The 136,762-nt window shown below is 37.2% G+C and overlaps 5 protein-coding genes across 8 annotated transcripts; 2 read left to right on the forward strand and 3 right to left on the reverse strand.

Moving 5' to 3' along the window:
• The first annotated feature begins 2,871 nt into the window (after positions 1–2,871).
• Positions 2,872–6,845, forward strand: LOC140171399 (uncharacterized). The gene is made up of 2 exons (XM_072194645.1): positions 2,872–3,544; positions 3,905–6,845. The coding sequence occupies exons 1-2, from the start codon at positions 3,215–3,217 to the stop codon at positions 6,836–6,838; spliced, it is 3,264 nt and encodes a 1,087-aa protein (XP_072050746.1). The 5' UTR covers positions 2,872–3,214; the 3' UTR covers positions 6,839–6,845.
• Positions 6,846–10,301: 3,456 nt separating this feature from the next.
• On the reverse strand, positions 10,302–31,559 carry LOC140171400 (visual pigment-like receptor peropsin). 4 transcript variants are annotated; one of them, XM_072194650.1, is made up of 5 exons: positions 31,088–31,559; positions 16,056–16,169; positions 15,177–15,341; positions 14,390–14,631; positions 10,302–12,897 (listed from the first exon to the last, which is right to left on the reverse strand). In XM_072194650.1, the coding sequence occupies exons 1-5, from the start codon at positions 31,161–31,163 to the stop codon at positions 12,682–12,684; spliced, it is 813 nt and encodes a 270-aa protein (XP_072050751.1). In that variant the 5' UTR covers positions 31,164–31,559; the 3' UTR covers positions 10,302–12,681. The 4 variants fall into 4 exon arrangements, with proteins under 4 accessions (XP_072050751.1, XP_072050749.1, XP_072050748.1 ...); XM_072194648.1 differs by lacking the exon at positions 16,056–16,169 and adding an exon at positions 26,480–26,593; XM_072194647.1 differs by lacking the exon at positions 31,088–31,559 and adding an exon at positions 17,306–17,573.
• Positions 31,560–42,635: 11,076 nt separating this feature from the next.
• Positions 42,636–71,853, reverse strand: LOC140171401 (protein lin-54 homolog). Its single transcript, XM_072194651.1, is given in 11 exon segments — positions 42,636–49,004; positions 50,458–50,657; positions 51,953–52,193; positions 53,320–53,397; positions 54,200–54,330; positions 55,301–55,504; positions 55,796–55,908; positions 59,763–59,919; positions 64,284–64,733; positions 64,735–65,181; positions 71,760–71,853. Coding segments are annotated over 10 exon segments (2,112 nt in total). The 5' UTR covers positions 65,080–65,181; positions 71,760–71,853; the 3' UTR covers positions 42,636–48,811.
• A 178-nt stretch (positions 71,854–72,031) lies between these two features.
• LOC140171402 (COP9 signalosome complex subunit 4-like) lies at positions 72,032–115,942 on the forward strand. The gene is made up of 10 exons (XM_072194652.1): positions 72,032–72,127; positions 102,419–102,498; positions 103,617–103,768; positions 104,369–104,472; positions 105,413–105,566; positions 107,148–107,298; positions 109,960–110,130; positions 111,134–111,249; positions 112,489–112,573; positions 114,316–115,942. Exons 1-10 carry the CDS (start codon positions 72,054–72,056, stop codon positions 114,447–114,449), a joined length of 1,221 nt encoding a protein of 406 aa, XP_072050753.1. The 5' UTR covers positions 72,032–72,053; the 3' UTR covers positions 114,450–115,942.
• A 5,100-nt stretch (positions 115,943–121,042) lies between these two features.
• LOC140171403 (peroxiredoxin-like 2A) lies at positions 121,043–131,998 on the reverse strand. Its single transcript, XM_072194653.1, is given in 5 exon segments — positions 121,043–122,623; positions 123,923–124,037; positions 125,283–125,417; positions 125,957–126,279; positions 131,808–131,998. Coding segments are annotated over 4 exon segments (441 nt in total). The 5' UTR covers positions 125,996–126,279; positions 131,808–131,998; the 3' UTR covers positions 121,043–122,471.
• Between the last annotated feature and the right edge of the window lie 4,764 nt (positions 131,999–136,762).

Raw genomic sequence — 136,762 nt, forward strand, 5'->3', positions numbered from 1 at the left:
TTATCATTATTTTTTTGGTTAAATCTGAACAATATTTCCCCTTTCTTTTTATTTGCCAAAACTTTCATGAAACTTAAAAGTGCTGCATGAATGACTAATTCAAAAGAACGTCGATAAACTTTGGCTTATCCTAAATAACCTTGGGTAAAGTAGGAATAATTGTTGCCATAAAGAACGTCTTATAAGCTAATCCCATAAAGAGCGTCTTACTCTCCTATAAGAGAAGCCAAGGTGAATAGGAAACTCAGCGGTGTTTATTGTCGGCAGATCACACGTATATTGACAAATGATGTCCCAATTGCAATGACTTGAATATATTATTGAGGTTTCAATGAGGTTGCATCACATATACCGACAAAAGATTTCTCAATTGTAATGACTTGAATACATTATCGACGTTTCAAGGGGTCCGATATATTCAATTTTAAAAAATGGAGGTTTTCCGATTTTGGAGTTTTTGCGTATACTATTACTAAAAGTAATTAAGATTAAGCATGTTTAAACAATTTTATAACATTAGTTTTGATACGCAAAAACTCCAATATCGGAGGTTTTACGACGGGCGCAAAAACTCCGATTTTGGAGGTTTTGCGTATACTAAAAGTAATGAAGTTAAGCATGTTTAAACATTTATTATAATATTAGTTTTGATACGCAAAAACTCCAATATCGGAGGTTTTGCGACGGGCGCAAAAACTCAGATTTTGGAGGTTTTGCGTATACTAAAAGTAATGAAGTTAAGCATGTTTAAACAATTTTTATAACATTAGTTTTGATACGCAAAAACTCCAATATCGGAGGTTTTGCGACAGGCGCAAAAACTCCGATTTTGGAGGTTTTGCGTATACTAAAAGTAATGAAGTTAAGCATGTTTAAACATTTATTATAATATTAGTTTTGATACGCAAAAACTCCAATATCGGAGGTTTTGCGACGGGCGCAAAAACTCCGATTTTGGAGGTTTTGCGTATACTAAAAGTAATGAAGTTAAGCATGTTTAAACAATTTTTATAACATTAGTTTTGATACGCAAAACTCCAATATCGGAGGTTTTACGACGGGCGCAAAAAACTCCGATTTTGGAGGTTTTGCGTATACTAAAAGTAATTAAGATTAAGCATGTTTAAAAGTATATTACATTTCGGAAGTTTAAATATATAATTATGCTATTCGTGTGGATACGCAAATCCACCATTTAATTCAACTTGAAATATGTTTTATTATCCTTTATTTATCATTATTTTTTTGGTTAAATCTGAACAATATTTCCCCTTTCTTTTTATATTTGCCAAAACTTTCATGAAACTTAAAAGTGCTGCATGAATGACTAATTCAATGAGGTTGCATCACATATACCGACAAAAGATTTCTCAATTGTAATGACTTGAATACATTATCGACGTTTCAAGGGTCCGATATATTCAATTTAAAAAATGGAGGTTTTCCGATTTTGGAGTTTTTGCGTATACTATTACTAAAAGTAATTAAGATTAAGCATGTTTAAACAATTTTATAACATTAGTTTTGATACGCAAAAACTCCAATATCGGAGGTTTTGCGACGGGCGCAAAAACTCCGATTTTGGAGGTTTTGCGTATACTAAAAGTAATGAAGTTAAGCATGTTTAAACATTTATTATAATATTAGTTTTGATACGCAAAAACTCCAATATCGGAGGTTTTGCGACGGGCGCAAAAACTCAGATTTTGGAGGTTTTGCGTATACTAAAAGTAATGAAGTTAAGCATGTTTAAACAATTTTTATAACATTAGTTTTGATACGCAAAAACTCCAATATCGGAGGTTTTTGCGACGGGCGCAAAAACTCCGATTTTGGAGGTTTTGCGTATACTAAAAGTAATGAAGTTAAGCATGTTTAAACATTTATTATAATATTAGTTTTGATACGCAAAAACTCCAATATCGGAGGTTTTGCGACGGGCGCAAAAACTCCGATTTTGGAGGTTTTGCGTATACTAAAAGTAATGAAGTTAAGCATGTTTAAACATTTATTATAATATTAGTTTTGATACGGTTTGCGACGGGCGCAAAAACTCCGATTTTGGAGGTTTTGCGTATACTAAAAGTAATGAAGTTAAGCATGTTTAAACAATTTTTATAACATTAGTTTTGATACGCAAAAACTCCAATATCGGAGGTTTTGCGACGGGCGCAAAAACTCCGATTTTGGAGGTTTTGCGTATACTAAAAGTAATGAAGTTAAGCATGTTTAAACATTTATTATAATATTAGTTTTGATACGCAAAACTCCAATATCGGAGGTTTTGCGACGGGCGCAAAAACTCCGATTTTGGAGGTTTTGCGTATACTAAAAGTAATGAAGTTTAAGCATGTTTAAACATTTATTATAATATTAGTTTTGATACGCAAAAACTCCAATATCGGAGGTTTTGCGACGGGCGCAAAAACTCCGATTTTGGAGGTTTTGCGTATACTAAAAGTAATGAAGTTAAGCATGTTTAAACAATTTTTATAACATTAGTTTTGATACGCAAAAACTCCAATATCGGAGGTTTTGCGACGGGCGCAAAAACTTCGATTTTGGAGGTTTTGCGTATACTAAAAGTAATGAAGTTAAGCATGTTTAAACATTTATTATAATGTTAGTTTTGATACGCAAAAACTCCAATATCGGAGGTTTTGCGACGGGCGCAGAAACTCCGATTTTGGAGGTTTTGCGCACGCTGTGGTGGTTTATTAACTATAGGCTAATAATAGTCACTGTCGTCCATGCGCAAAACCTCCAAAAAACGGAGTTTCTGCGCACGTTATACGCAGAACCTCCGGTTTTGGAGGTTTTGCGCTCGGGCGCAGAACCTCCGGAAATGGAGTAACTACATACATGAACATTCGGATCCCATTTCGTGTCCAGTGTTAACATCGGCGATTGCCTCTTCCAAGTATTTGCCTATAATGAGACTGAATACGAGCGGATCGTAAAGGCCTACGAAAATCCAAATAATCACACCAGTGGACCAGGTTCTGAAGCATTTGCGATCTTCACCGCGCCAAAAAATGATCTTGGATACGGTTACACTGCTGCTATTGGGACAATAGGTATAGCAAGTAGAGATCCTGAATTAGACAACATCCTTGCAAAAGGTCTTTGGAAAGATGACACCTACACTGAAACCGATAGTATCTTTACACCATACATCAGTCCTGATTCAGTCAATGCAAACGACGTTTTGAAGATGACAGCGGTAATATTAACCGAACTGGCCTCAGTGGAAATCTTCTCAGGATATGATCGCAAGAAAATCTGGCGCCGGGTCTTCGCGGGAGCTATGTATGCTAAATACGCTGGTGGTTCAGGTGTGGCTCCATACTTCAGCAACAACTGTCCATACGATCTCGACGAGGTGTTCAAAGACTGCAACGATCCTCTAGATGGAGACGGTCTACTTTCCACTCTTGCAACTCCCACTGTTGCTATGTGGCAAGAACTTATTGATTTCAGCGACATCAAATTGCAGTTTCCTGAGTTAGTGCAAGAGTTCAGCATCTTTGCAAATGCTCTTCAGGTAAGTTTATATACTCATACTCATTATTATTGATGTTTAAATTTTTAAGCGAAAGAGCAATATGATAACGGCACAGGTTATTCCTGGCCCGCAGTCCACTCAATGAATAGTGGGACAATCTGCATATAATATAACAGCCTATAGGCTACAACGTCATTGTCCTGGTTTTCCTCGTCAAAAAATTGAAATTTCGATTTTATTATTGGTAAAAATAATGAATTTAGAAAGTTAATCATCTATGATTTTTTTAAGGTTTTGATTCATGCTAGAATTGTTTTAAATAAGGAGAGATCAATCTATGAATGCTCTATAATTATGTATTTTTTGAAATCACAATATAAACTTCATTATGTTTTACAGATCCTGTCTGCTTCAAGTGGAGGTGAGACTGACAGTGGCAGAACTATCCAGGTTCCTGGGTTGTCAACGGTCACCTTTTTGTCCTACATCATATCAGTTGGAGGAAGCACTGCTTGCGCAGAACCACCCAATCTGAAGCTTAGCGATGCAGCTTACAACGAATTCAAAGCCGGGCGACTGTCTTGCGGTGAATTCTATGGAGGACTACGAGCTTGTAGTACTGACAGTGGGGAGTCGTTTGTCGTCATGAATGGCTTGGTATTCGAATACCAAGAGGGTAAGGTATCAGTCGTGAAAGATGTGCGTAGCTCTCCGCCAGATAACATCAAAGAAGAGCGCATTACTGATATTCAGTTTGGACTTTGCGCTGCAGCAGCTCGCCTGAATTATGTGTTGCAATCAAACGACAAAGATAATCCAGCGCGAAAGGTAATGCAGGGTTTTCTACTTTGGTTAGCTGATATATTAAGTAGTGAGAATCAGTCCCAAGAATTATGTGCCCTTCAAGCAAGAGCAATATACCTTGCAAAAGTGACAGCAAGCCCATGTAATGCTGGCGTGCCCATACCATATCTCAAGTACGATGCTTACAAAGATGTTGTCACCAATGTTCAGAACGTCCTCGAGACAGCATCTCTTAAGCTGACAGACTTCCAAAATCAGATCCGAGCCAGAAAAGCAGAAGAGCGGGAAATTGAGCGACAAGATGAGATAAACCAGAACATCATCAATTCAGGTAAACTCTTAGAAGAGTACATCAGTGCCCAAGCAGATTATCAGAAAGACATAGCAGCAATGTATTCTCAAATCATTGACGATAAGAAGAAGGAGTTGGATCAAGCTCTCAGCCAAATGGATGAGATGAATGCTAAACTATCTGAACAACGTACAGTAGTTGAAGACAGTATTGAGAGGTACAAAGAGGCAGTTAAAGAATGGGTGAATGAACAAATGATCAAGGCATGTTTCGACATTTGCATAAGCCTCTTTACATTGGGGTTTGCCTTTATCACTCCATCTGGTTCCATTGAGGCACTGGAATCTCTCGGTAGAACAGTGCAGAAAATACAAAAGGCTGTAGATATCCTCGATGCTGTAATCAAGACCTACAAAAAATTTGAGGAATTACCGGACGATCCACAACAGGTTATCGACGCTTTAGATGCTGCTGGACTCGATGGATTAGATATGCCTACTGCACTCGAATGGGATGAAATGGAGGTACAAATGGAAGCTACTCTCGCTACTGGACCCGACATAAGTGAGAAGAACGATGTTTCTGCTGCCTTCGCTGTGTTGGTTCTTCGAGGAAAAAATCTCATTCAATGTCAAGATACAGTGCAACAAATTTGTGCAGATTTGTCTGGAGCCGAACAACAGCTTGAACTTGCTAAGATGCAAGAAGAACGTCTGGAAGACTTGAAGGTGGATTTAAGCGCAAAACCGGAAGATCTTGATGTCGCCAATATCGATCTGGTTGGGCTCTCTGGACAACTGATTTTCTTCCAGCGGCAGATGTTGATGACACTTGCCAACACCATCGTTCTACAGGACAGGGCTTTACAGTATGAGTATCTCCGACCTCCAACACCAATCGGTTCCTTTACTTTGCTGAACTTACAACAGACCATTTTGAAGCAATCGATGAGCATCAACGACGGTCTGAATGTTCAGCCGACACCGAGCGAAGTCAAGTTTCCAATCATATACGAAGTTCAGGGAGTAAAAGCAGAGAGCATCACCAACAACAATTGGTACAACTTTGACATTGCGTTAAACAAGCGCGAGTTTATGTCGTACAATTACGTCCGTGTAACTGGCGTGGAAGTTGAGATAGGTGGAATCTCGTCAACAAATAGTGGCAAATACTACACGGAGCTGTATTTCGATGGAGTTCCTTTCTACGACCGAGGCTTTGACAGAGAGATGCTAACATTCCAAACAACTTCACGATTCTACACTGGCCTACAGAACGTAGACACTAGCAGCCATGAATATATACCAAAACGAGCAAAACCAACAGATTTTGATAACAAGATCTCCAATATCACTCCGTTTTCTACATGGCGTGTAAGTCTTCCTTCGACAGCTCCCAGCAATGAAGGCATCGTGTTTGATGACGATTCACGAGGTGTGACTATTCGTCTTGTTTTTCACATCTATGCACAGCTAAAAGAAACGAAGTATGTAAATGCTAATGATGCGCGAAACTGGCAGAGGTCTCGTCAGCTTCTTCTCCGAAGACCGTACATGGAACGAAAGAAAGCCAAAAAGGAGACTGCGACAATGCCTGGTGGATCTAGAAAGAAGCAACGACCGTACATGCAACAAGTGAAAGATGTGAAACAAAAGGTGGCAATGCTAAGAGGAAGGAAACGAAAGACCAGTTGTCAAGGGACAGAAAAGCATCATCTACCTTCAGCAAGGGCACTATCTGCTTCTGATGCGATGAGCACAGCAGAGGTTCTGAGCTTGATGTCTGGCAAGAGTGTATGCAGCGGCTGGGATGTGGTCTTCTCAATGACAGCCGAACAAGTGAATGAACAGCTACGATTGCAGTATGAAGATCGTGAAGGACAGCCAGAATTTCTGAGAGAGATCAAATATACGGAAGAAGGAGTTTCCCCTGACGGATATCCAACGTTTTTAACACTCGATTTCACTCTGGATTGCCCCCTACTTCAATTCAACCTCAACAACAGCGACTACTGCCGCGTATTCATGTACGTGCTGTCTGGTCATTACAAGTATACCATGGAAATCGAAGGCAATCCGATTACTATCACATCTTACGATATTGAAGCGTCCGATGAAAGTTACATTCAAGGTGATGTTGCTTTGGCAAGCATGGAAGGACACATCGATTCCCAGCATGATGTCACAGTCAACTTACGGGAAGGGGCATTCTCACCGAAAATTTCGAAACCGGAATAGACCTGATTGAATTTGCAGCTGCCTTGCAGGCCTTTTTCATGAATTTACCGGATGGATACGAGTTCTACAAACTTGGCACTCTTGATCTTTCTGATTTCTCGGGCCTCCCGTCTTTGACACCATCTGCATTCAAATTCAACGTTCTCCACACTCCTAGCGATCGTGATTTACTCCAGCTGTTCATAGCTACTACAGGGGAATTGAAACCTAACACGCATCTGTACATGTCTGTAGACGAGCCAGTACCAGGCGAGTACGAGAGTTCATTGATCGTCAATTCCAAGATTTTCTACCGAGAGGTGCTCCCTATTGCTGTTGGTGATGGTGGAATTGGTTTGGTCTTGAATTCTCCCGAACCAGCTGACAACGAAGGTGAAGACAAAGAATGGGGTGCCACGTCAACAGCAGGTCTAATAAATGTTCCGTTTCCTGAAACCTGCGTTTCAGATGAATGGTTTAATTCTGGCAACACTCAGAATCATCTACAGAGTTGGGTGAAAGTAGAGAGAGACCAAATTCCTATATCCTTAGCTAACATGGTATTCAAATCGGATGCCAATGGACAACTGCACATGACGTACGAATCCAACGACAACTACATCTTCAAGTATGGCACGAGATCACAATCGATGACGATCTTTGGGACGTCTGACTGGACTAGTATCGGTTATCACGACCATTCGCTCGTGGTTAAGATCACTATGAATAGTATCATGCCACTGAACGTCATTGGCGAAGGACAAGATCAATCAATACAGATAGTCTTCAATGAATCCGATGTCAAATGCGATGGCAATATTGAACCTCCCTCAGGTATGTGTGAGGCAAGTGACCATGACTTGCAAGTTCTTTTTTTCGGTAAATTTGAGGCCTATGTCCCCGGACAACTTAAGAACATCTTTCAACAGCAGTTCCAAACAGTCTCTTTGTTTGCTCTGAAGAATATTCTTTTCCCTGGAAAGAATCTGATTGATTTGAATCAAGGATATTGTCCTGGAGACATGGTGGCATTTGGTAAATTCACCGAGTAAAAAAGCAATGGCCTTTATATACAACCGCCGTGCATCATCTCGACAGCGCTTATATCGTAAACCTAACCCTATTCTTAACCCTAGCCGTAGATCATAACCATGCTAATTATAACCCTAAACCTTAACCCTAACCATAACCCTTAACCTAACCCTAACTCTAACGAAAACCTAAATAGTGAGACTGGATGGCGAGCTGCGTCCATAAGTCAATAAAATGACACAATTTTATATTAAACCTAACCAGCATCATTGCCAATGTTATAAACATGCATCATGACGCTGTATGTGTCATTCCGAAGGCTCGCAAACAAACTTGATTCCATCAAATTCGGAAAAAGCAGAGTCGATGCAACTTTACACAAAGATGGTTGCTCTTGGGACCCGTACAAGAAGAAGGACATCGTAGCCATCGAGGCAGTGCAGAGAAAGGCAGCAAGATTCTGTATGAATGACTACAAGCAACTCAGCAGTGTCACAGAAATGACCAGAGTGCTGGGATGGGAAGCGTTACAAGACAGAAGAAAAGACGCCAGACTCCAGCTCATGTATAGGATCATGAATGGGGAAGTTGGAATTAGAGCGGAAGACTATGTTCAACAGGGTGGAACAGCAGGATTGAAAACAAGAGGAAACAGCAGGAAACTCAAAGGGAGCTGATCAGGAAGGATGTGCACAAATTCAGCTACTTCCACAGAACGACGACCGACTGGAATGACCTCGACGAGACGACAGTGACAGCGACGAGCGGGGAAATGTTCAAAAATAAGCTTCATTAATTAGCTCTTTTCGCGACGCGACGCCATTAAATGCGCATAGACCTTTGACCGCGAAGTTGGTGAAGTACAGCATGTCTGGCAATGCCGACTCAACCAGAACCAGAACCAGAACCAGATGAAGTACCTTCTAATCTACGGTAATCTTTCGATTTCTAGCCATTTTTGCTTTGGTTGATGTATAATAAGATCTCTGTAAAATCGGACTCCTATATCCACTAGCTTCCACTGCGGCGGCAGTTGATGTCAAACGTATGCGGGCGCACTCCTTTGTTCTGTGTGGATGGGCCGTGTTAAACGGCATATTATTTTGTTAAAAAAACGGGAAAAAAACTCAACTGCAATAATACTATGCTTTGAGAATATCTGTGTTTACTTTCTAACCGCAATCTGAGTGCTCCACTGTAAATTTATTAGGACTATCAGTATAGTAAGAATCACAGGTCCTATAAACAAAATACTGATTTTGGAATGGATATTGTCTACAACTGGAATAGCAAAAGTGGATTAATATTTTATTTTTACTGCACGATATAGCGTTACTTCGGTTTGCTGTCATATTGCTTATAGTTACATGCTGTCCATCTCTTGTGATCAAATTGTGTAATCATATTGTAATTATAATCAGTGAGTAAGTCATGGTTACTACCCGGGGGTTCACTCCCATTGTGGCCTGTACACCATCCGCGATAATCAACTTTTGAAAAGTACCCTATAAACAAGGATTTAACCCTTGTTTAAAACGATACCCTAAGCGCCTGATTTAACACCCTAAACAGGGATTTCATTCCTTGCATCAAATTTCATACCCTAAATTTCATTTCCGCGTATTAGCAATTGCAATTTTACTACCCTTTTTTCCAATTGTTCATGTTTTTGACACCCTTAACACGATACGCGCGTATCGTGCCTACCCATGAAAAACTACCCTTTTTACGCGTTTTCATTATCGCAGATGGTGTACAGGCCACAAATGGAGTGACCCCTCGGGGTTACTACAGTCAAATTCCAACATTTTGTGTCTGGTATTGTTTGTGACATTTGTCGGTAACGTTTGTTGATAAGTAGCTATAAGTTTATCCGGGAGTTTATGGGCTCATTCATGCACGAACAAAGGAACTTCAAAATTGTATCATGGAAATGCTTCTTGGGTACCACCTCACAAACCCATGACCAATTGAAAGTCCTGTTCGTGTGGTCAAATGAAAAAGTTATTTTTTTGCCTTAAAGGAGTATTTCGTGATCCTAGCATCCTCTTTTTATGACATTTTTCAATAGATATCATCTACGAAAAAAGCTTATTCCCAAAATTTTGCGAATGCGAGTTACGCATGATTATGTGTATTTACACTGCTCAATAGACAACGTGGTGTTAGTTATTTCGTTCATAATGTTTTGTTCAAACATCATGTAGCCAGAGGTTTCCAGTGGTATAAAAATCTCATTTTGTTTTTTGAAAAAAAGTAGGGGGGGTTGAATGATGCTGTGGATCACGAAATATACATGAAAATGTCTGCTTCTTAGTGATTTTCTCGATTCAATCATTTACTCTGGACATTAAAGCTTAATTAATGATTTGAAAAATGTGTGCAAACTTACATTTCTTTCTTTTAAACGTAGAAGAAAACTGTTTCTGTCCCAAAAGAAACAAAAAGAATATTGGAATGGGTGAAATTCTTATAGAAATGCACTAAGAAAACGGTTTTAATGGTTGTGCCACTCGAGTACAATAATGTATTATCTTGAGTTTGTTATCGGTAATACGATATTTAGTGAACATATTATTTTGTTAATTGTAACTTAATTATAACTTAATTGGTAAGAGAAAGGTTTTTTAACAACTTTTGATTGCGTAAGTTTGGTTAGTTTTCTTTAATAAATGACTGTTAATGATGTATACCATGCAAAATGATATTTCTTTCTTTTAAACTTTTGTACTGTAGAAACTATAATAAGACGTAATAATAAGGAAATATAAGGGGGTGTTAGTGTAAATGATGGTACGGGGATGTGCTGCAGTTCCGTGGTGCATTTTGAGCCACTTAGTGGAAAGTCGGGTGCATTTTCAGCCCCCAATTTGATGAAAATTTGGTTTGAAAGAAAGGGTGTTTTTAACTTTCTCGAACAAGTTTGCTAAAATTGTATAATTTTGGGTATCTGTTGTTCTTCAAATTTGGTTTAAAGTCGGAGAGTTTTTCGGAGTCTCAGCAGCACATCCCTGCCTGAACCAAAGTTGATAATCCCCGGGTATAGGGACAAATCTTGAAATTCCAGTGGAGAAAAGCAAATTAAAGCAAATTGTTTTAATAGTTGTGGTGCCAGGTTGTGGCACTTTAAAGTTCGTCATCGGTAATCAGGTTATTAACGATATTTAGTGAACATTATGTTTTTTTCTGAACAAATTACTGTGTATACCGTATGGTTGTTGGATGTTTGGTTTCTCTAATAAATGACTGTTAATGGTTGAAGCTAAAACCAGAGTTCTTGTACTTAAAATTGCAAGTTATTGCATGCTAAGTGTGTATTTTCCCCCATATTCAATGAATCTGATGTCAAATGCGATGGCAACATTGAACCTCCTTCTTCGTTATTTTAATCTATTCCCATTCTATTTCCAGTGATGTTTAACAAGTACTATAAACGAATGTCTGATGATGTAAAATTGATAAATATATTTCCACCAGATATTCGACTATCGATTTTACGTCATCAAACATTCGTTAGATGCTAAATATTATTGGAAATAGATGGGAATATAGATTGAATAGAGGCCTTGACGTATCATCCCGTAAATATGGCGGACTACTCAAATGCATTCAACAAAAGCATGATTGCAATCTACCGTGACAGTTCGTCTCACACACATAACCCTGTACTACCATGACTACGATCAAATAGGTTGATGACAACATTTGATTGAATGGACTGCACTCCGCCATACTACGGTGAAGGACACCGGCTCAAATCCTTTGTTTGGAGCCAATACTCAGACTCTGTAGCAGCCCTGACTTTCTTGTCGAAAGTTTATTACCCTTGGCGCAATTTATACTTAAGATTGGTCTTAACCCTATCATTATGAAAACTGTTGGGCCTCATAACTGCTACATTGTCGGTCTGAAGTATATAAAAGTCAAAAGTGTTCATATTTAGAATGAAAAACACTTGACGAAACCATCTGTGACATCAAATGTGGGTATAAATGCTCAGTTTTGGAGAAAAATCCCCCAAACACCGGGTTTTTTTACCCATTTTTGGGTAACTCAACAAAAAAACCTCTTCAGTAATTTGTTTTATTAATTTTTCAAATACTAGATATATATCTAAATTTCTTGGAAACGTTTTTGTATATGATTGAAATGGCAGAAATTTGGATGAAAATCATGCTTTTATGAATTTTTACCAAATTTTGCATTTATTTAGCCATTTATTGCGAACATTTGAGTCATTTTTTTAAAAAGCGTTTCCTAGACATTTATATCTAGTTTTTGACAATTTATACAAATTAAAAAAAAACCTGAAATACTTTTGGGTGATTTTCTCCAAAACTGAGCATTTTAACCCAAATTTGATGTCACAGGCGGATTCTTCAAAAGTTTGCCATTCTAAATATATCTACTTTTATATACTTTAGACCTGACCAACAATTTAGCAGTTATGAGGATCAGAAGTTTCCATAATTCTAGGGTTAAGAGTTAAAACCAACCTTAAATGACAGCTAGCGCGTTCGGCTATTAAATACATGGTGTCCCAAAAGTCTCTTTACCATTTTGGACGTTCATAACTCTAGTATTCAGCAAACAATTAGCAGTAAGTTCCTTGTCAAGGGCAATTACAAGCTACCTCATTTTTTCCACGAGAGCGTGCTAAACCACCGCCAGGGTTCGAACCCGCAATCTCTCGCACCATAGTCGAACGCCTTATGTATTAAAACAATACATAAAACGTTATATCTCGCCTGTCAGTATTTTATTTTAACTTAATGGTTTCATATCCGCCATGCTAATTGCTACAAATTACTGCAAAAGTGTTTTGCCTTCTTTTATTCTTCTTTGGTTGCCTTTCCTATTGTAGACGTCTGCTGATTGGTCCAATGAACCAGAATAGTGTTTCCTATTGGTGCAAGTTTGGCGATAACGGGTGCCAAGGCATAAAGACGTATAGGTACATTACTCGCAGAACCAACACCGGCTGCGACAGCGACGATACCATAAACACCCCAGTACAACAATAGGCTCAGAGTCATCACCATACAACTCTAGAAAACAGAAAATATTCAATTGAATTGATTAGATGTTTACCTATTTAAGGGAGGTATGAGCGAACCGTGGTTTGGATTCCAGAGGGAGGGTGTCTGTAAGAGGCACAGCCATCAGAAAATGAATAACTGAGATCGCGCGCCAAATAAACTTACTGCAGTAATTTTCCAAGTCTTTAAAAAAAAATAGACATAGGTGGGAATCGAACCCGGCACCTTCCGGTTCTGAATCAACAGATAAGCCAACTTCCTATCTGCACTAAAACCTGTGATATTAATTCTTGATAATGTTTAACGGAAAAATCAATACTAATGTGCGATGTCATTCAAAATCAAATCACTCAATCATCAAATAATCAATCGAAAAATAAATAAATAAATAAATAAATAAATGTGTTTGTTCTCTCGAGCCCCAAAACGTCATTAAATAAATAAAATAAATAAATAAATAAATAAATAAATAAATAAATAAATAAATAAATAAATAAATAAATAAATAAATAATACAAAAAGAAATTAAAAATTAGTTTTTCTAGGCTCTACGCTGGAAAAATAAAGCAGCATAAGAAAAGTAACAGACGCAAGTAGGGTAGGTCGGTAGGTTTTTTTTTTAAATCACCAAATCTTCCCTGATTAAATGCTTAGACCTACTACTTTAGTATGCCGTATACATGGTATAATGATAATAATTTATTTTGAATACTGCGATTTGAAAAAATATTAGTTCATGGGAAATAAACATGATAGGTTACCGTAGGCCCCCTACTTAATAATATTTGGGGCAAGATTCCATATCTAGAGCCATATCCCTTATAAGGGATCTGGAATGAGCGTTTTGAGCGTTTCGACAGTATTTTTTGGGACATGAGAGCACATCAGACATATCGAATTGCATTCTGAATATGAAGAATGTCTTTCTGATATCAAATAATTTTCATTTTTGAAATTCACGATATAATACAAATTTTATGACAAATTATTAAAATTTGATATTTTTCACATTTTTGATATATAACAGTCCTCGAAGTAAATTTTATAAATCTAATGACATATTCTTAAAGTGTATGTAGCTGGGTGGAAAAGCCGACGATCAATTGAAAATTTTGACCTTTCATATTGAAGATATGGATTTTCCCCAAAAAGACCTATTTTTTTGGTGTTTTGGGGAAAAAATCCCATATCTTCAATACGAAAGGTCAAAAGTTTCAATTGATCGTCGGCTTTTCATCCCACCTACATACACCTTAAGTATAAATCATCAAATTTATAAAGTTTACTTCGGTACTGTTAAATATCAAAAATGTCAATTTTTAATCATTTACCATAAAATATACATTGCGAATTTCAAAAAATTAAAATTACTTGATATCAGAAGGACAATCTTCGTATTAAGAATGCAATTCGATATGTCTGATGTGCTCTAATGTCCCACAATAAATACTGTCCAAACGTTCATACCCCACCTCTTAAGGAATTTTTTTATCCTTCTTACCTTAACGTTAACGGCGCAGTACAGCATAGCACACACTGGTATAACAAAACATACAACCGTCATGACAAAAAGATATGACAGATCCATGATATCACGACTCTCGAAATCCAAAAGACACCCGGTACCATATGGCTCCAAGGTATAGCGCCCCCACTGAATAGGATTAAGTGGTGCTACTCCCCAAAACAAGGCGTTGACCCATATTGCCATCACCAATAAGCGGTTAGATTTGGCGGGTTGTCCTGAAAATTCAAAAGAATATTAATGGCACGTGGTAAATTTCATTCATAATACGTCTGTCTGTGATTTCCTAAAGTCAGAAATTAGGACCAATCTCTTAGGTGATATGAAGATTACAGAATGTCAATTATATCGCCAATGAGCATGATAAGCCCAGCCCTGTCTTACATAGGCCTACACAAGTTAGCTAGTAAATAACGTTAGCGATCAAAAGTTGGCGCTTAAATTTGATTTTCGTTTATTGAGACCACAACGTTAGAGTATATTATGTTATTTGTGTTTGTGTAATATAATGTCTTTTGATATGTTTCTCTTGTTTGAAGTCTTTCATGATCTTTTACACATGAATGAGCTTTCTTCCATTTGCGATTTCCTTCTACATTTGTCCTTTTTCATCATGATTATAGGTAGGAGAGGTGAAATATAATACAAATACTGTTTTACGCTCTATTATGTATAATATTTCAAATTAAACAGTCGGTATTTTGCATCTTATATACAAGAAGTCTGGGAGAAGAGGTCTTTATTCATATGTTTATAATATTACCTTGAGTTTCGCGGTAGACGTCCAGAGTAAGTGCTGCCAAATTTGTCACACTTGCAATCCCAAACGTCATACCAAATAACGCATAGGTTTGACACCCCGTCTCTCCAAAAGACCAAGACTCTGTAAAACTTGCACTGGCAGCGAATGGGCATATTATTGCAATACCTGGAAGAAAGGAAGAAATGAAGGAAGGAAAAATAAATAAATAAATAAATAAATAAATAAATAAATAAATAAAGGAAAAAAAGAACAGAAACAAAGAAACATTGCCTTTTACATTTCCGTTGCAAATATTTCTGAACCATGATTATATTTTTATAATGAGTTGGTCGTGAGCTTCAAAATTGCAAATAATTATGTCCATTGCAGTTGTGAAAAAGTATCTTTGTATGAATGTAAAGGATAAAGATCACCTGAAAATAAACACAAAAGAGTACAAAATAAAGACAGTAATAAAACGTGCTAGACATCATCCGATGGCACTCAATCGTTCCTTAAGCGATAAAAGAAATTTGAATCAATTGACAGACCAAAAGTCAAATTTTCGGCCAAATTTATAAAAACACAAATGTTTGAATTGGTTATATCCAAACGTGCTATAATAGTGAGGAACACTTGGGCTATTTTCCGAAAATTAGAATAGGAAAAAAAATCATTGATACCAAAAGAAAAAGTTACCAGCACATCCCACAATTTTACGGCAAACATTTAAAAATTTTTGACCATTGACTATAAATAAACCTGAGAAATAAGGGTTTAAAGTTGGGTATTGTTTTTATTGAGACACCCTGTATAATTTGCAATTTACCTCAAAAAACTCATCACATTTTTACTAGCTTCGCCGATCATTCAGGATCGCACCCGGAACCATATACTTACCCATATCAGCCAGAGCCAAACTGATAACCAATGATGACCGTGAAGGACTCATCCTGTTGTTGTTTCCCAAGAATGACATCAAAACAACACCACAACATAACACACCCAAGATGCCTATGGAAGGGAAATAAGTGGGCATGTTAGTGCTTGTCAAAATGTGCTGATCAGGTATAACAATAAAAAACTATGTTGTATGGATTATATTTTGTATCATCACCATGATCATCATCGGCATCACTTTGTCTTCTTCATTTTGACACAATTATCGATCATGAGTATTGAGTATTTTGACACCGTTTTTGGACATTCAAAAATTTTGGCCAAAAATTTCACAATTTTTGAACCTTCATTATTCGGCTAATTTCGACTTAAAAACACTTTCTAACAAGTGTTCTAGAGTATTTTGACATCATTTCGGACATTCTTATAACTGGAATTTTTGGCTAAAATTTTTGAATGTCCAAACGTGGTGTCCAAATACTTTAGAACACATGATTGAACCATAAAAGTGGGTTTTAGGTCGAAATTCACCCAAATAACGAAGGCCAACATTTTTTGAAAGGCCAAAACCTACCTCAAATTACTCCAGTACCCTTGATCGATACAGAAAAACGATAAAGAGTGTAATAATTAACGTAATAACGAATATCTAATACGTACTGTGCTGTATTTATGTAATAAAATGTAATGCAATACAAATATTTAAGTGTAATGCAATGTACTACAGTGTAAATGTGATTAATGTAATACATGTATCATGCAATGTATGTTGTAATACTATAAAATATAATGTAATGTTATATTTGTATTCTGTTCTGTTATGTTACTATGTTAATGGTGTATATTATTCAGTTTAAAACATTATTTTTGAAATTAAATCTACAACTGGAACTAACATTTTGCTACTCACTTTACTGCCAGCTTGTATTGCGTCTGATGTCAAACCATCATAAATCAGATGCCTGATGAAGTATGCTAATGTTACTTTACTAATATGGTATGTTACTTTACTAATGTTAATGTTTGAGTATACGTTATGTTATGCTGTGTTTGAATATGTTATGTTATGTTGTGTTCTGTTACGAATTATGTTATAAATAAATTATATAAGTGATGTATTTCCATCATGAAACGGTTGCTATGTTTATTTACCATGTTTACACAGTGGGTTATAATTATGTTGAGCCTTTTGATGCACTTTTCATGTTTATGATATGTGTAACTTAGTACATAATTATAGGCCTACATACCTTCTGCTGTAAGAAACAACCCCATTGTGAAATATTCCCCGGGTGAGAGAGGAGAATCCATTGTAAGAGTGCTCATGTTGCTGCACTGTTGCTGCTGATGATGATTATACTGATGATGATGATGATGATGATGATGACAAAGGCCTGTATGCCTTCAAAATATCACGGTGTGTGTCTGCAACCAGAGACTTCCAGTCCTGCTATTACACTTTATAACATTACATGAATTGAACCTGCAATTCACTCTGCTCTGCTATACACAAACCAAACAATGAATGACTGAATTGTGCATGAATGAAGAGGTAGAGTTCTATCAATGACCCTGGAAACATTGTTATCGCTTTGATTTGGCCGTGACTTTATTTTTAAGAAAGGTTCAAGAGCAGACTTTAATGCAAGCTATAAATGCAATGTCAATGGTTTTACACTGACAGTATTGTTCAATAACCCCCGGCAATAACCGCACTGAGTCCCGTCCCCGGGAATCATATAATTGTACATGGTGTTTCAATAAAAAACACTACCCGACTTTGATCCTTTCTTTTTTTCTCAGAGTTATTTGTGCTCAATGATCGGAATGCAATACGTTAGATATATCAATTTCAAAATATGTATAACCGTTATACATATTTTGAAATTGCTATATCTTTGAAAATGACTGCCGAATAAATGGTGAGATCAGGGACCGTTCACAAACACTTGTGGGGGGGGGGGGGGGGATGCAAAACAATTTCATCGCGAAAATTTTTCGGGCCCCCTTTACAGATCTCAACAAATTTCAGGCCCCCCTCCCCTTTTTGACATGAAAATTATGGGTCAACCCCATAGAAAAGCATATAAACTCAATTTTCCCAGGAAAATTTTTGGTCATTTTTATCAAGCCCCCCCCCCCCCTTAGGAGGGTCAAAAAAATTCAGGCCCCCTCTTTTATATCAGGCCCCCCTAACAAGTGTTTGTGAACGGTCCCTCATCATCTTGTCCGGGCATCTTACGTGGGCTCAGTTGAGATGTGGCAATTTACCGTAAAATGGGGGTAACTTCGGTCAATTTTCAGAGTTTTCAAACCACCCCAGCAAACACGAAACTGTTTTTTATACGTTTTAAACACGTTATATTTTGGGTTTTGGTTTAGATAAAAACGTTTTAATAAGGCATTATATGCCGGGTTATATAATGATCGAGGAAACGTTTTAAAACGTTTTGCATGAAAACACACTACATGTACAACAATATTTTTAAAATGTTTTCAAAATGTTATTGTAAAATATTTTTTGAAAATTTTTTGCCGTCAACACTTAAATAGCATTATGTTAGAATATTTGCAGTAGGTTATCAACAAATGTTTATGAATGTTATGAAAACGTTTTATACCCTTATATATAATGTCCTTTATATAACCCGTCGACAAACGTTTTCTGGCAACCTTTTTGCGAATGATGTCGAAAACGTTTTGTGTTTGCTGGGATTGCTTCCAAACAAAACCAATTATATTTTTATAACTGTGATTTAGGACATTAGGGTTCCCCTCTACACCTTGAAGTTGAAAAAGATTTTTTGTAATTTTTTAAGGGTGCCCTAGGGGTTGGAAATAACCTGACCAAAGTTAAACCGCATTTGGGGCAATTTTGAGTATTACATTCCATGAAGAAAAAAAAAATCAAAATTGATTCATTTAGTGTGCTGTAATTTCGTCGAACTTTGCTTATAGGAGAATTTTGATTCTCGCAAACTAGTTTAGAAGAAGTAGGTAATGGTGAATCCAACGGACGAGCTATATAAATGAATTTTGAACAAGAGGCAAATAATGAACAAATGTGACATTAACTTTGTTGTCGACTTGTCAGTTTATTTTACATAAAATTATACGGCGCAAATAGGTATCCGTATACTTAACACACACGCAATAGCTTAAGGTGGCACTACACCCCTTGATAAATTTGTGACTATTTTTGCATTTTTCTCAAAAACTAATAACACATTGGTAACAAAAGTTATGTATATGATAAGGGCAAGGAATCCAGTTACTACGCTGGAATTTCAGACTCAAGACAAGCGGTATGTTATATAAGAAAAGAGGTACCGCTATAATGTACCTCATTTCTTAACATATAATAATGAACCACTTGTCTTGAATCACTGAAATTTCAGTGAAGTAATTGGATTCTTTGCCCCTATAATATACATAACTTTTGTTACCAGTGTGTAATTATTTTTTGAGAAAAATGCAAAATTAGTCACAAAATTTATCAGGGGGTGTAGTAAAGACATTTAAAAATGACACCAACCCAAAATTACGACGTAATGTAGTCAATAGATGGAGAAATTGGTTCTGCGTATTTTGATATCTCATTCGGCACGATGCGTCTTGAATGAAAAAAAGAAGCACGTTAATTATAAGCACATCAAGCTGTTATAATCTGTCACGATGTAATTAGCCCGTAACAAAATCCGGCGGGAATCGCCATCAAGGAGGAAATATCAAAACGGGTCACTTTTGAAATGTTCCAAATCTCTTTTCTCTTTTAGGGTAGAGTCTTTAAGAAATCGCTTTTGTTTTAAGTGTACCGTGTATAACACTGTTTAAAGAGGCTACAAGATACAAATATAGCAAAATTTGCAATGACATTCTTATGCCTGGAACCATATAAACAACAGGTCGGCAGCTATACATATTGGATACTTAATGAATATATACAAGCTGTATAAATGATTGGTATATACCCATCAGTTTTGACAATGATGATTGATAATGGATGAGTCTGGCACATCAAAAATCAACATAAGATCCAAATAATTAGTACATTAGTATAACAAGTCACGTGGACTTTTCGAAAGTAGGCCTATCCAATTTTAGATTTGGAAGAGGCGGCTTTTCAATATACATCAAAACTGATGGGTACCGATCATTTTGATACAGCCTGTAATAGAGTTACAAAATAGTTTGCGCCTAATCGAGTTACAAAATAGTTTGCGTCCGTATAGGCCTACATGCCGGGATAAGACCCTATGCGTAATAGAGCCGGTATATCAAGTTTGGAACTTATAAATTAGGGTACAAAATATTTTTTAAATGTAGGCCTAGTTACGAAACATTTGGTTCGAGCCACTTGATTTGTTTGAAATTATAACAAAAACCAGACAACAGTCTTGGATGGTTTTTTTTTCAATTATAGATGTTAGAATTGCTATAGGAACAATGAATACAAATAAGTCACTAAGATATTCTAGAAGAAAACGAGTGATCTACTATTCTCGCTTGGAAGTGGTATTTTAGTATACCACTGGGCATTATAATTATGCAAAAAGTAGAAATCCGAGTAAAATTGAGGGCGTCGCTGTGAAGCAAATCACACATTATGGCTTTAACATGGACTCTCGTCACAAAATGGTTTGTGTTACGAAAGTGAAACTATTATAAAGATCAAATTTAACACGAGACCACTACTTTTAGTTTTAGACATAACTTTATGTGTAGGCAAACTATACGGCAATCCAAAGCTCACAGCTGAAGCTCATGTAATTCACGCACGCAATATTATAATAACATTAATGTTTTATATCCGCCTTTCTTTTGTTACAAATTACTGTTATTTTGTCTTCTTTCCTTCTTGATTTGTTGCTTTTCCTATTGTAGACGTCTGCTGATTGGTCCAATGAACCAGAATAGTGTTTCCTATTGGTGCAAGTTTGGCGACAACAGGTGCCAAGGCAAAAAGACGTATAGGTACATTACTCGCAGAACCAACACCGGCTGCGACAGCGACGATACCATAGACACCCCAGTAGAGCAATAGGCTCAGAGTCATCACCATACAAGTCTAGAAAACATAAAATATTTTGAATTGATTATGACGTTTATCAAACAATATATTGGAAAGCTATAAGAGGAGAGGATTTATCGTCGTGAATAGAGACGAGGGGACCCGCTTTCCAAGTTTTATTTATCATTTTATGATCCTCTGCTGGCTGGTAATACGCCCTCTTATAAGTCGAGAATCGTTTAGCAGGAAGTAAGGATCAAGCTTTGTCATCCTGAAAATGGCAATCGTCCATGATAGGTGAAACAGTCAAGTTTTGGTGTCGTTTAAAAGAAAGCAATATTCTAATTTTTACACCAAAATTGTTACTCGAAAGGCAATTTGTTTGAAATATATGTGCTCTCGAGGCCCATTAGAGTTCGATAGGTTCGGTCCATGCCGGATGTGGATGACGAAATAAGTTGTTTTTACACATGAGATTACAACAAGATCTTAGGCAAAAAGGAACAAACCGTTCCACGAAAGAGAAGAACTTGGCCAGATGCTGAATCGCTTAACATTGCAAGGTACAGGTCGTGTATTCAAATTTCGCAAGGCCCAAAAGTTGCTCCTAAAAGCACGCGAAAAAATTTGATATTTTAACCTGAAATAAGGCATAAGAAAGGCTCTACAAGCATCTCTATTGTATATTTAAGGCACGGATTTTTAATTGACGCTGCACGGATTTTTAATCTCACTGCACGAACGTGCCAGGATATAGAAGGCACGTTAAAATAGCTCCTATAATAGCTGCTGCTTATTTTTAGTTGGTTGCACTCTCTACATTATTATCCTCTACTTTTCCATCATTACAAATCTTCCCCCTTCCTACCTTAACATTAATGGCGCAATATATCATAGCACCCACTGGTATGACGAAACACACAACCACCATAACCAAAAGATATGCCAGATACATGATGTCACGACTCTCGAAATCCAATAGACACCCGGTACCAAATGGCTCCACGGTATAGCGTCCCCAACGAATAGGATTAAGTGGTGCTACTCCCCAAAACAAGGCGTTGACCCATATTGCCATCACCAATAAGCTGCTAGATTTGGCCGGATGTCCTGGAAATTCAAAAGAGTATTCATGGCACGTGGAAAATTTTATTATTAATAAACCTCTTTGGCGATATCATTATCAATAATACAGATGTCAATTTTAGCGTCAACGAGCACGCACAATTTTGACAGTCTACTTGGCATAATCTCACTTGGCATAATCTCACTATCTCATCAATCTACACATTCTAAATGTACAAGGGGTCAATCTCAAAACAGCTTGGTTGTTCCATTATGGAAAACCTCTTCTGGAAAGAAAACTTTCCTTTACAGATCTTCAGTTGCTTGGAACAAGCTTCCTCCCAATCTTCGTATCAATTTTAATTCAATGAGTTTGGGTGAATTCAAAAATGCAATTGGTCTGTAAGTTTTGTATAATAATTTGAGCTCAAAATTGCTGCATTTAGTGTTTTGTATTATGTCTGGTTTTTTCATACTGTATAATATATATTTCTATGTTCATGTATATAGAATTATAATCAGGTCTTCCAGGGAGACCAGTACATTTGTATTGATGGAATTTCCTGAATAAATAACGAATAAATAAAAAAGTAGACGGCGCTTAGATGCTTCCGTACTTTTGCACAGGTTAGTAAACAAGTTAGTAAATGAACTTTGATTTTGCGTTTGCGACGATTGTTTCGAATACTTGCAACATAAAAAATGTTTACTTGTCAAGATTATCTCAGCATCTCTTCAAGTGGGTGGCACTTAGATGCTTCCGTTGCACAAGTTAGTAAATGAGCATTACAACCACTACCTATGTGCTATTCCAGAAAATAGATGCACAACCCTATAGAGGAGTTCGGATTTCCAGAATTTTTGTCCAATCGTGACTGTTGGAAATCCAGACTTTTAAAGTGTCCGAAGGCGAAAAATCTAGCAGAAAAATATAAGTCAGAAATCATGAATTTGAGAGCTCATTTTAGACATTTCTGTGATTTTTCCTTCATTTAATTGGATTTCCAAGCTTTTTCAAGCGACATTGGCAACTGGAATTCCAGTCGTTTTCATAAAGCAGATTTGGAAATCCTGATATTTCTTTGATTAGGCCTATAAAGTCACTCCTTTATACGGGGTGTGCATTGATTTTCTGGAATAGCCCAATGTTGCCATGCATACGCTCGTAACTTTGATTTCGCGTTTGAGACCTAACCTTTACGATTGTATTGTAATTGCAACATTATGGCTATACTTGTGTGTCAAGATAATTATATTCTCACCATCTCACCATGCAGGTGAATGGCACTTATATATTGTCTTCCTAAATGAGCTTTGTTCTAACTATTTAGTAATTTATATTTGACTTTTCCTTATAGTTGCCTTTTGATCATGTTTAAAGGCAGAGAATTGAAATAATGAATTGAAAATGTGGGCAACCTATCGTTGCATGCTTTATTTTCTGTATATTCTTTATGAATTACATAGAAAATCGGTAATTTCCTAAAATATACTAGAGTTCTGGGAGAAGAGGTGTTTAACCATATGCAATAATATTACCTTGGGTTTCGTGGTAGATGTCCACAGTAAGTGCTGCTAAATTTGTCACACTTGCAATCCCGAAAGTCATACCAAAGAAGGCATATGTTTGACACCCCGTCTCTCCAAATGGCCAAGACTCCGTAAAACTTGCACTGGCAGCGAATGGACACATTATTGCAATACCTGCAGGAAATGAAGGAATTGAAGAAAGAAAGAAAGAAAGAAAGAAATGTAAATTTCTTATTTTGCCTTAAATATATGCCTTTCGGCTGAGCCATTATCAGGATATATTAGCACATCTATATATCATGTCTATGACAATGACAAAGGTACCAAAATATGAATTTTGATAATCATCAGTATTTTTTATTTATAAGTTCTGTTTTAGTTATAACTATTCTTTATTTGCGATGAGGTAACAGTATCAACAATTGGAGAACATTTTCATCAGAATTGGAGTATTTTCCCGGGAGGCACTCCCTATCTGAAATATATAGAAGAAGGCAAATGTTTGACACCCCGTCTCTCCAAAATGGCCAGGACTCGGTAAAACTTGCACTGGCAGCGAATGGACACATTATTGCAATACCTGCAGGAATTGAAGGAATTGAAGGAATTGAAGGAATTGAAGAAAGAAAGAAAGAAAGAAAGAAAGAAAGAAAGAAAGAAAGAAAGAAAGAAAGAAAGAAAGAAAGAAAGAAAGAAAGAAAGAAAGAAAGAAAGAAAGAAAGAAAGAAAGAAAGAAAGAAAGAAAGAAAGAAAGAAAGAAAGAAAGAAAGAAAGAAAGAAAGAAAGAAAGAAAGAAAGAAAGAAAGAAAGAAAGAAAGAAAGAAAGAAAGAAAGAAAGAAAGAAATGAGTATTTTTGGTATGAAAAATTTGCCAAAAAAACGAAAACAGCAGTATTGACGAAGTTGAAGCCCTTCAAATACATGTATAGCTATATACTAAAGTACTGTCAGTATAAATTACAGATTCATGTAAATTTCTTATTTTGCCTTAAATATATGCCTTTCGGCTGAGCCATATATTAGCACATCTATGACAATGACAAAGGTACCAAAATATGAATTTTGATAATCATCAGTATTTTTATTTATAAGTTCTGTTTTAGTTATAACTATTCTTTATTTGCGATGAGGTAACAGTATCAACAATTGGAGAACATTTTCATCAGAATTGGAGTATTTTCCCGGGGGAGGCACTCCCTATCTGAAATGGCAGGGATGTGCCTCGGCCATGTTAAAAGTAGGGGGCATTCAGGTCAAATGTACACTTACAAAAATATGGGGTCATTCAGTACACAACCTGAATAAAAATGGGGTCATTCGGTATGAAACTTTGAAAAAAGGATGGTCATTGGGGTAACAAAAAGTAAAATGGGAGTCATTGAGTGCAGGATTGCCAAAAGAGTATCATTAAGTACACATAAATAAGTGTCAAACTGCGTAAAAACAACTTGGCCACCTTGGAAATGTGAAAGATCTCATTATTTCTGGAGGAGAACACAAATACCACCTAAATTTGGGAATTAAAAGGGGGGTCATTGGGTATAGCAGGAAATAGAAAAAGGGGGTCATTGGGTAATAGGTAGGACCATAACACAAAAAGGGGGTCATTGGGTACAAGCCGGTTTGAAAAAGGGGGTCTATCCCGAGGCACATGATGCATATCTGTCATGGAAGTGCCCCCGGGAGTATTTTATCTATTTTAACCCCTCCCCTGTGTATCTACAAATTTAACCTTTGGCATTTTGGCTTGTAGCTCCGGAACAATAAGTAGGGGGTAGGTCAAACTATGTATTTTCCGAATCCTTATGATCATAGGAAAATTATGGTATGAGTTTTAACCAAAACAAATGAGCAGTTTGAATTTTGACCCCTGTATAAACTTTGACCTTGGAAATCTGGAATTGCCCAGGGGTGACAGTTCTACCCCCATAATCTCATTCTATAGCATAATAATCAGCGAAGAAAAACACTTTAACTGGCAAAACCATGTAACTGTAAAACAATAGTTTGCAGCCGGACTAAGATAACACCCAACAATTAAAACGAATTTCACAGATCATTTTAGATTCGCACCCGGGACCATATACTTACCCATATCAGCCAGAGCCAAACTGATAACCAATGATGACCGTGACACACCGACATCGCCTGGCTAATAATTACTTTCTCTGCAGAGATACTAAAATCAATACCGGGATCGATACACGTGAATGTCCTATGCACGAGTTTGATATGAGACGAAAATCTTTGGATACCGGGGTAGAAAATGATGAATATCTCCCGTAAATGAGTTCGTATAAAGAAACCAGATATGGTTCCTTGCACTTGAATATATATTTTGAACAGATATGATAGTCGTTAGCTTGCGTCTTGAGATAGAAGCTTGCGTCTTGAGTCAGAAACTGACAATAATTCTGATTTATATGTGCCGAATTATATATAGCGCAGTGTAGGCCTATAGGCCAATCGTGAAGGTAGTCTAAAAGCATATGACCTATGGCGTACATGTACCATGCTCGGACTCGGCGAGGTCAGTCACCGGCCTAATCGGGGCTATTGTCAGTAGCCTTAGTCAGATGTCCTTCGGCCCATTATGCGACACAAAACTATTAAACAGGTCGATACAAAATGGCCATGCATGGCGGTGGATTCAACCTACCATGGCGATTTCTGCCATGAAGATATCGGGGCGATGACACTGTGCGTGATGGGTTCATCCTGTTGTTGTTTCCCAAGAATGACATCAATTAAAACAATACCACAACATAACACACCCAAACCTAACACACCGGACTCGCACCCGGGACCATATACTTACCCATATCAGCCAGAGCCAAACTGATAACCAATGATGACCGTGAAGGACTCATCTTGTTGTTGTTACCCAAGAATGACATCAAAACCACACCACAACATAACACACCCAAGATGCCTATGCAAGGGAAATAAGTGAGCATGTTAGTGCGTGCGTATATGTTACATGTTTTTTGAAATAGCATCGACAATTATTTATCTGGTTCATACTAAAAAACGGTCTTGACTGACTAAAAGAGAATGGGAGGATTTTTAACTCATTTTTGATGTTCTTATAGACAAAATTATTTAAAATTAATATAAAAGTTTCGTTTTTCGATGGATCACAAAATTATTTTTCCTTTGGTTAAAATTACGTTAATTCGCTCCAAGATGTCTTTGATTTATTTAGTTAATATTTTTTTATTTTAATAAAATGAATCCCCAGGTCCTCTATAACTATATGCCAACTCCCCCCCCCCAAAAAAAAAACCCAAAACAAAACAAAAAAACAAACCAAACAAAACTAAAAAAACAAAACAAACAAATAAGGCCAAATAAAAAAATAAACATGTTTCACGTCCCCTCCCGCTTCCTTTTTGAGGTTTCTTCAATTTTATTTTTATTTATCGAAATTCAGTTATAACTTTTCACAAAATATGTCTAGGAAGTAGAGATGCTTTCTATAGCCTTGCTAATATACAAGAAACACTTCTGTAAGGTGTTGTGATAGTTAGAGGGGGGGGGGGTTATCTCTCAGAACAACAAATACTAGAGGCCTCCTCCTTTTTCCAGGCATTATTGTATACGCTAAAACAGCTCTAATTATGGGTATTTATACACTGATTTTGCGATAAAAAATAATATATAAAAAGCCCCCTCTTCCTCCTTTTTTTCAAAAACCCGGACGTGAAACATGTTTTTTATTTTACTTGGCCTAATCAAACAAAAAAGCACGTAGTAACTTCGAAAATATCGCAAATAGGTACATGTAAACTATAGCAATATTATCTAATATGTAAAAAAACAAAACGAGCCCAGACCTTTAAATTGATAAAAGAACGACACTTTTTTCACGCTCAGTTGTTATTATGCATGTTCATGATATTTGTATATCAATGTCATCATTTTATTTGACATCCGCCTGACAGATGTTTAATAATATTATGCCAATCTACATTGCAATTACATCATAGTGATGTTATGTAATATGTATAAGGCACAATCTCGTATATTAAAGATCTACTGTGGTTAGCACAAAACTAATTTAATTGCAAAATATAAAATAAGGTAACAATAATTAAATGAAACAAATAAGCCTACTACGATTCAAGTATTCTCTTTTTTTTTAGCCTTTTTGGGCGAAAATCACGAAGTGATTTTCGACCCATATTGCGCTGGGTTTTGTTCTACTTACTTCTTCACGGCGTTTCAGAATAAAAACGAAATATTCGTGCTGTCTATGTAATCACGAAACTACAGAGGCGTTAGTATCCATTAAAATTTGTCATTACTACTTCATGTTGATATTCAAACAGTGCTATAAAGTTGTCGTACCAAGAAATGTGTTTGTATTAAAAGAAATAATTGTTTTACAACTTCCATGAACTAGCATTACTTTTATGCAAATCAGAAAATTGCAACAGATATTTTTCATTTCTTTCAGACTGAGCGGTATTGCCAGATTGTACGTACAGTTGGGCTACATTTAGCCTCATTTAGTTTTATTGATACTGTCGAAATACTTGCTTGCATGTGCTTGTTGCTTTTCTGTAGCGTATAGAATGTGTTAATGATACTATACGCCTTCACTTGTAACACCGTAACGCCCTCACTCAGGCTTGCTGGTTTAAGGAGAATCCTTTAATCGGTGTAAATGAATAAGTGGAGCTAAAAGGCGCAAGGTACCATTCGGAAGTAAATTATTGTACATGTACCGTGCCAATTTGACTTTCTGAAGGGGGGTAAGATGACTCGTAAATCTGTATATCTGATATACTAGATTGAGAGATCTGATACTGGTAAAAATATCTGGGTAAACGTGGAAGTTAACTTACAAAGAACGTCATTTATATTTATCAAACATTTAAGGCTAAAGGCAAAAATTACATGTGAAAATGTTATTCTGCGGATGAAATTTATTGTTAGAACACGGAGATAAAATAGCATTGAATTGTTAGAAGATTGATGCACTTCTATCTCACAATACACGCAAGCCATCATCATAGTCATCATGATATCAGGTAAATTACATGATGTGATCACGCACTTCTTCCACTTGACTTTCACTTACCTGTGTTTTCATTGGTCAATTGTTGTTGATGTGCATTACTTACAATTGTATTCATTGGATACTTTTGGTGTCAAACTTGAAGTAGCTTGGCACGCTTTGATCATGCACTTCTTCCACTTGACTTCCTCTTACCTGTGTTTTCATTGGTCAATTGTTGTTGATGTGCAATACTTACAATTGTATTCATTGGATACTTTTGGTGATAAACTTGAAGTAGCATCGGTATCGATCGGGGTGCCTTGTCAATATCGTGACAAAGACTTTGTTGAATCTGCGCTTGTACTAATAATTTTAGTATGTTTATGTGACAAATATGACCATTCACTTATAATAATATTAAATTATCATGATAATTATCATTAATGACAACACTGTACACTACCAGTATCTAGCTATGAAAGTATACACAGTGTTATCATGGTTATGTATCAAAGACATTTACTTCATGTAAACACCAACGCTCTTATTGTGGGATAGGCTCTTATCATGTAAATATTGTATACCAATAGCTCAGGGGTAGCACTAACCTGCGCTTGGAATCTGAACGCATTCTTTTAGCTTTTGGCGCACAAAACTTCAATGTAGAGGTTACTAAAGGGTCATTTGGACCTTTTATTTCTATTGTTTTAGATCCACAATTTCACAACATTTAAAATTTTGGACCCCGTGTTTGAAAACCTAGCGCTACCCCTGCAAAACGTACTTTAATGACCAATATGTGTTCTGTAATAGTTCTTTATTCTTCATTTCTATTAGATTTTCAGTGTATTATAGGAAGTAGATGTATATATAACAAAAGTTATTCATTTGTAACCACATTTCTTTAAATAAACACAATACCTAAACTGCTTATTATGCTAACAATTCACGTTCATTGACTTTTGCACTAAGTATTATTCAATGCTTATGAATTTCATCAACGTGTACAATCTTTTCAATCCAGTATATTAAGAAATACATGTATAACACAATAAAAACCAGGCCCATAAAAACACATATCTATAATTTGCCAACAATTGAACATCCTTTTATAAATTTTCTCATGCTAATAATCATTTTTGATATCATCAGCTGTTAGTATTTATCTAAACTTTCATTGTATTAATATGCAATGTATCAAAGACATTACGTTCATGCACAATAATAACATTCTTATTGCGTAACCCTTGTATGCTCATAACTATAGTTACTATTTACATATCAACATATATTTTTATACTTTTTTATCCAGCTAACGACTTAATAACTATGTGATGCCATCAACAAAAACAAACATATTTCATTGGAAAAAATGATCCAAAGCAATATTTCCTTTTCATTCCTCTTTTGGAAACACTGTACTTGCTCATATCTTTAGGACTACTTATTCAAATTCAATGAAGTCTCTGAAAAATGCAGGGTTGTAAATGCTGCTTACTATCCTATAAGCAACTTAACAAATGTCCTATAGCAAATTTAACATTTCAAAGTTCCAACTTCTGCTTGATGCCATCACATAATGTGTATTAGTGTAACCTTTACAACTTCTACTCTTAATACATATTTGTCAGCAAAATACTTATTTCTTTCCTTTTTAAACAGCTCTCTACCATGTTCACAAATGTCACCTTGTCTAAAATTTATATCAAAATTCTAAGCAATTTATGTACCATCACTTAATACTATGTAATGTTGTAACTTTCAAACGTAAGCTTCAACACTATGCTCCTCCTTGTACAATATATCAGTAACTTCAAAAGCCTGCCAGTTACAAATGTAAATATGTACATTATTAAAATTACTATATATTTTGCACGAACAAAACTCAATATAATGCCAAACTTTCACTTTTAAGTCTTTCATCTTCATTATAAGTGACTTAACAAACACATGAAAACAATTCATATGCCAACCACCACTAACCTTCTAATGACATTCATATTTTGTTATGGATATGACTGATGCACATAAACTTATTTACATAATAATGTCAACGTAATAACTACTGTGTTATGATAATGCTTTTATGTTATCTCGATCTTTATAAGATTCTATTTCCAGTATTATTAAAATTACAAAACTACATTGCATGTGTCTGTAGTAATTATTTGTGTTTCTTTTAACCAACTTTTAGCCAACAATTGCCTATCAAGAATTATCCAGTGTATTTTTACTACATGCCCTACTTGTCATTTGACAAACACCAAGTGATTATTATGAATAATTCTAAAAACAATTCGAATAAAATAACTACACCTTTATCATGGCACTTCCTCTTGATTCGCCCTGTTCCTTTTTAAAGGAATTTTTATTATATTTTCAGCCTAATATGCATCACGATGCTTATATGCGTAGTCTTACCTTCTGCAGTAAGAAACAATCCCATTGTGAAATATTCCCCTGGCGAGAGAGGCGAATCCATTGTAAGAGTGCTCATGTTGCTGCACTGTTGCTGCTGATGATGATTGAAAGTGATGATGATGATAATGATGATGATGACAAAGGCCTGTATGCCTTCAAAATGTCACGGTGTCTGCTGCAACCACAGACTTCCAGTCCTGCTGAAACACACTATACCGTATTTCAAGCAAGCAAGCAAACAAATCCTGCAGTTCACTGTGCTAACACACACCAAAACAACGAATAACAGAATATTACAAATATGGCACACTAAGCACGAATAATGTTATGCGAAGCTTGGTAAATGATGTTATCGCTTGCATTTGGCCACGAGTCTATTATGATTCAACCCAAAGACAACACTATTGTCATATTCAGCTGTCAAAAAGGTTCAAGAGCAGTGCATAATTATGTGAGATTCAGTTCAATAACCGCACTAGTAGCACACCGTACCCTCTTCCAGCAGTGCTATAATTTCCCATATTAAAATTTTACAATGCAATATGACCTGTGCATCGGGTCTTTCTAAGAGAACTTTCAATAAGAGATCATTTTAATTACAGTAGTAAGTGACAACAGATATGTAGCATACTTGACCGATGACAGAATAGTGAGACAGATTAACATTGTAAACGTGGGTGGGTTCATAACCAGTACCTTTATTTTGGATTTGCATGCAAACAACTAGCTACTCAGACCTTCACATGACATACAGATCTGGACCAGGTTATTCTGCTAAAGAGAACATTTCAATTATAGTAATAAGTGATAACAGACATATGACATACTTTACGGATAAGAGATTGTTGAGACAGATTGACATTGTAAACAGAGGTGGGTTCAAAACCAAATAATTTATTGAGGATTTGCATATGGAGACCTTCACCTTCTTACAGAACTGAAGCAGGTTATTCTTGTTAAGCGACCACTTGCACCTTTTAATGAAAGTAGAAGAAAATTCGCGGCTCACGCCGCTCATACTCTGACTACTACTAAGATAATCAATAACATAATCTTTGATTTGACTGATCTTTGAAACGTCACAATGTGAAGGACCTAGCTGGTTAAGATACTCGTTAATAGTTTGGTTTTCAAACACAACTACTCTAACCTTCACCTTACTTGAAATTTTGAAACAGAATGTTCTCCCTAAGAGACCAGCTTTTAATTATAGTATAGTAGTGATAACAGATATTGTTTAGGCGAAGTAAAAAGAAAAATATGTTTCTCATCCGGGTTTGTACAAATTAGGAGGATGAGGGGTTTGTATTTTCTATTTTTATTGGAGAAAAATCTGAGAAAAAAGGAGGAGGAGGCCCTTTTCATTTTATTGTTTTGAGAGGTAGGCCCCTCTAGTGATCACAAAACGCTTCTTAAATGATGTATTATGCATTAAGAAAAAAGATAGAAAGCAAGAAAAAAGAAAGAAAGGAAAGACAAGAAAGGAAATAAATAAAGAAAGAAAGTAAGGTAAAAAAGTAAGGAAGCACAGAAAACAGAAAAACCAGAACGCAAGAAGAGAAGGAACGACTGAAAGAAATGCAGAGGAAGAAGGAAAGAAAGAATGGAACTTAAAAAAAGGATAGGCAAGAATATTACTAGTATAAGCAGTCAAGGTTGTCACACAACCCCAATCGGTCAAACGCAGCCTATAAATCTAAGCACATACAATGACCATGTACCTTGCTCCCTCAGACCATAGCCTCAGACCCAATCAATTAATGACCCAATTATCTGCTGTGTCCCCACATGTAGGTCAACTCTTGTGAAAGGTAAAGGAATTGCAGTTGGTGACAGGTTTATTGATAGACACATTGGAGTTGATGACAAGTTTAAAACCAAGACACATGGCCATAAAAGCACACCTCCTGCTTATAAGAGCATTTCAGTGGGTGCTACTAGTTTGTAAGAATATTCGCGGCTCACGCCGCTCATACTCTTACTACTACCAGAGAAGATGTAAAGAAAGGAGATAGATCCAGCTATCCTCAAACAAAATATGTGTGTTGCCGCTCATTCAAAAGCAATCACGCTATTTAGGTTTAACAATAAAATACAACAAAAGGGTTCGAACCCATGACGGGTGTGATACACAAGTTGCTGCTTACTAGTTTTAGGGAAAGGTCAGTGTCTGTATACCATCAATACTATGCATACCATGCATGCAGATCCTAACATCCAGTTTATTTCAAATAAAATATGACCGAAGTTCCATGGCAAATAATAATTTTGCACGCTTGGTTACGCTTTCAACCTCTACGATTTATGATACAGCCTATTTTCAATTATCAAAATATCTTTATTAGGTTTGCAGGAAATGACAGGAAAATATATAAAACAATAAAAATATAGATGATCAAAAATCATCCCTTTTCTAACAAAATCCTAAAACACTCTCCTAAATAATTAATATATGTTCCAAAATGGGCGGATTTTTTTGGAATCTTTACAAAACTACTTTTCTTTCTTATAGTATCCACGTGTGGTATCCCTTCAGAGCAACATCAGGTACTTAACACACACGTGTCATACTTTCAAGAGATTCTCTATAGAAACATTGGATATGGTTTCAATTCTGGAGTGAAAATTAATCAACCGTATAGTCGGCAACACACATCACATCAAAGGCTACTTTCAAGTAGATGTGTAACTACTTGAGAATAAAGGACTATGAATAGATGCGACAGGATTACCTACGGGATTATCTCAAGGATATAATTCCGTTCTCCCTCCTTCTTTTCAACTTTCCTGCTACTACTAAGTCCCCGGGAATCACTCGTGCTGTTATTGCGTTCTAAGTATTTGCATGTTTGCACGTTGCGTTACCAATGGTGTTCCAGGTAATAGTAAAACTACATTGCCCGCTACTTTGTAGTAGCCTATACGGATTCCCGGTCCGTGCGCGTACGGATTACTAAAAATGTTAATATTTCTGAACAATCAGAAACCTTGTATCCTACATGTAAATATATTTTTGTCAAAGAAACAAAAAACAAAACAAGACTAAATAAATAACCAAAACATAACATCAATTAGGCCTAAACAGACAAAACAGGATCAAACACTAAATTTGGAAATGTAACTTCTCTCGTACCCTTGCACTACTCCCGATTCCAAAACAAAACAGTACTATTTTTTAAAAATTATTATTAAAAACATATAATCCTGTTTTGCCAAATGCAACATGGCTCAATCCTCTAATGGGACCTCACTGGCATAATTGCAGTAAAACTAAAAACCAAATTATAATATTTTCTGCATTTTCTATTCTATTTTATAACCAAATATTAAATAAATATAAAATAGTATGATTAAAAGTCTAATTCCACTTCAGCCTATTTCTATTTTCCCCACTTTTTCAGTAATATCATAGCTCATACCAACGATTCTGAATGCTTAGACTTAAGCCAAGTCTTTGAATATTGTGACTACAATCATGAAAAATTGTGGCTTTTTGCCCCTTTAAATTCGCAAGTGACCAACTAGCAACTTGATGTATTTAAAAAACCCTTTATCAAAGTTGCCAATTTAATGGTGCACCAAATAAAGGATTTAGATCGGATGTGTTTCATTTTGATAAAACATGATATTTTTGCTTAAACCGTCTTGTTATAGGTGCAATTACTGAACTAATAATTGAACGGTGTGCTGCACAATGAAAAAATGAGCTTCATTACAGTTAATTTATGCACGATTTATAATTATATTGTATAACCATCCAGCGTTATGGCTTCCATCGTACAGACCTAGTTTCATAAGAATAGCAACATACGTATCTAAAAAAAAAGTAACTACCCCCTTAAGGTTATACTAAACTTTGTAATGATCGATCCAGAATGAGACTGCATGTAGCCCCTTTAAAATTATCTATTTCTGGAAATAAATATCGTAGAGAGAAAACGCAAACTACGTCTAAAAGCTGAAAGTGTACTGGTTATTATTATGCTTGAATTTTCCACTTGGCTCAAAAAGAAATGTACTTTTCAAACATTTCAAATTTTTTCAATATCCGGAGCATCAAGATTTTTGGGAACACGGCCATAATTTCTCAGTGGAAGTGGCGATTTTGTTGGGAACTACGACGCACATTACAAACAAGTCAATAAAAGAATGTGCATATTCATTCTTGATATTGCTTGTCTCGATTTGTTTTAGTAAGCTTACATGTTTGCCGAATTTGAAGTAAAATGGCCTCCACTTGTATGTCGTTTTGTAACCAGTAATAACAATTCCGTGCACGATTTCATAGACAAAATTCTGACCTACATTATTTCTATAAACCCTCTTCTATATGCAGGTGCTATTTAAATTTTTATTTCGATAGCAGAAAATTGAGATATTTGCTATTTTTCCGACTCGCTGCTGTCAAATTGTCTAGTTTCGCGATAAAAAGATACAGCGAAATCAATTTTTTTTAGAACCATTTCACCTCGTTTCGGCTCGTGCTTTGAAGTACAAACTTCAAAATTGATATAGTGATTCTATATTTCAAGCTGCGTCATACTGTGTTTTTCTTACCTCTGATTGTCGCTGCTCAAGGCCAAAATTCGAAATTTTTTGGACAAAAGTGACACTCTCATTTTTTTTTAAACACGCTGTTTACGTATACGACGGGCTCTATTTGCCCGATAAAGTGGTGTTGCCGAGTTTGGATTTTAAAATATTTAGGTATTTTCTAGCTTAAAATCTAGCGCCAATGAACCTGGTGCATGGGAGGGGAAAATGTGGGGGGGGGGTAGTTAGGGCGCGAAAAAAAATGTGCACATTTTCATGCTTGCTGCGCTTGCAACAGGTTTAAGGTATGGGTATGGAAATTGGGGATCCCAAAAATTGGCATATAGGCCTAGGCCTATGCAAAGGGGGTGGGGCACAGTTTTGGCAGGCCAAGGGGGAGGGGCCACAAAAATTTGGCAGTCCAGGGGGGTGCGGACAAGCGATTTTTGGCTGGCCGAGACGGGAGGCAAGCGATTTTTAGCGAGTCGCTTGGAAATGTTGGCTTATAATTAGTAGGCTAATACCGGTAGGCCTACTGATTGCACAGCCTTTCGAGAAAGCAATTTTTTGGCAAGCCGGGGCCGGGGGAGGGAATAAATTTTGGCATGTCGAAAGGGAGGAAGAATGACTTTACCTAGCACACATTAAAGGGGCATTTCGTGATCCACAACCTCATACAACCCCATAGGCCTACGTCCTTTCTCACAAGTTAAGATTTTTATACCACTCATCCCGCTCTGGCCACATGTTTAGGCATTTTCACGCAGATCAATTCGTTAAGCAATGGAAAATATTGCCAAATTTGAATTTCGTTTTAAAAGCCTACTCCCAATTAAAAAAAAACCCACTAATTTTGGGGGATTAAAAAAAAGTTCTGTAAAATGAAACAAAAGGCTGCCTCAATCCTAATTAGGGCCTATTCATTTAAGGCCAGGCCTTCATTTCTGAAAATAGCGGGAGCTCAGTTAGTCACTGTACTCAGGAGCTTGACAAGGAGCTCAATTATATAATATCAATATTAAACCATAGGAGCAGCTCAATAAATGCCATTGGTAAAATTATTAGGCCTACGATATTTTATTTGACTGTGATCCTATATACACTGTATATAGGCCTACCTTTAAAATTTCTAAAATTGGTGGAATTGAACAAGCTCTAAATTTCTCATACGTCCAGCATAACCAAGGGCAACTGGGGTGGGTGGGAAAGCCCCTAGCTATGGCCATACCCGTAGTGGCGGAACCAGAATTTTTTTCGCGGGGCATGGGGGAAGTGAATTTGAGACAGGGCACTTGAAATCATCATTTTGCACTAAATTGCCGCAAAAAGTGGAAAATTACATAATGTGGGGATTTTGCCTAAAAACTGGGTGGGAAAGAAAAAATATTGGTGGAAATACTGCCCCCTAGCGGCGCCACTGCATATCCATCCATGATGCTAGAATGACGGAAGTTCTGGCGCTGCGGAAATTCAATTTCAATATCACGAGTTTTTATCAGCGATTTTACCAAGGGAAGGCGATAGGTGTAGGATTTTGCTGATATACCAGGCAACCCGAGAAAGGAACTGAGGTGTGGCTAAATAAGGGTGTGTTCATTATAAATATTTTCCATTATCATACTTTCGACGCCGAGAGCATAATTATTTGAAGCGTACATTGAAAGAGAAACGCACATGTCTCTGATTAGCTCGGGGATTAGCTACTGCGCGCTGCGTGCTGGCCTGTTGTTGTCCCGGGTTGTTGTCGAGTGGAAATGGGAAATTTATGAATGAACTTCCGCAACTTTGCAACATCATCACGCAGCGGCGTAGCTGGGATTTTTGAGGGCGAATCCACCAAATTTCCCACTGGGGGCGGGGGCCCAAATAGACAATTTTTGCCAGGCTTATTGATAATAATCGTATATGGTAGGCCTATTGAGCTGTAGGCCTATTGCATATCGTTTGGATTCCCCATCTCTCTGCCCCTCCTCTCACCCTCTCTTTTTTTCCTCTCCCCCCCCCCTTTCCCTCTTTTTTTTCCTTGCACTAGGGGGCGGGGGGCCCAAATAGGCAATTTTTGCAATTGCCCCCCCCCCCCGGCAGCTACGCTACTGTCATCACGGTAGACATACGCGGTAGCCTACAACTACAAGAAAGGTTTACAGACAAATATAGGCCTAGGTCTAGTAGGCCTATCAAAATGTTATATTTTTATATTTTCTGGTGGACTCGCGGAGAATATCATGTCATGGAGGTCCCGGCGCTGGGTTGGGGGGGGGGGGGGGGTCAAGGCATTTTGGTATGCCCACCCATGCTTGATTCCGGGAGGATTTTTAGCAGGCCCGACCATTTTTTTTATAACACCTCGGGCGGGTCTCTTCAAAACATTTGTACCGCGGGGATCAAAGTCACCCACATTTGGCCTAATTTGACGCTTTTTAAGGGCACTTTTGCCAAAATGCGCCCAAAAGTTGGTCTTCGCTGTAAACCCACCCATCATAGTCGTTGAAAAGGTAGGCCTACTCCAAAACTGTGGCACATCCACGAACCCGAGGGAGAGACCTCCGCGGGTAAAAACACACCTCTAGCGGGACCAGATTTATAATTTAAAATAGGCCTACATTTTGGAAGCCAGTCATCACGACAAAACGGGCCATGGTAGTGTTAATGGTATTAACACTTTGATTTTAGGCTTAAATGATGAGTGTAGGCCTATAAATTGCAAATTTGCACACACACAGGGGGAACCTTCTCAAGTTGGTTTGGGTAAGGATGTGAGGCTGTGACTCCGAAAAACTACGGTACGATTTTAAACCAAATTTGAATAAAACAGACCCAAAATTGTATCAACTTTTGGACTGAAAGTTTTCGCAAATTTTTACTTTTTCGAGAAAATCATTGAAAAATACCATTCTTAAACCTAATTTTCAAGACACTGAGGGTCAATAAAATCATGGCTAAAAATGCAACAGAGTCTAAACTAAATGGCTGAAAATGCACCCCAAATCTGCCGCACATCCCCACGACACCGTATTTCACCTTATAGATTTGGAAAATTGTCGCAATAAAATAGGCCCGAACTTATCCCAAATTATCCCCCGAAAAAAATTTTTTTGCAGGTGAGGTTGGAGTCTTATTATTTTTATTCTCAGAGAGGATAGGGGTTGATATTTTTAGCAGGGTACAGTTTGTCTTGTTTTTGTTTTGTTTTTGACGTTGAAGTTCCAGATTCTTTTTTTCATATATTATTATTCATTTATTATTTATACCCTGTACGTGGGGAAAAAGACACACGACAGCTACAGAGAAGCCACGAAAAAACTCCTGTGAAGTGCATGAAAATGCCCCGAAATGTGCCAACCGAAACACCCGAACAGGAAGATAAAATAAAAAAACAAAACCAAAAACCCAGGAAATTTCCCGAAATAAGTTTCAAATTCTTTGTCCCCCACTAAAATATATTATGAACACTCCCTTATGAAGTCTGCCCTCTTCCGGCTATTCTGGTAGTAGGCGTTGACAATTACTTTCATATTTTTGAAGCATGTTTGAACCCGATTTGTTCTCTATTCACATTTTTAACGTTGCAAGTAACATATCAAGACCTATATTTGTGACAGGTATTTAATTATCTTGCTAGAGATGTGCCTAAAGTTGAAATTCAATATTTCGGATCGCAAAGATCGAGAGATATAAAGTTGCTGAATATCAGTTTAACACCATGGATCATATGGGCGTCTTATATGAACGATTATGATAGCTAAGCAAAATGGCTGGGATACAGGTTGTATAAATACTACATGAATATTCATGAACTATACAGATTCCATTCTTCTCTAATAATAAAGATGTCAATCACTCTCCTAGACGACAGTTGCTTGGCGCTTGTAAACAAATCGAATAATAGTGCTTGACAAGAGCTAAAAAATAGGCTAAAAACACATTTTCACACATTTTTTCCGGATTTTTTATTTCACATGATAAGTAGACATATTTTCTTACGTATAAGGTAATAATATATTTTTTCTGGAGGTAAAGCCCTTCAACACTTTGTTTAACCTTAACTAATGGCCATTATTCAAAAAGGGGCTATTGTATTACAATTCTGTAAAATGCGTTGGAAGCAGAATTTATTTCTGCTCATTTTGAAAGAATGATGACAGTTTACAACACAAAAGAATGTAATCCACTTAATTGGGCAGTCACAACACCAGTTTGGTGTTGCGGGGACCCAGTAATGGCCGACCAAATCCTGACCATGACATGGCTCGTTGGATTCGTCTATAAGATGCACAATAAGATGGGCTACACGCTGATATTTAGATTTTTGGATTCAGAGGTCTATTTCTCGACTTACATCCAAATTTATTTGCCCGGTAATTTTTTCTGGGACACCCTGTATATGTATTTTGGCATTAACCCACCCAACATGGGAAAATGTGGAATGTAAAAAAACAGAGAAATGTATACAGAGCTTTTATCAAGCAAAATACTCAAGACTGGTATTTAATAGCTGCAGGGTAACTGTGCCAAATTCAACATTAATCCAACATACATGCTGTGTGAGGCTGAGGTGTGAGCATTTTGCTGTGCAGCCCTTCACAAGCAGAGACCCTTTTATCAATCGGCTGAAAGCACAATTTGAGGACGTGTATCCGGGAAGCCCAGTAAGCAAGCTCTACCCTCTTTGCCTGTATCCCAACCTGCGTGTATATTCTGAACCAACCAATCTCAAAGACTTCTTGGTCCGATTTCTTAAAGCTTGGCTAGTGGTCAGGCTTCCTAAGCCAACAGGCTAGCCATACCAATACATTTTATTGATTTATCTTTCTAGGTGATGTAAAATGTGCAATTGTAAGCACTGGTTTATAGGACTAATTGGGCTTAAGCCTGATGGTTTTCGAAGCCTGACAAGTAGCCATGCTTCGAGAAACCGGCCCCTTGTGTACAGGCGGATGGACCAAATTTGAAATTTTTCATGTGATTTAAAAAAAAAATCATTTAAAAGAACTATGGAACAGTATTTTCTAAGATATCTACAGAATCAAGTACAAAAACCACACAGAACTATCTTTGGACTGCATACCACTTTTTAATAAATCAATATTCATATATACAACGGCTGATGATTTGTGCTGATAAACTGTCATACAAATACACCACTGTATACACCACCTATAACATAATAGATAATACAGATTTGTATGTATGTATATGTAATGTAATAGTATATAAAAAGAGAAACGTTTTAGTTCTGTTATCTGTTTACTTGTTTTATCTATAACACAACTATTTAGTACAAAAAGTAACATGGAGTAAAGAAGAAATTCAGTTATAAATAGTTGTATTATTCAAGTATATGCAAGGAAACAAGTTGAACCTCTGTATACTGCCTAAAGCGTCTATCAAACACAGACTTACAGAAATGCAATATACCGGTATTAAAAAATATTTGTCACAGGAATGATGTCCCATTTCATCACATGCTTTTTCATTTAAGTTGACTGAATGAAGTCAGCAAAATCTGGCCATTATTTCCAATGGTGCATTGCACAGTTCATCAACCTCCTCTTAATAACCATCCCAGCAAACTCAAAAAAATGACTTAATAGTTATAAGGCCAAAAAAAAAAGGTTTGTCTCAAAGCTCGCTCGCGCATTTGTAAAATCGTGAGATTTGGAAAAAAAGAAATGCAGATTTTTTTTTAATTTCAAATTTTTTAATTTTTTTTTTAGTTTTTCCAGAAAAATTCGGCGAAAATCAGATTTTTTTCCTCCAAATACCATGAAAAAATCGGGAATTAAAAAAAAAAAAAAAAAAAATCGCATTTGTTTTTAAATCACTCGTGAGCTTTGAGGCAAACCATTATTTTATTTTGGCCTAAACGTTTTATAAACATATTTTTGGTTTTATTCAAACACGTTTTAATAACATTTAAATGTTGGGATATATAAAAGTCATGAAAATGTTTTTAAAATGTTTTATATGAAAAATGTTGTCAAAATATTATTGTAAAATATTTATGGGCAAACATTTTTGTAAAATATTTTGCTAACTCTTTCATGACATTATGTTGAAAATCTAGTTTCAAACATGTTTTTGGAACATTGTAAAACATTTTATATCAAGTATATAACCCGATAATAATAATACGTTTTCTGTAAAACGTTTGGTGTTTACCGAGATGGCTCTCAATTTGGCCTAAGTTGCCAAGTATGACCAATACATTGCAAGGTTCAAGTCAGAATATATGTCAAGCCATTTACAAAATACTGAGTTAACTGCCCATGCAAATCTGGCCTAAGTTGCCAAGTATGACCAATACATTGCAAGGTTCAAGTCAGAATATATGTGACGTGTCATGTCAAAAGGAGACACTTTTGGGCAGGATCGTAAATGGAGAAATAGCCAAAATTCTGCCCGGGTGATTTTTTTCACAATTTGGGTTTGTTGCGAATTTGTGATGTTATTAATGATAAAGGATATGTGTGATAGTTCGAGCCCGCAATATAACCGGCATCTTGTATGTTTTGAGACATTTTTCACGGTAATTCCTATTCTCAACATTGTCAACAATATTTTTAAAGGCCGATATCTCAATTTCCAATTTTATGATACCATAACTTACGAACTCAATATCTACGCTTAGGAATGTCCGATTTTATTGGGGGCAACGGCGTTGTGGAGCAAAATATTCCTATATTTAAGATATGTAAAAACCTCAAAATTGATAACCTGCCCAAAAGTGTCTCCTTTTGACATGACACGTCACATATGTCAAGCCATTTACAAAATACTGAGTTAACTGCCCATGCAAATCTGGATCATGGTTTGGCACACTGATGATGGATGAATATTTTGGGTCATTTTTTTAAACTTGCAATTATGAAACAATGTAAAAAATTAGTGCCCACCCAAAATGACCCTGGGCAGTAAATGGAACAAATGTGACCGTACAGACGCGAATGAATGTTAAATGTCCTCAATTGTATTCTGAGGCTACGTGTATCTCATTAAATGAGATACACGTAGCACCAAATTGAAATACCTATGAATATGACCTTCATGCCCATTTTACACTGTAACTCAGAATACAATTGAGGACATTTACGGCTCATTCGTGCTGTACGGTCACAAATATGATAATTGTGCTGTTCATTCAGTCAATTTAGCCAAGGGGAAAACGTTTTGTATTCTATAGAATAAGTTGATTTTGTTTGATTGAATACTGAGTTAAACGTCACTATGTTTTCAGAATCTTGCCTCCTTTGTACATAAGCTAGTTGTCCAACTATTTCACCAATAGCAACCTCATTTGCATACTCAGGTAGGCTGTTCTAAAAGCATAATAATGATAAAATTGGGATGGATTTTTTGGAAAATACACACATTTATTGATCTTATACAAGTTTAAAAATATTTGGAAAAAATTCATAGCTTGACCAATTTTGTGCTCAATCCATCTTAATTTTATATAAATAGTGAACAACATATGAACGAGCTATGTGTGTGTAAAATAAACACAATGTGAAAGGAGGATCATGAAATGGGATATTTTTTCACAGAGTGATTATAGGCAACAGACTGTTCCATTTCACAAGCTGGAATGGCAAGTGAAATGGGACAATGCATCAATACATTGAGTGATTATATTTCTACCATTATATGAATTAAAGACAGTAAACATTTGTTTCCTCTTTACATAAATTCAATAAATACTACTCATTTGTCAACTCTGTTTGTCAACAGTTTGGTAGTGATGCAGGTGCATATTTCACTGGTTGCAGTTATTGAATAGCGTATGCTAAATAACCCAGAGATATCTTGAACTTCTTTCCCATAATGCATTACTCCCATTTCCTGTACTGATTTGCAATCGAGAGCAAGATGGGTCGATATAATTTAGTTCAACTCAAGTTTGGTAGTGACGGTAGCACTTTTTCGCGGTTGCGCCACAAGCGTGCGGACTAGCCGCCCCTGTACGCGTGCGTGTACACTAAGCGAGTTTAACTTTACGTGCGCGATTTGATACTGCGGCGAGCGAAATGCGCGCATACGTCACTCACTACTGAACTTGGGGTGAACCAAATTATAGTGATGAAATGTACTTACTATATCCAGATCTTGCAAAATATGCTTATTTCTTGACTATCGACCCATGTTTAACTGTCTAAATGCTCAAAATCAAAACAAAGGGAACTTTTACTAAGTAATAGGAGTGTCATTTGATACAAAAATGTGATATATCATGTTGCAAGGGCAAGATATCTACTGTGCTAAAAACCTAATCCTGCAGAGCGTATACACAGGCGTACAAGGGCCATTTTTCAGCACACTTATGGCGCAACCGGGTAAAAGCACTGACATTATTACTACCAAACTGGAGGATAGTTTAAAGGAAGTAAAATTCCTCATTTACTCATGGTGGGTCACAAATGAGTAACAGGTGAAACACGAGCATTGAAATCACTCCTCTTTCTCAAACTTTCTGAACCTAGGTAGTGGTAATAGTAATTAGAGAATACAATTTTGTTTTGAGGTCCAGCCATGAATATATATCGCCTGATAGAATGTGGGAAACAAATTATTTTAAGTGAGACAATGTGGCGTTAAGCCGATTTATTTCACATACAAATAATGATATCTCCTGTGTTCTATACATGGCTGGGTCTTGAAACAATACTTTTATTGTCATTCTTAAACAGATCGACTATAAAATCATGTTTGGATGTAATTTATGTCAACTTTCAACGGGTTTGATACAAGTGCACAAAATTGGCAAATCCTAATAAATTTGTGTGATGGGTTATATTACAATAATGTGCAAATAGGCGTTGCTAGTAAGTACAGGTTACTGATACATGAAGCATGATCTGACTTACATATTGTTTGCATTCAATTTTTATTACAATTGGGAATAAAATGCAAATTTTTTATAGTTTCTCCCCCTTAAATTTTACCAAAAGGTGAGGAACTTTACAGTCAAAAGCAGTCAGGTTAATAATAATATCAAACACCATGACAGCAGATCTTGCACTGTGAGTCATAACTTAGTATTTCCGGTCAAACCGCTTTGTTCTCTATTGTGTAATAGAACACAGCTCAGACACAAGGACAGGCTAATCAGATTGTCAACATTATCCTAGCTGTTTAAAAATAGATAATTATCATTATATTGTGTCAAAACGCATTTAAATTCAAAATTAAGTCCAGTTACCATGGCCACCTCCGCAGGATATAAACTAGTAACTGAGTGGATGATTAATGAATCTATGATTATGGCATACAAATAAACATTGGTATAAAAATAGGCTTATTTTTCATGGTATCACAAATTCACAATATCTCTAACAAAACTCCAAACCTTACAAAATCCCCAAATACCCTAATAGTCCAGTCCATCTAAACAAATTAGTGATGTCACCTGCAACTTAACTGCAACAGAATTTTTTTCACTGTTATGCATTTTAGAGATGTCCCTGAACATCATATGAATAAGTATACTAAAATATACTTAGTGAAAAGGTAGTTTTTGGTGGGAAAAGGTCATACAAGGGGTCAAATTTTAATTGCTCAATCTTTTAAAAAACCAAAAAAAAACCATTCTCATCATAAAGATTCAGAAAAAGTACTGTTCTCAAGTTATAAGCTAAAGCTCAAAGGTCATATTTTGGGCTCTATGTGGGTCAACTTCCACAAAATGGTCTAATTTCCTTACAAATGGTCTCTATTTGTTTGTCCTTGAAAAACACGCCAATTTAAAAATAGTTTGCCGTATCTTGGATGTTTTGTTTCTTACGTAGCAGGGTAAAAGAGGTCAATGACTATTGAACTCTATTGGCCACAACCTATTTTTTCGATGTTACCTAGATGTAATTAAACATCCTAAACAGCGCAAATATTCTTCAATTTAAATGAATTGTTTGTAAGATAAACAATTTGAGACCATTTTGGTTAAAATTAGAATTTTTTTTAGTTTTTGACTTCTGTGGAGCCCAACATTTGACTTTTTGGCTTATAAATCGAGAACCGTACGTCTCATATAGGACAAACAACACTTTTCCTGAATCCTTATCACTAGAGGAATGATTTGGTATCGCTTTTTTTAAAATGATTGGAGCAATTTTGAAATTTGACCCCGTACGACTTTTCCCCGCAAAAAACTACCTTTCCACCAAGTATATTTTGTAGAGTTTTTGAATGCGGATCAAAGGACATCTCTGACATGCATAGCAGTGAAAACAATTCTGTTGCTATTAGTGGTAGGTTTTTGGACTATAAATTTCTCTAACACAATACAATAACTGGCATGCTTTTTTTTTAAACTTGCAGCATGATAAAATCAAAATGCAATACTAAATAAATAAAATAACAATGTTTTTTACACACACAAAAAAACCCCTAATCTAACACAACATTTTTCTTCTTCAAGATGCAGGATTGTGGAACAAGCATTATGGCATTACGCAGCATTTTATATTTGGTAAAAATATAACATCCTGCAAAAGTGGAAATTTTTACGGAACAATTTTTGCGCTCTTTTATGTGTAGGTAGAAAATTCAAAAACATGAAACCAAAAAGAAGCTAAGTATTCAAAATTGTTAAAGTGCAAAAAATTGAACACAAAAATGACCACTTTTACAGCATGTCAAAGTCACAGATTGTTGGAAGTGCTTAATTAAGGTCCAAAAGTTTTGAAGGTGAAGGCCTTCATTCATTTCTTTGTATAAATACAAATAAAGAAAAGGTTAAGATGAAAAGAAGAATGAAAGAGAAGGAAGAAAATAAGATGAAAGAAAGAGAAAGGGGTGTTTTTAATAAGGTATGCCAATCCACATGCTGTGTTTTATTTTACGAGTATCACTAGGATCCACAACATGGTCAACTATCAGGGCACATTTCTTTAACCCCAATCCAGTTGCACATTCACTGAATGAACATTGAAAATGTGGGTACACAAACTCATACTCTGCAACTTGAGATCATATTTAGCTCTATGATTGTTTAATGAGGTTATTGGACTATGGCATTGGGATGAGGCCATTGTAGTGTATGAGAGGTGTGGCATACTAGAATTCTAAAGAGAAAGAAAGAAAAGCGAGAAAGAAAATAAAGAGAGAGAGAGAGAGAGAGAGAAAAAATAAGAAGAAAAGAACATTAAGCACTGTTTTATTTATATTAGAGTAGGGAACAACTATTATTCTAACAACTTTTTTACCCATGTTAATAACACCTTCTTACAATAAAATATAGAAGTCCTCAGAATTGGGTTATGGTTAGGAAATAGCACAGTTAAGGTTCTGGTTTAAAGTGTGAAGTCAAATTATTCTTTTTGTTTATATTACCAAAATATTTGAAGCTTTTGCATAACGAGAAAACACTGTAACTATAGAAGATGGAAATAATCAAGAAAAAGCAGATTTGAATATCTTGAAAATGTATCAACAGAATGGCAGCATTTGTATATAAAGCACAAAAATCCTTATAAAAGCGAGTGTGTGTGGAGTATGTGCGTAAGAGTAATGGTGAGCGTATGTTTATGGTGCCAAAAAATGACATACATCAGATTTTCTCCACACAAGAACATACCTGCAAAGGGAGAGCTATCCTCATTTTTTATACACGTAACAGTGTGAGGAAAACATGTTACATTATAGGCTATACTATAAAAGATCTATGGTTTGACGATGTCTCCAACCAGAGTGCAAAAGTTGAGTCCTTGATTGGAGTGTTTATTCCAACCCTATATGTTTGATAGTAGGGACAAGTATGAAAGTGTGTATGTGTGTTTGTCTAGCATTACTTTTGAGAAATCCAACTAAACAACGGACCAATGACAATCTAGTAACCTAGGAAGATCTAGTGCTTGTTGACAAACTGAACTGAACAACAAAGTCCTCTGAAACACTGAAAAACAATAACCTACTACCCCTCGGTAGCTAACGTCCTGTGCATTGACCTTGTGTGGACTGATGTGTTGATAGGTATACTCATTGTGATGTATAAGTTACCAGTACTTTGGCCAACACCATAAACACAACTGAAAAAATAAATATCAATGCAAAATGGTTTTTGAAAATATACCTAGTAGTATACTAGAACATATACCATGCAGAGCATAATGCAATGGCATGGGTGCTGTCAATGAGGAAATTGTCCCTCATATTTATTTAAGGGGGTACTACACCCCTGTGGTAAATTTGTGACTATTTTTGCATTTTTCTCAAAAAATAATAACACACTGGTAACAAAAGTTATGTATATTATTGGGGCAAGGGGTCCAATTACTACACTGAAATTTCAGTAACTCAAGACAAGCGGTTCAGCATATATGATAGGAAATGAGGTACATCCTAGCGGTACCTTATTTCTTATCATAAATAACGAACCGCTTGTCTTGGGTCACTGAAATTCCAGTGTAGTAATTGGATTCCTTGCCCCTATAATACACATAACTTTTGTTACCAATGTGTTATTAGTTTTTGAGAAAAATGCAAAAATAGACACAAATTTATCGAGGGGTGTAGTACCCCCTTAAAGTTTGCTATTTAGAACAATTCAACATTTTTGTGCACCCTTACATCTAGGGCTAAACACAAAGGAATATTATGTTACACAATCAAGAATAAGTTGAATGTTGCTAATGTTGAGTTATTGATAAAACAGGTGATTCACTCTCATGTTTTACATTTTTACTGGGGTTTGGACGCTTGGACCATGCTTCAGTAATTTTAATGTGCGAATGAATACTGAAGTTAGGTAGTGACATAGGTGCATAATTTGCTGGTCGCAGTATCAAATTGTACGCATAATGTTAATCATGTAGCGCGTGCCCTACACGCATGCATACCAAGGGTGGTTTGTCGACACGCTTGAAGCACAACTGAAGAAAAGCATCGACGTCACTACCAAAGAATAAGACTCATTCCTCATGATCATGTCACACATACTTTGTCCATTTAGAGATTTCAAAGAAGCTGCTATGAGTGTGACAATATGTTTTCTCATGAACATGTCCACTTTTACAGCATACAAAGGTCTTATTACAGGGGTTTGACACCACATGTGAAAAACAGAAAAGTAAACCAACAAAGCATGCAACAAAACTGAATGTTCTTTTCCAATACTTGATCTATGGATATACATCATTAAAAAAGGGACATGGTTTCAATAGTTATAATATATTTCTATGTACACCTATGTTAAGATCATTTGACAATAGACCCTCTTGTCCTTCCTGCTGACTGTATAACCTGAAGTAAACATCGCCCAAATTCCTCAAGGATCATCCGCTCTGCCACCATGTTGGAGCCGCTGGTACGTTCCACCTCCTCCGCCTGGGCTAGCATGCACTGACATGTTGCCTCGGCTACCTCGTTTGTGATGAAGGAGAATGGTAACCTGGAAAGGCAGAAAAATAATTTAACTGATATAGGTTTCATTTTCCAACTTCCAACTATTAATAGTTTGATCAACCTACAACCGGCTCCAAGGTGCACTATAACTAAAGGTTTGTTAGTACTCTAACCCTAAAGCGAACCCTACCTTAATTTTTGGACTATAGTCTGTCCACATAAAAGTACAAAATAAATAGACCTCGGAAACTGGAGGTATGAGAATAACTATTTCAGTGCAATGCTTCTTTGGCGCGTCAATTGCTGCACGATTTGTACTTGCCGAGCGCATCACGCTCTTTACGCGTCGCGTTCGCGTGTGACGCAAAGCATCGACCCCCGATGCCACAGATTTGGTTTGTACTTCTATGTGGACAGACTGTAGCAACCCTTTTTATGTTTTGGACAAGTGAACCGATTTTTGGATCAGTGAACCATATTTTTTGTCTAGTGAACCTTCAGACTAGCGCTTGAATACCGTTTGATCATGCTTCTTAAGCACTGACGTGTAGGACAGGTAGTGTTAGGTTTTCAAACAAGGGGCCCATGGTACAAGTTAGCATTATCCTTGATTGTATGATATACCCCATGTTTGAAGCACATATTGTGCACATTTTATGAAAATCAAGATGATTAAAGCTTAAAACTAAATAAAAACTGAGGTAACCGTAATAGTACCCTCAATGACCTCTCTCTCCGTCAACTTACATGTTAACCCTGATGCAAACACCCATTTTGCAAACACGCTCACAAATTAAAAATGAGTGGTTTGTTTTTCATAAAAATTTCACAATATGTTTCTGCAACAAAAGTTCACTAAAAAAACCCCGTCCTTTAAATGATCAAATTTGTGCTTCGATATGTAAAGTGTCCGCTTTAAACAAAGATGTGATCAAAAAGTGGCAGGGCAATAGCTGTTCATTAAAATTTACAACTGAAAACAAAATTTAAGCACTAACTATTGAACCATTAGCAAACATATACACTTCAACTTGATGTGCCGGGAAAGCACAAGCTTAGCATTATCTTGGTGTTCATATGATAATTGATATGACATATGTTTGCCCTCAGGCCTAGAATGGTTGTAAAAACATCTCAACTCATGCATATTCAAATGAGATCCGTATCATCACCCATGTTTCATATTGGTGTAACAAAAATAAGATGGCTATCTGCTGTAAGCTGCATAACATGTGTAATTTTTCATTAATATTCATGAGTTTCTTTGGCATGACTTTTATCACATGATATATCTTTCTCCTGGACTTTTTATTCATCTCTTTTATTACGCTATTAATTTACATTCACTTGAAATATATTTCACTTTTCTCCAAAATTCTAAAAACCATGTCTATTATTATGTTAGTGACCTTAACTCAAAAAATTTGAAAATGGTGTTTATCGCCTTTTGAATCTTAACTATTCATATGTAAATTAGTAGACTGATTGCATTGACTTACCTTTCTCCTGAATCAGTGACCTCCTGTGCTCTAACAGGGAATTCCTGTATCTGTGATGACAGTTTGGTCTGAACCGCTGTCTGCTGTTGAACTCTGACCTCAGCTGCATCAGCAAGGTGCATAAGCGTCTTGCGCTCCGGACTCTCTTCAAAGTTTTTGCACCCAACACACTTGCATGATGCTGTGCACAGAATTTTGGCCTAATAAATAAATGGGGGGAAATGGAAATGACAATTATACACATTTTATTTGACAAAATATTCTTGTCAAATCAAGTACAATTTTCTAGAGAGACCGCGTACATGTACATGTATTGTATACAATCTGCTGCTTAAGAGAACCGAGCAAGTTAAGAATGAGAACCAGTGTTCTAGCCACGCCGGTCCGGGATATCCGGCACAGAGTCTTCCCGACTGGCACCAGAAAATCTTTGAAATCACAGAAAATGCACAAGTTACAACCAAGATGTTGTGTTTTTTCACTCGAGAGAACAGTAAGAGATGAATTTGTCCATGTGGGAGATTAAGACCCCGTTTAGACTAGAGAAAAGTCGAATTCAAATTCGACATTGAATTCGATTAAGACAGAGGATTAGCATAAATTAATTTGTGTTTGTGGTTTTTAGTGGGTGTTTACACTATGCGCCCGAACGAATTCCCCGGGACGACTCTGTTGAATTCGATTACGACTATTTACGCCCTCTGTCATCCAGTATTTTTTTATCAAACCTAAGATTCTAATTCATTATATTCTATTTTAAATGTCTCTGTACTTTTTAAACAAAAAATCTACATGCAAAGTAGTAAAATTGAGATAAAAGTCAGCGTTAACTTTCCGGTAGAAACGTTTTGAGTACGTCGTCATATGACTTGGTCTTGCATGGTAAAATTAACTCTCAAAGTAACCAAGTGTCCTGTTAAACCTGTAAAAGGTCAAAAGCCCCTTAATGTAATGAGTATGTATAATATATGTGTGTAGTTGAAGTGACCTTTTTTGTGTACATTTTTCTGTTACTGGTTTGTGTTGTTGTCCGCTGCCACTTTCGGTTCTTCACTGTGACTTTCCACTGAAATGATTAACTTCAGCTCGGGCTTTGTGATTCATCTCAATATATTGTTGTCACAGTGGACACTCAATCAAATATTGAACTATAATTATTCTGTAAGTAGTATAGGGTTTGATGAATATCGTGCCATCTATCACTCTTATTCCCTGCAATTGAAGTGAATCTTTGTATTGGAGTGTACAGGGAAATCAGTCTTGTTCATTCTTTCTGTTTTGACAATACAATGGATCAACATTTTCTTGAGCAAAAATTAAGCAAATATCAAACTGAACAATGTTGGAATGAAAGCATTTGGCTGTCGTTTCAGATTCTGTTAACTTTTCCTTTCCCCGCAACAGCAAACTTTCTCTCCAGTGTTCAGAGGGAGCTTAAAGAATAGCCAAAACTCCCAATTGCTGATTGAATACAAGTCCTCCATGATTTCCTCACCTCATAACATTCACAATAGTTTTTCAGACACCCTGATCGTTTGCAGTTACACCCTTTATTATGCCTCCTGTCCGTCTGACCATCGCGACCTTTGCCAATCTTGGGATGGAAGGCCGTCGGGTTGCGGTCCAAGCATGCCTTGATCGCTTTGGCTCTCTCGTCCTCGTGGGTTAGATTGTTCTGACAATTGTTGCAGTTACAGTTGTTACAAAACTCGCCATTTGCAAAACAGTCACAATATCTGTGTGAATAAAGAATGCAATTATTTCTTGTTTCTACTACTTAAAACACTAAAACTAAAATTTAGTGGGCACCACATTGGGGGATTAACCCCAGAATCCAGGCGGTATAGGACACGAGATGTACCAGGCGGTATAGGACACGAGATGTACCAGGCTAAATAGACAGTTAGCAGTTACAAATTGATAAACAACATACTTAGAGTGAGGTACTTTGTTGCACTTCAACAGTTTTACAATAACATAATTTTGCTTTGACACGACGTAACACATTTAGATTGTTTGTGATGATTTCATGATGTGTTAATCCAATGGTGAGGTCAAAAATGGCAATTATTGCGTCGGTCACAACCTGCTAGTATCTAAAGGAAAACTGTTAATTTTGTGTTCATAGTGGAACTCTCCGTACGCCGGCAACTTTGCGGGTAGCAATACAAGAGCGTACAGCGCAGTTGCAACATTTTTAGAACTGACCGATCGCATTTTGCGCTAACACGCGTTCATGTCTACGTCCTACCCAATGTAAGCCATGTGTACGCGGTGGGGAAAGTTCTACGATGAAGTTTTGTATAAAAACACTTTAGATGTGAAACCCCACCATGTTTTCCTGTCGCACCATCGGTTGGCAAATGATTCTTCTATGTGAGTGCCTTTTGCTTGCAATGCGCTGTGCCGATAATTAACAGGAAGTGCTACATGCGCACAGTAGTCACACACAGTGTCCGAAATAAGGAAAATATGGAGGTTATCCAGAGGATAACTAAAGCATAAATTCTGCTTGTCCTCAATACATTTTGGTTGTCCCCAAAATGTGTCATACTTTTGGAGGTAAAATATAGTGGTTGTCCAGGGGATAAGTACCTAGCTCAATATGGTTGTCCCCAGTGATTTTTGGACAAGAGGACAAGAGGATAAGTGCTTATTTCGAACACTGGTCACACACCTTAGTAAAACCACACTTAATCATTCCATTTTGAGGATCATTATTTTGGTCACATGTATGGCAATCAAATACAGTAAGATAACCATAGGTTTATGCATAGGGCTATTCTGAGATAAGACTATTTCAAGTCAAGTCATGTAATTGGTTTAGAAAATCAATCACAGTCACTAAGTACATCAACTTACAATTTGAGACACATTGATTTAGTACAGTTACATGGTTTCCTGGGCCTGCTTCCTGGCTGGTCTGGTGGAGGTCCTCTCCTACAAGACAAACATACAAAATGGTTAGGGAATTCTAACTTTCAATGAGACAAGTAAAGTCAATCTGCCATCTAGTCATTTGTTGATGACCTTCAAAATATTTTTCAAAATGAAGAACAAGAAAGAGATTCTTTGACTAAATTTATTCAAGTTACTCTATCTATTATATGCCCTGCCTAGCAATTTCAACTTTAGCAGCTAATTTTTATATCCTGAAGTAGATTGAAACTAAGATATGATTTAATCTAAAAAGCATGAGCCTTGATGGTTTGTTTTGTCACACCATGGTGGTCACACATGAAATTAGTTTTTATTTGTCAACAGATGGCGCACTAACCAGCAATGGTTGGCAAAGGACAATTTATTAATAAGTAGTTTGTTCACTGAAGATTTACTTTGTTAAGCACCCTTTGGTTTTATGGAATATGGAAGATATCATAAGAGGAAACTGTACCTTGTAAAACACTAGCTTTCAATTTATGTAATGGGGTAAAAGAACCGTTTTATGTGAGCTTGACATTTTGTCACCTCAACATTTTGGAACTTTTTGATTAAAGTTCAACTAATGGCTATTCAACACACAAAAACTAAATGAACTTGCAAACTCAAGACATAGATTTCGAAAATTAAGATTTGACTTTTCAAGAAAATGTACCTTTGCCTATACCTTTGTTGTACAGGATAATCTAAACACACTTTCCTGAAATCAGAAAATTTCCTGAAATCAGAAAATTTCCTGAAAACTGGCATCTCTGCTTTTGAAAAAAAGCTTATGAACAAGCCAACTACACAAATAACTCACCCATTGACTGCATGTCTTGGAGCTGCTGGTGGAGGCTGCGCTTGAGCTACTACAGGGGCAGGGTTCTGGCTGGCTATTGGCACAAAATTCGGCTGGTTGGTTGCTACACGAGCTTGGGTCTGCTGAGGCACCTGTACAATTACAAAAAGACACAGTAACAAGTGATGTCTCATCAGTCATTTTGTAACTTTAGATCCAATGACTTCAGGGAAAGCTATCGACGGCTAATGCTGGTTTCAAACTTTCCTGCCGCTTGCTGTTCAGACAATGATTTTGCTTCACTGCGCAGTCACACCAGAAACGCTAGCGGTGGCCAGCGGCAAGCCGATATATCGATCACTCCACCACTTTGACCAAGCGGCAGCATCGCTAGGAGTTGATTTCAAGTCAACTCGGAGCGGTGGCGCTCTGACGTATGAAAACAAAATATGATTTTGAAGTGGTGCAGAGCAGCAACATGGGCTTTCAGAGTCATGCCGCTGCCGCGTCTGATGTCTCCTGTCTATCAAACTCTCAACTGATAGTTGAGTTTCTGAATGTGGTGGTAAAACAGCGTGCCTTACACTTAATTTTGCACCTTCAAACATACAAAATGTCTCAAAACTTAGGTCTTTGCAATAGGAAACTTTCTTTCCTGAGGGCACCATATCAACAATGCCTAGAAAAGTTGTGTTTTTTGCCTTGTAAAGCTGCCCTGATTTTTTTGGCGTTTTGTGCGATTCCCGTTTTCCGATGATGTAGGGAGTTTGATTGAAAGTGACATCAGATGCCAATTAGTCTTTTTAATTCTGTCTCAGATTATAGTCTACTTATGTTTTTTAACCGATTTTGAAATTTTGGAGTTTTGGGGAAAAATGGTAATTACATATATTGTGTCACCCTGAGTTTGGAAGTAACATAGCTGTTTACTGGTCCTGGTAATGAAACATTTGTGTTATCCTAATTCTGCAACATGTTTACACATACAGAGGCGTTTTGTTAACACACTTGTGGCGCTAGGATGCGTAAATGGGCATTTTGTTTTAACACGCTTTGGGCGTCACTACCAAACTCAAGGTGACACAAGGTGTGTTTTTTGGTTTGTTGGGCTGGTCATCATACCTGTCCCATATAAGATTGTGGTAACACTGTCACTGGAATCATATTTCCACCGGGTGTAGTCAGCAGGGTGGTGCCCGGTGGAAAATTAGCAAATTTCTGTCCTCCAGAGCCGGCAGTGACAATCTTCAGCTGAGAGTTGGCCAGGTTGGCTGGCATGATGAGTCTTGGTTGGCTGGTAGTTACAGTGCTGCCTGATCGACTCACCTGTCAAAGAGAGAACAATGGTTACAGCAAGTTGCAGTTGAGTAGAGAAAAATAAAACTGATGATTTTCAATCTCTACCCCTCCCCCACCATTTCCATTGTATGCTACACTACAATCTTATTGGTTGAGCTGAATACATCCTCTGCTTTATATGTGCTTTCAGGAGGAATTACACCAAATCACTATGCGAAAGGAAGTACTGTTTGAAAACAGTGGTCTTGGTTTGCCATAGTTTACCCCCCCCCCCCATGCCCAGGGCTACAAACATAAAAGTGACATGTATGTACATACCGGAGGTATTGCTATTTTAAGTGGTTGTGCCTGTGCTGTAGTTTGTACACCTGCTAATGCTGATGTCACTATGCTCCTGCTCATTGTTGTGGGTGCTGGTGCTATGGGCTTAGCTGAAAATATAAAAATTAATGAAAATTATTTTGGTGATTGAATAACTTTACACTTTGTTATGTCAGTAGCAAGCTAAAATGTGCATGCTTTTCCGATGTTTATTTCAAGCTACATGTACATGAACTACATTTTTTGGACAAGAGAATTTATTTTCTTGAGGTTGGATTTACCAACCAAGGTTAACAGTTTAGATGCTGAATCCAGGCGGTACGCAACAATTCACCAACAATCTGGATTGCCACTGTCCCTACTATTGGCCCACTCACGTATCAAGACACTGAGCAAGTTCGAAACTTAATATGTGACCATCCACCACAAAGTCGGCTCTAGGTCATTTTCTGTTTATTGCAGATTTTGAAAGAATTCACTTTCAGCTTTAAAATGACACCTCAACCAGCTTAATCGGACATCGGAAAGTGAAGATATGGTTCATCCAAGGTCAAATTCCTAATATATTTTAAATCCATATACTGTTTTTGATTTATCTCACAATGGAAAATGCCGACTTTACGACCAGTTTGTGGTGGATGGGCAGATATGCGACTTGATTCTCACCAGAAACATTTTCTGGCAAAAAACATCATTGCTGAAACCAGATGAACCAAGAAACTTCAATGCAAACTGTGAAATGTCCTTTGTTGAATAGAAATATATATTGTAGTGAGAAAAATTCACTTGGGTTTTGTCAATCAAAGTGAAATAATGCATATGCAATTTCCTTGCTTGTCAGAAAAAGGATTTTTTTTTTAAATTTAGATTTTCAATTTCATTGTATTTCAATATTATTCATACCTTAGTGGAATGGCAACCTCATAAATAATCATTAGTGTTGCCTTTTAACTTAGAATTGCTAGCCAAAATCTAATTATTATAGATATTTTCAGCCAACTGATGAGATGATTCCTAGAACGTTTCACTTTAATAACTGTACACTTTCATTTTCTGTTAAGTGGAAACAAGAAAACTGTGTATTATATCCAATGAGGTAGGACCAAAGAGTAAGTGTTATAATATTTTGCAATAAACCTTTGACGAGCACGTACTACCGTGATGTTGCAAAGTCAGAGCTAACAACGTGTATGCTGCGGTACGGTGCAAAGTTTATTCATAAATTTCCTCTCAGCAACAACATATCGCCTCAGCATCCAATCAGAGACAAGTGCATTTCACAGGCATGGGACTAGTTACGCATTTATGAAAAAGTCTGGAAAAGCGCGCAAAATTGGACAAAAACACCTGAAAATGGGCTGAAAATAAATAAAACTTCGGGAATTTTGACATCAAAAAAGACTGGTTCCAGTGTTTCCACTGGAAAATCCCATGCCTGATTTCAACACAGTAAATACGCAATGTTCGCTTAACCCTAACCCAACTAGGACTCACTAAAGCTCACTATTAAAACCGCTCTGCGTGCATGGATTCCACGGGACTTGATGACGCAATCAGACCAAGTCATATATACCCAGGGAATCATTGGCGGGCCAACGTCACCTGTGTAGCTACATGCTGGGGATCTTCTGCGTGGCATGCGAGGGGTCCGAGGTTCAATCCGGGGTGCCAAGTGACTTTCTTCCTCATCTTCTCTCCTTTTTCGTTCCTTCTTTCCCTTCCGATAGCACAAAAACCACGGGTAGGGTTAGGGTTAAGCTATATGCATGTTTTTCCTATATGCCTCCTTAACCCTAACCCAACTAGGACTCACTAAAGCTCACTATTAAAACCGCTCTGTGTGCATGGATTCCACGGGACTTGATGACGCAATCAGACCAAGTCATATATACCCAGGGAATCGTTGGCGGGGCCAACGTCACCTGTGTAGCTACATGCTGGGGATCTTCTGCGTGGCATGCGAGGGGTCCGAGGTTCGAATCCCGGGGGTGCCAAGTGACTTTCTTCCTCATCTTCTCTCCTTTTTCGTTCCTTCTTTCCCTTCCGATAGCACAAAAACCACGGGTAGGGTTAGGGTTAAAATACGCTCTCGTCAAAGGTTTGTTGCAAAATATTATAACGCCAAAAATGTGCACAAACCTTTATAATGCTCCAGCTTTTAAAAAAAAATGCTAGAAAAATGCTCGACAAACACTATGAGTGACAAGCCAATATGGCTGATTTACCAAAATGTTATACATGGGGCAAAAAAACCTGAAACTATTGAGGAAAATCTTGAAAAAAAACCCACGTGAATGGAGGCTAAAAAGCCCAAAAACGGGCCGAAAATAAAAACACAAGAATTTGGACCAAAAAAAAATGAATTCAGGCTAAAAGGTGACATATCTGAGATATTTTAATCCAGCTTCGTCACAAAGCAAACAATTTTTCTAAAGTATCCCAACTTGCAATTTAGAAAAAAAGGCAAAAATTATTGTAATATCTCTTTCTTTTGTAATAGACAGTCAGTCCATTCTATAGTTAACAGTAAGTTGATCATTAATTCCCAATTCTTTGGTAGTAGGAAATAGAGTGAGAGGAAACCAGATAAGACCAGAGGGTATACAAACAGGATATTACTGATACTAAAATGTACAATTCTATCATACTTGAATTACATTATTAGTTTAAACCAAGTTGAGCCAGGGTTATAAAAAATGATTTTTCGAAGGTTTGAAGAAAATTTTGAGCTTCAATCCGATATATCCAGTTTGGCGAATATGCAAAAATTTGTACCTTGTGTCATTTTCATTATTTATTAATTTTCTTGTAGACTATATTCAAAGGGTGTATGTTTGGCATCTTTTTTTTTGCAAAATTTGAGATTTTACCCAGCCGTTTTCGCCAAATGTTTGGCAAACAATTCAGGGCCTAGATTTTGTTTTGGTTTGCGAGAATCCATCATAGTCACTGCACTACAATGAGAAGTTGATTCTCGTAACCGAATCTTATGAGAATCGATTCTTTGATCCTTGCCGAAATATAGGCCCTGCAATTACTGATCACAAATGTGTGTCAAACATTTTTCGCAAATGTTGTGAACGTTTGGCAAACATTTGTGATCATTAAAAGCGGCTATGTATAACGTATCACCCAAACGTTATTACTGCCTACATGTAGGCGCAGTTCAAGGGGAAGTTCTGATTATTTAGTAAAGAATAGAAAGGACATTTTCAAAGTTAAAAGCAATGTTTAAAATTAAACAAAAATAAGGTTTCTGCAATTTAGAAATTTTTGACCAATACTCTTGCAAAGGGTATACTCTGTATACTACATTTAAGTCCTACATTGGTGCTAACTACATTACAAGAACAAATTAAGGATTAAACAGCAAATTGTTCAAAAACATAATTAACACCATGCACATATTTTGGGGGGCTTTGAAGGCGCTAGCACCCCCCAGTCAAAGCAGGGGCGACCAAATCGAAGGGCGGCGGAAAGAAAAAGGGCAGCAAAAAGAGGGCAGCGAAAGAAGGCGACAAAAAGAATTAGCAAAGAAAAAAGGGCGGAAAATGTGAAAAAATTGTACTATACATCAAAATGTGTTGCTTTTGGGGTGGTAGCACCTATAAATCCCTTTTTTTTTCTCTCTTCACTTTTTCAAACGACCGTAAAAAAATTGGGGCAACCTTTTCGGGCTGTTGAGGAAGGGGCGGCAAAATTGGATTTTCTTCAGCCCCCCCGGGGAAGGGGCGGCCACGGTACGCCACTGAACACTATATATTAGATCAGTGTCATTTAATTCAGCAATGTTCAGACAACAGAACACTTGCACTACTACCGAGAGCTGAAGTACCGGTACATGTACCTAATACGGTACTGAAAACACTTTAATGGTCAGCACCATTAGAACAGAAAAAAATGCAAATTTATCACGATTGGCTGTGTCCTTTGATGTTGAAGAAAGTGGTCTAGATATACATACCTTGTGTTGTTGTTGTGGTACTGGTGGTGACAGTGACAAGTCGGACATATGGAAACTTTGTGCCTGGTACTTGAATGGGTTGAACATTATGTGCAGCTTTCAGGATGGACTGGCCGCTCTGAATTTGAAATGGTACACCGGACAACATTTGACCTGCCTGTGGTGACAAAAAAAATGTGCAAAATTGAAAAATATAGTATTACAAGTCACTGCGAAAGTTTGCTCTAAAATTGTAGAACAACACAGGATAGCAGAACTGCCCATGTGAGAACTTGATCTCAATAACCTTTGACTTGACACAGTAGCATGTTCTTTTAAATTCAATTCACTTTTTCAAGTCCCAAAAGCTGATAATGTTGATGCTGCACAATTATGATGGCTGCATTTGACTGGTCTAACATGCGCTGAGATGATCTGCGCAAGGACAACAACATCTAGGCTGGGTTTCCTATGTAAAGGCTTTCAGGAGTTGCCAATGGCCAATTTTCCCCCAATTATATTAGAGTCCACTAGAATATACTTGTTATCAAGTGATTAAACAGTGCATGACTTTTCCCCATAAAATCACCTTGAGATAAGAAAGTCCCATAGCACCAATTATACATGAGAAAGATGTCAGCAGATCACTTCCTTTGGAATTTGTTAAACTGATTTTATCTCATCTTTTATTTTTAGGATAATGAATCTCATTACAAATTTATACAATACAAGTTAGCCTGTGTACGGTACCTTTAATCTACATACCAGTACTAATAATTTATATTGTCATTTATAATGCAACTGTACTTTTTTAGATCTTTTTTCAGAAAAATGCTTCACTTTAAAAATGTACTTTTAACAAATCATAATAAACTTCAGTGCAACAAGATAACTGAGCACTTAGAGCGTGTTTCTACAGAGCCAAATACCGTTTTGGAAACGGTATGGAACCGCTAATCACTCCTGTGGAAACAGCCTCCAACGCCTTTTTGTAACGCTTTTTTCATCGCCATACGGAAACCTCGTTGGAGTAGGTTTTTGCCGTTGATGAAGCGGGTAGCTTTTCTGTGGAAACAGACCGAAGCGGTAACTTGCCGATTATTTAGCAAAATCAAACAAAATGGCTGTTAATCAACATGTTAATTGGACAGACGACATGACAAAAACGTTAATAACAGCCTGGGCAACATAACAAGTCCAAACTATTATGTAAAGCCACAATTTCTCCGTGATACGGAAAAACAGAAAAACTCACGGAATTCGGGGTTTTCTCACGGAAATTTGTAAATGCTACAAAATAGTGAAAACTGTGTAAAATGTAAAACTTTTCTGTTGATTTGCAAAATATAACAAAAAAAATGTTATTTAGCAATAATCAACCATTAAACAATCCATTCTAGCATTAATTCTAGGCCTACGATGCAAGATTCTGGCCATACTACCGTAATTTTGTCATTCAGATTAAACGGTATGAACACGCCAACGGCAAAAACCTGTCTGTGGAAACAGCAGGTTAAACGGTAAGATAACGGTAAGATAGCGTTATCCATTTAGCGGTAACTTAGCGGTGCGCCTGTAGAAACACGCTCTTAAACTGTGTATGCAATGCAAACAATTTAAAATCTGTGTTTTACTGTTAATCATTTTTACATTTCAATTTTTAATTTGTATAAATTTATAATTTATAGCACATGACAACATTTTTATTTTCTCATACCATCAATCCAAAATAGGCAATGCAACGATTACTCAAATTTATGACTAATGCTCATGATTATCTCTTGGGAGTTTTTAGATTTTATTACCGGTACCATACATTGTATGTGAAAGGCACTACATAAACTTTGCCAAACCATAGACTCAGTATTCAGTGTCTATGGCCAAACACACAGTGACAAAATTGACCTTTTCTTTACCTCAACTTAAAATCTTACCTCGAAGCTGCACATCATAAAACTTTTTTAAATCAACCATCCACATTATATCTTCAAAATTCTACATACACAAATATCATGCACAAGATGCACATCAGGTTTCATTTTCCAAAAACCCGACTTGTATTTTTTTTTTTGGCAGCATAGTATGATGGTACGCAATAAAATGATACATTTAATATTACCCTGCATTCAAATACAAAAATGTTGCTGTTTTCAAAAAATGCATTCAAGCATTTTATGGTACAAATGTAGTTCCCCTGAAATCAGTTGACAACTTACAGAATATTTACAATGTAATGCCACTAGGTAGCAGGAGCCATAATTTTTTTCCAGTTATCGCCATTTAAGTGAAAAATGGAATGAGTCAAGGAAGCCATCAATCACATTTTTTTCCAGCTCTTGTGGGTTTTTTTAAGGCTAATAATATTAAATTTTTGGGTCTTTTCCCCTTTCCGAGAAAAATCATGCACATGTGGTGGCAATGACACCATCAAGCCTTGGGATCTATTATAGAACCAGTATCATTTCTCTTGTGTATCAGCTTTCTTTATCTCAATATTTGAGTACAAACACAGCTAAGATCAGATCATTCTTCCCTCCAATCCCCCTTTTAATAATTTTTTTTTTCAATTTTATTGTCCTGTTAAAATAGCTTTGTTTTGTACTAAGAACCAGTCTTGCCTTGTTGAACATTGGAGTTTGTCAGGAATGTAAACTTCCAGGGCAGTCAGGGCACTGTAGACATAGGAAGAGTCATGAAGCACATACATTTTAACCCTTGTACTGACACTTTGACCCGAAAAAAAAAACGCCACCAAAAAACACTCAATTCAAGCAAAAGCTTGGATCAATGAACAGTAAGGGGTACTACACCCTGTGGTAAATTGTGACTATTTTTGCATTTTTCTCAAAAATAATAACACACTGGTAACAAAAGTTATGTATATTATTGGGGCAAAGAATCCAAATACTACACTGAAATTTCAGTGACCCAAGACAAGTCGTTCGGTATATATGATAGAAAATGAGGTACATCCTAGCGGTACCTCTTTTCTTATCATAAATAACGAACCGATTGTCTTGGGTCACTGAAATTCCAGTGTAGTAACTGCATTCCTTGCCCCTATAATATACATAAATTTTGTTACCACCGTGTTATTAGTTTTTGAGAAAAATGCAAAAATAGACACAAATTTATCGAGGGGTGTAGTACCCCCTTAAATTACTGGTACATGTTCATGTATTGCATTTTGGAATTCACTGTTAATGGAGCCCATGTAAACAATTAACCTTTTACCTAGATCAGGTTAACAACAAATCATGAATCGGCAATACATGTACGAATGACACATGACAAAATTGATATAAAGAATTGTACACTGTATAAGTCCTGAATCTTATGTCAAAGAAGTGATTTGGTTGGATGAACACTAATTCAACATATAATATCACCAGCTACGAACATAAAAAAAAGCCAGGCTGAATTATTCAAAAAAAGAAATTACAATCCCACAAAGAAGTCAAAATGCATGTCTGACAAATAAAGGTCATGTGGGTGATTGATCTTTTCATCATCATTTATGCATGGTAACAGAATTCTGAACATTGCAAAAATCATGAAAAATAGTGAAATCATGAAAAGAAAATTTCTGACCATGTTGGACCAATTAAAACCAAACATACCAGAAAATAGAACTACTATATTAACCCCCTACTTTTTTCTTCAACCAAAATGCTGAAATTTGAACCATGATCCTGTTTGGTTTATTGTATACACTCTATTGTATATGTACATTGCAGGAATGGTTGAGCTGGACACTAAAATGAGATACCAAATGGCAGAACATTCAACTTGTTTCTTTATGGCATCTTTGTCAGTTTGATAACTTGAATGCACATTGCATAGGTTTGTACATGTAGTCGTCCACAGAAGGGGTTAAGGGTGTGAGTGAGTCACACTTTTTCAAAGTTTTTTTTCGGTTTTGTAGTGTCTCTGGACCTAGACCTAAATGCTAGGATCATGGTTGACCTAAAAAAAAAATTTAAAAAAAATTGAATTTTGCACATTGTTTTGTGTTTTTAATATGAAAATTGATACATAGTGTTTATGTCATACTCTATTAATGATATCAAAATGCATTGAATTTGAATGCATTTTGATATCATTAATAGAGTATGACATGAAAACTATGTATCAATTTTCAGATTAAAACACAAAACAATGTGCAAAATTAATTTTTTTAAATTCTTTTTTAGGTCAACCATGATCCTAGCATTTAGGTCTAGGTCCAGGGACACTACAAAACCGAAAAACCCTTTTTTGCAATTTCGGTGCCCGGTTACCCGCCCGAAAAATCGCTTGGTACCGGGCACAAAATTACCGAAAATCAGACCCTAGAAGGGGTACAAATTTGTGTGTGATATATCAAAATTAAATCTGAAGGGTTGAGATTTTGAACATGGCAGGTGCAGATCTGAATTTGTTTTGTCTCCAATGAGTGGTTCAAGCTCCATTTTTTGTTGTTTTTAATTTCCCACTATAACAGGAAAACCTCACCATTCAAAATTGTACACTGAAAATAATAACAATTTGAGTGTTACTTACATTAGATGCCGACACCATTTGTATGGTTCTTGTTCCTCCCGAGGTACTTGATACCAGAATACTCTTGGGAGAACTTCCTGCAACACTCATCATGAGCTGCTGCGGAGCTGGAGCAATCTTCTTTGGTGTCGTTGACCCAACAGCCTTCATAGTAACCATCTTGGTTGGGCTCTTCAAAGGAGCAATGGGTAGTTTGTTTGTTTTACTCGGAGCGGAAGCAATGACAACATTCTTTCCCGGCAATCCTGCACCGGAACTGACAGTCACAAATTTGAGAGGCGAGCCTGATGCCGAGACCAGCTGCCTCCCATCTGCAGTCCTTATCACAGCCGGTGTCCCTTGTGTTGATGTAGCAGTCAAGATTGTGGCTGCTGATGAGATGGGTTGTTTTGTGACAGGATTACGGGTTATTATTACTTTGGTTACCACCTGTCCCTGGCTGGAAGGTAACGCTTCTTTTAGCCAGATTCTGGACAACTTTAGAAGCAGCCGCTCCTTGGGGTATAGTCACTATCTGGGTGGCCCCTGCAGGCATGTTGGCACTGGAAGCAATTGTCCTAAGTGTGTTCCCTTGTTGTGAGGGTATCAGCAAAGTATTTGGGGCACTTAATGAATTCACAGCCATCACTGTGTTGTTGGAATTGGCGTTATTAGCCATACTGGATTTGACGGTGGGGTGTGTAAGAACCACTCCGCTTGTGGTGTTAGCTGCTGTTCCAGAGGCAATCAGGTGGTCAAGTTCTGCTTGGATGCCAGCCGTGATATCAGTCTCCTGGTTGTTTTCACTGTTAGCCATAGCTGATTGGTGGAGATGGTGGCTTCCTTGACAAAACAGAAATCTTAAGGCTTGGTCTAAACTTACTAAGTAGCACCTGTTGAATGTGATATCATGCCTAGCCTGTTCAAAGAAATAATTACAATCAAGATTAAAATTCTTGTACCTTCACTGTCCAAAAAAAAGAGGTTTGTCTCCCAAGCCTGTGCGGCATGTACGCATAAGTATCTTATAATTACAATATTCACACAGATGGGTCAAAGTAGTTTATCCGCAGCCAATTTGGTTCCGCTCCCTCCACACAAACAGGCGGATGGATCGGAACCAAACTGGTTCAATTCCTGCCATAAAGTCTATATCTATCATCTTTTTTCTCCCTTCTTGCAAGTTTTGTAGACAAATGCAGTGGCCAGTGATCGATTTTCGTATATTTTTTTGTATAGCAAAAACTGCTACTCACTTTCAGATTTGAGTAGCAATTCCGAAATTGTGAGTAGCATTTTGCTATGCTATTCCAGGTAAATCGAACACTGATACCCATGGAAGGGTCACTGGGTTCAAATTTATGTCCTGATTTGGCCTTTACATGTCACATTGAATCAGGGGGAACGCTAACCTGCGTTTCTGCGCGTACTGCACATATTTTTAAGTTTGAGCGCATTTATTCATTTTTGCATACCAGTTCAGAGGTTTTCATGCACACAGAAAAATGAAAACATGTGAAAGAAAATAAAAGCTTTGATCTCCAATATTTACGGCCCGTCCAGAAATTATGTACATGTAACATAAAATGCAATGTAACATAAATGTTCAAGTGAAGTCGCCGTAGCATTGTAACATAAATTAAAAATAGAAATAAAATACACACCGCCGGCGTATTTACACAGATTACGATAAAATTTGCATATTTGCATAATTAATGAGCTAATTTGCATAAATGCTAATTAATTATGCAAATATGCAAATTAGGGGGCGGCTAGTCAATATAATACATTAGAACATTATAGAAACACTTTGACCAAGTTTCAGGGCAAAATTATGCAAAATAAAAGTACCCTGAACATTTATGCATGGATTTTTAGCAAAATATTGGCAAAAATTATATGTTAATGAGCTGCTCCAGTCATTTTAGCTCATTAACTTTATTGATTATTGATAAAAACAATAAGATACAAAGAAAATATAAATTGATATATTTTGAAAACCGAATGTCCGATTGACTCCAAACAAAAGGCATATTGATCAGTGTACTTTGCTCTACTCAATTAATCTGTTAAAAACATGTTTAGAGCACTTTTATAATGCCTCCATAACCACCTTAACTACCACACATGGTAACACGTCATGGAAAAAATCGGACATTTGCATATCACGGAAGGGCTTCCGGGGAGGATATTGTGCTGGTCTTAATTTTTGTTCCAGCTTTATAATAATTTTATGATACCTTCTGATATTTTTCTTGGCCTATTGAGCTCATTTTTGGCCATTGCATTTCTTTTTCGATGCTCTTTACAGTGATACCAAATTTATTGAGGGATTTATAAAAAATTCAAAAATCCACCAGACTCCTCCCTACATCATGTGCAGGCATGTGATTAGGGAATTCTCAGAATGGAGGAAACTTGCGAAGCGGAACGAGTGTAGCGAGTGAAGCTCTCACCCCTCACGGCCAGGGGTCCAGGGCTTCTACACTGTAAAAACCCTATTGAGGCCCTCTCAGGAGAGCAATTTTACAGGAAAAAAAGACACATAAATGAAGACAAAATGTTTAATTTGAATGAAAAAATACCACTTTTTAGTACAATGTGAGTGAAAAATACTTAACCTCACTTATTACTTATTACAGAGGGTTTCTAGATGGTCCGTAAAAAGCAATTCTTCCCTTGGATCCATAAGATATCATGTCCCCCCCCCAGTGAGCAATATAGCTTTACCGGCGACAGCAATTTTTTTGATACCATTTTCCTCCACCGTACAGCTCAATTCGCGACCATCTTTAACATGTATTACTTTCACTTCGTGATCCAGCCAGCTCCAGCGAACTTGTTTTTAGATCTTTATCAACTACGCCGACGTTAAGCGTCATTTTTCTGAAGCGTTTTCATCTTGATTTTGGTTCGATACCGATAAACAAATCCTGTCGATCACGCAATATCAGTTGTCAAAATTAAAGATGGCGAACAATGTTGACCGAATGCAAGCTTATCAGTGATTGGTTTATATCGGCAAGTGACGTCAAAATGGACCAATCATAGAAATCGTTAGTAAAATTACAATAGCGTTTTTTGGGCGACTTTTAAAATAGTAATTCATGAATCGGCAGTTTTTTCATTCATGTTCGCAGGAAAAACACATTGGGCAAATTTTTGTGTGTTTTTTTCAGCAGGTATTTGCCTTACGACTTGGCAACCACGGCGCACACGGCCGAAACAAGAAGTTCGTTAAAAAAGAGCGAGATGCTCTTTGCCAATGTTCAGGAGCTTAGAGGGGGCCCTACCCCCCCCCCCAATGTCTCAACCGATTTACATTGATCTCAGGGGGTCGGATTTTGTCTCAAATCCACGGATTTCCGCGAATCCGTGGAAAAATCACATGCCTGCAAGTGACCAATCATCGTTCATCACTGCACTGAAGGCGAGATGGCCGAGTGGTTAAGGCGTTGCGCTGCCGACCGGGAGATACGATCGACGAGGGTTTGAGCCTTGGCTTGCCTTAGGTGAAAATTCTCTTCCCTCCCAAAAAGTTCCTACAAATGGTCGGGAATCCTTCAATTAAGTTCAGTAATTTAATTTCAGAATTTAATTGACAAATTTTCTCTCGCCCCCATACACTGCTTAGCACGTGCAGATATAGGTAGTGTATGTGCTTCGTCCGTGATTCGGAAGTCACGTAAAGCCGTTGGTCCCGTGTTCAGGAGGATTCATCCCTGCGCACGTTAAAGTGTCAGAGCCATCCCCGGTTCTGATATCTGCACTCAATCCTAGGTTTCAGGGTAAGTTGGCGAGAGTACGACTGGTTACACTTACAGTTGAAGCTGCCGACTCAATACACATGATACAATGAAATGAAAATGAAATGCAGACTGAGTGACACTCTGTATCCGAAGATACTAGAGAGCTTGCGGAATGAAGTTACTGGAACTTTAACGGCAACTTCAAAAATATTGATTCGATTTCTTGCTCAACTTCACTTCAACGCTTGAACGTCAGATTGGTTTCTGTACCAACAGCGTCTTGTTGTTTAAACTAGGGGAAGTGTATCAATGGGTGATCAAAAGAAGGGTATGTAAAAGCGACTGCATCAAATTTCTCCCTTTTGTTTGCTGAAGTGGTTTGTTGGTAACACTTATTACAATAGGCGCTTAGTTTGAATAAACATGGATTACATCTCTTGGCGATGACCAATGCAATGGGAATTAGGCCTATGTTATGAGCTATACGCTAATATTATACTTCTAAACATGTTTCAATTAAATATTCTTGTGATATGCCTATTATTGTCCCGGATTATTATAATAAAAGCTCAATTATTATTCCAGTAAACGTCAGCTTTGTCAATTTTATATTTCCATCAGGACACAAGCCCATTTTATCTGTTTGCTCTCCCTAGCCCCCCCACCACCATCACCACCTCTCCATATCATCCCTCCCTCCATCTATTCATCTATCCTCACTTTCCCACTCCCCAGTGGCGTTGCCAGGTGTTTTCTTTTAGGAGGGCAAGGACTCCTCTTTGCATTCTGATCGAATTAAATATATCTCCCCGAATGATCCTCATTTTGTTCTTTAAAAACTCCCAGAATTTTGAATTTCAACCAACATATTTCTGGATGCTCCTTTTCTGACATTCTTATTTTTTGTAACAAATAGGCCTCCTCTTTTAATAATGAATAATTTGGTTGACATACAATACCCATAGGCCTATGCGTATAATAGCGTGGCACATGTTAGACCAGCTTTCTGCTGAATTGGGGTACATAATGTAGGCCTAAATGAATAAAATAATAATTAAATAGAAAAAATACCTGAACAGTACAAACATATTTGGTTAAATATAGAGGTGTAATTATAAGACACGCAACGTTGTAAAAAAATGTTCACAGTAGCTGCAATTCGCAGAAGTTCACTACACTGCTGGGTCGCGTAAAATCAGTCCATTTTACTGGAACTTAATCCCCTTGGCGTTGAAGTCAAGCCAAAAACTTGGTTCCGCAAGCTGATTTGGTGTACGTCATGAGCACACACAAATGTATATATCAAGTGTGACGTTTGGAACAAAATTTATTTTGATCTAATTCAATCAGTAATTTTTAGCATCATGTGGCATGTTTTTTACCCAAACCAAATTAGATTTCCAATAATTGGTCTATAGACAATACATATAAGTGGTAATTATGTAGTCTATGATAGACATGTCCACATTGCTTATTATAGAGGGCGACATTCAATCCAAAAAGTTGTGTCCACAGTAGCTCACAGTCAATGGCTTAACTGTGTAATCCCCATAGGGAGATACAAAAATTTGAAATTTGGACACCAGAAACTTGACGACGCAGTCTAAAAAGTGCTGGTACTTTATCCTTGATACTGAAGTCAGCATGCAGTGAAAGTTAGATTTCATAAAATAAAATCGCCTTTGTGTAAAATGGATCATCGTGGTAAAAAATGGTGCATTAAATGCTTTTTTGTACAGTAAGTCAGTGTAAGGCATTGTCAACGATGGGCGCAGAAAAGTGCAGTTTTTTAAAAACAGATATTTGCCCATAACTTCGCTAATTTTAGACCTACAGACATGGTTGACCCCTCATTTTTTAAGTTAAATGATCACCTTTTTAAACAAAATAATTTCAATGTGAAATATCCTACTTGAAAATTTTGTGAACATGCCTATCTATGAGGAAATATGCAAACCATTGTTTTAATCAGTGTTCGATTTACCACCTGCATACCTGCACCAGTGCATGTAACATTTCCTCTGTGCATGCAGCTTTTCACTACCTGCCTGCACGCGTGCATGTATGATTTTAGCGCTAGCGATATGACAAGGCAATATACAAAAGTAAACAAGCAGTCAGTCCGATTAGGAAAAACCCAATCTATTTTTAGCGCAACATCCTGACTTCATTAGAAGGCCTGGAGGGGCTGGCGCAAATCACGCAATTGACAATTCCCGATACCCCTATCACGTGAGAACTGTCACTTTTTTTCATTGACTTCCCTAGTCTCCTACACAGCCAGTTTGCGTCGGTCTGATACTTGTCGATCCTAACGAACATTCGAGATAGCCACATACAGTCTGGTCCGAGACTATGACTTCCCTTAGAGGGCTAGCGTAATGTGACGTCATCCACCAATTCCCGATACCCTCGCACATGTAGAAGCAGTCATTTTCATTTCATTGAAAAAAAAAGAACCGGAATTTAAACCGTGGGAAATATTTGTCTACGTACGAAAAATAATCATAATAATGTCCAGCAAAAAAGGAAATAGCTCAAAAAACACTTGCATCATTCTGGAAATCGTGCACCTCGTCGGCGACTAGTTCTAGAACAGATGGAGCCACAGCATCCAGTGTTTTGGCTAAGAAATCGGCGAGTGATCGGCATAAAAATGACAATGACAGTGGAGCTGGGAATATTATTACAAGCTTAACTAACAATGATCGTGATTCAATGTGATTTTATGTTTGCTTTAATTTTGGTGCATGCACACTTTTTGCTGTGCATGTAGAAATTTTGGGCTACATGCACCAGTGCAGGTAGGAAAAAATTTGTAAATCGGACACTGGTTTTAATTATGACGTATTTTCATCATAATTTACGGCACACTATAGATTCTGGCGTTAACTTTAACTTCAAGCGGCTTTAATAGCTTTTAATGGCAGAGTGGTTTTGAATACATAATCCTCTATAATCCTCTAGACGTTAAAGTTAAAGTAACTTCATTTCGCAAGCTCTCTACTGTTTATCAACATACCTTGGCCTTTAGCTTTATAACACAGTCACAGATTGGAATTTTCTATACCTGTGCCCTCTCTCCCACGTACTCGAATTCAGCTGACGCTGGTACAGCATTTAGACCTGGGCGCAACACTCATCATACTCGCAAAGTTTCTTTTACTCATCATACTCGCAAAGACAACTTAGACTTAGTTTCTTTTGCTTGTTTGTTGTGTACGCATGCCCTATTTTTGAGTTTGCTCATGCGGTATCTGTTATAGATCCCCCGCAACATGCCATGATTCTGCGGTATGGACATGATGATGAATGATGATACCATGTCATGAATGATCCAGTAAATTCATTTTGTCCAAATAAATTTTTGGTGTAAATTTTTCAGCTGTAAACACATGAACATGTAATTCATAGAGTGGAAGAGTTTTAAGTAATTTCTAACTCTGCAACATACGGGGCAATGATAAACTATACTTTTCTCGCAGTTATAACCCGATAAACTGATATTTAGTTTCACATAATTTATGTACACATAAACACAGTATGGCCTATTCATGTATTGAAAACCCATTGCGTGGCATAAAACTATAGCGAAATGACTGAAAATGGGTCCAGATTTGGGGCGATTTTTTCAACTACTTGAGGACGAAATAAATTTTCATTTGGCAGACCGAGAGATCATAATTTATACTAAGTATATATATGCATATATATCGGGGTATATATTCACAAAATATGAAAATCTCACCGTTTATTTTGGCTAGCACATCGGGCGTTTGTTCAAAATCACGCGCCCCACCATTGTCCGCTATCCCAAAATAGTCATCCAAAATGGTAGCACAATTAGCCTCAGCCAATATTAGTTTTTATCTGCAAAAAATTATATTATTAAAAGCCGTAATAAATCTTATTTGATTCACACTTCACATAAAAAATCCTAAAATATTTTTGTATTATATATTTTATCAAGATTATCATCAAAATATGGTGATAAATTAGCATAAATTTTCGTGGATTTTATTTTACTACATCCTCGAGTGTCATGGCGGCCAACATAAAGCAACAACTTTCCAATCTTGTGAACTCTGGAGGGGCTCCAAAAGACCTCACTGAAAAGTAAGACCATTGTATTATATACGTTAAAACAATGAACTGTAGAATATCTCTCTATTAATCCAGAGTGTGGAAGATATGTTTATTCTTTTCACGGATAATATGCCTTTATAATTTGCCCATAATTCACCGGTAGCGGCTTCGACTGCCGAATTCTGTATTCTTAGCAGGGTTGCCATTTCTCAATAATACGGTATCTGATATCTGAGTGTTGCCCCCATACCATGTATGTAATGTACCGTATTTCATGAGTTTACGCAGAAAAATGCGCATGCGGGAAATGGTGATATCATGAGTTTGCGCATCCCAAAGCTGCTCAAACCCAGCAATTCCTTGATATGCGCAGCTCTTAAAAGCTGCGTCCTTTTGGGATTTCCTGAGTTTATGCATCATGCTCAAACTCGAAATCTATGTTTTATGCATCATGCTCAAACTCGGAAATCGATGTTTTGAGCATCTGCGCATTCATGGGAATTTCCTAGTTTGCGCACGACCTAGTCTCTTTTTGCAGTCGTTTTTATAAATAAATAAATTAGTATATTTTAACCATGTTGAAAGCTCTAATGACGTTCAAAGACTATGTGCGAATGGCAAATTGTTAAGAACAAATTTTTTTAAAACAAAACAAGAAACAGTACCGTTTGCGTGCATCGATTCATTTTGATAATGATATATCATATATATAGGCCCTATCCCGGGACCAGTATATTGGGCCTACACACAAATATTCCCACTCCGCCTATGCCTACATCTATGCATGCCGAGGTTTACAGGTTGATGATAGAGTCTTTTGATGAAATAGCCGGTAGGCCTAAATGTTGGATAGTGAAATATAGAGATAATGTCATATGTCATGTAGGCTTTTTTGAGTTATTATCTGTAGTTAACTTATTACTAATATTATTTGAGCATTTCATTTCAAAATACTTAGTGGATTATCCGATTTGTGTATAGGCTAGTGTGATAGGATGCATCATTATAACCATAATTTCGGATCGTGCTTGTGTGAAAAACGCATACGTAGGCCTACTGAAGTTACTTAGCGAGTGTCATCTCATGATCACGAGTCTTATAGGGCCTACTTTTAGGCCCTATGCTACTTTGCCTTTTGAAAGATCAAGCACAATTATCAATAATATTATCATCCATCATATCCTTTGTTTTCAAAAATGCTGATAATTTTTCATCTGATCCTTTAAATCTTTTGAGGAGTGTAGTATAGTATAGGGTCATTTGGTGAAAAATTTTGAAATGCTAAAAGTCTATAAGTATATCCTTTCCTGTGAGTCCTATTGGAACAAAGTTGTGGTCTAAACATACTATTTTGGGTTTTTTCAGGGCCATGACATAATTAAGATTGACAGGTTACATCGGCGTTCTGGACCATCTCCTCCTCGCACTGTGATGAGTTCCCCGGCCATGGGTTACAGCTCGATATATTATTAGGCCTAGCCTATAGCCTAGTACGTACATGCAGGGTCATTTGGTGAAAAGCTCAAATCCTCCAATTCTTTCCTCGAGTGTCCTTCTTTCTTAAGTTTCTTTCCATATTAAAGGCTTAATGTACGATTTCCTTCAAATTTTAAATTTGTCATTATGTACTCAAAATACTGAAATAATACTAGTAATAATGATTGGGAATGGTTTCTGTCCATTTTGAGCTGAAACAACGAGGTAACGTGAAAGAAACACTGCTTGTTATTTTGGCCGCTTAACACGCAGTTCTATATGGACATAAAGTCATAATTTCTTGAATTATGACTTTATGTCGAACTTTGCTCTGTTTACCTACTGGGCCACAAACACAACAAATTTGGCTGATTCCATTTAGGTGAAAGTTGTGACATGTGTAAACATTACAAATATGCAAAAAAAATCAGGTTTGAAAAAAATGAACCAAATCATATTATAAGATCGTACATTATGACTTTAAGGTCTTCATTTCTTTGATTTCTGTCTTTGATTATTTTTTTAATTTCTTTTCTTTCTTTCTTTCTTAAATTTCTGTTTTTCTTTCTTAAATTTATTTTTTTTTCTTTCTATTTCTCTTTCTTTCTATCTTTCTTGTTCTCCTTCAATTTGATAATGGTTTGCAACTGTCATTAGCCTGGGTCAAGAGATGAAGTCATTAAATGTAGGCCTACGATCGTTTTAATGTTTTTCAACACTGCCTCATGCGGATTTTTGACATATTTATGTCTAAAAAATGTCAAAGCTTCACATGGAATCGGCCAACTTAATGGTTGGAATCACCGGAATAGACAGGGAAATCTTTCTTGTTTAGCATTTAATTATGTTTACTGAATTGATCGACAATAACGTGTTTAGTGATATAGGGCCGGTTTTGATTTTATTTTAAACTCCAGAATTCGTTATTTTTCCTGTTCACGCCACACATAATAGGTCTTCCGGTCTTCCCTATCTAGGTATGGTTCTTTCTGGGTTTGCATATAGGCCCTACCACCAAATTCCAAGGCTTATCATATCAAAACTACAATACAAAATACACACCCATCCGCCTTACACAACCCCCACACACCCCACCCAATCTACAAACATACACACGGTATTATAGATGTTGAGCGCAGAATGCGGAAAAATGCGTTTTGAGCTCACCATATAAAGCATCACAAAAGCGTCTCATCACATAAACTAACCAGCACACCCCTGTTGTACACTCACCACACACTCACCACACACCCGCCAAACAAATACTAAACACGCACATAAGCAATCTAGGCCTACATCATTAATGGACTTTGAAGTATTTAAGCGCAGAATGTCGAAAATAAATTTGAGACTTTATAATAATGCCATTATGATAACGATTTAGAGCTCACTGTAAATGTCATATTACAAAACATGACCGTCTCACCATAACAACTTAAACAACCCTTTTCTTCTTTCTTTTTCTTTCTGCGTTTCTATCGTCTTTCGTGCACTCTGTTTTTCCCTTTATCCATACTCGGCAGTGGGGTTTGACTCCCACCCTTTTTATTTTACCCCCACCCTTTTTATTGAGGCACCCTTTATACTGAAAATTCCTGACCCCCACGCTTTTTACTGAGGCACCCTTTATACTGAAAATTCTTGACCCCCACCACTTTATGCTTTTTCCGCTATTTGTAAACTGACAAAGTCGCACGCAATTTGGATCAAGTATCAAGTACGCCCGAATTCTGCACCTATTTCACATGTGCGAGTCCGATGTTTTTCTCTCCAATAAGTTAATTGATACATTACGTGAACAATGCAAATTATATGTGAAAAACTACTACTGCACTGTAAAATAAGCATTTTAATGAATAACTGTACTTTTATGGTGTTCAAATGTTGTTCTTGTCATGAAACTTGACGTACGCTGTGTTCAGCGACTATATCCTACTTCTTCCGTGCTGCTTTGCTCAATCAATTATGCATGTTAATGACGCGTCACTCATATATCGATCAATGTAAAGAAAAATAACACGTCATGGAAAATCGGACATTTGCATATGACGTAGGTGTTTTGGCAGCGCTTCCGGGGAGGTACATTGCACTGGATTCACGTAAACAAGCGCGAGCCTGCATCAAATGGAATTTTATCTTGCGACATAGTGTGCAAGTTTTGGTCATTTTTCTTGGAACTATGATTATTTTATCATTCAATAAAAATATACTGTAAGTTGGAAGAAGCCCCACGCTTTTTATTTTAATCCCACGCTTTATATCAGTCCACGCTTTTTACCCAAAAAGTTTAAACCCCCACGCTTTCACCAATTTTCAGAATTGCGAACCGGCACGCATTATAAAGCGTGGACTGCCGAGTGTGTTATCCCCAATATAATTATACTTGAAGTATTTCACACACCCAGATTTGGAAAATTGGTTTATTTTCTTTTTAAAATGCACATAATTATCATGATCATTTAGGCCTATATGGTCAAATCACAATTTTTATAAGATTGTCAAGTTCAAATATTTATAATGTTCTTTCTTTATTTCTTTCATGAGGCCTATAAAAAAAGTAAAACCCAAATCACGATAGGCCTATGCAAATGATTGACATATATGATTTATAATTATGCTGTATAATTAATCTGTATCTCGTCTGTCAATCATTGTCAAATCAATGCTGATGTTGATTAAAGGGCCTATTAACATATTTCGGTAAGTCATACAATTGTATAATACGCCGTGATTAGCCGCAAGTTTAAAACGGAAGGTCAACTTGGCCATTAATGGTAAATTTTGCATAAATTAAAGGTCGCTAACCCCCTGATTGTCTTTTTTCTTTGCAAATTACTGATTTCTAGCAAACACCACACCTATATTTATTATAATATTAATCACGTACTTATTTATGAAAAAGGGTACAATCTAACTGAGACAAGATATAATCAGTGATTGACATAATTTGACACAGTTTCTGCTCCATTTGTCACCTGTGTCCAATTTATAGTTAGTTTCGTATATTAATTCTTATTCTTGCATTGCATGCAAATTGGAAATAATTATATGGCCGCTTCCTACAGACCCGTATACATTTTTCAAAGAGGAATGTTTGAAAGTTAATTCGAGTAGGGTATGCAAATGTCTTCCAAATTCGACTAGGTGGAAAATTTTTGGCGTGTTTTTTTTCATTCTTTCTAAATACTATCCCTATACTCCATCCAACATGTTCAGCATTCAAACATGTTTACAAAGTGATTGCATTATATAGGCCTAATGCGTTATAGTGATAATATATATTTCATTTTAAACTTCATAACTCGTTATTTTTCCTGTTCACGCTACATATAGGTCTTCCATATCTGGGTATATCAAATACCCAGATTTGGAAGCACAGAAGTTGGTCGTTTTATGCCGTGTGGATGGTCAGGCTGTAGACTGTATAATAGCATCCTTTAATTAGATAATTAATTAAGATCTTTGTAAAGGGATGACTTTCTTTTTCAAATCTCTTTTTTTTTTTTCTTTTTTTCTTTTTTTTTTTTCTTTCTTTCTTTCTTTCTTTCTTTCTTTCTTTCTTTCTTTCTTTCTTTCTTTCTTTCTTTCTTTCTTTCTTTCTTTCTTTCTTTCTTCTTCTTTCTTTCTTTCTTTCTTTCTTTCTTTCTTTCTTTCTTTCTTTCTTTCTTTCTTTCTTTCTTTCTTTCTTTCTACACTACCCCTCAATATACTCAAACATGTTCAACATTTAAACATGTTAAAAAAGTGATTGCAATAATGTGTTTAGCGATATATTTAATTTTAAACATCATATAACTCGTTATTTTTCCTGTTCACGCTCTCACATATATGTCTTCCATATCTGGGTATATCAAATACCCAGATTTGGAAGCATAGAAGTGCATGGCCAGGCTGTAGACTGCATGCCCTATAATAGCATCCATAAGGGGATGACTTTATTTTTCAAATTAAAAAATAAAATATATTTCTTTCTTATTTGTTTTCTCTCTTTCAGTGACTTTCTTTTACTTTTAGTCCACATTTTTAACAAAACATTGCTTTGTCTTTTTGGTGTTTTTTTTCCTTTCTTTCTAAATACTATATTCTTCAATATACTCAAACATGTTCAGCATTCAAACATGTTAACAAAGTGATTGCATTATATAATGCGTTTAGTGATAATATATATATTTCATTTTAAACTTCATAACTCATTATTTTTCCTGTTCACGCGCCCACATAGGTCTTCCATATCTGGGTATATCAAATACCCAGATTTGGAAGCACAGAAGTTGGTAGTTTTATGCCGTGTGCATGGTCAGGCTGTAGACTGTATAATAGCATCCTTTAATTAGATAATTAATTAACATCTTTGTAAAGGGGTGACTTTCTTTTTCAAATTAGAAAATTAAATTATATTTCTTTCTTATTTGTTTTCTCTCTCTCAGTGACTTTCTTTTAATTTTATTCCACATTTTTGACAAAACATTGCTTTGTCTTTTTTCGCGTGTTTTTTCGTTCTTTCTAAACACTATCCCTCAATATACTATCAAATTTGCAAATTAGAAAATTATATTTCTTTCTTATTTGTTTTTTCTCTTTCAGTGACTTTCTTTTAATTTTATTCCATATGTTATAACAAAACATTGTTTTGTCTTTTTAGCATGGATGTTATGAGTTATTGTATAAATATTAAACAGTTTTGAACTGATTTTCTTTCTTTCATTTGTTTTTCTTCCTTTCTTTTCATCTAAAATCGGACTAATTATATTCTCAAGGGCGGATTCGTTTGTTTCCTTTCTTTTCATCTAAAATCGGGCTAATTATTATATTTTGAAGGGCGGATTCGTTTGTTTCCTTTCTTTTCATCTAAAATCGGGCTAATTATTATATTTTGAAGGGCGGATTCGTTTGTTTCCTTTCTTTTCATCTAAAATCGGCATATAAGACTGAATGGACAGGGCAGGGAACCCATCTTTTTTTTTATTCCGCAAGTTTCTTTCTTCCTTATTTCCTTCCTTCCTTCTTTTTTTTTCTTAGTGCTATAAGCACTATCCCTCAATATACTCAAACATGTTAAACATTCAAGTTTAGTGATATAGGGGCTTAGAAGTGTGATTTCATTTTAAACTTTTTTTAAATCTTTCGACAGCCATGGTGTTACCGTGTTACTGTCTATGATTTATTAAACATTTTCATAGAAATGAAAGATGGCTGATTTAAAAAAAAATTATCAATGATAAGAATCTGGTTATATTCTAGAATCCATTGATTTTATATATATTATACAGATTCCATTGATTAATAATAGCACACCAGTCAATGATTAATACCAAAGAATTCAATATCCTAGCCATTCAGCTATTGTTCCTATTATATAACGTGACATTGCGCTAATCACCTTGTCAAGTGGACAATTGTTATGATATCCTTTCCTGTATCGTTTATCATTATTTTATTATTATAACCAATATAGTCCCCCAAAATGGTACTAATTTTGTTAGATGAACAACTAAGTAAATAATAATAAATCAATAAATGATAAAATATGTTATGATAATAAATAAATAAACAGCCTATAAATAGATAACAGATACATTATAAATACATAATTAGAAGAAAGAGAATAATAATAGGCCCTATAAACAAATTAAATTCTCCAATGTGACTTTTATTATAATACAAATAGTCCGGCTAATATCAATAATAAAACCACAGTATATTTATAATAATATTAATAACACTAATAATAATAATAATAATAATAATATAATAATAATAGGCCTAATAAGAAGAATAATAAGAATAATAAAAATAATAACAATAATAATAATAATAATAATAATAATAATAATAATAATAATAATAATAATAATAATAATAATAATAATAATAATAAATAATAATAATAATAATAACACTAATAATAATAATAATAATAATAATAATAATATACAATTCTGATGATAGAAAGCAAAATTAAATCTTCAGAGCAATAATTTCCTCCGTTTTGACAGTTGTACCGTCCGCGTCCGTAATCATCCCATCATGATGCAATTTAGTTTTACGTGTTGACTTCGCTCCATACGTTCATGCTCATTTCAAGGAAATTCCTAGTTTAGGCAGGCTGCTCAAACTCGGAAATTGGCTGTTTGAGCATGCGCATATCAAAGAAATTCCCAGTTTGCGCACGCTGCTCAAAATCGGAAATTCGGCCAAGCGCAAACTAGGGAATTCGCTCAAATGCGCATCTTAATTAATTACGTGCGCAAAGTCGAGATATCACTGAAATGAGCATGCGCAAAGTCGGGAAATCACTACTATGCGCATGCGCAAAACGGTGCGTCCTTTCTTGATATCCGGGGCCTCACATAGCTCCCCATACCGCGGAAACATGGCATGTTGTTGTTGTTGTTGTTGTTGGATATTCCTCCTTTCAATAGGAGCACCTCCGAAGAGTAGATTTATGTTCAACAGGTACACTTATTCACAATCACAAAATAGTCACTATAATAGTTCACTTGACGAATACTTATATCACATTTATCACTAGTTTGCACACACACACACACAAAAGTTAGTACGAGGGTCAGGTATACTGGCAGCAGAAAGTTCAGGCGGAAGGATCTCTTCCGCGGATCCCTGGACGTAGTTGAAGAGCGATCCCCACTACACAGGCAGGTATCTCAGGCAGGTTGGCATCTGTAATCAATCAGACATACATTTATAAGATGGGTTAGGTTGAGAGGAGCAGGCGAAGCAGGTTTAACTGTCAAGTGGTGTACAGGCATCATAATCGTGCATTATCAGAACAAATGTCAGGAGCGTGCAGGCTACAAGCAATCATAGAGTCAACAGGCATGAGTCTACGGTCATGCCATCAGCAGGTGGACGGGCAGTGTCATAAGTATAGCACTGGATTCAGGTATAGTTATCCTGGGCACCATATCCCCAAATACAATTATTAAAGCAAATGTCAATAAAGCGTGCAGGGATCACAAACATGCAGTAAGCGAAAGTCAGTATTAAGCGTGCAGGCAGCAAAATGTCATGCAATCAAAATAATATAAACAGAAGAAAACTGTGATGTGCCAGTACATTCACATAATCAGTGCGGCAGCAGTGTTCGTTCAGCCCAGTGTTATTTCCCAACATTATTTCCATACGTACCATACCATAGTTCCATATATATGGCACATGTCTTATTACATGGTCCAGCAAATGTCATTAGCGTGCAGGCATCAAACAGTCAAAATGTCATGCGATCAAATAATATAAACAGAGGAAAAACTGTGATGTGGCAGCAAATTCACATATAATCAGTACAGCAGCAGTGTTCGTTCAGCAATGTGTCATTTCCAAACAATATTTCCGTACATACCATACCATAGTTTGTAGGGTCTTTACCAAAACTTCGCCCTGACGAACGAACTCTTGGCCTATTTGAGACAGATCGATCCCTACTTTGCAGAATGTAACCTGGGATTCGCTGAACATACGCATTCAAACACAGTTTTCACTTACAAACCAATTCTTTAATATCTCTTTAATACTCGTTGATAATTCACAATACTGTTAGATATCTATTTAGTCTGATTTTAGTGATTTAGTGTATTCAGTGGTAGAACAAATTGTAATTACCACGGGTAACTTTCCGCCATTTTGTCTGTCTGATTGTTTACATGACTTCTGCGCAAGTCCAGAGAAAAGCTAAATTTAGATCGCTTACTGAATTTAGGGCGCACCTCACTAAAATGCTTAAAAGCCTAAATTGGCACCAACATTCCGGCCCCTAATTGAACGCTGCGCTTTCAATTACTCCTAAATTGACTGACAACAATTGAGTGCCCAATTTAGAAACGGACACCTTGTAAATTCACTCCAAAATATCAAACAATGTGAAACGAAGTGACCAAAACTAAAATGTGATCTGGCGGATTACTAAATATAACGCAAACATAATTTGACAACACTTCATGTAAATAGCACACATCTGTATGCAGGTGAATGCACAATAAAGAAACCTTTCATGAAGATTAACTCTGCTGTGTGTCAAGTTGTCCTTCTTTCATAGACTGTTCTGGTTCTTTAAAGACCAGTGGAGTAGCATCGCTACTTTGAAAGCTGCATTGTAAGCAGTCATACTATATAGTGTCCTTTCACAGTTCATATGATGATGATATCCAAATCATCCAACTCAATATAACTTGGTCCTTTGAGCAGGTTTAAATTTAAAACTGAACAATTGAAAATACCTTAGGCTAAATATAGCCAAACCTCAAAAGTACAATATTTTGTGCAAATTGTTGACTTTACTTATTTGTAAACAAAGCACTTCACCATGAGATCTGGTAAATATTCAAAAACAATGACCAAAACAAGAACAGTGCAAAATGCACTGAGCAATTGGGATGAAACAATTGGCAGGGCAAACAAGAGCCCGGCAAATATACCAAGTCACATGGAGAAGCTGTATGTAAATATACATGTAAATTTACTCAAGCCTCAAGTGCACATGGGAAATGTTATAAACCTAAAGAAGCACTTCTAATCTAATGAGGCAATAACAAGCATTACCAACATGATCTGTTAATTATAATCATGCAGATCCTATAAATGATAAATAAATGATCTAGTTCAAAGACCGGAGTAAACCAGAATATGAAGCTAGATTTCTAAAATCCTGATTGTTCTGATAAAGATACTTCATGGTGTGATTCAGTAAACTTTCCACAGCAAATGAATGAAACATTTCACAAACAAAAACAGTGCAAAATGCACAGAAGATTTGACAATTAATTTTGCCAGAAATGAAACCCAAATGTTTACCATATCACACTGTGAAGCTCAATTTAAACCAAAAAAGATTAGTTTAGTTGAACTCTGATAGAATTGTCCAAAATTGGACTAATTTAAATTCAACAATTTCTCAATCATAAATGTCAGTAGGCTGAAATTTAAAGCTGTCTTTATACAACTTATTTTCAGATTTCTAATGTCCATCCAAGTGTTCAATACATGTAAACAGTTCAATCTGTTGACTGGAGCACTGACTGTGTGAAATTAACTACGGCGTGACGCGTGCGATGTGTGGCAATTTTTGAAAGTAGCAGGCTCAATCCAATGAGCTATAAAAACCAAATTTCACATGAATTATGCTGGCTCTAAGATGATGCATTTACTGTCTCTCATTTCCAATGTTTGTAACCAGCTATTCAAGCAAATGTCCAAGTTGATCAGTGGCTATGTACATGTTGTCGCGTACCTGTAGTTGAAGTTCACACCAAGCTGCTGAAATTGTCCACTATCTCAAATTTAAGCGACTTATTGCGAAGTAAAATGAAATATGATATGCTATGCCAAGGGCAAATGAAATATGACAAAAAGGCCTAACTCAGAACAAAACAATCCCTTTTGACATCCTAAGGAAACCCAACAAGGGCGGCTGCATATCAGGATTTCACTTTACCTGGCAAATTATCATTTTACCACATTTGTCAGCATAATTTTCACAGTGCAAATCCTAGGTGCTGGAAACTTCCTCAGTGGTTATAAATGAAAGTTTCAAGTTCACTTTGCTCGCCACAACACAACAGTCAACATGGTAGACTGCTGTCTGCAAACCTGCACCATGTTGATCAGCAGTCGAAACTTCCACGGCTCCAACATCTGCACGTCTTCATGGTTCTCGTAGTTCACATTGGTAGGTACACACTCACCCCACACTGGTAGGTTCACACTGGTAGGTTCACACTCACCCCACACTGGTAGGTTCACACTGGTAGGTACACAATGATGACTGGATGGCTGGATGGGCTCAAGGCCCTTAAAGTCAGTGTTGTTTTTCGTCTGACTTGGGGTTTCCAGTACCCCCATCAACTAAAAGTAAACTTCCAGTTGGTGTCCCAGATCGCCATGTCTTTTTAGTTCATGTCCTTGGGCCCTTGCAATGGGCTATCTTGCACAAGCAGTACACAAAGTTTTGTGACTGGTCTCATAAGTTCTGTGGTTTGTGTCTTGATCTTGGTGCTGCCGACAAGTTTATTCTTGTCTGGGTTTGTTTCTTGAATGCAGCCTGGGGTCCATGATTTGCGTGGCGCTTGGTTGTCTGCCATTAACACCACATTTCTGGTTTGGTATTTGCAGCATGTTACACACTGCTTCCCTAATTTTCTCACTGCTGCACTCGCATTGATTATCCAGAATCTTTGCCTCAGTTCTGCTAACACATGGTTTCTGCCCTGATGGTTAACACGTTCATGGGTGTGCCTTATAATCAGGTTTGAAACATGGTGGTTCTTTGGTAGAATCATTGGGTGCTTCACACGATCTAGTATAGGAGCGTTGCGGAGTCTTCTGCCAACTCGTAGTATCCCATCATGTATCATAGGATCCAGGTTGTCTAAGGAACCTACTTTCTGTCTCTTCTTACACATGATCTTCTGATCTGGTGTAGCTTTCAGAGTGCTGATCTCCTTAGCAAATGCTTCTTGCTGGATGTAGCGAACAATTGCTTCTTCTGCTTCTTGGAGATTCTCCGCTGACAGGTGGGACTCTCGAGTTGGTTCTAAGGATTGTCTAGGTTGGGTTTCTTCTTTGTCACATTTGGCAGCTGCATTGTTTTTCTTTTTAGCCTTTTGCAGCAGTATTCTTTTGAGTCTCAGTAGGTATGCAACCGCTCTCTTTAAGGAATTCCACTTGGAATAATGTCGCAGTATATATAGTTTGTCAATAGGATCTTCATGTTTCTCTACTTGAATGGCGTTAATGGATGCCTTGACTTCTGGATTATTATCCAGTTGCTTCTCATCACTGTTACATGGTTGACTTGGCTTTTCAGTCTTCTTCTGCCATAGAAATTCTGGATCTCTAGGCCATCTACTGTTGCTGAGGCAATTTTTACTGTTTGAGCCCGCGAGCATTCATCAGCCGGGTTCTGTGCTTTGTCAACATGTTGCCATTGTGTGGGTGAAGAACCTTCTCTTATGGCTCTGTTGTATTCTTCCCCGACCTGTGGTTTTCTTTGGGATTTTCTCTTCAGGTGTGAGATCCTGCTTTCTGCCATTGGCTTGTTGCTTGGGACTGTCACTTCCTGGTTACTAAGTGGCAGCTTCATCTGACAGTCGCCGTCCTTTAAATGAATCGACTTTACCACCATGTTGTCACCTATTGAATTTTGCGGTCTGTCTTCTATCGTCCGCTTATTAATATCATGGTTGTACGGATCGGCCAACTCATTATGCAAGTCCTCAACAGAGATTCTATGTACAGAAGCCATACTTGTTGATGTAGCTCTTGACTTTGTAAGCCCATGTATCTCCCAGCCTAATGCTGATCTACATGCGTATGGACCGTTATGTTGACTCTGGATGACTTCCAGTGGTTCCAATGCTCTTGGGACATTATTCCCAATGAGCAGGTCGACTCTTTGCCCTTTCTGCAACTCGGGTACTGTTATTTCTTGCAAATATGACCATGGAGTCAGATCTTCTTTGGAGACCATATCTTCCACCTTGACTGGTATGGAGTCCTGGGTGTAAACAACAGATAATTCAATGTTGATTTTACCATCAGCATCTGTTACTTCCAAACCTGATAACTTGTATGTGTCGACATCTTTGTCTCCATTGATGGTTCGGACCTTGATCTTTGTCTTTGTTCCTTTCATAGCCAATTTACTCTTAAGATTCTTGGAGCAGAATACAGCCGTGCTCTTGCTGTCCAGCAGAGTATATGTCTTGACTTTTTTGCCTGTGTCTCTTGATAGTACAGTAACCGGTACCACAGATAACACCGATGCCATGCATCCTGCCCCAGTTAAACCACATGTGGTTGATACCTCTACTTCTGACTTCTGGGGGTCTCTTTCGCCTCGTTTACGGTGCAAAACTGTTGGATGTCTGCCTTTGCAAGTGATGCATTTGACTCTTTTTGTACAGTCTCTGACAAAGTGAGATCCTTTCTTGACACAGCCAAAACACATGCCCAGTTTCCGCAGAGTAGCCACCCTTTCATCGTATGGTTTCTTCTGGACCACCCTGCATACTTCCAGTGTATGTGTTGAAGTATCACAGTGAAGACACTGTTTTTGAGGCAATTCCTCTTCACTTAGTGCACTGGTGACAAAACTTGAAGTTCTTGGCTTCGGCTTATTGTCATATTGTTGACTTCTGCTATTACTCTTGGTGTCGCTGCTAATCGTACCAAAGGCTGGATTTGCGACAATCTGTGCGTGGCGACTCACAAAGTCAACCAAGTCTTTGAAGCCAACGGTTCTCAGTTTTTCTTCCTGAATATCATACACCTTGGCTCTCCACAAGTTCTTGAGCCTATACGGTAGTTTACCAACCAACAGCTGCAGGCTACTGGTGTTGTCCAGTTCTTTCAAGGGACTGTTAGCTTGCATCATATTGTGGCATTCTAGCAAGAATAATGAAAATTCATTAAGGCAACTAGCCTGTTCCTTGACATCTGGCCATTCCTTTGCTTTCTTCAAAACAGCTTGAGCAATTTTGTGGCTGTCTCCAAACCGTTGGGTAAGTAGCTGTTTCGCCTTTGCTGTATCCTTCATTTGCATCTGTGTAATACAGGCAGCTGTTCACTAGGCTCTTTGGTTCACCTGCGGTGTATTGCCATAAGTAATTGATTCTGTCTCTACCATCTAAAATTTTGTCCTCTACTCCGTATTCAAAGGCTTTCATGAATGTGGTGAATTTTAACGGATCTCCGCTAAATACTTGGATCTTCTGCGCTGGCAGTTGTGCTCGAACTTGTTGTGTGATGAGCAATTGCGTTAACTTGCCAAGGTCACTATTGGCTGGATCCCTTTGTTGTAAACTCTCTTTGTTTACACTCTGTGTCACCATCGTACTTATGGGTTGAGCTTGACCCATGCTAGAATTCATGAATACGGATGGATTTGTAAGCTGTTGTTTCATGTCATTGTCCGGACTGAATTGTCTGGCTGGAGTTTTAATCTCTTTTGACTGATCTCTGTCTGTATGCACCGGTGCTGCTATGGCTGACAATAGACCTGTGTCATATTGTGGTGGTATACTGATTAGCAATGGACTACTAATTGACAATTTTCCCATATTCACCGGCGCTTCTGTTGACAGCAATTGACCGGCGTCATTTTGTGGGGGGGCGTCAATTTGCACTGGACTACTGGTAGACAACTGTTTCTTTGGTTGCTGTACATCACAGTGCACCTCAGAGATCATGTTGACTTGCTCTTTTGCAATATCCAACTTTGTTGTATTGTCACTGGGACTTTCCCATGGATTTGGGCCTGTAGCGCCTTGAATTTCTTTGGTATCTTCTAACCAACGACTCACAGAAACTTTATCGTCAATTAAAATTTGTGGAAGCCCTTCTGATAACGACCTGCTTCGTCTGCTCTTTGATTCGTCATCGTATTTCTCTAATGTAGCTATTTTTGCTTCCTCGACATTTATTTCTGTCTCCATGGCTAGCAGCTCCCTCTTTTGTTGCAAATCTTTTGCTCTTGCCTCACAAGTTGCCTGCAACTCAAACTCTTCTTTTTCCAGAGATTGTTTTAATTTGAGCGCTTTGGCGCGGCATTGCAGCTCCGCTTTTCGGGTGGCTGCCTCAAGGAGGGCTAACTCTGCCCCATTGGATAATCCAGTACTGGATGACCTCTTACTACTCCTTTGAGCAGAACTTGTACTTTTATTACTCATTTTATTACTCCTTTGTGCCTCAACTTTATTTCAATCTATTTGTTGGATGAAGGGAGCCCTCAATTGTAGCTTTGTCACACTTGCGATATGTGTGGCTTATTATGCAATGTTTGTTTACACACAATTTCGACACAAATTTATTTTCGCTAAAGCACGCTAGTATTTTTGCGAAAAGCCTTGATTTATTCTGAAATCAAGAAAGAGTATGTCATGCATGTATATTGACCTTGATTCGAGTTCGCCCTTAAATCAAGAAAGGGGTAAGTATTGCATGTAAGTATGCCTTGATTCGAATATCGCCCTTAAATCAAGAAAGGGGTATAACTATTGCATGCACCCTAAAATCAAGTATATATTTTGTATGCGTGTACGTATGCCTTGATTCGTTACCGCCCTAAAATCAAGAAAGGGACGCGTCTTATTGTTACGCGCAAATTTGCGGCGTGCTATGCTGATGCAATATATGCGAGAAGCACCGGAACTTAATTTTGCTTAAATAAGCTCCTCAATTGTAGCTTTGACACACATGCTATGGGTGTGGCTTATAATCGCATTTATTTACACACGATTCTTATGCGATTGCGATTGATTTATTGTACACAGTTTGTACCGAATCCTACCGATGTAGGCCTATTTTCGCCAAAGCACGCAAATATTTTTAGCCAAAAAGCCTTGATTTATGCTCGAAATCAAGAAAGCGTCTGTCGTGCTTGTATATTTGCCTTAAAATCCTAAAATCAATAGGAGTATGTCTGCAAGTATGTATGCGTTATTACGCGCAAATTTGCGGCGTGCTATGCAGATGCGATATGTGAGATGCACACCGAATCTTAATTTTTGCTTTATTTATAAGCTTGCACAAATAATTTATTTGCTATACAGAGTTTACGCACACAAAACACTGTAGAGCCTCAATATGCTTGCTGAACAGGATGCACTGTAGAGCTTCGATTTTCATTTAAATATGTTTGCCGAACAGACATGAGAAACACGGTCACATGACTGTTTTAGCCCTGATTTATTTATTTTAGCGTGTATGCTATACACTGATGCACTGTCATGTGAATAGCCCTGAAATAACTTTTAGCTTGTTTACAGATGTACTGTATTTCTATAAGCTTATTTGCTATACACATGTACATGTACCGATTGCTGTACAGCCCTGATTGATATCACAGAAAAGCTTGCAATACAGTATACACACACAGGCGTATTGCACTGTGCGTTGTCACTTTCGACACTGCACTGCTCTATAAATAGAACCTTGTTTATTTGCCATAAATCTACGCCAATTTGCGACTTTCACGGCAATACCTGTTCTATTTTATGACAATGGTTCAACTTATGAACCTTATAGCATGTCATAAACCTTTGTTCAACTTAAAACATTTATCATTTGTTCTACTTAATGTAGGGTCTTTACCAAAACTTCGCCCTGACGAACGAACTCTTGGCCTATTTGAGACAGATCGATCCCTACTTTGCAGAATGTAACCTGGGATTCGTTGAACATACGCACCAAACACAGTTTTCACTTACAAACCAATTCTTTAATATCTCTTTAATACTCGTTGATAATTCACAATACTGTTAGATATCTATTTAGTCTGATTTTAGTGATTTAGTGTATTCAGTGGTAGAACAAATTGTAATTACCACGGGTAACTTTCCGCCATTTTGTCTGTCTGATTGTTTACACGACTTCTGCGCAAGTCCAGAGAAAAGCTAAATTTAGATCGCTTACTGAATTTAGGGCGCACCTCACTAAAATGCTTAAAAGCCTAAATTGGCACCAACATAGTTCCATATATGGCACTTGTCTTATTAGCTGCTCCAGCGCCTGACATTAAGCGTGCAGGCGCATTAAACACTCAAAAGTCATGCAATCAAAAATAATATAACAGAAGAAACTGTGATGCGGCAGTAAACTCACATAAAAACAGTGCACCAGCAGTGTTCATCCAGCAAAGTATCATTTCCAAACATTATATACATACGTACCCTAGCTCCGTATATGGCACCTGCCTTACTGGTACTCCAGCAGTGTCAATCAGTTCAAGGAGCTAGTATGAGGCCTTTACATACACAGTGTTACCTTTATGTCGAACCGGCATGTGTGGCATCATGTTATGCTGGCTTGAAGAACGCTGGATAACAATATAATACAGTACAGTTAAAAAATCTAAAAAACACAAGCTCACCTGGCTTGTGCTAACACTTGAATACGGTGGTGGAAGCTTTATATTTATCCCTATCGGGCATGAGGGCCAGTAGGGCGTTCCACCGCCTAATGTGCATAAGATGGCATGTTGTTGACACCGTCCTCTCAATGGTATTCCAGTCTTCCTTGGAGATTGCCATAGATGTGATGAAGGGTGCTTGTTGAGGGTTTAGCATGAGCATAGCCCGGGTGCTCTCAGACTTCCATGCAGTCGCGATCTCCTCTTCCAGTACAGTGTCCTTTGTGATCTCTGTCATGCTTGCCAGGAGGTTGTTACGTAGATCATCGGAGACTCTGCACGATGCTAAGAAGTGGGCTCGATCTTCAGGCTTCTTATTACACACTTTGCACGTAGGGTCAACTGCATTTTGGTTGAATTGGGCCAGGTTACCTTGTAGCGTGTATGTGCCAGTAAGCAGTTTGGCACGCGTTTTGGCTCGCTTGACCAGCTTCGTATTCCCGAGGGAAGACTGCCATACCGGATGGGGTTCACCAGGAGTTACTTTCTCTGGGGGCAGGTACTTCAGTGATGTTTTGCTTCCCATTTCTGCATAGCTTCTCAGCTTCCAGGTTTCGAGGACAGCTTCTTTCACAGTCTCCTTCCATTGGATCTTAGTTGGGGTGCTTAGAAGAAGTTGACCAAGGGTAGGCAGATGATATAACTCAAGTAAGGCTGCCATTTCACACACCCAAGAGTTGGTTCTCCCTAGAGCGTGCTGCCTGGTGATGATAGCGTGGGTATACGATTCTGCATCCTTGACAGCATTCCACAACAAGGCTAATTTGATCTTATGTATTCTGTAGCATATAGGCAGACAACCAAGCAGTATCAGAGCTCCTACGTTGGAGGTCCTGTCAGGAAGACCTTGCAGCATCTTGACCGCATGATGGTGGAAATTCTCAAGACTTCTTGTGTGTAGTTTTTCCTTCAGCCATAGTTCGGTTCCATATGTTAGCCTAGGTACGACATAAAGGTTGTAAATACGAGCTCCCACTGTTGGATTCAGACCACCATTTCCATGCAAGTTAGTGCTGAGAAGGCTGTATAGACACTTCCGAGCTGAATTGATGTTGGTCTCCAAGCGTGTCTTATTCAAGCCAGAAGTGGTGCCATGGATGATGCCAAGATGGACTGCATCCTCCGTCACCTGCAGGGGTGCATCTTCAAGAACCAGTTGTTGGGTCTGACCACTGGCGCTCTTCCGGTGGTAATAGAGCAGAGCACTCTTGCTGGTGTTGATGGCGTATCTGTTGTGGTGTGTGTACTCTTCCACAATATCCAGCAGTTGTTGTGTGCCTTCTTCGTCTTTATAGAACCACATCATCCGCAACTGTAGGGCATGATGCCGGAGTGGAGCCGACTCTCAGGCTGGCAGCTGACCTTTCCAGGGAGAGTAGCAGGTCGTTGATAAAGATCTTGTACGCTAGGGGTGACCCTTTGCCCCCTTGCCTCACACCTTGCCTGATAGGGAAACCTTCAGAAGTTCTGCCTTCCCATCCCACGGTAGCAGTGTTGTTCTTGCTCCATTGATGCAAAACAGTCCATAGATCTTTGGGGATTCCTAGAAGTGCCATCTTCCTGAGTAGCCCATCTTGCCATACCACATCGAATGCCTTTTCTGCATCAAGAAGTGTCATGATGGTTGGAGTCCTGGGCAGGTTCCTTTGCACAGCTTCATTGATAACCAGAGACGCTGACAAGATGGATACAGATGCTGTAAATCCGAACTGCAGTCTCGATTGCTGGTTCTCGAAGAAGGTCTCAATTCTTTTGGTGATGATATCTTCAAAGACTTTCCCCAGGGTAGATGTGATGGTAATACCTCTGTACTTACTGGGGTCGTCTTTGGAGCCTTTCTTCTTCCAAATTGGCTTGATACATCCTGTGAGAAACGCACAAGGGACATGCTGTTGTTGGATAATGTTGTTGAACAGCTTGGTGACATATGGTAGCACGGCGTCCTTCGCGTAGATCAGGTGTTCACCTGAGATGTCGTCTACGTCGGGTGCCTTTCCTTTCTTAAGAGCTGAGAGGGCAGAGTGAGTTTCTTTCATAGTGATGACAGTTGGTGTCTCATCCAGGATTGGTTTGGGAGAGTGTAGTAGTATTGCCACATCAGCCTCTACCTTCTTCCGATGCTCATCGTCAAATGAGGTAGCCACTTTGGGTTTAGCTAGGTCATTGAAGTAGGAGGCAAAACCTGCACACACTTCATCTGGACCTTCGTGCAGAACACCTTGGTACCTTAGTGATGGTGTGTTAACTTCACTACTTCTTCTTTGTTTGTTGACCAGCCGGTGAAAGAGCTTGGGATCAGCACAGTTGGTCGCCATCAGCTGTTCGTGCAGGTCAGCATCCTTAATGGCCTTGTCTTTCCTCACCTGGGATCTCAGCTGTTTCTTCGCTATCCTAAGTGCCTTGGAGGATGAGTGGTGTCTTCCTGGCCGTCCTGCCACTTTCCATAGATGAAACACTTTTTGCTTTTTTCCTGCAGGTGAACGGCAGCAGGGGATATCTTCACCATGTTGCTAGCAGAAGGTTTGCTGACAGGAACGTGTTTGGCCGATGCAGCTTTAAGAGAGCGGTGAAGCTCAGCAACAGCATTCTCAATCCCGAATTGACTAGCCATATCAACATCTGACGGCAGGGTGGATTCAACCTCATCATTGTAGGCAATGAGGTCTCCTTTTGCCCACTTGATGATGCTTCTCTTCACGGTACGTTGCTTCCTGCCTCTTTTATTGGCAGTACACCTGTTAATTTGGCAGGAAACTGGCACATGGTCCGAGGTATTGAGAGGTGCCACGCTGTCATCTAGCTGGAGCACTCTGATGTTGACAAGTTGATTGGTTTTTGTACCTGACTGTAGTATGTAGTCAATGGCAGATTGGTCAATTCCGTTGGAGTGGTAGCTCGTGGGATCAGAGGGATAGTTGGCAGATAAGCGGATATTCTTGTTGTTGCAGAATTCCATCATGATCCTGTCATGGCTATTGGGTGGGGTTCTGTGCAGCGAGGCATTGAAGTCGCCACAGATGATGATGTCGTGGGTACTCTGGAAACTCTCTGTCAGGCTTTCCAACTGCTCTAGATGATCTCTAAGTGCATCCTCAGAGTTGTTCCTTCCCCTAGATGGCATGTACACATTGACAATACATAGTTTGGTCTCTTTGCCGTGGATTGTTATACAGCAGATCCTGGAGTTCTGAGTTTCAATAGCCTGAACTTTATAGTTGATCATGGGTTTATTATTCCAGATGAAGGCTGTACCTTTTTCCCCTCTTGTCCTGTGGGTAGGGAGAGTTTGGTCAACGGTGTCAAAGCAGACGGCATGATATGATATATCTCCAAGTTGCTCAAGCTCCCTATTTACTTCATAGTCATGTAGCCAGTGTTCTTGTATGGCCACAATGTCGAACTTGATCACCAATTTCTGAAGGACATGGTAGTTGGACTTAAAACCCCTCATATTGTAAGTTGCTAAAGTGAGGGGGGAACTGCGCAAAACTTCTCTTACCGTGTTTTGCAGTGGTAGTGCCGGGCCCAGCGTGGATTGGAAGGTGTACCGGTAATACCGGGGTGTAATAATAATAAATAATTATTATATTAAATGTGCTGCGACTGAAAATTGGTACTCATATGTTTTTTATTTTTTTTATTTTATTTTACTTATTTTATTTTATGTTATTTTTATATTAGGGCCTATTATTATTATTATTATTATTATTATTATTATTATTATTATTATTATTATTAGTGTTGTTATTATTATTATTAGAATTATTAGAATTATGTCACCTTACTAGTACTTTAAATATATATATATATATATAATTTAGTGTTAAATTAATTATGGCCTATATAATATTGATATGGCCAAAAATTTGATGGCTTATAATCTTATAATTTTATCCCATCTTTATGTTGCAATTAAAGTCGGTTAAAATATAATAAGTTTGAGACATTCAAAACTTACAGTCCTAAACATATTAAATCAGATAAGATCTTCTTTGATATATAATGAAACTAAAGGAAAAAATATTTGGCAAATTTCTCAAAGACAAATGTGCACAACTAGCAAAACAAACGGCTAGCAGCAGCTTTGCGACATTGCTTTATGTAATTAACTCTAAGACAGTGGAAGCCTTCAAAGTCAACACAACAAAGCATTTCTCAAGTCACTAAATCTTCACGCGAGTCACAAGGTCATTTCCGTTGGTGTGATATGCACACTTGTGCACCTTAATTACCGACTTAACCAAAAGAAGAAGAAGAAGAAGAAGAAGCTTTGCTGACTTTCGCCCCTTTCTTCACCGCGAGTATTCGCCCCCTTTCACCGCGAGTATTAGCTGCCACTTACGCGAAAGCGCCGGGTGTGACATGGGTTTAATGGTAGCCTACGGTGACCAGACAGTAGCACGCAATTGTCCCAGAACACACCCGTACGGTCGTACCGGATCGATTGCTTGACAAGTCTCCGGGCCCCGCGGCAGATGCCTGTGTGACTCCTTCAACCCATTATGTTATGAATGACTTACGCGAAAGCGCCGGGTAGATGTGGGTTAAATCAATGGTACCGTGACCAACTTCACGCAAAAGTGCTATAGACCAAGTAAGATCGATTGCACGTAGGCCTATGCTCTCAATTTTAAAGACCGAATAAGAGATCTAGGCCTACTGTTTTCTACTTGCGACGTAGGTCTGTGATTTTGTTTGCAAAACTGGTAGCTACTGGTTAAAGCCTATTAATATGATTTCGGTCGAATTTTAATTTGGTTATCAAATTCATATTTTTAATATCACATCTTCATATACAAAGATATTTATTTACGAACAAAATGTTACGATTGCACTGTGCATTGAGAAATATTACAATTACATCCATATTCTTTGCCAATTAATATCAAATATTATTAGTCGGGAAAGTTTTCTGTTCATTTTAAGCTAAAGTAATGACTGACTTCTATAGTAAACACCGCACCTGTTATTATCGAACCCCAACGGTTTTAGCTTGTATTAATTGTTTGTGATATTTTAAGCGTTTTAGAATTTCAAAATATTCCCACACGGTTGACCATGTTGACAACGGAAATGTACTGAGTCTGAATTTAGAGACTGCACGGCGCTCACCATCTGAGGAAAATACTACATTACTCATATTTATTTACGGGAAAAAATGCTATCCGATTCTGCATTAATGATTGACATTTATATGTTCATGATCCTCTTTTTTTCCCTTAATTTCTGCAACTTGCCTGTCAATCATGGACTCATTATGATGATTGCTGTATTATATAAAACCATGGTACATCTTACCCGGTATCTTAATCCGCTTAATATGCCGACAATTTTAAGACAGGATGTTTGAACTCGAAGATGTCAATAATGAAATAGATAATAAAGATCTTTGTAAAGGAGATGACTTTCTTTCTTTATTTTCTTTTCTTTTTTATTTTATTTTTCGTTTAATGTGCAATTCAACTTAAACTTTGTATGCATGTAATTTAATTTTAAATCGGCAATCTAAACTTTAATTTTTTTTTTGTATAGAATTTCACTTGCTCATTTTATGAAATTAGGTTTAATTATACTTGTATAGAATTTAATTTGAACTTATATGCATGTAATTTTATTTTCTATCATAATGTAATTAAAATTTAAAATAAACATTTATTTGTCTTCTCCAATTGTAATATCCAGTCTGTAGTTATATTTGGTAATGGCTTGAAGTTGAGTTTTGGCTATATCTATTATTATTATTAGTGTTATTATTATTATTATTATCATTATCATTATCATTATCATTATTATTATTATTATTATTATTTTATTATTATTATTATTATTATTATTATTATTATTATTATTATTATTATTATTATTATTATTATTATTATTATTATTATTATTATTATTATTATTATTATTATTATTATTATTATTATTATTATTATTATTATTATTATTATTATTATTATTATTATTATTATTATGTTAATAATTGAATGTTATTGCTGCTACATGTATTATTATTATATATATTAAACCAGAGAAGATGAGCATCTTCTCTGATTAAACTCATTGCTGGTATTATTACTATTTATCATTATTATTATTTCTATCATTAAATTCTAATTATTTCATTATTTTGGGTAAGCCTGCTGCCAAAATATTTCGCTTAAAATGGCTATTGTGATTATATGTGTACTGAGAAAACAAATGGTTCCTCTATTTTATTATAAATGTAATGATATCCTTTCTTGCCTTCCCGGGTTTATCATTACTTTAGTGCATACCCGACGGCCCCAGTACTATAACATACTATGCCGCACCGCCGCGGCGGGAGTTCAAGCAATCGATCGTGCATCAATCAACAGCAGCACATTACCCGCGGTATAAAAAGGGGGCGAAATAGAAAGGGGGCGAAAGTGCACGGGTCCGAAATTGAAAGGGTGCGAACCGTCCAGCATTCATTAGAAGCAATCCAGAGGAAAGCTGCCCGGTTTTGCCTCAACAACTACAAACAAAGGGATAGTGTCACTCAGATGATAGAGGAGCTGAAGACTGAAGTGGGAGACATTAGAACACAGGAGGAAAGAAACAAGAATCAAGGCTGATAGCATCATTCAACTCACAAAGACCACCAGGGCTAACAGAAGGGGATCACAGAAGATCTACCGGCCGCATGTAAAGAAAGACGTCCACAGATACAGCTTCATTCCCAGAACAATTACAGACTGGAACCAGTTGGGGTCAAAAGTAGGACCTCAAGCAGCTACATGTATAAGTAATTAATTTATTCTTCCATGATTACGAGAGACACACACGGCACATTGACCACCCAAATCTTCAAAGAATGTTGGAGAAGATGCAGCTTGACTGTGATTCCGACTGAACCTGAACCAGAACCAGAACCAGAAACAAAAGAAACTTCTAGATTCTAATCTGTAAATCTCGCGTAAAGCCGTAACATATGATAAGCGATGACGTCGCAAGGTGGTATGCTGTACGGTGTACTGGCGTCAGCTGAATTCAAGTACGGTTAGAGGACACAGGCATGGACAATTACAATCTGTGACTGTGTAATTATTAATAATCTAAGCCTAGGTTGCCCCGGGGTGCCGGGTGTTGCCATAAGTTTTCAGTCTGACATTCACATTGTGACATTGTCATTCTCTCGGTCGGGCTGACGTCACAAAGGGGAAATAGCTTTTTAAAACCAGTGTACACATGTGCAGATCCCCTTTCTCGAGCTCGAGCTGGTTGCTATGCGCGCGCTTGTGCAAAGGGGACGTAGGGGACAATGTTCCCGCATGTCCGACCGAGTTAATGTCCACCAGGCACTGTATCCTGTATGGGAAATCCCGCCTTTTTGTTCAGGCGCACCGCTGATATAGTAGGTATGACAGGCAAACCTTAAATCGGCCAAAGTCGCCTAGAACAATAGAAATTTAAAAGAACATAGGTCAAGGAAACCTACATTGTACATAAATATGTTGTCTATACTTCACTTGACCCAAAATAATATATGATTTTTTTTTTTGTTTTTACTTTTTTACATGGAATTTTAGAGGATTTTGATAGCAGTTCCACCACAGCGGGAAAAAGTGGGCAATATGGGAAGCTCCTTGCCGGGAAATTCGTACATCTCGCGGGAAACAAGAGCTATGGAAAAAAAAATCAAAAAAAATCAAAAAAAGAGAAAAAAAAAGAGAAAAAAAAAGTTGTCCAAATATTTCTTTTAAAAATATACCCTTTTTTCACCACTGTAGTGTAGCACTGGACGCTCAGTTTAAGGTTGGTCTGAACCCTGGAATTATGGAAACTTTCGGGCCTCATAACTGCTAAATTGTTCTAGTCTAAAGTATATTACATACTAGATTTCGCGGTTCTCGAGTTGGGCGCTTCTCGTGATAGGCCTATTTCTAATTACCCAAACCCGTTACCCGTATTAATACCTGCCCTGACTTTTTAAACTACTATGAAATGCGTCTCTCAATGATCAAGACCCAACTTGACACAACTTAATCAACTCTGTTTGTTTTATCGGTGTGGTGCTTACTTCGGTAGTTCGGTAGGCCTACCCATAATCTGGAAACCCATCATTTGCCTCTTCCAAGCAAGAAACCGAAATTAGTATCTGGACGTGGATATAGGCCGTTACTAAAGTAATGAAATCAATCGCGAGAAACGTGAACGCATAAACGGTTATAGGCCTTACCACAACGGATAATTTTTATGTTAACCATTCTGGAGGATTCCAGAAATAGTCATGTTCTGCTGAAATATTCATGTTCTGCTGAAATAGGCCTATATGCACGTGTTTGGTGTGTGCACGTGTTCGGTATTGAAATATGTGTTGAAAATGTTAACCATTCTGGAGGATTCCGGAAATAGTCATGTTCTGCTGAAATAGGCCTATGCACGTGTTTGGTGCAAAAAGTCGAGTCGCACGTTCCTCAAACTTGGTGGGTGGGTGCATCTTGACCCGAGACAAAACCAGTTTGTATTGGTTAGTGGGTCAAGGACACTGAGGTCATCTAGAGGTCATCTGAGGTCAAATTAGTAAAAACTGTAGTATGTGCATGAAACTTAGTGGGTAAAGTCAACATCTAAAGCCAAATTTTTGGAAGGCCATTTCGAGGTCACCAGGGGTCATCTGAGGTCAAATTAGTAAAAACTGTCGTATTGGCATGAAACTTTGTGGGTACAGTCAACATTTAAAACCAAATTTTTGAAAGGTCATTTCGGGGTCACCAGGGGTCATCTGAGGTCAAATTAGTAAAAACTCATATGGGCATGAAACTTGGTGGGTACAGTCAACATTTTAAGCCAAATTTTTGGAAGGTCATTTCGAGGTCACCAGGGGTCATCTGAGGTCAAATTAGTAACAACTGTCAGATGGGCATGAAACAGTCAACGTTTTATAAAGCCAAATTTTTGGAAGGTCATTTCGAGGCCACCAGGGGTCATCTGAGGTCAAATTAGTAAAAACTGTCGGATAGGCATGAAACTTGGTGGGTACAGTCAACATTTAGAGCCCAATTTTTGGAAGGTCATTTCAGGGTCACCAGGGGTCATCTGAGGTCAAATTAGTCAAAACAGTCAACCATAGACCCTGCTATGCTATGAGTCAACATTTAAAGCCTAATTTTTGGAAGGTCATTTCAGGGTCACCAGGGGTCATCTGAGGTCAAATTAGTAAAAACTGTTGTATAGGCTTGAAACTTGGTGCGTACAGTCAACATTTAAAGCCAAATTTTCGAAGGTCATTTCGAGGCCACCAGGGGTCATCTGAGGTCAAATTAGTAAAAACTGTTGCATGGGCATGACACTTGGTGGGTACAGTCACCATCAGCCAGATAATCGTGCCCAGCCGATAACCGCCAAATTCATTTTCTTCTACCAAAAGTAATCGCAAAAAGCCGGGCGGATCGCAGTAAGCAGGCGAGACTCGTGGTTCGAGAACCGCCTTGTTCAAAAATCTTCAGCTTCGGAGGGGCACATCCCCTCAGATACCCCTAAGCGCTAAGCTAAGCGACGCGATGGCTGCTTTGCAGCCATATGCTTCGCGGGAAGTCGGACCTACCTTGCCGGAAAAAAAAACAAATTTCAGGCCGTGAGTTCCACATAGAAAAGCTGCTATCATGATAAGGTCTAAAAAAAATTGTTTGATTGGCGTAACCCGACCTACCCTAAAATTAGGCCCGACCCTAACTTTTTTAATTTTATTTTTTGTGAAAAAAATAAAAAATAAATAAATAAATTTTTAAAAAAAAGAAGAAAAAACGCACAGAAATATGCCACTTTTTTGCGCGTCAAGAGATCGCCTGAACTATATATTTACATAGAAGTGAGTATTTCATTATTTTCATAACCAACTTTATTATTACACCTTGGATAATATGAAAAAAAAATGAAATATTGTTAATTTTTTTAGTTTCATGACATTTTGTCTTAAATTGTAACGGTTGTAACATTGATGCACGTTACAACCGTTATGACATTGTAACCCATCTCCTAGCCATGGTATGGATCAAACGGTGCCTGCACCTGGTTTATTATGAAGCAATCAATGGTGTTAACCTAAGAAAACCATACATAGTCAATTTTTCAACGCTCAGTCTTTTCTTCATTTTTCATCCTCTTGTGCGTCAAGAACTGTCAATACAACAAATATGTTACAACCGTTTCCCCATAGGGTTTACATGGACAAATTTGTCAAAATTGAGGTAGGATATTGAATTTTTGCTCGCTATCTCCTTACTCATGAAGATTAACAATGGCCATAATTAAAATCTAAAAGTAAATTTTAAAAAAAGATTAGGGCAAAATAACCAAAAGGGGGTCTCATTACTGTGGAAACACCCAAGCGTTTGCCATGTTGGAGAACCTCGTTTTGGTAGCAAGATGATGGTTCTGTGCAAGGGTGAATACTGACATACCAAAGGCAGTTACACTAAGTTACAGGAACTTAGAAGCGCTGATTTCCATCCGAGATGATCCGGAGTGAGATGAATAATATAAATGTGATGGCATCACTGATCACAAGATTTTGCAGATTATAGAGGCTCAACCTGTGAAGCACTACGTACGATCATGACAAATGAATGAGTGAATGAATGAATAAATCAGCCACTAAATTTCGCAAATTAATTGAGTACCGGTAAATAACCAAAATAGGCCAATATAAATAAAAGAACAAAATGCATTCGAATGGATGAATGAATGAATGAATGAATCAACATAATTTATATCATTTTAATATCAATCAATCATTTTAAAAACAAATAAATGAATACTAAATAAATAAATCAACATATCAATATCATTATCAATCAATCAAAAAATGAATGAACAATAAATGAATAAACAAATAGATAAATATTATCTAATTAATTAGATAATTAATATTTGTTTGTTTGTTTGTTCATTCTTTAGCTCGACCACTTCGGTGCTGTTGGTGCCGTTTGGCTCTGCTCACTCCAATTAGGCGGATAGAGTTAGCAAAGTTGAAAAATGAAAGCGAGACCAAAGATGTAAATTACATCCAAAGATGTATTCACAACAGAATGTATCAGTAATTTTAGAAAGAAAAGTGCAAATTTTTCTGTACAAATAATTTTGACATACGATTGCTTTATTTAAACGGTCACTGTGTGTGAGTCACACATGGTCCTGATGGGACCAAGCTCAAACAAAATGCTCAAACAAAAAGTCTAAAAGGCTAAAAAGCTTAGATATAAGCATGCTGGCCTATATTGTCTTTGTCAAAAGACTAACTATCGATCGAGGGGGGTAAGCGGCAAGCCTCGCGAGCGAGTTGGTTTCCAAGAGTGTGTGGTTCCCAGTAATTTCGAGCTGGCCTATAGAATCATGTATATGAAGAGCTTATTTCCAAACCATGTTGAGTCCACAACTGCATATTTCTCATTTACTTGTGTAATACAAACTCACTTTGACAATAGAAAGCAAATTTATACTTCTACGCTACTCAAATTTGGTACACTCACCGGAGCGCTTTCACCGGGTCAACCGGCGTCTTCAGCGGATGTTATTGCTCTGAAAATTGTTGTTGCTAGTGATGTAGTACTAGGACACCTCCGATGACGTCACAGATGTTGATGACGCCAAACTTAAAGATGTTATGCCGCCTTTGGTTCGGGGTCAGGAGTTTGTCCCAGACAGGGACGATGTCCAACCCTTTGTCACGGTTCAGTCTGGGTCTTCTAGTTCTGATATGGATTGCTTCCAAGATCCTGCGAGGGAAGTCCTTGGACTCCCTTTCTAACACTTTTACGTTCTCCAAGTCAATCTGGTGTCCTTCCTTGATCGCTGACTTGGAACTGGCCGCTTTGGATTTATGTTCTGTTAGCCTCTTTTCGAGCTTGCGTCCAAACTCGCCAATGTATAGGGAGTCACAGTCTTTGCAAGGGATGCTGTACACAACACCAGATTGCTTTTCTTGTTCAGTTTTGTCCTTTGGGGAGACAAGCGATCTCATGCATAGTATTCTGAGGTTTAAAGCTGATTCCTTTTACAAATTAAGCGTATTGCTAGCATTCCAGCTGCTTTTATTTTACACATGGTCCAATGCACATGCTTGACATCACACACGTATACACCATGCTAACTTTGTAAAAGCAACTCTGAATAATACTTTAACACCTGCAGAGTTAAAAAGCCCTCGCGCAGCCGTTCGAAAGTCCTTCCACGTAAGCGCTCCGGTGAGTGTACCAAATTTGAGTAGCGTAGAAGTATAAATTTGCTTTCTATTTACGTTTACCGCTACGTATGAATATACATCATTATATTACTTTGACAAGTTTGACATACAACAATGAGTAGTACCATCAACAAGCCATTATTTACCACAACAATGCTGCTTACAATATGCAGACTATTGTTCTCATTTGGGAAACAAAGGCCTCACACAGTATTGTTACTGTGCATCCATTCACTGTTTGCCATGTAATGGTGCATCCAACTGAAATTACTATTACCTATAGAGGCCCTGCATGCTTTTATCGATTGGCTCCAAACAAAAGGTTTAAACCGATGTCCTTCACGGCGCAGTGCAGTCCATTCAATCAAATGTTGTCATCAACCTTTTTGATCACAGTGCATTTGTTATGTGTGTGAGACAAACTGTTGCGGTAGATTGTAATCATGCTTTTGTTGATATATTTGAGAAGTCCGCCATATTTACAGTATGATACATGTCGTCATGTGCACAACCTATATAGCATCACAACCCATTGCAATATCGCACAGGTAAATCAGAAACATGTGTTTGTGGACTTCACATGGTTTGGAAACAAGCTCTTCATATTATGGAAAGAAAAGTGAGAATCAGATTTGAAGATAACCCAAATGTAGGGACAGTACTAATCAGTTATTCAATCCCCTAAAATTTGACTTTTTTTATTCAATTCTTACAGATTCAGGAAGATTCTCAACAATGTACTGAAGCTGAAGGATGAAGCGCTCATTGAAGGGCTGTCTTCATTCATTGAAGCCAGTAAGTAAAGCTTTCTGAAGCTAAATAGAAAGCAATTAATTAAACTTCTACACTTTGGTACACTCACAGGAGCGCTTTCTCCGGGACAACCAATGTCTTTAGCGGATGTTATTGCTCTGAAGATTTGTTGTTGCTAGTGATGTTGTTGAGACACCTCAGATAACGTCACAGGCGTAGATGACATCAAACAAGAACATCAACTAAAACATCACTAGCAACGTCTCAACAACATCACGTCTCACGACATCACTAGCAACAACAGATCTTCAGAGCAGGATTTACCCATGCAATGAGAAAATGCCAGGAAGTAGCATTGTATTCCTGGCACCCGCTGAAGACACCGGTTGACCCGGTTAAAGTGCTTCGGTTAGTGTACCAAATACATGTATGACTAGCCTCAAACTATTTTGCTCTGCCTTTCTATTTTGGTTTAGCGCTATGTATACTGTAGATACATCATCATATTCTGAAGCTACTTTTCATGTTTTGCTTTTTGTGCCTTTTCTTGTTATTGAATTGAATCAGAATTAAACCCAGTCATATGATTCAAATGCTTATCATTCCCTTGAGTTGTCTTCATAGGATTTATGATTTCTGTGTCGCTTTAACAAATGTTCAAGGGAGAACTAAGCCAGGGGTTCTCAAACATGCCAGTGAATTATATTTTTTTTCTTGACATTTAAGTGCAGGTTTGTTTTTCATGAATTTTGTTAGGTCACACATATTGTTAGAAATACAAAAACACAAAGGAGATGACACCTGTGATTGCAGTCTCAGATCGCCTTTTTTTTAATATCAACATGTTAAAATAACAAAGTGAAACCCAGGCAAACTGACAGTATAATAAAGGAGAGAAAGAAATCAGAACTGTTCAGATTCGAACAAGCATGCACTCACAATTATATGTCATTGAGTTCACCACCAACATGTTTGGTAACAATTAGGGTATAATATTACTTATGCAAGTGTGTAAACTATAGATTGGATTATAGTCACCCAGGATTTACCCATGCAATGAGCAAAAACCAGGAAGTAGCATGTATTCCTGGCACCTATGAGAATCCCAAGTTTTAATTAATTAAGACATAAGTAACATTATTGTACCTGTTCCATTGCAGTGGTAAGAGAGAGTGTGAGCCTTGTGATCTCTAGACAGCTTCTGACAGATGTGTGTAGCAATGTAGCCAAACTACCAGACAATATAGCTGTGAGAGTGTCACGATTCTTATTAGACAAGGTTCATCCAAGAGTTGTCTCATTTGAAGAACAGGTATGTTACGAGTGTGGTATGCTAAATACCTTTGCTGCTTTCATTTGCATGCAGTCCAACCTCTGTGATCGGGCCCTCAATCATCCGGATACGGTATGGTACCTCTGTTATCCTGACGTGTTCAGCAAGCTGAATAATAATGTTGATATCTGGGTTTTAATTTGCAGCTTTATTTTGTCAAAAAGTGCAAGCTTACTTTGTAAGAGCACCCAGTCTGACAATACAATTTACCAAGTTTAAGTGATTTACCAGGTTGTTAAAGCACTGTAGGCCCTAAATACTTGCCATTGTCGCACCTTTCGACATCCAAAAATCATCACAATATACATTGTAAGCAAACTTCGGTTTGTTTGCAATCGAATGCCAGTGGGCAAATACACATTGTTTGTTCTACTCGCAGCATGGTATAGGTAGGTAATGTGCACTTTATTAGGGCCTCTAATTTGCTGCATTTATATTCACAACTCTTAGCATGGTATAAGAAGGTAATGTGCACAATATTATGCACAATTCAAAAACCAAAGCCTGAAGGATAAAGGTTTTTGTTATAATGTACACCCCTCTTTTTTCCTGAGATTTCTTTTGTTTGATTAATTACAGGTTGCTACTGTGAGACAACATCTGTCAGATATTTATGAAAGAGAACAAAACTGGCGAGAGGCAGCCAACATACTTGTGGGGATCCCACTGGAATCGGGACAAAAGTAAGTCAGTGCATGCTTTTATGCTTTAACAATTTGATTTTGCATACTATGTGTATGATGTGTCAGCCCTTAGTGACAAAAAACAAACAAACAGCACATTTATATACTCATCAAAAATGTCCAGAGTTTGTCTCTTAAAACTTCCATTGTGTTTTGTAACTCAACTTATCTCTACTTTGCAACAAGAAAGAGGACACAAATTCAAATATTATTGACATCGTTTATCACCTCTCAGAAGAGACTAATAGAGAACCATATGCTCCATGATCTTTAAGTTGTACTGCTTAGTGTGATGGTTTTTTTCAACCAGGCGAATATGTCTTGAAAGCAGTATTCTCTTACTTGGGGTTTCACTCGCTCACAACCTCAACTATTCTCTCAACCACACCTTCAACCATTCCATCAACCACGCCTTCAACCATTCTCTCAACCACACCTTCAACCATTCTGTCAACCACTCTCACAACTACTCCCTCAACCATGCTGAATCACTCTTTTAACTACTCACTCAATCGCTCCATCAACCACTCACTAAGCTACTCCCTCAACCATTCTCAATCACTCACTCAACCGCCTCCTCAACTGTTCTGTCAACCACTCCCTCAACTACTCCCTCAACCACTCTCAATCACTCTTTCAACCACCCACTCAATTACTCCGTCAACCACCCACTCGGCTACTCCCTCAACCACTCTCAATCACTCACTCAACCGCCTCCTCAACCATTCTGTTAACCACTCCCTCAACTACTCTCTCAACCACTCTCAATCAATCTTTCAACCACTCACTCATTCGCTCCGTCAACCACTCACTCAGCTACTCCCTCCATCACTCAATCCATTCTCAACTACTAACTTGCTTGTTGTCACCCCAAGCCCTGCATTCTGCTTAAGAAAACAAATTTTATTTTATCCTGACACATTTTCTCTTGCTCATACAGGCAGTACTCTGTTGATTATAAATTGGAAACCTATTTGAAGATAGCCAGGTTATACTTAGAAGATGATGATCCTGTCAAAGCAGAGGCGTATATCAAGAGAGCTTCACTATTACAGGCAGAGTCCAAAAATGAACAACTTCATATACACTATAAGGTATTTGAAAATATATAATATATAATGTATCATCCAACTTGTGCAGTGTGTCTCAAAATGGATAGTACTGGTATATACCACAACTTTGCATGAGTACAATAATGAATTCAATGTCAAATGGTTAGGGATGCACCAATGCACCCTAGATCTGAATCAACCAATCACCAAACAATTTGCTTTTTTAATCGGCTGATCGGATACCGGCCCTGATCAGTTCCATTATACAAATATTAACTGTCTATGAGTGTGATGGTCGAAATATAATCACGAGGTGAAAGATGGATTGTTCCATTCCACGAATGTAAGACAGCTAATATTTGTTTTATATCACTCGTACATAAATTCTATTACTAAAATACTACTTAAGGTCGGAAATACATTTTGTCATCAACATAACTCCATGTTTGGCTGTGATATACTTCACATTTTGGGGTCCACCCCATAACTAAATCGGCAAGTCTAAGAGTCAGCGCACAGCTTGGCGCAGTCACACTACGGCGCAGCACGATGATGGTAAAAACTATCACACGAAGAGGCTGATGGTAAAAATGATAAATGGCAATCAACCAATGGACTGTCTAGAATTTATGTATGAGTGATATAAACCAAAATAACACATCTGCACTCCTTTGATGCTCGTGGCCATCATGGAATGGCACTTTTCTGAATTTACTTCTCATCCTGTTTCCCAGTATCGTATTCAGCCTCATTAGCACACTGGCACACCGAGACAGTCATTTACAGGGCACCTATTAAAACGATGATTAGAAGGTACAATGTATATGCAGTAATAATTATCATAATCCAAAAGCAAGGTTTTAATGGTAATTATTTTGTTATGTGATTGAACCAACTTAAATTGTATAGGTGCATTCAAAAGAGGACACATAGACAGTTGTTACTTCTTCAAATTCTTTAGGGGTGCTTATTAATGGAGGGTGCTAATTATAGTCCAGTTGCTCTACGAAAAAGGCATAAAAATCAAACCACAAATCCCTCTAATTATCCCCTGCTGACCCTCTATTGATAGAGCTGTCAACACGGTGTTAAAAGTGTGCTAGCAGGTTCCATAATAACATTATTACATAACACGTTTCTATCTATGGGTTTTTCCACTGTGGTTTATCATAGGAGTTGGCTTGGCTAGCTGGGATCAGGGGTAGCGCTAGGTTGCTTTTTGGGGTCCCGGATCCACCAAAATATAGTTCGGACCCCCTGTTTTTAAATTTTCTGCAAGTTCAGGGGTCCCTGCAGACCCCCAGTTTTTTCAATCTAGCGCTATTGCAGACATACTATTTATGCTGCATTTGTGCAACTCGGACTCACCAAACTCTACTCTGGACCCCCTACTTTTTAATTTTCTGCAAGTTCGGGGGTCCCTGCGGACACTGGAGTGTTTAGTTCTAGCGCTACCCCTGGCTGGGATTGAAATTGATCAAAGGGGGTAAAAATAATTACCAGTAATTGGACCTGGGTTTATATCCTTTTTCATAGCAAAATCTAAGTGTGGGACATAGTTAATGAAATTGTGGGGCATATATAGTTAATGAGATTTAGCTGTCATGTTTTGTTTGTACACAGGTTTGCTATGCCAGAGTGTTGGATTACAGAAGAAAGTTTATTGAGGCAGCTCAGAGGTACAATGAGTTGTCATACCGTACCATCATAGCTGAGGAGGAGAGAATGACTGCTCTCAAACATGCATTACACTGTACTATATTAGCATCAGCAGGTAAGACCATGCACTAAAGTTTGTTTGGCTTATATAAGGCGGAAATTATTTGGCTTTTGTTACTGTGCATCAATAAAGTCCCAACTGACGCTCCGGTAAATTCACATAAGTGTGCGCCAGTCATGCATTATGCAATGCACAACTAGCGTAAACATTGCGCCCAACTGCGTGCATGCCATTATAAAGGGTTCACAAAAAATAACTCCCCCCTAAAATTACAAAACATTTCTTTGCATAACTTGGCATGCATTTCGTTGATTTGAAAAATTTAAAAACCTGTGAATAAAGGAATCGTTTTTCTACCCTCCCAATGTTTTTTCTTTTAAAAATCTTTTTGTTTTGGCCAAAAATAATCAAATTTTCTAAAAATGATGCTTTTAGAAAAAGTTGCACTTTTCAACATCCTCATTTATGTCAAAATTAGCTTCAACGAATCATTATTTTGCACTACACGATGGTTGCATGGGTGATTAAGGGATCAGAGACAGAAAGGTAAAGGAAAACAAATTGAGAAAATTTTGTACATTACATGTATGGGATGTTGAAAAGTGCAATTTCATCATTTTTGAAAAATGTGATTATTTTTTACCAAAACAAAAGTTTTTTTTAAAACTTTGGTAGGGTAGCAAAAAGATGCCTTTATTCACAGATTTTTAAATTGTTCAAATCAACAAAATGAATGTCAAGTTATGCAAAGAAATGTTTTGTAACTCCTTAAGTGATTTAACCATTTTTGTCTCGCCTGATAAGGCAGGAGACTATATAATCACTTTTCCGTATGTAGGGGTGTGTGTGTGGGGGTGCGTGTGTGTGTGGGGGTGTGTGTGCGTGTGTGACAAATTTGATTAAAGTTTTGGTTTTCGCCTATTTTCTCGGAGACTAGGAGTCGCACGCTTCTCAAACTTGGTGGGTGGGTGCATCTTGACCCGAGACAAAACCGGTTTGTATTGGTTAGTGGGTCAAGGTCACTGAGGACCTCTAGAGGTCATCTGAGGTCAAATTAGTAAAAACTGTCGTATGGGCATGAAACTTGGTAGGTACAGTCAACATTTCAAGCAAACTTTTTTGAAGGTCATTTCAAGGTCACCAGGGGTCATCTGAGGTCAAATTAGTAAAAACTGTCGTATGGGCATGAAACTTGGTAGGTACAGTCAACATTTCAAGCCTAATTTTTAAAGGTCATTTCAAGGTCACCAGGGTCATCTGAGGTCAAATTAGTAAAACTGTCGGATGGGCATGAAACTTGGTGGGTACAGTCAACATTTAAAGCCAAATTTTGGAAGGTCATTTCGGGGTCACCAGGGGTCATCTGAGGTCAAATTAGTAAAAACTATCGGATGTGCATGAAACTTGGTGGGTACAGTCAACATTTAAAGCCCAATTTTTGGAAGGTCATTTCGAGGTCACCAGGGGTCATCTGAGGTCAAATTAGTAAAAACTGTCGATGGACATGAAACTTGGTGGGTACAGTCAACATTTAAAGCCAAATTTTTGGAAGATCATTTCGAGGCCACCAGGGGTCATCTGAGGTCAAATTAGTAAAACTGTCGTGTGGGTATGAAACTTAGTGGATACAGTCAACATTTAGAGCCAAAGTTTTGGAAGGTCATTTCAGGGTCACCAGGGGTCAAATTAGTAAAAACTGTTGCATGGGCATGAAACTTGGTGGGCACAGTCACCATCAGCCAGATAATCGTGCCTAGCCGATAACCGCCAAATTCATTTACCTCTACCAAAAGTAATCACAAAAGCAGGCGGTTGCGAAAGCAGGCGAGACTCGTGGTTCGAGAACCGCCTTGTTAAAATACCGGCTCAAAAGCTTCTAGAAATACCCCGTACATGTCAATGAATCATTGTTTTAAATTGCAAGATGATTGCATGGGTGACTGGGTTATCGTACACATAAAAATGAAAGAAAACAAAAACACCATTAAATCACTCAAAACATTAATATCGAGAATGTTTGTGTACATTACATGTATAGGATGTGGAAAAGTGCAACTTTTTCTGAAAGCATCATTTTTGGAAAATGTGATTATTTTTGGCCAAAACAAACAGGATTTTTTTTAAAAAGAACTTTGGGAGGGTAGGAAAATAATTCCTTTATTCACAGGTTTTTAAATTTTTCAAATCAACGAAATGTATGTCAAGTTATGCAAAAAAAGTTTTGTAATTTTAAAGGGGGAGTTATTTTTTGTGAACCCTTTATATCAATACATAGTGTTATGAGTCTTATTTGTTCCGCCTTTTATAAGCCGAACAAACTTTAATATTGGATGTTGGTATTTGTTATAAGTCTGGAACATTGATTTTGAGATATGGCCAAAAGTTGAAGGGAAACTTTTGTACATTTATTATCCTGTCAAGAATTCCATCCCAATTTTGTCAAGAATTTTCTGTCCAATTTTGTTGAATCCCACAGCGAAATTCAAATTGTTGGTGAGTTTTGCAGCATAATACATGTAAACCCGAAGTGTTTTCAGTTGTTGCTCTTCAAAGTTCTAAATTATTATCAGTTGAAATTGATGCTTTTACTTTAATTCGTAGTAGAATGGTGGTAGACAATACATCAATATTGTGGTATCACTTGAATATAGCCATTGTAACAAAAACACATAAGTTAACAAAACTGTCTGTTGCTTCATCTGATTCTATCATCAGGTCAGCAGAGGTCAAGAATGCTTGCAACTCTTTTTAAAGATGAGCGCTGTCAACAGCTTCCATCATATGCCATCTTGGAAAAGATGTACCTCGACAGAATAATTCGTGGAGACCAATTGCAGGAGTTTGCAGCTAGGCTACAGCCTCACCAGAAGGCCACAACAGCTGATGGTAGGTCATGCTGATGGGTAGAGCAACTTCAGAATAGTTAGAACACTCCCAACCAGAATAAATTGATTTATTGATCACCCTCTGCTTTGATCTAACCTCATGGTGATGATCTTTACAGTGTACTGCCAAACACACAAGGCTGCACACTTTACAGAAAGTTGGTGATCATGGTGTCTCAAATCAGTCCATAAAATGGAATTCTTACCATAATCTCTTAATCTTAGCCCTAACTGTAAAACTGTACCCTAATCTTACAATTGAACCCTAATCCTAATCTGTTGGGGTGCAGGTGGATAAGAGAGTGGAATATTAGTGTATGATGGGATAGTATACAAATATTAACTGTCTATTAGTGTGATGGTCAAAATATAATCACATGGTGAAAGATGGATTGGAATGGAACAATACATCTTTCACCGAGTGATTATATTTCGACCATTACACGAAGTTAAGACAGTTAATATTTATTTTATATCACTCATACATAAATTCTATTACTTAAAAATACTATTTATGATAGGGAATACATTTTTTAATCAACATAACACCATTTTTTACTGTGACATACTTAACATTTTGGTGTCCACCCCATAACTAAATCGGCGAGTATAAAGAGTCAGCGCACGGCTTGGCGCGGACGCACTACGATGGTAAAAACTATCACACAGAGAGGCTAATGGTAAAAATGATAAATGGCAATCAACCAATGAACTGTCTAGAATTTATATATGAGTGATATAAAGAAAACTATTTTACTGTTGATACACAAAATCATAGCTAACTCCAGGATTAGTCAACCATTGGGTAAATTTTGTGTAGTGATCAATATGATGCCTTGATCAAGTTCCCTTATGACATTGATAATGATGTACTGGTTTGGGTAGTAATGCTACATAATGCTACATAATTAATGCTACATAATAATACTTAAATGCTACATAATTTATGTACACTAGCAACAATGTTACCATCTTTCTCTCTATGTCATATATTTTTTCTACAGGTTCAAGTATTCTGGACAGAGCAGTAATAGAACACAACTTATTATCAGCTAGTAAACTTTATAATAACATCACATTTGAAGAATTAGGTGCACTACTCGAAATTTCTCCATCAAAGGTCAGTGATTGATTTGATATAGCAGACATTTTATCTTTTGTAGTGCATTGTTCTGTCAATCAGATTTCGATGGTAAATGCTTAGCAATGTGTGCTCTACAAAAATGTTTATAAAGTCTGCACAAAAAGTAACTCAGCTGTTATAAATACGCCTATAGATTCAGAACAAATAATTGTTTTCACAATATTTCAAAATAGAAGGATGATTTATTTACGCATTATGATACCACATTAAGTCAAATGTCGTTTCAATATTAACAACACAGTAGTGCTTTTACAGAAAAATACCCGAATTTAAAAGTTGCAGTTTACAGCGATCAATGGTTATAATGCCAGCACCGTAAACACGTAAAACCCGCCATTATCTTCGCGCTTAATTCAAATCAATACAAATAACTGCAACTTTTAAATTGGGGTATTTTTCTATCAAAACACTGCTGTATTGTCAATATTGAACAAAAGTGGACAAATGGGGTATCAACATGCGCGTAAATAAATCATCCTTCTTTTTATGTTGAAATATTGTGAAAACAATTATTAGTTCTGAATCTATAGGCGTGTATGTAACAGCTGAGTTACTTTTTGTCCAGACTTTAGATAGATACACAGTATGTGCATTACACAACAGTTGAAATGCCCATATAGCTGGTGTCGAACAAATGCAGAATTAGCTGGAACATCTCTGCAAGACTTCAATCGAAGTGTTTGTGGTTGTAAAATTAGAATCTTTTTACTGAACTTATAAAAGAAGATGAGGTTGTGCATTGTGAAGGACATATTTCAGATTGTAAAGTATTAATGATAAATAGCGTTCATGATTTAACATGATAAACATCAATAATATTGAATTATTAATTGATCTGCAACTAATTTGAGTTCATAATTTGATATTAGAAATAAGTTTCTTCATTGACATAGAGGTTGTGCATATGACATATCATACCGTAAATATGGCAGACTACTCAAATGCATCCAACAAAAGCATCATTGAAATCTACCGCGACAGTTTGTCTCACACACATAACAAATGTACTACGATCAAATAGGTTGATGACAATATTTGATTGAATGGATTGTACTGTGCCATGATTACGGTGAAGGACACCGATTTAAATCCTTTGCTTGGAGAAAATCAATAATTTCACGCACAACCTCTATACAGTTTTGACACATTGCATAAGAACCACATCTTGTTTTTGTTTGACATGTAACCAATAAATTGTTGACATATTTCTTTCAGGCTGAAAAGATTGCCTCCCAAATGATATCAGAAGGAAGGATGAATGGCTATATTGACCAGATAGACAGCATAGTACACTTTGAATGTGAGTTGATACACATATACCACATATAAACAAAATGAGTTGTAAACATATGGCTAGCACAATTTATCCTTGTGCTTTTAGGCTATTCTATCTGAAATCCATACACTCCCTATGGAAGACATGACCTTAATCTCCCACACATGGGGTTTAGGTTTCAAATTTAGTCACTCATTCAGGTAACCCCATTTGAAATTCACACTCCCTGTGTGGAAGATCAAGGTGATGTCTTCTATAGGGGTGTATGGATTTCAAATAGAGTAGCCCATTTGGAGGAAGTACTGATCAATGTGGTACTTGGAGTCTTGGATTAAGTTTGTTCCGCTTATAAACACATCAAAAGAAATAAGTCCCCCTCTGAACATGTCGTCCATAACATTGTAAGGTTTCGTTTTGTACCAATAAAACTAACTTTGAAATAATTATATGACTGTTTACTAAGTGCTGTGTGAAAATGAGAGATTTCCATGACTTCAAGGCTGAATGAGCCTAAATTGAAGGCAAAAACTGCCCTTTTTAAAAGTCACAAGTAGGCCTATGCTTGTCACAAAAGTTGATTCATATGGCTTGTTACTAATGGAAAACCCCATGTGTTTGAGTGCAGTATAAAATCCTCACCAATTGAACATTTACAGTAATGTGTATTGATTCTTGATCATTCAGCCATGCAAATCCCCTTAGTGCAGAGTTTAGTACAGTGAGTTGTAAGATGGCCAGTTCCATTCCTTGTCCTAATACGCCTTGCAGTTAACAAGCATAGGCCTACTTTGTGACTTTTGGAAAGGGCAGTTTTTGTCTTCAATTTGGGTTCATTTAGCCATGAAGTCATGGATATCTTTCATTTTCACAAAACACTTAGTAAACAAGCATATAATTATTTCTAAGTAAGTTTTATTGGTACAAAGTTTTACTTTACGATGTTATGACAAAATTTTCAGAGGGGGACTTATTTCTTTTGATGTGTTTAATAGGCAAAATGAAATGGCATGCAAGCAGTTGGGTGCAACACTTACGCACGGTTATCTGAATTTATGTGAGCGTAAGTTGGGACTTTATTGGGACTTTATTGTCGCACACAGTAACAAAAACCTAATAATTTCCGCATATTATAAGTCGAACAAACTTAAGTTCATAATGTGTTCAGTACATAGGGGAAAACCAAGGTATTAGCTAGCCACCTGTCTACCAGTCATTTTGGACCAGCAGTTTGCTCCTGAGACAGGCAAAATTAATGCCTGTGATATATGCTAAGTTCTAAAAATAATGCATGAATAAGTTCTGCGAACTCAAACAAGACCCAACTTTTAAATTTAATTTACTTCTGCTGAGTGAATGGCCATTCATCAAGTTTTGTTTTAAAATGAGAACCTTTAGATGAGATTTAACTACAGATCTTTCAATAATTTGTGGCCATAGTGTAGACAGTGTAAGACACCTGTCTACTCTGTCGATAATGTTATCCAGGTGCACTATTGGTCAGTTTTGCAGAGGTTATTCTGTGTCGTACACAAGTGTGTTGCTGTCAGTGGAGCTGCACAAATACCAAGTGTTCCACGATGCATGCATATTAGTTGAAAGACCTGTAAATTCATATTTACATTTGGATAAGTAACACCTTGACACCCTGGCAAGTAACAAACACATTTGAACTTGACCAACAGGCTCTCAATTACCAATATGCAAGTACGGTAATGTAGCAAAGAACTTCTTTTTCAATATGGTCATATATTTTATTTTTTTTCCAGCTCGTGAAACACTTCCACAGTGGGATAAACAGATACAGGGGCTCTGCGTCCAAGTAAACACCATCATAGAGAAGATTAACCAGCATGCTCCTGAATGGACAGCCTCTGTAGCAGACACACAGATGGTACAATGAACAATGAATATATGATGAGAACTGATACAGTATCAGAGATAGAACTATTATCTTAGATGTTATGCTTGGATTTGGATGATAAGGTCTTATCCTTATCACTATTCATTTCTGAATGCAAAGTCAGCATCATAATTATTCTTGTGCATTCTTTTGCTGATGTATCATGGGAGCCTTTGTAAATGGGAGCAAGTTCCTGATTGATTGATCAGGCCAAGAATTGTATCTGTTGTGCATATTGTGGAATAGCATATACTGTCCATGTTGGTATTCCTTTGTATTATTCTGTCAACGAGGGAGCTCTGTTACCGTTTTATTTTTTTTACACTGAAAGCCACCATGGTTGCTACTTGCATGCAGCAAATCACATAAAACACTTCGCATGTTAGGGATGGATAAAGTAATCTGTTTTTCAGCATTATGTAAAAATCTCAACGATATCAGTAAACAGTCACTTTGTGTTGTGTATGCTGGTAACTATACAACTATTGGTGACCCGATTGACAGCCTCATCCACTACATTACCTCATCAAAATGCAGATTATGATATCAAGTGAAAGCTCATATTTTTCTCATTAACATATTGAAATTAGGCATTCCAAATAGGTATATTTCCAAAGAAGTCATCAATAAACTGTTGAATCAGTCTTGACAATGTGGTATACCACATTGAGACTAATTTGGCAGTCTTTTGATAATATCATCAGAAATATACCGATTTGGAACTACTAATTTCAATATGTTAATGAGAAAAACAGGATCTTTCATTTGATATCTATTACATGATTATCATTAATAAAATACTGTCGACTACCAGTATAATGCTGTATACTTCTATGTAAGTAATTCCATAAGGAAAAGAAACATCTACGTGTTTTGTATGAATGCTTGATGGGACAACATTTTATGTTAGGAGCCCTATACGTAAGTTTTAAAGAATTCTATTTTCTAAATATATTGGGTCTCCTTCCTTTAATACTATTTGTTTGGGTGATAACTATCAATGGCTAAATAGGTGGAGTCCCCAAGCAACATGATTTTCATTATTTTGTGGTTCCACAACAAAAGATTATGCCTGACAGACATTGACACATTCAAGGTAAGCCAATGGAAAAAGACTATAATTGGTCCCTTCTAGAGGCATACTTTAGCTACTGCATACAAAAATGTAGTAATAAGCAACTCAATTGATATAAAACTTCTAAAACTGGTTACTCCAGCAGAGTTGTCCCCAGGATGTGCCTGTGAATTAGCATCTTGGAACAACAGAAGTGAAAGTTTGTTTCATAATTGCACCAACCCCAACACTTTGAATCCCCAAAATAGAATCACTGTGTGCAAAAGTGGCTGATTTACATGTAAAGTGTCACAGTAGCAGATTGTGTAAACTTTGAAAAATATTTGTTTATTATATTAAATAGTGTATATTATGTTAAAACATTTGCTTAGCTGTAAGCAATTTATGATATTAAATAAAAACTTTGCTATAAAACAAAGTGTGGATGGTGCAAGTTTGTCTTTATACCTAATTAAGGGTGTTTTCTCGCAACAATATGTTCATGCTTTGTGAAGTAATGGCGACAAAACATATCCATCAAGATATTTAGTGAAATAGTGTTTTAACTGGAACACCCAAATGTAACTTCATTTTATGAAGTCTCAAAAATATTCAGGTCATGTCAAGTGAACCCAATTATGAATTTGTAGGAGCTATTATATACTTCAAAATATATTCTTGTTCATTTATTGGTTAAAAGTGAATCACGTCACCAAAAATAGTTCTACCATCAGTACCCCCATCTGTAAATAGTACCAATAAGCCTGAAATAGTCTTTTCAATATCCCGGATGAGCCCTAAATAGTACTTTTGACAATATCTTCTGTGTGTGCGCATCTGATGCGACGGAACAGTTCACACATGCGTAACTGCCATTTCATGATTTCTTGCTGCTGTAATTGGTTAGCTTGATTTAGCCTGTTCAATGTTTTGAAGGGTAAAATATAGGTTTTGCTCAAATTGGTTATGCTTTTCACTCAGAAGCTGTAGAGTACAAATGCTGAATAATTTTCTTTTAACCAGTTAATCCAAGGTCATCCGAGGTCAAATCGCCATAGATTGTCGCAGGTTCATGAAATTTTGTGGGGACAACCACTGAAACGAGGCAAAAATGTCAAGATCATTTTGGGGTCATCTGGGGTCAAATCGCCATAGACTGCTGCAGGTTCATGAAATTTGGTGGGAACGGCCACCGAAGTGAGGCAAATAATGTGAAGGTCATTTTGGGGTCAAGTGAAATTGCACCGGTTAAGTATTCTAGTTAAGTATACAAAACAAATTTATACTGCCTTTATGGAAGATTCTGGTTAAACTATCATGGTCCCTTGTTGAGATCACCCCTCGGGAAAATAGCATTATTGATCTCACCATCGGGCCCATAGTTTTGACCAAAACCTCTCATGGCAGTATTATATTTGTATAATATCTTGATAGCATCTGGCTGATACTAGGGACACAACCAGGAGCAACAATTTCCATTGTAACAACAGCCAGGCTCTTAAGGTGGCTGTGTACTCTCAGACATGCATGTAGTAAAAGTGCAATAACTTTGTAATTATTCGCGCAAGACATATAAAAGTATACATTTTTATAAAGGCAAGACATCAATAAATCTTAATATAAATACAGATTTGGGGTAAAAACAACAATTATGAAGAAAATCACAAAAAGTGAGTTTTTGGCAATATTTGTTAGGTACATCATAACAAAAAAAACACTCTTTCCAAAATATTTTATTTTGTTTTTAGCTCAATCTTGAGGCTCCATTCCAAAAACGTTTTTTTATTTTTTTGATATTGGCCTTAGTTTTTGAGATATTGACCATATAAGGCATCAAAATGAACTTTTAAAATTCACAAACGCCTATTTGCACAAAATGATGCCTAAAATCGGAAATAGACCAAAATATAAAAAATGAGAAAAATCGTTTCTTGAGTCGATCATGCTTTTTACGATGATCATATTTGCTTACCTATAGATGCTGTATTTATTGAGTTATCGTGTACCTAAATCGTCATTTTACCGAGAAAATGAACATTGAAATAATGGCCGTTGAAGTTTAAAGTGGTCACATTTTGCCCTTTCATCGAATCTCAAAGGAGAATGCGGCAGTTTTCGTTTTTCTACCTTATATTACGTGAACATCGGGTAAATCCACAGCCCGTTGAGAAGTTTGAGTGAAATCCATTCATAACTTGATATTCAAATCGAGGGAGAGAACTTGAAAAAACCCACATTTTATCAGCTAAAACGGAGCCATTTGACCACTTGAAATTAGTGTTTCCAAAGGATGCGCCACGCATGCAGATAAGCGTCGGCTGCGTCGCGTATGCGTAGCGTATCTGTGCGTTAACAAATTGCGCGACACGTTTAGCGCGATGCGTTGTTATTGCGCAGCGTGTACCTCGCTGATACAACAAAGATTTTCTCTCTTTAAAATTGCAAACACGAATGAAATAGTGAAATAAAATCCATAAAATAGCGCAGTTGGAGTTTATAAATCTGGATTTTCTTTCCTTGTATTTATAAAAACATAACAAAGTAACAAATATCAAAAAATCTCAATTTTGCGAAAGAAACAACGTCTTGAGTACACAGCCGCGTTAAACACCAACAGTTTTCCAGTATACCTGTGAATCCTTGACAATACATGCTGTATCAACAAGTTTTCTAGTGATTATAGACAAGATTGCCTCAGCAAAATGAAACATTTGTAGATTAATGTTATCAGCAGTCATAGAACTATAAAATGCTGGTCATTTTTTTAAAGAGGATCCAATAGTTGTCTTTTTTATGCCTCCACCGGAGGTATTATGTTTCCTGGTTGTCCGTCTGTCTCTCTGTCCCTCTGTCCGTCCGAGCTTGCGAGTGCAATTTCTCAGAACTGGTAAGACGTACAGTGATGCAAGTTGGTGGAGGGATGGTCATTGGAGGTCTTCAAATTATAGGAGGTTTTTGTCGTAAAATATGGTAATTAAGTACCTAATTTGCATAATTTATGCGTTATGCATACCTTGCGAACATATATAATACCTTGTGAACAGATTATCTGGCGATCCGTATGGGGTACAGTGACGTAACTTGGTGGGAAGTAGCGTGGCGAGATGTTCTCGACCTGATTAGATTTTCAGCGCAAAATATGCTAATTAAGTACCTAATTTGCATAATTTATGCGTATTTGATGCGTATCAAGCAAAAAAACCTTGTGAACAGATTATCTGGAGATCCGTATGGGTTACAGTGACGTAACTTGTTGGGGAGTAGTGGGGCCAGAGGTTCTTGACCTGATTAGATCTTGAGCGCAAAATATGGTAATTAAGTACCTAATTTGCATAATTTATGCGTAACCAGCAAAATACCATTTTCTCAGAGACTAGGGTGGGTGGGTGCATCTTGACCCTAGACAGAACAAGTTTGTATTGGTCAGTGGGTCAAGGTCACCCGAGGTCATCCAGGGGTCATCTAAGGTCAAATTAGCAAAAACTGCCGTATGGGCATGAAACTGGGTGAGTACAGTCAACATTAAGAGCTAATTTTTTGAAGGTCATTTTGATGTCAGCCAAGGTCACCCAGGGGTCATCTGAGGTCAAATTACTAAAAATTGTCATATGGGCATAAAACTTGGTGGGTACAGTCAACATTTAGAGCCAAAATTTTGGAAGGTCATTTTGGGGTCATCTGAGGTCAAGTTACTAAAAACTGTCGTATGGGCATGAAACTTAGTGGGTACAGTCAACATTTAGAGTCAAATTTTTGGAAGGTCATTCCAGGGTCATCCAAGGTCACCCAGGGGTCATCACCGGTTAAAATGATACGCCTCAAGGTGGAGGCATTGCGGCCGACGCTTTGCGTCGAGATCCACGCAAGTCGAGAACCGCTCTAGTTTATCTTGTTTTTGCTTTTCATTTTTGTTTGCTTTGTATGTAGGGCTTCCCTTTAATTTAGTGCTCTTTGAGCACTATTGGGTATTGCCTGTGCTTTTTGCCAAATGTTATAAATAAAATGTTGGAAGAAACAGAGATTGCAATAAGCATCTAATTAACTGATGGATTCCAATCATTTTGATATAGCCTGTATCTTTTACATATCCATTTGGATAAAAGCTGTGTCTGTAATTGGATGGGAAAATAGGTTCTGGGTGTGGTGGGACTTTTCACACAATCTGTTGATCAATAATTGTGGGCAAATAACATCCATTTTGGTGAGCTGTTTACAACTATTTATAATCGCCACTATGCACCCATCTAATATCATCTCCCATAGTTCACTTCTTGCCAGGTTCTGCCATATCAGAAAGAGGCTCTAACTGGCAACAGATATGAAAAAAAAAACATTACATAACTTCACGCAAAGTTATGTCTGGTCAATTTCCCATTCATGTATGTTCCCAGTTCAAGGTTCTATCCTCGAACAAGATGTCCCTCCAAGAAACGATTATTTATTATGTCTGCCCACAGTTTAAACTAAAGTGTGTACACCATGTGCTTATCTTTTGCTTACTATCTGGCTTTCTATGTGTTGAATGAAACAAATGCAAGCAGTCATGGGTACTAATGTGTGGTGCATTGCAAGTCATACACACATTGCAAAGCCTCTTTAATCATGTCAGTAGGATTTACATTAAAGGATTCACTCATGTTTCACCATTGTTCATCACTGTTTAACAACAACAACGATGCATCCGTGTCGTCTAGTTTACTTCGTTTGGGTTTATTTTGTCTAGTTTACTTCCAGAGCATATGCGCCTTGTTAAACAGTGATGGACAACGGTGAAACACAATTGAATCCCTTACAACAATAAAAACAATCCAAAGATTGTCTAATTCACATGATTAATTCATGAGGAATATCAGCTATAAAACTACAAAATAAATGTTTAGCCGCTACCTCCAACTGAATTCAACATGTAAACACACAAGATCCAGGCATGATGGATTTTACTCGCTAACACATAACGCATATGCTTGCTTGCGTTCACATATATACGATACTGGAAAAGTGTGGCTTCATCACCGCTTAACGTTTGGCTCCTATACAAAGGTAAGTTAGAGTTTACAATGGTTGTGTACACTTGCAATGGGTTAAAGGACTTTAGTTGCTCTGAAGATGGCACTCGCTAGAGTTCCGAAAGCTCAGCCCTCTCAAAAGGACTTCTCTAGGGAAAGATCAAATCTTACTCACAGTTAAGGGGGTACTACACCCCTGTGGTAAATTTGTGACTATTTTTGCATTTTTTTTTTTTTATAATAAAACACCGGTAACAAAATTTATGTATATTATTGGGGCAAGGAATCCAATTACTACACTGAAATTTCAGTGACTCAAGACAAGCGGTTCAGTATATATGACATGAAATGAGGTACAACCTAGCGGTACCTCTTTTCTTATCATAAATAACAAACCGCTTGTCTTGGGTCACTGAAATTCCAGTGTAGTAATTGGATTCCTTGCCCCTATAATATACATAAATTTTGTTACCACTGTGTTATTAGTTTTTGAGAAAAATGCAAAAATAGACACAAATTTATTACTTACTTACTATGTACTGGTTGTTGAATAATCTTTGGTTGTTTCACATACTCTTTTGGTTATAATTTTTATAAATTACATGTATATGTTTGTACATAGTAATAATAACCACTTAAAAAAAGAAACATTGCAATTTGCATATAATTATTAGTTACTCGTATTATGATGAGCTGAAAGAATACATGTTGCATTTTTTGAAGTGCAGCATTTTCATCAAGACCAGCACTTTCATTTTATTAGTAAGTTAAAGATTGAAAACATTCCAAGCAAGTGTTACTACTAAATGGTTGTGCAATGACAGTTAGGTTCCAATTGATCTCTGTAAATCCCATAATTCCATGCCGTTAGACCCGAGATGCTGTCATTTTATATCATGCCGACTTGCAATGCGCAGTAATGATGTTCGCTAAACAATATTAATGTGTGCATCGGTGTGATGTTAAATGATGACATCAGGTGAGATTCAGGTCTAACGGCAAGAAATGATGGGATTTACCAAGAAGGTCAATTCTGTTATCAAGCCTTTGTGTGACTTTGCATTGGTCGTTTCACTTTTCTCCCCACCCCCAAGAAAAAATATTCCTGGTGCCAAGACTGCTTTAAACCCACACTCACTAATTATCACCTCTTGTGGACTTGTTGAACAAATTATATAGCTGCTGTTGTTGCTGTTATTATTAGGCCTGTTATTATTATTAAGCATTTTTATTTTATTTGAAACACTGTTTAAGAGTGGGGGAAGGGGGAATAATGCAAATCTGTGGGGACCCTGAGGGATCCCCAAGGGAGATCAATTATCTCGAACAGAAATCGCACAGAAGTAATGCATAAAGGAGAGAGAAGGAAAGACTGCAAAGAAACAATACATAATATAGTGAGGTAGCTTGAAAATACATGCAGGTATTCATACCAAAGAGAAACCGTTTTAAGTGTCATTTATGCAACAAAGATCTCTAATTTGATTAGGAAAAAAGCAATTCTCATATATGTATGTCCTTTCCTCATATATTCCGGGCAATTTCTCATTGTAACTTTTGATGATTTGATGAATCCATAAATCTATAGTTCTTTTCATCTTTAGTTTGGTGGTGACATCAAAAGGTGTCTCTGCATGCATGCACAAGAACATTTCAATTATGTTGCCATTAAATGTGAGGGATATTCCTAAAACACTCAGGTCCGATTTCTCAAAGCTGGGTTAGTGGTCAGGCTTCTTAAGCCAACAGGCTTAAGCCCAATTAGTCCTATATACATGTACCAGTGCTACAATTTCACATCTTACATCGCCTAGAAAGATAAATCAATAAAATGGATCCACATTGGTAGGGCTAGCCTGCTGGCTTATGAAGCATGACCACTAGCCATGTTTCGAGAAATCGGACCTTAGTGACTTCACCACCAAACTCAAGGCGAGAAGAATTCTAGTATTAACATTTGCTTTATGAGAGTTTGGATGGTACAATCATCTTGGCTGCCTCTAACACCTGTGTCTTGTTGGCTGAATCCCCAAAGTCCTTGTCTCTATGATCCAAGAGAACACCTTGTCCTTTGCCTCCTATCACAAACACGCCACCCAAGGTCCATCCATCTCCTGTGAAAGAAAAGACAACAGTTGATATTTATTATAATTATGTTCATGTATGGCTGGTAATACATCAAGTGAGTTAAAACTACTCTATAAATTTATTTTAGAGGTGGATGCAGAACTCCGTCAATATACAGCAACCCTGCATGCTCATTGCAACCACCTTGAACTCCTCATAGCTCCTCAAAACGAAACCTTATAAATTAATGTGATTATGCATGCTATTACACTTTACGCTAAGATTCATGGTATGTTTCTTAAACAATAATTTATCTATGACATACAAAGTTCTTTGTACATGTAATTGATAATACCATTTATCAGGCATGAGACTATATATATTCATGAAAAAGTCTGGAAATTGTCAAAAAAGCTGGAAAAGCGCGTAGCCGTAAAATTGTTCAAAAACACCTGAAAAAGGGCTGAAAATTAATAAAATGCGGAAATTTTGACATCACAAAAGTCTGGTTCCAGTGTTTCCACTGGAAAATCCCATGCCTGATTTATAATTATACACATATGCAAGCTGTCATGGTGTTATTGCAATGACAACTTTAATACTAGCAGCACATACGTATTCATTAGGTTCCACTGTGAACTGCCTGAACAGAATTGATAATTTCCCACCTCTTTTTTCAATCAAATCGATGGTAATAACTCTTTTTGTGAGTTACCTACATTTAACCACAGGTTGCCCGAGGCAAATCTCATTTATACCTGGGAACTATAAACAGACACCACATAAGTTCAATTTATATAACTCGCTGACCCATCTATGTCATACACTGTCTCTAAGCCTGGTGATCTGGTCGCCTCATTGAATTCAAGTTCTGATCATTTCTTTTCTGGCAGTAAAACCTGTCGATGTTGAATCACAAGAATCTTTATATTATGTCTACAAATTTTATATAGCTCTTTCAAAATTATGAAAGTGCCTAGGACAAAAAGTGAATTACAGTTGGGTTTTGGTTTGAGATACTCTCAATCAGATGGTGAAGTCATTTTCTTTAATTGGACTATTCCATTTAAAATCCACACTAACCATGTGGAATATGTTGGAAATATCTTCCACAGGGGGAGTATGAATTACAAATAGAATGAACACATTAGGCAGCTCTGTTTGAATTTCATACACCCTCTGAGAAGGTTGAATCTTTCACAGAGGGAGGATGAGTTTCAAATAAGAGTTGATTAATGTGCTAATTCCATTTGAAATTCATACTCCTTCTGTGGAAGATATTTCCAAAATCTTCCACAGGGGTAGTGTGGATTTTAAATGAAATAAGCCATTGTAATTGATCATACCTTCCATATTAAGCTCTACTCCATCTTGGTGTGCTTTCCACAACATTGTATACATACTGAGTCTCAAAAGCCCTGCTCCTTTCAATTCCCTCACCTCAGGACCATAAAAATAACGCTGCAAATGAAATATACAGTATTTATATATGTGTTAAGAATAAGAGATTTTGCAATTACCTTGTAAGTTAAGAGGCATTCCCTTCTGGTGAGCTCTCCAACCAGATATGTATGGACTTAGGCGTAGCAAACCAGCTAGATATAGTTTCCTCTCTGTCGGTCCATAAAAGACACGCTGAAAATATGTGATTGGTAAGGAAATTCTTAATAAATGCCAATGCATGCGAGTGTCAATTGAATTTTTGATGCAAAATTTGAAGGAAGAATATGAAAGTCTATCTAGCCATGCATAACACCCGAGCAAACACACAATGTTTTACACAAAAGGTTTAAATGTCAAGTTATTTAAAGAGTATACAACATTTTGTGATGCTTACCCTTTACTTGTTTTCTATAATCCTAATGACATTGAACCTAGTTTCTACCTAACAAGAAGGAAAATTATTTTCAGCTCTGTGTCACAAATACAAATGCTCGATCTTAATTTCAAATGATACCATAAAAGAGATGTGTAAAATTATGTTGTTTTACTGTACTGTATTGTATCCTGGGCAGCAAGGAAGAGCTCAAATATTGCAGTCAAGAAAACAGCATTTGTTGCATGCAATGCAACAGAAAAATGTGTCAGAATATGTATGTACTCCGTCAATATCGGCTTGTACCTGATTTTGTTCCTGATCACATGCAACTTTAAAAATAATAATATTTAAAAACAAAGATGCCTGGATTATAAACATCTCAAAAAATGTAACTAACCGGCCCTTTAAATAATGGCCATTATTCAAAAAGGGCTATTGTATTACAAATCTGTAAAATGTGTTCAAGCAGAATTTATATCTGCGCATTTTGACACCTCATTTGATACGATAGCCCAGAAAACAATAAAACACCGGTCTATTTAGTGTAGTGAGGTCCAGATTTGAAAGTTGCACAATACAACAATACAAAAACACTCAGATTATCATTACACAGATTTCCTTCCATTATACTGAATACAAATCAATAGAATTTACTGCAACTTTCAAATCTTGGGTTACATTGATTTAAATGTACACTGTGACATCAATATTTAGTCAATTGCTACAAATGAGGTGTCAAAATGTGCAGAAATAAATTCTGCTTCCAACACATTTTACAGATTTGTGATACAATCGCCTGTTTGTGAATAATGGCCATTATTTAAGGGGGTAATTACTTTTTTTGAGATGTTTATATTGCGAGTTCAGCTCAAATTAAATATACTCACATTTTTATCAAGAAAGACTTCTCCTTTGAAGTAAGGCAAGAATTCCTCATATCCCAGGGTTTCATGGACCACGGCATACAGAGGAATTCCACGAGCATCTAGCTCAGGTTTGAGAGAGGAGATCTCGGAAGCCTCCTACAAAATAAACAATAGACAACAAAATAATAAACATTAAACAACAACAAGAACTGTGGGTGAGTATTTCATTTTGAGATGATGCAATGTGAAAATCTGTTTTTAAGAATAGATTTTAAGAATACTGTATCACAGCTGCATGCATGTACTGCATACTACGTTAAGATTTACAGGTGTTTAGATCTTGCTGACCTATCACTGTGGTATAGCCTTTTGGAAATGTCAGAGGCCTCTCCATACACCAAACTGATGAACTGCAAGTTAGTGAGGGAGGGAACATGTTCTGACTGAGGTGGTCTTGTGAGGGGGTACAAGGCAGTGGTTGCCTTTTGAGGAGAGCAAGAGCAATCACTCTCTACTGTTCTCCTTACATTGTATATCTGATATAGGAGAGTGATTTTTAGCTCTCCTTAGTTGACCATTCTCTCCTTACATTCTATTGTAAATGCCCTAAACAGCTCTCCTTGAAGGCTCCAGAAGACTATAATGCTCTCCTGCAAATTCCAGAAGATGTCCAAAATTCCAAAAAATGTACGTACCTCTCTACACAAAGATCATCCAGGCCGTCTCACCACCATGACAACAGCTCCTGCATCCTTCCATAATGATGATGCTTTAAACACCTGTTTGCTGTCATCAATAAACTCTAGTCCTTTGATCTTGGTTTCTCCTATAAGCTGAAGGATGGACTTTTCCAGGTATGAGATATCAGCTTTAGGACTGGTAGGAAGCCAGAAATCAAGATTGATACCAATAAATATTGCTATGACCACAGCCAATGCTGCTTGCCACACCAAGACATCTTGAAGACAAACTTGAAGGAGTATGTACTGAACTACAAGTACAAGTCATCCATGGTGGTCTAGAATAAAAAAAAAAAAAAATGGTAATTGAATTGAGTTTTAAATATAACACTTAGTAAATAGCTCATGTAAAATAATAACAAATTTGAAAGCATGATAAATTTCAAAGACCGCAAAATTCAAAATTGCATGTTAATTTTTAATTGTTGATATCTGTAAAGAGGGTGCAACAAAATATTTTGTATGGAAAATCTCTGAATTCTGTCAGTTGGACAATCACTCTTACTCCCCAGTTCTGGGAGTGAAACTTTTCATTTGGAGTATAAAGGAAATTACTGTTGTCATTCATTCTTTTCGGTTTGACACAAATGGATCAAAAATTCAGAGATCAAATAGGACAATACCGGTATTTGAGAAGTTTGAACGTTTATGAATTTTCTCTATCACCACAATCAGCAATATTTCACTCCAGTGTCAGAGGGAGGTTGACAAATAGCCACAGAGCAGCCATGTCAACTGTTACTGGGATCAGGAAACCAGAAAAGAAGCCTCTACCAAAACGTCTCTGAAATATCTTAATATTGACGCCCTGGAAATTGGCACAATCCATCCTGTATGGCGAACCCTCTCTGCAAACACAAGGGAAGTTGAAATGGCTGCTGTAAAGGCTAGACTTCTTACTGGTACCTACGTACTACAAGCAAACCGTGCAAGGTTTAATCAGTTCCAAGTTGACCCAACATGTACAGTTTGCGGTGAAGAACCAGAGGACAGACATCACTTCATCCTTCGATGCAAGAATCTCGAAGGCAGTCGAGATGTACATATGAAGAAGATCAAGATCTATCTCCACAAGATATACAAGGATGATATTGCAGATGCCATATTGAGTGATGAGCAGACTCTACTTCAGATCATTCTTGATTGTACGCACAAATCACTTGATGATGATGACATTTCTCCTCAACTGAGCACTCTGAGTGATGACATTGAACCTATGACCAGACGCTTATGTTTCAGTCTGCATGCGAAGAGAGCATCGCTTCTGAACATCTATCTACATTGGTTAAGGCATGTGACTAGTATACCTAACTAGTCTCAGGTTAAGGCTACCCATATATTTTAAAATATTTAAAATCTATGGGCTATCCTTAATAAGTTTTGGCATTGTGGCTTTTTTTTCTCCCCAGCATGTTTATATATTTGCATGCTTTTATTTGTGTGGCATTTTGAGCACTATTGAGCACTTTTGGTGGTATGTGTCATGAATTGGGGGCCAAATCGTTACATGCTCAAAATTAGAAAAATAATCATGCTTTCACACAAAAATGATTGTAATTCATCTCATGTTTGTCAGAAACCTACAATTTTATATCATCATAAAGCTGAAAGTGTAAGGAAGACAATTGTTCAACTTTTAAGTTGATATACAGGGTGTCACAAATATTATATAGGGTGGAATAGTTACATTTTCGTTCAAAAGGTAAAAAAATTGGTTCCTCTCTTACTCACTAACATAAACACCTGTTCTGCTAAAACCTTTTTAGATGTGCTAATAACATTGTAGGCTCTCAAAAAAAGCAAACTTGTAAGGATGAGTTATGTAGCCTAACTGAGATACAGGGTGTTCAAAAGTCGTACATAATTTTTTATGATTTTTATGACATTATCAATCAAAACTTTTTTCCTTCATGTCCTACACAAAAACCAATGGCATATTTGAATTCCTCATCAAATTTCCTTCTTAAAAATATCAACTTTTACAGAAGTAGGGTAACTTCTTCAAGAAATATGACATTCAGAACATTTCGGAGCACAAATGCATGCTTAGTACAGTAGCATTATAGGAAAAGCCTAGAACCCATGACACAGAATGCAGCACATTAACAACAAATTAAACCAGCTTGGAGTAAAATTGGTCAAGTTACCTACTAGACATAAATACCAAAACAATGGTACATAATCCATCCTAACACCTTGCTGGGTTATGAAGTTACAGTAAAAAATAAATTTGAGAGGCACTGAAAATCAATATTCCCTATACTTTAACACACGCCTCAACCGTAGGCACCTCAACCGTAGGCACCTCAACCGTAGGCACCACCACCCCTGACTTTGCATCGTTTGAATTGCAATATCTCAAAAAGTAAATAAAGTGTGAAGTTTTTTTTTTTTACATTTTTAGGTAGATAAATTAGCAACAAAATGAGACCATTTCTAGTTCAGTAATCAGTAGCCCTCTACATTCTTGAGATCTGGGCCAAAACGTCCTGAATGTTTTTTTAAATGTAACACCACCTTTTCCTATACCCCAATTCATGACACACAACCTTTTTTGTATTTTTCGCGATGACGGGAAAATGAACTTTTGACACTTGTTGTTTTTGTGGATACGTGTTTGAATGGACAAGTCTTTATTGTGACAGAAGACTGATCAATGCTGATGGTGGCAGGACGCTTTTTTGTGTACTTCGACGTGTCTTCATGTTAAATGGACATTTTCTTTATGAAATAGACACAGCTATATCTGTGGTGCGCCTGTCTTAAAGGCGGAAAATCCTACCAACCAACCATGCCGACCAACACAATAACAATACAAGTTTAGTAATGCACCTTTTTTTAGTGTGGATGTCCTTTAAAACTTTTAAAATGATGATTTGTTTTGATAACTTGTAAATTACCGTACTGTAAAAGTGGTAATTTCCGTGCATGTAATTTTTTCGCTTTGCCAATTTTGAACTACATTGCTTGTTTTTAATTTCGCGATTTTGAGTTTTCTTACATAGACCTATACATTAAAAGAACATATTCGCGTGGTTTTTTTGCGGTAGCTGTGTTGTGCCTGCAAAAGCGAAAATTAATGTACTGTGAAAATGTCCACTTTAAAGGTATCGGCCTTCTTTGACACTCATTTTAATTCAAGTTTTTATGTGGTGGTTGTTGGTGCAGTTCAACCTTCCCAGTTAGTGCACATGACCTGGTCATCAGATTCTTGTTTGATGATGCACTTACGGATGTAATTTCATTGTATTTTAATACCGTGAAAATATCATTGTAGGATGTTCCATATGTGTGCACAGCCATCTTGAATTTTAACCCAGAAGTAGGTGATTCTTTTTGACATACGTAGCCAAATTTGAGGGTTTTTTCACTGAAAATTCACTTTTAAATTAATAAACGCCCCCATTTGGAAAAATATGGTATCCATTTTATATTGAAGTTAGCCCTACGGGCCCGGGGATTCTATGTACCGGTACCGCTGCAAGACTTCAGGTCTGTAGATGACATTTTTTGCCCATCATGCTCGGCTGCGTTTACTTCTGAACTTCCATTAATTGCTTTACGCAGTGTCATGCTTCAGACCTCTGGAGTTCAGCAACTCTATTCAATTGCCTGGCACATATTTGAACGTAACTTTCCTATACGTTGATCCACCCATATAAAAAACTCAACATGTAGATTCCTGTTCTATCAAGTATGACATGCATGCATCATTAGTTCCAATAATTGGAACTCACAGCTCCGACCGTGAGTTCCAAGGAGCTATGTGTATGTGCCGCCACGATTTAGCGTGCATTCATCACCATATTCACATGTGCATTAGTCGTGGAGTGGACTTTTCGCTGCTCATAAAAATCATCTTTTTAAATATTTCTTTGGATAAAAGCTGATGCGTAGATAAGTTGAACAATCACAGATGACATACATCAGTGACACAGGTTTCTAAAGTGAGTATTTTACTAGATATACTAATGCAAACTTGTCAAAATAAAACCCTCGAGGCACCCTACGGGGGTATCTACAACTTGAGAACAAGTCCTCAAACGTTCGAAATTTGTAGTTACTACAACTAATGCATCATTCATGATTAGAAATAGCAAAAACATTTATGGATATTCTATAATTTTGTAAAATTTCTATTTTCTATTCATGCTGAAATTTGTGTTACAGGTTGTCCAAAATAGGGAGCATTTTCTTCTGCTATGTCACCAGATAAATCGAACGCTGAATCTATGTGTTCATTGTTGTGATTGTTAATGGGATTCATGAGTGATCATGGTGATGGCACAACAATAATAGTACATTCATTCATCATTCATTCATATTTATTCAGTACCGGTACTCACATAAAAATATTACACCATGTATGATAAAAAAAATATACATTATAAATACATACAAGATGTGGTCAATTGCATGAAATACCAGATATCAGTGATATAGCAACGAAATTGTGACGTGTCATGTCAAAAGGAGACACTTTTGGGCAGGTTATGAATTTTGAGGTTTTTACATATAAATATAGAGATATTTTGCTCCACAATACCGTTTTCCAAAATGAATTTGGACATTCCTAAGCAAAGATATTGAGTTTGGAAGTTATGGTATTATAAAATTGGAAATTGAGATATCGGCCTTTAAAAATATTATTGACAATGTTGAGAGTGGGAATTAACTTGAAAAATGTCTCAAAAAATACAAGATGCCAGTTACATTCCGGTTTGAAACTATCAGACAATATTTTTAACATTAATAACATCACAAATTAGCAACAAACCCAAATTGTGAAAAAATCACCCACCAGCAGATTTTTGGCTATTTCTCCATTTACGATCCTGCCCAAAAGTGTCTCCTTTTGAACCTTCTGAACCTTCTGAAGTTGTAGTCAGCAGGGCGAAAACCGCAAATCGCTAACTATTTGGTGACCTGCAAGCTAGAGGTTTTTCTTGAATATATCTAAAGATGGGGCTGATATAGTGGTTTGAGTGAGGGAATTCCATGCCCTTCCAGTTCTTGGGAAAAATGAGTTTTTATAGGCGTCCTTCTTGATGAATGGAATTTCAACATGTAGGTGGTGGTTTCTTCTCAAACCCGCAGCCGAAGAAGTTTGAATATAGGCTTCTTTGTTGATTCCTACCAACTCATTTTGGATTTTGTAAAACATAGCTAAACGATTTCTCTCCCTTCTGACAGCTAGAGTGTCCCATCCGAGATCTTCCAGCATTTGGTGACACTACTTTCTCTTTGGTAATCCCCTGTGCAAAATCTTGCAGCTTTTCTCTGCACACTTTCAATCTTCTTTATGAGTCCCGCCCTGTATGGGTCCCATGCACCCGCAGCATACTCTAAGACTGGCCGCACTAACGTTAGATATGCAGTAGACTTCACTTCCCCTGGACAAAACCACAAGTTTCTCCTCAGGAAACCCAGAGTCCGGTTTTGACATGACACGTTACAATTATGTATGGATTATGGAGTAAACACCAGACGAGTACCAACATGTCCAAGGCAAGCATAGCCCAAAAGCCTCAATAAAATTGAGGCTTATTTCCATTGAGGTCCTTAAAGAAAAAAGAAATGGGGGAAACAAGCAGATCAGGCAACAGAACCAAATAAATAAATAAATAATTCCCAAACCCAAAATTATTGAAAATATTCATATTGCACATAAAAAATAAATAAAATAACACCCAAATCCCATACATGTACCCCGGACATGTACCAAACAAACCAACCATGAATAATCTTCACGTCTCAGCTACGAGCTATACTGTACAGTGTGTTAAAGCTCGCATGAAAGGCTTACCTTGATTTTAATCACCTTTGCCCAGTCCCTTTCGTAAATTATTATACAGTATCATGAAATCAGTTGTGTAAATGTTTACATTTTGACTCACGTGGAGGGGCGGTACAAATAGTGGTTCTAGTTTCTCTTGGAATTCGGGAAGAAAATCCGCTAAAATAACTCCACCACAACATTTAGAGCCTCAAAAAGTGTTGTTTTCTAGGTATAAGTAGGAATCCAGTAACAAATTGTATCCAAACTGTCTGAAACCAAAATTAAAAATCAAAACGTGTTTGGTATTATTTATTTATTTCAGCAACAGTAAAAGGTCTTCTGCTTCAGTTTGGAAAGAAACGCCGCTTCTAATAGGATAATATAATCTTTACAAATAATCATATTTTAATCAAAACAGAAATATATTTGATATATTAAGGGATAAAATATTTGTTTTATGTAAGTATTATGTATTTTTTGTAGCTTTTTGAAATAAGTAATGAATTTAAATTTACTATTTATTAAAAAGTAATGATTTATCACAAACAGTATAGCCAATCAGCAAGCTTGGTCTAAACACAAATTTTCCACGGGATTTTCCTCGCTATCACATGACCTCGCACATGACCAAAGGATTGCGTTGGACCAGTGTGTAAACAAAAGGTGTCCTTTTGATCAAAGGAGGAAACACTCACAACCAAATGATCGGTTGTAAAAATCAGACAACGGATTTTTAGCCGCGGCCAAATGCAGTGGACAAGATGAAGTTGTTTGTCTTTCTTGCCCTTTTGCTGCAGGTAAGCTTAAATTTTACTTGACATGTTGGAGTTTGTTGACTCGGAGAAGTCAGAAGATGTGAGAAGACTAAAGTCTAGTCAGACTTTGTCTTGAAGTTGAATTTGTTTTCAGTTTTGTTTTTGTTTTTTTTAATTCTAAAATTTATTCCTTGGTCCTGTCTCAATTTTGATTTTTATTCTTTTTACTCTAGATACAACCAGATAAGAAACGCACATTTATGTAGGTCCCTGTACTACTACTAGCCTGAATTATAAATTTAATATTTGTTCATAATTCATGCATCAAGACAAGTTTACTCTACTCTCTTCTCTATTTTTTGTCAGGTGTACATTCATGTCTTGCCTTAAATGCAGTCTTAAAATTATGTTTCTTGTGCATAGGCCTAGATCTGATGTCCATCAACAGACAACATACATACAGCCAACACTGTCGTAAATGCCATAAATCCCTAATAATTTCTTACTACAAAAATATATGACTTTTTTTGTGCAAAGTACATATTTGCAATATTTCTGTCATCCCCAGACTGTGACAAATTGATTATTTAACGATCTATTCTGTAGTGTCAATGTGTGTGTCATTCCATGCCAAATCAACGGTTCCAAATCTTAGCTTTGTTTCTCCACTTTACAAAATTCACAAATTTCATACATTTTTTGACAGAGATTAGCCAGCATCCTATGTCAACCTGTGTGAAATTAGGCAAAATACCCAAATTTCATTATCCAATCCATCTAAAAAGGGGTAGAGAAACAAAGTTTATATTTGGTACAGGTAAATATCAAGTGCAAAAGCATTCATGGTGTAAATATGTAAGTTCCGGGGGCGGTAAGTTTCAAGTTTGTCGGAATAGTAGGGGTCAGTGTTTTCCTTATATGGCACCTTTACCTTAGTAATTTCACATACATATAGAGAGCTCCTTCCTCTGAATATCCCAACAAGGATTATGGGTCGGAGGGTCCATGCCCCTATTTGCTGGTGGGATTTTTACGAGAGGGCACTTTTAATTAGTGCTAAAAATTACAGTTGTATCAAGGGAGCCCATCTGCACCATCAGGCGAATCTTAAATTTACAGTACCATGTATCATGTTTGACAGGATCACAAAAGTGACAATCAATGAAGCAAGTTTAATGTTAATGCTTTACTGCTTGTATTGAAATTTTTGTTTTCAATAATTTACTGGGGCTGGGGACTTATGATAGGTAATTCATATCCTCTTGTTTGCAAAATTGTTTGACTCTGAGGGAGAACTCCATACAGGTTCCCCCAGAGAAAGAGCTATAACAAGGGAATCATTATTTTTACATCCTTACTCCAAGTGCCACAAATCCTAGTAGTATTTAATCCTAGATGTCTCTGTTAGGCCTAAAAAAATGTTTGATTGGTGTAAATAAAAAAAAAAAAGGGTAGGTAGGTAGGGATTTTTTGTTGATTTTTTTACTTTTTAAGCTGTAAATTGCATTTGATAAAGGCCTTGGAAAATTTTATCTTCTTTTTTTTTAAATTTAACTTCTTTTTTTTTTTTTTTTTTTGTAAATCCCCTTTTTTGTGTGCAATTTTTAAACAAAAAGTCAGGGTCTGCTGTCCTAATTTGACCTTTAAAACATTTATCAGACTTTTACAGCCCATTGGGGTTCAAAGAGTTCAAGTATGTTTTGCTATGGCCTTGTTTTGAAAATCTGGTCTACTAAAAGGTCAATAGACTTTCTCAAGACCTGCAATTCTAATGTAGAATCTGTCAAAGGCATTAGGGGCTGGCATTTTCTTGGAAGGGGGGTCCCAAAAATACAGGGGGGGTATAGAATTTCCGATCATAGGGGGGGGGGGGATAATTTTTTAACACCCAAAATAGGGGAGTTATAGAATTATTAAGGGCTGGTGACTCAAAATGTTTGTGCGCTGCGCGCGCATTCTTTAACTTCGCAATCGAAATGTGCATACAATCTATGCAAAATTTTTACACGCTCCACGCGCCTTCTTCACTTTTAAGTTTTGACGCGCTCCACGCCTTAGTTCCAGCAATGAATAATTTTTCTTGAGTCTGTGTAGTTGGAAGGGGGTCATAAAATTTTTCGACCAGCGATAGGGGGGTCGTAAAAATTTTTGACCGCGATAGGGGGTCATAAAAAATTGACTCCGGTCACTGACATATTTGGGACCCCCCCTTCCGAAGAAAATGCCAGCCCCCTTAAATTTGCCTGTCCCAGAAGCAAATTCCCGTCTAAAATGACAGGCAGACAGGTGGCTAACTAAGACACTGGTCGGGTTACACCAATCAAACAATTTTTAGGCCTTATATAAAGGCTAATTTTCCTGCACATAAATTAAAAATCACAGTATTTTATCTGCCTTTAATTTTACGCAATTCTCATTTTATCCACAACCTGTAAGTGTAATGCTTTTAGCTCATACACTGGCAAATTTACATAATTATCCAATTTTAAGGGACAAAATGAGGGCAAAAAGTAGCAATGAAAAAAATTCTGATCCTGTAAAATCCTCTTTGGTTATGCCGGAAAGAGTTTAGCTTTGACTCATTTCTGATCCCGCCATATGTTCCTTTTGCTCCTGCCCAGTGGGGGGGAGGGGCATGGTCACTCAGAACTCTTGCCCCTCCCAGTTATCCTCCCCCCTGTAAAAACCCAAAATTATGAAAAAATTTTATTCCCCCCTGAAATTATTTTTCCCCCAATGCCCCCACGAAAAAGTTCATGGCGCCACCAGTGCTCCCGCCAGGCTCCGAAAGAAAAAGAGGATGTTCGGCTTGTTCGCTACATGTATGAATCATGGGAAACATCCAACTCAAAATATTTTAGGCTTGCCAAAATAGGTGGATCCATATTTTTTCAAGGTTATGAATAAATCACCTGCTTTTAGGAAACACAAATTTTTTGCACATACCACCCCCTCCACCCAAATCACAGAAGGACGCTAAACCCTACCGGATCTGCTATTTAGTTTTCATTTTATCAGTCCTCCTCTCTACTCCCCTTGTCTTTTTAGTGGATGGGTTGCATCCTCCCAACTGGCCTGTTGGGTGAGGAGAGGGGCATACATCTATGTTGTCACCCAAATTGGTCAATTTTTCACATAATAGAAATAAATATCATTTAAAAAGTTTTGTTTTGCTATTTTTAATCATGGGTAACAATGTTATACTTTTCAAAGATCAGGCTTAAGTGATGATGTAAAAAAACCCATAAGTAATCAAACACTGGTCAGAGGGGGATTAGGATGGGGGCACGCGGGGAGGAGGGCACATGCCCCCAATCGAATGGCTAGCAACAAAGTTGCCTTCAAATCAACTGGTTGAGATTTGATGATAGTGCATGCTAGTGATTTGTCGATCAGATATCGGCAATCAAAGCGACGGAAGTGAGGTTGTCACACACAAAAAAATGCTCCTTGCGATTGCCAAGTATGGTATGTCCTTTAATTAAAGTTCCTTTACCTGGTATTATGCAAATTTGGTTTTAGTGGATTTAGCTCAAAGTTCAATGATCTTCTGATTTAAAAGTATTTAAAGCTAAATTGTGTCTCGTGCATTAATTTGCACTTTAGACACAACGTGATATGATATTAACTCTCGTACTGCATATTCTTGCATTTTTAGATTTAATATTATTACGGTATTACTAAGTATTATGTAATCGTATCATTGAACAAGCTATATGATTCTATTTTGGTTTGTTTAGCGTAAAGATGGAAACATATCTCTTTAATCTTTTCATTTGGTGCTCAAATATTTGTGCCAGCTCAGCATGTCCTTTCCATAGCAATATTTTACAGATATAATATCAGTTTCATTTGACATTTTAATGAACTCCTTGAATAGATTTTTTCATCAACTTTGTTTTATAAATGGTCTATGGTTTTATGTAAGCACATTGAGTCTCCAGGGCTATTAATTGAATTTAAAATTATGAAAACAATTTGACTTTACTTTCAAGCTCATTTGTCATTTGGGACCTTTCCAGACTCATTCACCCCACATCAATGCCACATACATAGTCTGTTTTGAATACATTGTAAGTAGACTTATATGCTTACTTTGCCCACTAAAATATGAAAGACATGAACAGTGCATGGTATATCAGGTGACTTGATACAATTCAGTACTACTTCACAGTTTACTGAGTTTTGTGAATACATTATGTATGACATGTATTTGAACTTGCCAAG

The sequence above is a fragment of the Amphiura filiformis genome, chromosome 15 (genome assembly GCF_039555335.1).
Source record: "Amphiura filiformis chromosome 15, Afil_fr2py, whole genome shotgun sequence".
Taxonomy (NCBI): Eukaryota; Metazoa; Echinodermata; class Ophiuroidea; order Amphilepidida; family Amphiuridae; genus Amphiura; species Amphiura filiformis.

Excerpts from the sequence above, each read along its gene's own strand:
- LOC140171399 (XM_072194645.1), top strand. The coding sequence starts at position 3,215 with ATGACAGCGGTAATATTAACCGAACTGGCCTCAGTGGAAATCTTCTCA. Across the intron at positions 3,545-3,904 it reads TCTTTGCAAATGCTCTTCAG|ATCCTGTCTGCTTCAAGTGG; the intron begins GTAAGTTTATAT and ends TATGTTTTACAG.
- LOC140171400 (XM_072194646.1), bottom strand. The coding sequence starts at position 31,163 with ATGAGCACTCTTACAATGGATTCGCCTCTCTCGCCAGGGGAATATTTC. Across the intron at positions 22,177-23,670 it reads CATCTACCACGAAACCCAAG|GACATCCGGCCAAATCTAGC; the intron begins GTAATATTATTG and ends TTGAATTTCCAG. Across the intron at positions 21,124-21,934 it reads ATTGCGCCATTAATGTTAAG|ACTTGTATGGTGATGACTCT; the intron begins GTAGGAAGGGGG and ends TATGTTTTCTAG.
- LOC140171402 (XM_072194652.1), top strand. The coding sequence starts at position 72,054 with ATGGCGGCCAACATAAAGCAACAACTTTCCAATCTTGTGAACTCTGGA. Across the intron at positions 104,473-105,412 it reads CCACTGGAATCGGGACAAAA|GCAGTACTCTGTTGATTATA; the intron begins GTAAGTCAGTGC and ends TTGCTCATACAG. Across the intron at positions 111,250-112,488 it reads TCGAAATTTCTCCATCAAAG|GCTGAAAAGATTGCCTCCCA; the intron begins GTCAGTGATTGA and ends TATTTCTTTCAG.